Source organism: Haliotis cracherodii, unplaced genomic scaffold (genome assembly GCF_022045235.1).
Source record: "Haliotis cracherodii isolate W230 unplaced genomic scaffold, xgHalCrac1.p SCAF_18, whole genome shotgun sequence".
NCBI lineage: Eukaryota > Metazoa > Mollusca > Gastropoda > Lepetellida > Haliotidae > Haliotis > Haliotis cracherodii.
The window spans coordinates 11,028,808-11,169,217 of NW_027266273.1; the positions used below are offsets into that span (position 1 = coordinate 11,028,808).

Here is a 140,410-nt window from a genome sequence, read left to right on the forward strand (position 1 = left end):
CCATCCATTCATTCATTCATTCATTCATTCATTCATTCATTCATTCATTCATTCATTCATTCATTCATTCATTCATTCTATTCCATTTAATTATTTATCTATTTGTAAATTGATATAACTGAAATATAGTTGAATTCATTTATTTAATTATCATGTTCATTCATTTATTTATTTATATATTGTTTGTAAAATTTATATAACTGAAATTTAATGGTTGTGAGTGTAATATATTTTTTAGTTTCATTATCTTGGACCATGTGATTATTTTACAGCCGACAGTTAATGGCACGGACATGAAACCAAAAGAAAATGGAATGGACACAACCCTTGTATGTATAACAACAAGCCTTTCACACAAATTACAGGATTAGATTCATACTAGCATGTCCTGCATAGGTTATCCCATAACATGTTGTGGTCATCATAGTTAAATTACCTAATATATTGAGAATTTCACCCAGGTGTCTTTTAATATCAAATATACAACTAAAACAAAGAGGCATGACAAATTAATTATCATAATATGAAAGAATCGGTTGGTTCTTAGCTTTTTTTAGTAATTATGTATCAATACAAGTCAATAAAAGTTAAAAGCTTTTAAAAGTTTAATGACGAGTTTTTGATATACCATATTCGGTGTAATAGGCCCCCATGGCGCTTTCTTTCCACATTAAGATGACACTTAACTGAAAATACTGTAAAAAGCGGTGACTCCAGATGGTGACAGTGACTGTTTCAGATTTAAGATGGTGACAGTGACTCTGTTTCAAACTCCAGATGGTGACAGTGACTTTATGTTTCAGACTCCAGATGGTGACAGTAACTCCATGGATGTAGAGGAAGCTAAACCCGCAGATGCCACCAACACCGAGACGAACAAGGTAGGTTCTTGTGTGTACACTGTGTGTACACTGTCAAAGTTCCATTATCATAATCGTGGTAAAAATTGGTGCTAGGGAAGTGATTCTATATCTTCACATTAACTGTTATTCCAGGTACCAGTTGAGCCAGACAGCACAGTTCCTAGTCAATCAGCTGCTCCAGTATCACCAGCTGCAGCAGCAGCAGCAGAAGCTGTGGAGTCGGAAACACCAGCAACAACAGGGCCCACTGAGGTGCAAGACACAACCCTTGCCACTGACTCTACAGGTAAGATAGCACTCCAGGGGAGGAGGTTTGGGGCAATCTCTAAGGTGAATCTGTAAATATAGAGAGAATCGGTGAAACCCTGTAAGTTTAAACTTTGTTAGTAGGTTAAAATCTAACGGTGTCTTCACAGTGTAATAAATATGTAATATATTGTGAGTATAATGACACATACCATGTTACGGCAATGATGATGTGTATTCTATCCATAATGTTGAGTCTGCCTGGAGAGTGGAAGGTCGGTGCTTCGATCCTGGGCCACGTCATACTTAAAGATGGTATTTGCTGTACCTCCATTGCACTGGGCATTACACTAGGCATTAAAAAGAGGGGCGGTCGGGTAGCCTAGTGGTTAAAGCGTTCGTTCGTCACGTTGAAGAACCGGGGTCGATTCCCGACGTAGGTACAAAGTGGGAAGCTCATTTCTGGTGTCCCCCGCCATGATATTGCTTGAATGTTGCTAAAAGCAGCGTAAAACCATACTCACTCACTCACTCGCTCATTAAAAGGATGACAAGAACAGGTTATCTCAGTCAGTTTAATGTGTCTGAGTGGGATATCCATGTTAAGATGAGGCATGATATCTCACTAGGCTAGCACTATAAAACCAGCATTAGTCCAGTCTAGTATAAGTAATAACTATTATGACACAGTGCATGTTATGATAATCTGGATGTATATCAATAATTGTGAAAGCTTGTGAAATAAATGTAACTGTTCTACACATATATTTTTATTGATTCGTTCTTGAAGCATTCGGAAAATAAATTGTGTAATGTTCCTCATGCAAGTGATTCTTCATTTTCAGATAAGCCTGAAGAACCATCCGATTCTTCTCAGCCGCCCACAAGCTCAGAACAAGATCAAAAGGAGGCATCTGAGCCACCAGTTAAGGAGACGGAAATGGCGAAAGAAGCTGTGCCGGAAGAAGAAAAAACTTCCATGCAGCTATGACCTGCAACTTAGAATCTAATTTCAATGAAGTAATCTGTTACCATTAATTAATTTTGTTGTTGTGCTGAAACAGTATTCTTTGGTACATATTTCTTGGAAGAAAACGTTTTGGGATTGGGTATAAAACTAAGGTAGAATTATGAATGTTTGAAGTAAAAATCATGTTTATAGGCATACTGTTTTAATTTCGAAATGAGTATTGAGCGGTTGAAAAGACTGTTCCAGTCTTATTTATTAAGAAAGTTTTGGGTCTGAATGTAATTGACTATGTTAAAATTGACCTGTTTGTCCTAGTTTTATCCATGTTATCTGAGGGCGTATTTTCATGCCGTTGTGATGACGGTCGTTTTATTGTCTGCATTTTCATACCATTTATATCACGTCATATATCATGCTAGAATAAAGTGTACGCAAACTAGGTCATGCTTGTTATTTGTATTATATTTACATGTCAGTGAATATGTTTGATGTTAAAACAGTGATTGTGGAGGAGAAAATACAGGGAATGAACGTGTCCACAAAATCATGAAGAGTTAAGGTTTGTAGGAACATGTGTATGTGAAGGAGATGGATTCTGGAAATACTCTGTAAAAGTGGTCAGCAAAGTTTCTCAGCATATTTAAATCATCTAAACTGCTGTACTAAAGGAAGTATGCATATTCCTGTAGAGCAAGTTAAGCATACATACAATTAATTACATACGCTCATGTCACCTCTCTTTATGAGGAAAGGGGCGGTTGGGTAGCCTAGTGGTTAAAACGTTGGCTCGTCACGCCGAAGACCTGGGTTCGATTCCCGACATGGGTACAAAGTGTGAAGCCCATTTCTGGTGTCCCCCACCCCGATATTGCTGGAATATTGCCAAAAGCGGTTAAACCATACTCACTCACTTTATGAGGAACTATTTCATTCTGCGATACAGCTGTTTTTTGTATGCCTGTCAGTGTAAACATGAAGTCCCATCTACTAAATAAAATTGTGTGTAGATCTTCATCCTTCCAGGTAAATAATAGTGATGTAAGAAGATTATAACAATTTACATTCACTTTGTGTGGGTTCATTGGAGTATGAATGTTCATAGAGTGAGGGCCAAACTTTGTATGAATGTCGGAGCATACAGTTTGGCCTTCACTCCATGAAGGTTCATACTCCAATGAACTCACACAAAGTGAAAGTTGTTTTTTAACTGAGTTATATGTTTCACTTCATGTAAAAATGCTAAGCAACAACCAGTAGGATTGAATCCCTTTGGACATTGAGGGTTAGAATTCATCCTCAGCAGCATGGATCAAGTGATCAGGCTTGATGTCTTGGTTGATTGATTGATTAATTGATTGCGTCATCGAACACCGATGGTAGGGATGCTGGATCATCATATCAATCACTGGATTGTCTGGTCCAGGCTCTGTTATTTTTGGGCCACCCTGATACAGCTGGAATATTGCTGAGTGCAGCATTTATGACAAACAAACATAAGATAAATCATACTTATTAAAGTACAGACATTTATTTACACCAAAGTACATATATATTTACATCAAAGTGTTTTGTTTTACAGTATTTTACACAAATTAGCATATGATATAATCTGACAATTTTACAAAATGTATGTGATCTTTAAGAAATCAACACACAGGATTTTGTTACAAACTGCTTTTCCAGCTTCATTCTGTTGTGATGAACGTTATCATATTTCAGACATGAGATACTCCAAATTCCAAGCTGATGTGTGGATGTCAGAATGGTGTCCAAGAGTTAGATCAGCATGAGCAATGATACACATACACTCATACAGTAAACTCAACCTCAGGCCAGATTTGTAAAAAGAAACAATTATTTTAAAGCAAATCAGCAGATTCCAAAGAATTTGAAAGTGAAAAATTAAAAAGCAGTGAGTTTTTTTATTCCTCTGACCAGAAATAAGTAAAATGTTAATAAACACCTCATTTATTGTCGCTAACAATATGAATAAATTATTTAAAATTCTTTAACGCAAAATTTATCTCAGAAATCGTGCCCTTTCTCGTTTTCCTAGTTACTTATCAGTTGGAGTTAAAAAAATACATAAATCGGAATTTGTCTATTTTGAGGTTTGTCAGCCTACTGACCTGAAGTTTTAGTAAAGAAATCTGTAACCACTCCAAAGTTTATGTTTATAGGGGAGACTTTACAGTAATGCAAATTCAATTTATCCATTTTTGGCTAAGAGTTTTGTAACAAGGCCATATGTTTGTTCATATTCATTGTACACCTGAACTGAGAGGTTGATGAGGTCACTAGTGTTATCACATAGGCTAATATTTACATTATATCACAATGTATCACAGAATTTGCTTATAGTTTGTGAGGACAACACCCAGAATTTGCATAGAAATACAGGTTATCACATCCGGTTAATCATGGTGCATGGTACATTTGCCAAGAACATGTAGAATGGGAAACATTAATGTCCCATGTTCTCAGAATGTTCCAGAAAAGTATATGAATAATGCTTTTTTCACCTTCTTGCCATCTACAAGACTAAGAAACAGTTATGACAGCAGACTTAATGTAGAATACCTGACAATGAGATAAATATTGTCATATGTTTATGACCATGTGCATAAACCTTTGATTTTGTGTTTGAGAATACATATATGGTGAACTTTGTTAAAAAAGACAATTACTTAAAGAAGAATTTCCTAAAAATTAAAAAAAAAAAAAGATGTTTATGTCAAAGACATTTTGCAAAATAAAATTTTACCAGAACTGCAGATACTGTTACTGAAATCTTGTGAAACAATTGGCTGGACTTGTTGCCTTGACAACTTTCAAGGGAAGTAACTCTTGATAAAAGTAAGATAGTGACAGTATATGTCACTTTTATGTCATTATGTCATTTCTTTTGGAACGTAAAAAAGTATATCGGAAGCAAGGCTTGAAAAAGTCATCTTGTAGATGAGACTCTGTGTTCCAAAGTTTCTGCAACTTAGTTCATTCTGTCATCCGACTGGCCATCACAAAGTAAGACAAAAGCGAGTGTGATTTCCTGGTTGATAAAATCTGCTTGAGGAAGTGACTTTGTATTAACAAATGTTGCCCAACACAATTCAATTAATAATCTGACTGGCCATGTTATTCACCAAAAACATTTATAATATCCCACCGATATATACATTTGTAGAATGTAGATGAGAGGCAGATTATCAGATCCTATCTTCCCGTCTTTGGAGATCTATTATGACCTGGCCACAAACAATGAATCTGTGACCAATAAGACAACAGATCTACTCAATAGATAACAATGTCAAACAAAGTGTTCTACTTTCCAGGTTTCACCCAACACAATACATACATGATGAAACATAACCCCATTCAGGTCTCACAGGTATATGACAGTAATATATGAACACTTTTATATAATTCCCAGAAAATAATAAAACTTTTATCAGAGACAGGTCAGGTATAATATCATCTGGATTATTAAAAGACATGTCCCTGGTTAGATTGTCTCCACTAAGTATACTGATGCAAAAAAAGTAAGGAATCATTTGGGGATACCTTTTTGTATTGAAGACTGACCACACAATTTCATAAAAATATCCCCCAAAATTCAAACTTCTTTTGTTCAGTATATTATCACTTGTAGTCTGGATGATGCTTGGTAACTATTGTGGGAAAGTATTCCGCATCCACTGTCACTGAAGGGGCATCACTACAGGAAATCTGTGTATCCTGAAAAGCAGTTCATGAGGCCGATCAATCTCATTTAAATTAGATCTTAGTTCTCGCTATCGCTAAACAAAGATCTGAGGATATACCATTACGGGTCATGTCAGAAGGACCTTTCATCCGACCAATCGAGGGGCGGTCGGGTAGCCTAGTGATTAAAGAGTTCGCCTGTCACGCCGAAGACCCGGGTTCGATTCCCGACATTGGTACAATGTGTGAAGCCCATTTCTGGTGTCCCCCGCCGTGATATTGCTGGAATATTGCTAAAAGCGGCGTAAAACCATACACACTCACTCACTCTGACCAATCAAAGCGTCACATACCAGATCATGAAAGTGACATTCGGAATGTGTTTTCTAATCATGCAACCTAGAAAACGTTAACAGGGGGTATTCCGAACGACAGTTACAACAGATTCCATCAAAACCATCGTCTATCTCTCGCTTCCATGGGATAAACATTTGAACGGGGGAGGCGTTGCACAGTTCGTGGGAAGCACTGCCATACAATCTCAGCCATATATTAGACATTCCGGAATGTGTATTTGTTCAGTTTTCAAAATTTTAATCGAAAACTGTGTCAACATATTTTTCAAGTGTAGTCTGAAATGGAAGTCGCCAGTTTGAAACGAGTGCCGAAAAAGTTCGAGAAAGCTGCTTTCTAATTAACTGATGTCGACTTCTTGATTGTCGTTTCAGTGGTCTGTCAAAGTTCGCGAAAGGTTGTTCTGACGTGACCCTTAATTGGATGTCCTCAGATCTTCGTTTAAACGGCAGCGAGAACTTGGATATGATTTTAAAGAGATTGTGGGGTTGATGACAATGTCAGTTTTAAATAAATATGTTCATCCAAACTCGAAATATGAACATAATCAGATTGCTGCCTTCTGGATCTTCTGAAGCTCTCCCAGCAGTTCATCATCCAATGGTTAGTTTATTTTTTGGTTGATAGCTTCTCTCCTCGGGGATCGCTAGCGGCAGCCTCTCTTAGTCTCTTGATGTACTCAGCGCCCCACTCACGCAACAGGTTCTACAAGAAAGAATTAATAATGAATATCCTTGTTGGGAATCCATGTTAGAATAGGTCCCAAGGAACCTATATCGTCATCAAAAGAGGAGACTAAATGGATTAGGTAGTCATACTAAGTTGATGGCGTATCTTCGCACCCTGACAAAACAAAAGGTAGCTCATAGTAACAATCACTTTTTTTGGTGCAGACTTGTTGTTTAGAGGCTGCATTACATAGCTGGAATATTGCTGAGTGGTTTAAATAAAAAGCAAATATCTTAAATGAAATGTCTTATTTGGAGATAAACATACTGTGTTTTGAAATTTGATGTAGTCCCACTGTAGAATAGATACCTCTTTATTTTAATTTTGAACCGAGCGCTTTCCGTAGCAAAAAGGAAACCTGTTTTTAACCAATCAGAATCAAGCATTCATCAATGTCATGGTAGAATCGTGAATATCTTATGAGAATATGGGGGCACGGCTGGCCCAGTCATCTAAGGCGCCGCGATTCGCTGTGCAGGGTTGCGCCTTTGGGCACACCAGAAACCTATGATTGTGGGTTTGAATCCCGGTTCGCCCCGATTATGTTTCTAGGTTTGTCAGCACCATACCCGTGCTCGTGGGTTTCACCGAAGTGGTAAACGTCTGAGACCTGCATCACATCGGGCTTTCCTCCCACATTAAGCTGACACGCCGTGATATAACTGGAATACTGTTAAAGGCGGCGTAAAACCCAACTCACTCACTCACTCATTATGAGAATATAGACATTGTAGGAATGGAAGTCCCCACTGCTGACTTGCTCATGTCACAAACCAGACCTTGATGAAGAATTCAGCTCAAAACTGGATACCTTGAAGATGGACCAAGCTGTGATACAGCTGGAATATGGCTGACTGTACTGTAAAACAACATTCACTCACAGAGAAGACTAATGGGAACATTACCCATTATGTTGATTGTGATTTACAACATCAGTATTATTAGTCAAGCCTATTTCTGGTGTCCCCCATCATGATATTGCTGTATAATTGCTAATAGCAAAGTAATCTAAACTCACTCATTGACTCTATCTCTGTTGATTGTGACTTACCTCACAGTATTCATATGTTTTCCTAAGAGAAAGATGGATACCTCTCATCTCATCATCCTTGAACACATACTTGACCACCTCCCCTGGGATCGGCTGAAAGGAGAAATCTCGTGTCACAAAGTGGTCCTCACAGTAGGCAGTCCTTACTCAAATGGGAAAGATTTCCTGTTCATATTTTCCTGGGTTAGGGCAACCTTATCCTAACCCTACATATATTTTTTTTATCTGCTTCTAAACAGGGATTATGATATTCAATAATTTAGAGGCAGGGGTTATGGGTAGAAGTTTTACCCTCAAATGTTTACAGGAAGTTCTATTTATTTTTGTACCGCCATATTTATTTTCTCCAGTGGAAAGAGTGATTTGTAGATTGCTTGAAGTATAACAATAACATACTGACAGCTGAAATGTACCCCTTTTTCCTCAATATCAACAAACAAGGCCAATCCAAAACCATTGTTTGGGAGTAATGTCTGATTTTATTTGGTCAAAATATTTGGTCTTAATGGAATTTTTAAAGTAGATTTTTTATATTTCTGATGTGAAACAATCAGTCATAGACTAACAAATCCTAAATCATGTGTGATTTTTGCATGAATTTGGAAATTAATCGATTCTTATTGGTCAATCAGGGGTCATCAAATCCCAATAAAATCCCTCTGATCGAAACAGCCGATTTGACATTCGCATCACTGCAGACCCTAATATATCTATTCATGTATACAGAATAGTACTTCTTTTTCAATCATTGTTGGTAGACATTTTAAAATAACTATATGTACAATTATAGATTACAAAATGTGAAGTTGTGTTTTACAACATTCAAAGGATGTGTGGCATTACATTTTGTGCAGGAAGAGAATCCATTTATAGCTTTGGGGACAACAGAGAGTATGAATGTTATTTCGCACTTCTATATATGAATGTGACATCATATCTGTTGCATCATAGTGAAAGATATGGCATCATAATACTGATGTGCAGAGTAGAATGAAACCTTGCAGTCTTGCTTAGTTTTCCCTAAGGGTGCCCACTTCATATTAGCTCAGAAAACTGCTGTAAGTACATGCTTTCAATGGCTGTCATATGTTCCAGTGAAGGATAACAGTGTAAAAAGATGGCTTGAGCACATACAGTACAGAAAGCAATGCGGTTCAAATCCAAGAATCCCTGATTATATTTATAGGTTTTTCATCACCATATCCATGCTTGTGGGAATCACCTAAGTGCTCAACGTCTAAACCCTGTATCACTTTAGGCTTTCCTACAACAAGCTGACATGCATTATTATCACTGAAATACTGATCAAAGTGACGTCAAACTGGACTCATTCAAGTCTCAATAAAGAATGCATTGCTCACCATTGTGGGTTGTCCTTTGGGTCCCGAGGACTTGCGTACTACGAACAGTAACACTGTAGACAGGATCTTGAGGTTCCGCTGATGGGTGTCACTCAGGGGTTCCGTGGACAGTCCATAGTCAAGAGGCTTCAGCAGCAGCTGTAAGGAAAGATGGTTCTAGTGATTCTACAACACTTGTTCTAAGCAAACACCTATACCTACAGCTTGATTCAGCAGCAGCTGCATGGAAAGATGGTTCTGGTGATTCTACAACACTTGCTCTGAGCAAACACCTATACCTACAGTTTGATTCAGCAGCTGCATGGAAAGATGGTTCTGGTAATTCTACAACACTTGTTCTGAGCAAAGACCTATACCTACAGCTTGATTCAGCAGCTGCATGGAAAGATGGTTCTAGTGATTCCACTTGCTCTAACATAAGGAGGAGGACAGATGGTGGTCTAAGATCAAAGAGTTGTGTCCCTTGGCTGGCAACATCATCGGCTTGTTGAATTTAATCAGATTTGCCCAGATTATGATCCAAGTGTGTTAAGAGTGAGTGAGTATGGTTTTATGCTGCTTTTAGCAATATTCCAGCAACACGGCGGGGGACACCAGAAATGGGCTTCACACATTGTAACCATGTCGGGACTTGAACTCGGGTCTTCGGCTTGACGAGCGAACTCTTTAACCACTAGGCTACCCGACCGCCCCAAGTGTGTTTAGAAATACAGTAAACTATGTTTATAATGAACACGCTTATAACAAACTGATGGATATAGCGAAATGTGTTTTGATCCTGTCCATTTGCTGTATATATCCTGTTTAGATGCTTATAACGAACTACGGTTATAACAAACTAAAATCAGAGGTCCCTTTGAGTTTGTTATAACCGTAGTTTACTGTAATAGTTTTCACAAAAGCAAACACCTACAACTTGCATTAATTCAGTCATTCTTGCCACATTAATACTGACCTCCGTCACATGACTGAAACAGTTAACAGGCTGACTGACTCTGACATTGAAAAGGCGACTAACGGGATCGGGTTGTCAGGCTCGCTGACATGGTTGATGCATGTCATCGATCCCAATTGCGTGGATCAATGCCCATGATATTAATCACTGGATTGTCTGGTCCAGACTTGATTATTTACAGACCGCCATCATATAGCTAGAATATTGCTGAGTGAGGTGTTAACACTGAGGAAAACACAAGGACAAATGAGTGAATATGGTTTGACTTGTATAACACAGCACTCAGGAATCTTCCAGCTATATGACAGCGGTGTGTAAATAATTAATTTTGGACCAGATATTGTGAGCTATGATCCACGCTGTCTGGGTGCGATGGCACGCAATCAACCAAGTCACCGAGTCTGAGCATCTGATCCATTGAGTTGCTTCATTTAAAAAGAATAGGTTGCTGGTGACCTATTCTGACTCAGGATCACCACAGGTTGCAGCTTAATAAGATAAGCACTTTCACTTGAAATTTTAGAAATCAACTTTGTGACTGGAAAGTTTTCCTCTTCAGTTTCTCCATATACTTACGGTTGTGATTAGACTCCTGGAGACGAAGATCCCAACCAACAACAGAAATGCCTCCTGTTGTCCAATATTTGTTGTCTTGCCCGCGCCGTTGAACTGGATGCGGTCCTGAAGACAAGAGGAATTACATCATAGCAACAGACAAAACAATATATTATGCACATAAAAAACATGAATGTTTCACAGAACCTTTGATGCAAGTCCTAAAATTTTAACAGCACTGTGATAGAAATGTCTGCATCAAGTAGATTTCTTTGGGTAAAGTGACACCTAAACTCACCAATTCCACTTGCCAGAAGTATCCATCAGGAAAACGTTGGCCATTCTTGATGAGTTCAAATACAGCTGCTTTTCGATGGGTTCCCAATACTCCTGACCTTGGCTGAAACATTTACTTGTCATCAGAACAAGCATATAAACCCCTGTCATGTGATAGCTCCAGTTTCTCTGCAACACAGTAAAACCTACCTCCAATGACCATGACCTCTGCGATGTCTGCCTACCACAGGCTATGTGACCTCTACCTACCTCCACTAAGATGACCTCTGTGACCTCCACTGACTATGACCTCTGTCTACCACAGGCTATGTGACATCTACCTACCTCCACTAAGATGACTATGACCTCTGTGATGTCAATCTACCTCCATGATCTCTACCTACCCCCACTAAGATGACCTCTGTAACCTCTACCTACTCCACTAAGATGACCTCTGCATACCTGTTAACTCTCACGCATCTCGCGTGAGTCTCACGCATTTATCACCTACGTCACGCTAACACGCAAGGTTGGGAAATTCTCACGCATTCATGTAAAATGTAGATAAATATATTTTGATACGCTTTTAAATATATTTATCAGAATACATGCTCTCTATGGCCATTAAAATGGTCTTAAAATCCCCCCCTCCCTAAGGGGACCAGCTTGCAGCCCCTGCACCCTGGCCTCTCAATCATTTAGACATCCAGGGGTTGACAGCTATGCCTCTGTGATCTCTACCTACCATGATCTCTGTGATGTGGTAGATGAGGTTTTCCACAACATAGGCAAGTACTTGGAGCAGCTGGGCCTGGTCTCGTGTGATATTCCGCCCACCCACAAGTGATGACAGGTCTTTCGCATTCGGCCCTATGATATCACCCATCACCGGATAGATATTGCCAGTTGGCTGAAAGACATCAGGAAAATGTATCAAAATGTTTCAGAATCAAACAAATACAAGTGTAGGATTTTGTTTGTTGCTTAACACAGCACAAAGCAAATTACTGTCCCATGAGGGGAGGTGGTGGATTAAGGAACACATAAACTTCAGTATACTTACATTTAGATACAACCGATGCAGGGCGGCCACTATTTCTTTCAATATAATCCCGAACAAGAACACACTACTAGGTCTACTGCCCTGGTTCTGAAAACAGACCATATCTCAGGAATAACAGCAGTTATTCAACATCTTCAAATGATGCATTAATTGCAGATATCATACACTGGATAATCGATGGTAAGATTTCATTGGATATCTTGCACCTTTTATAGAACGTATACCACCAGTTACAGGATTTTGTTGCAAGTCACAGGTAAAGAAACCGACAAATTTATTCACATTTGTAAATTATTTGTTCTGTAATGAGAATGATGATAAGAATGATGGCAGAGGTTGATTCTGAACTGATACATGTACACAATTAAATGGTACCAAATATCTATGAATACATATACACTGGTCCCCCATAGCTTTGTTTCAAACGCTTCACAATCACGCTGCACAGAATTTCTCTCACTCATGACCTTGAAATGAACAACCAATCAAACTGCATCTTCCGAACATGAGTTCCTCAAAGGTCTACTTTCAGAATCCTTGTACGAACTAACCCTCATTATATTTAATCAGAGTCCTTTAAATATACTGAAAGCTACAATTTAAGGTGAATGAGCTATTTGTGTGGAAGCCCTTAAGGGCCATTTTTAAAATATTTTTTTTTTGAAATTTCAATATACATGTACTTACTTGAAATTTCAAGATCATTATCTTGAAATTTCAAATTATTTATCTTCAAATTTCAACTTATCGTGAAATTTGAAGATAATAAGTTAAAATTTGAAGAAAAAAATAAAAAAACAAATGGCCATAAGAGGCTTCCATATATGTGTGATATAACACTTGTTTCATTCATGAAAGAACAGAATAATTTCATTTAACGATCAAACCAGACACAAAACAAAGTTATGGTGGTCCCAGGTTGTATGGTTGTTTAATGCTGCACTCAGCAATATTCCAGCTATACGATGGTTGTCTGTAAATAATCAAGTCTGGACGAGATATTGTGAGCAGCAATCCATGTCAGTTGGGTATGGTGACACATTGTCGCCTCTTACAGCCAGCATAGACTGGGGACCTAATCCAACCCTATGAGGTCTTAAACTATGAGGTACATTAGTCACAGCACTAAGGTCACATTGTAGAATGGGACCCAATACAATACACTTGTCTAGGGACTACAGGGAACAATTGAGTGCATTTTACAATTGTAATTACTAAATACACTACTGTTATATTATTGAAAAGTAAGCATCCCAGATTAGTGTCTGATATCAAAATTTTAAATGCTTTCTAAATAGCATGGTCCCAAGGCATAAAAGTCCAGTTTCCACCCTTGCCAAACTATGAGTTATATTCTGGCTGGACTAACAAGTCTATGCAATCAAAATCGCGTAATTAAATCAACATCCGGTTCATAGACAACATGGATTTCAACGTGCAGATTTCGGTTGACGCCAGGATTTGCAAAGGATGAGTAATGTCAATTGGGCGTTGACAGATATTTTCCAAATCTTTTAACATTTTTAATCAAGGTGCTCACATGATTTAATGCACTTCACTTTATTATCGTCTTGGCTGGGCGCCATCGTTTTGTTTGCAGCAGATATAAGTGATATCAGTGGTGGAATCTGATTGGTCAATAGGAGGGGCATAGAAGGGACATAACTCGTAATATCCACAGGTTACTCTACAATCGAGCCCAGAAATCCAGCCTAGTTCGTCAAGGGTGAAAACTGGATTTTTACAGTCAGTTAACTCCCTTGCCTCAGGAAGATGTCTGAATAGATACCCAAGTGTTTTTTCAGGTGATGGTTAGTATAGATCAAAGCAAATGACTAGATAAAAAATATTATTGTTTTATTTATTACATGTGTCCATACAATGTCGTCAATACTTCATGGACTTATATACCTCATGTTCATCAATGACAGGGTCACCTAGTGCATACAAGCCTGTGAAGTAGTAGTAGTAGTAGTGGTGGTGTTGGTGGTGTTGGTGGTGGTGGTGGTGGTGGTAGTAGTAGTAGTAGTGATAGTGGTGGTGGTGGTAGTAGTAGTAGTAGTTTCTCTATTTATTATCATCAATGCATTACTAACTATAGACTGTTTCAATGGTGGAGAGGGAGGAAAGATGGTGCCCCCATAGATATGTGAGTGTGTCAGTGTTGCCATTGAAAGAAAATCACAGGGGACTTATTCAACACCAATGACAAAGTTTAGAACAGAAGGAAATAAGGAGGCAGAAATCTGAAAAATTTCAGCAAAGATGAACTTTTAATTTGTTCATTAAAGAGATTTATTTTGCTATATGTAAAAGAATATGAGTAAACAAATGTAAGAGAGAACAAAAGATGTTCAGTGTGTGAAAAGTGGTTAAAATCAAACAGTGGAAAATTAATAACCTAAAAAACAACAATATTAAGAAGTGAGGTTGGAATAGTGAAAGAGGAGTTTCTTTGATGCAAAAGGGTTAAAAATAATAAAACTATGATGACGAAATATTGTATGTGTTAATTTATACTAGTTCTAAGGAAAAAACTAGAGTTAAATTTGAAAATCATGCAACAGAAAAAAGCAATGTTATTCTGAAAACATGTGACCATCAGGTGAGAAGGTGCTGACAACTATAAGGAAGAAACCACGTACTTACAACCTCGTTTCATACAAAGCTTACTTCATTGCAAAATAAATAACATCATACATTTAAGGAACAATGCAAAAATTGAAAGTGTCTCACGTAAGCAGTCAAATATTTGATGATTTACATTTTGGAACACATGCTTCCTGGAAATGTGCCATTTAACACTTTTACGACAACATAAAAAGTTTCGGGAATATCATAAATATTATAACCTATGTCATATAGCATTTAAGATATGAAAAGCATAAATATAATTCTTACTTCCATATGGAGCATGCCGACAGGATTATTTACGTTCAGTGGTTTAAACAGTCGAAATGCAAAGTTACTGATTTCATGGTTTGTTGAATTGAGGTGATGATAATTATTTTATATTTAATCTCATTAAAATCATTACAGTATGATACCTCTCTGTTTGAAGATCTGAGGACACAGCTATAGGAGGTGGCATTAGGTGAACCCATTAATCAGCCAATCAGCTTTAGGAATTCTAAATTATTGGATTGAGTGGCTGAATCGATCAGATAAGCATATCTGATTTTTGTATCTCAAAAATGAATGAAATTTGGCAGTTCCAAATGCAAAACATAAAGCCACACTACTGTATAATGTGGATATTTTATACATCTTATCGTTTCTACATCAAACATGGTGTATCAAGGGTATGTTTGTCTTCTGTAGTGGTTTTCCTTTGCTGATCAAAATTTAGAAATAATAATATTCAGATTGAGGTGTCCAACATTTGCTGAGAGTTCACCTGACTTGACCTTCTAGGGACGAGTCATCAGATGCACAGAGATATTATATCACAGTGAAATACCTGATTGTAATGAGATTGTTTTATAATGTACATGTTTCTTCCTGTGTTAGTAGGTTACCTTCTTGACAGAAGCTTTGAGAGAGGCTATAAACCAAGCACAATACGCAATATGACGTAGACGCCTGATCCCCTCTGAAAAACAAATAAACAAAACATTAGCCTATTACCAGGATAAATGATCATTCTTTCAAACCAAATCTATCAACATAATTTAGAAATATTATTGTGCACTTTTTAATTTAGCACTTTTCATTTGCCACAAAACATTGAATCCATGTGAGTGACAGTTCACTGAGTAAAAATGACAGTGAGGCCACAACAAATTGATTACTCGTTCATTGGAATTGGAAGAGACTAAATATATTGGTTCTGATATATTCATTTTGCACATCTTGTCTCAGAAATATTTTTTTGTTACACCACAGTCAGCTATATTCCAGCAATATGAGAGTGGCCTGTAAATAACTTAATCTGGACCAGATGGCCAGTGATTGATATTATGAGCAACACTGGAGTGTCACTACAACAAGCATTACTAAGAACAATTCTAATCTTGAATCCCTCAAGGGTTTGGAGCTTTCACATTTTCAACAAACTGCTTGGCACTCTTTTTTATCTTTGAAGGTTAATTTTGTAGCTAAATAAGCTAAATAAATCAGCCTTTATATTAAAAATTATGAAAAACAAATGTGACTATACTGAGGAAGAAATAATCAATTAATAAAATCTTCTTAATTTCATTGTCATCACTTCACAAGCTTGTATACACCATGTGTGATACATTGTGGATACAAGACTGTGAAGTATTGACGATGGCCGAATTTTCCTCCTACTGTTGCCTAGCTGTACATATTTTAACAATGCACAAAAACAAATACTTACTTGATCCAGGAAAGGGGTAGTTATTTACCTCTAAGTGGCGTATGGCTGAAATGTACATCAATCTTATGTGGAACGATGTCACATACGTTTCAACTTTAACAATAGAAATGTCTCAAGAGTGAGTGAGTGAGTGAGTGAGTATGTTTTTACGCCGCTTTTAGCAATATTCCAGCAATATCACGGCGGGGACACCAGAAATGGGCTTCACACATTGTACCCATGTTGGGAATCGAACCCTGGTCTTCGGGGTGACGAGCGAACGCTTGAACCACCAGGCTACCCGACCGCCCAAATGTCTCAAGAAGAAACCACGTTAAACACATATGATAGTATACATATTTCAAATGAACCTCAACAATGGGAACTGAAATCCGATATCCATATACGCATCCACGATTTCCATTCAACCATGCCTTGTGAAAAGTTAAGCACTGCTAAGAAAAGAGTTGATATTTGAAAATTTATACAAAACTGGCTTTTTGATATTTTCAACATTTATTATAAACATGCATATTTTTTTATTTAATTGCTGATAATGATTCCTGTTTTCTGTGTGTAAACCGATTGTATAATTGTATTATACAGACTGGGCTGACGTACAAACAACTATATCTAATATCATTTCATTACATGATGGTGACACATACAAAACCTATAACTACAATGTTATACATACGGATGGCAGGATCAGGCGTTTTCTTCGAATTGGGCGGAAACTCTCCATCATATTTTCTTCTGAACCTTGACTTTCCTCTGAGCCCTGGTGTAGAAGCAGTTCAAGACATACAAACATACAAATACATACCTGGCAGGTGAGTGACATACAAACATACAACATACCTGGCAGGTGAGTGACATACAAATATACAACATACCTGACAGGTGAGTGACATACAAACTCTACGACATACCTGACAGGTGAGTGACATACAAACATACAGGAACTACATACCTGACAGGTGAGTGACATACAAAAATACAACATACCCGACAGGTGAGTGACATACAAACATACAACATACCTGACAGGTGAGTGACATACAAACATACAGGAGCTACAAACCTGACAGGTGAGTTACATATAAACATACAACATACCTGACAGGTGAGTGACATACAAACATACAGGAACTACATACCTGACAGGTGAGTGTCATACAAAACTTCCTGGCAGGTGAGTGACATACAAACATACAGGAGATACATACCTGACAGGTGAGTGACATACAAACATACAGGAGCTACATACCTGACAGGTGAGTGACATCCAAACATACAACATACCTGACAGGTGAGTGTCATACAAACATACAACATACCTGACAGGTGAGTGTCATACAAACATACAGCAACTACATACCTGGCAGGTGAGTGACATACAAACATACAACATACCTGACAGGTGAGTGTCATACAAACATACAACATACCTGACAGGTGAGTGTCATACAAACATACAGGAACTACATACCTGGCAGGTGAGTAATATACAAACATACAACATACCTGACAGGTGAGTGTCATACAAACATACAGGAACTACATACCTGGCAGGTGAGTGACATACAAACATACAGGAACTACATACCTGGCAGGTGAGTGACATACAAACATACAACAATATACCTGACAGGTGAGTGACATACAAACATACAACTCCATACCTGGCAGGGGAGTGACATACAAACATACAGGAACTACATACCTGGCAGGTGAGTGACATACAAACATACAGGAACTACATACCTGACAGGTGAGTGTCATACAAACATACAACAATATACCTGACAGGTGAGTGACATACAAACATACAACTCCATACCTGGCAGGGGAGTGACATACAAACATACAGGAGCTACATACCTGGCAGGTGAGTGTCATACAAACATACAGGAACTACATACCTGACAGGTGAGTGACATCCAAACATACAACAATATACCTGACAGGTGAGTGACATACAACTACATACCTGGCAGGGGAGTGACATCCAAACATACGACATACCGGACAGGTGAGTGACATACAACTACATACCGGACAGGTGAGTGACATACAACTACATACAACTCCATACCTGGCAGGGGAGTGACATCCAAACATACGACATACCAGACAGGTGAGTGACATACAAATATACAAATACAAACTTGAAAATCTGCAGATTTCCTGCAAAAAGGTTAAATTCTAATCTTTGTTATAACCAAAACGATCATTTCTTTTAAGTGAATTGTTACTGAGTTCATCAGCTCAGTTTGATGCATCAGAGAGTTTGAGCACATCTCAAAAGCAATCCAGCTCCAAAATGAAACCTTCCAATCCTCCCAGTAAGTATATTACAGTCTACATAGGCCTTACATAATCTGGTAAGGGTCCTAGTACTATATATATTCTACCCATATTGTAAAGTATGACATCTTTTACATCCTACTATTGTAAATATTGTGGAACTAGTAAATAATAATACTACAAGTAGTCAATAAAAAACGGTCAACTCATTTATGAAAGGCTGCAACCGGCATTTGAAATGTGAGTGTCTTTAGTGGTTATTTTGAAAGTTTGATTTGTTAGTTTTATTGTTTGATACCACAAACCTCGAAACATGATTGAGGTGAGCCATGATAATAAACCCATGATCATAGAATTCTGGCGTGCCCAAGGGACTCAACTCTGCACAGAGAAGTGCGTTGCCTAAGATTCCTGGATAAGAATAACATGTAACTGGAATACCAATTCTCATGCAATGTGCAAAATAGTCGCCTGCATGCTTGCAAAATTTCAGATGGAAAAAAGATTCTCTCATTTCTGTAGATCAATACGACCATCAAAAATCATAAAATCATTTTGAGGTTGTGTGGTCGCGAGATCAGAGTTAGCACCCTTCATACTATTTGACTAATGATTTGCAATTTGGGTTTTCTTTATTGATACCTTCACAAAATCAATATTCTGGAAATATAAACACTTGAAATTTGAAAATGGGTTGTAACTTTTAACACTAGCTAGCCCACCTGGACAGCAATATTTTGAGACAATTTCACACATTGTTCTCGAGGAGTGTTGCTGCACAGAACCTGGACCAAGAACCATCTTCATTCATAATGCTTTCTAACAGCCCATGATAGTAATGTGCTGTGTGGTTCCCCCTTGATGTGTTTGCTTGTCCTGAACGGCTTCTCAAAGGGAAGGCTGTTTACTGGTTAGAATCTGGGGGAAAAAGTCTGACCAAGATGCCATAGAATTCCTGTATTCCTACCCCTGATCACACTGGGTGGCCTAGTTCAAGGTCTGGTCCTGCTTACATGTTGCATATCTGGCTGATGGATACAGTTCAAGCTCTGGCTGATGGATATAGTTCAAGGTCTGGTCCTGCCTATGCTTGTTGCATATAGATCTGGTTGTTGGATATAGTTCAAGGTCTGGTCCTGAATATGATGTTGCATATAGATCATGCTTATGGTTATAGTTCAATGTCTGGTCTTGAATATGATATTGCATATAGATCTGGTATATGATGTTGCATATAGATCTGGCTGATGGATATAGTTCAAGGTCTGGTCCTGCCTATGCTTGTTGCATATAGATCTGGCTGTTGGATATAGTTCAAGGTCTGATCCTGAATATGATGTTGCATATTGATCTGACCTATCGATACAGTTCAAGGTCTGGTCCTGCCTATGCATGTTGCATATAGATCTGGCTGATGGATATAGTTCTAGGTCTGGCTGATGGATATAGTTCAAGGTCTGGTCCTGCTTGTGATGTTGCATATAGATCTGGCTGATTGATATAGTTCTAGGTCTGGTCCTGCTTGTGATGTTGCATATAGATCATGCTTATGGATATAGTTCAATGTCTGGTCTTGAATATGATATTGCATATAGATCTGGTATATGATGTTGCATATAGATCTGGCTGATGGATATAGTTCTAGGTCTGGTCCTGAATATGATGTTGCATATAGACTTAAACTTGTCATTGAGGTACATCAAGTATTTTTAGCTGACAAACATTATCATGTAACCTTGAATATTTAGTGTTCATATTTGACACTAAGAAAGACAGGACATCTCTCAGAGCTGTTGTTTAGGCAACAAACCCAATATCAAATACATTGTGGTCCTAAAAGTAATAGGACAGGACCTGATACGGCTGTGTTCTATGAGGTGCCATTTTCTTGCATTATAGAGGTACTAAGCTCAATGGACTGTCACCCATTTCTTGTCCAGATTTAGACATTGTAATTAGTGTCATGTGTGAGACTTTGTATTTGTGTTACCGTATCTGACGTAATAAGCACCCAAGGCGCTCTCAAAACTAGAAATAGGGGGCTCTTATTTGAATATTATGCTGGTGACAAAAAAAGAGTTGAAAGATAAATTTTGTGGTTTATAGTGACAGCCTGAAATGTTTATGTACGACAGATATATTTTTCCAGAATTTAATTGCCCATAATTAAGGGTACATATCACACGAGTGTGTATTATACGCGAATAAATAAGTCTTGTGTACATTGATCAATCGGAAGGGGTGCTAATTTGGATTGTTCACTAGCCAATATATCAGCAAATATCGCCGTGGGTGCTTATTAGAGCGGGGCGCTTATTACGTCAAATACGGTATTAGATTAATCTCTACCCAGTAGTTTGATATAAATCACAAAATGTGAACTAAAATTGAGAAGAATATAGCCTTTACAAATGGTAATGTAGCTACATTTTATAAATCATGGATCTTTTATCACATATTGTTTGAAGAAGCAGAGCAGCAATAACATATGTTTCTCTTTCTCACATTTGTTTCTTGCCAGCATCAGTGTTTGAATAATATTTTGAATGCTTGACTGTGTGTATGTTTTGTTATATTTCTTAAAAATCACCTTGGCACCATTTCCAATACTTGTATTTAATTTCCCCAAATGTATACATACATTGTCTTTAGAACGTGAGGTGACCATTGCCCTGGATGGCCATCCTCCTCATGTAACGGGGAAAAGGTGAAATAAAATGTTTAAAATAAAAAAAACAAAATGTGAACTAGCAGAGAGAAAAGTGTTGAAAAAGTCCCCCTTTAATTAATGCTCAACCAGCATAATAACGGTAACCAAACGTGAAGTGCTTCAGCAAGTCTTCAAAATATAACTGCTTTGTACATTCCGGATGAACATACATATCATCATTTGCCGTAAAAGGCGACTTTGCTTGTCGTAAGAGGCGACTTACGAGGTCAGGCTCGCTGACATGGTAGATGCATGTCATCGTATCCCAATTGCGTGGATCAATGATCATGATGTCAATCCCTGGATTGTATAGTCCAGACTCAATTATTTACAGACCGCTGTCATATAGCTGGAATATTGCTGAGTGAGGTGTTAAACAACAAACAAACGAACCAAAAAAACCAAACATCATAAACAAAAGATAGAACTAGCTACATGACAACAACCACAAATGACGATTCTAAGCTGAATGTGCAACAGAAAGAAGCCGAGTGGCTGCATAAACTTGTTCTATAGAACACAGGACAGATAGTGTTAGTTCATCTTCAGTATTGTTGAATCACAACATGCAACACGTCTCAAATGATCATATTTCTTTCCACAAGCATCTTACTGTGATAGTAAGTCTATGCTAAAGTATGGGAGTTATGATCACCCTAGATCTATGATAGCATTGCGGAATGGGGCCTTGACCAATTTGTTTTTAAGTGTCAAAATGCTTAAAATTGAAAGTATGCTAATTTAAACTGATATTTGTCAATTAGTTTGTATTTTTTATATTTCAAGTTCTTCTGTGACAAAAAACAAGCACATTAATAATTAACTGGTATTTTTAAATTAAGATCCCTTAAGTTTCAGGCATCAATTTTACTTCTTTATTTTTAACCTTCTTGCAGTCCAGGGCCAACTTGCACAAAATGATCTTAGCACAAATACCATTGAAGCTAGTTTTTACATAGACTTACAGTAGCCTTAGCACTAAGATTGCTTTGTGCAAGTGGGCCCTGGACTGCAAGAAGGTGACACATAAAGAAGGAAAAATGATCCCGTAAACTTAAAAGGGATTTAATTGTTTTTGGTTCCAAATTTACCGAAAAACAGAAATGACCATAAAGTGCATTACATCACTTTATATTGAGAGATATGCAGTGATGCATCACTTATCCGGATATCAGATATATGGATATTCTGGACGATAATTAATAACAATAAATATTATACTTTACTTAACTGGAAATCATTTTCCTGGTCTTGAGAGATATGCAGTGAGGCATCACTAATCCGGATATCAGATACATGGATATTCTGGACGATAATTAATTACAAAAAATATTATACTTTACTTATCTGGAAATCATTTTCCTGGTCTGGACGGTCATCCTTTGATACCAAAAGGTAAAATATGCAAACAAATTTCATGGCTAAGGTATGAGGATTTCATTCAAATGAGATCTTTTACTCTGATATGATCACAGGGAGAGGCATCATTCTACAGTAAAAAAATATGATTGTCATGATATTGAGGTGTAAGATTAACCACCATGGTTTAGATGATGGACTACATCTAGGAAGGTGGAAATAGTAGACTAACGATTAGTCTCTGAAAATATATAACTTTGATAGAAAAAAAGAACTCCATTTTAATTGAAAAGGAGCCTGTGATGATGGGACTTGAACTTGTGGAAAATGTAGCCTCGCTCATGTAGTAATATAGCATTACAGTAAGGGCTGGGTGGAAGCGAAAATAATATGGTGTTATAAGCACTGTATGATCTTGGTATTAATTTGAAATATGGAAGCTCATTACTTTGTATTCTTTTTTTCAATTATCAATTTATAAATTCAATATTATAACTCATATACAAACAAAATGTAACTAATTTTATTTCATACATTTTCACATAACAAAAATATTTCTATTTTACAAAAAATGCAAATTCCACACATGATATGACAACAGATCCACTGTTTTTTAGCAATTGTTTATTGTAATGGACAATTTTGTTTCCGTGGTAACCAGTGAGAGCCTTCCACCTTTCTCCTAACACAGCTCTACAGAAGTGACAGAGTTCATGCTATACTCACGCAGGGTGCCGTGCTCAGAGAAAGTGTGCAAATAAATATGATAATTGTTAGTTTGTAGGTTAGTAATGCAATTCTAGGTGAAAACATGTTAATATTAACCCCCAAACAACAGAAAAACAATTAGATGAAAAATAGATATAAATAAAAAAATACCAAAAGAAAGAATGTTCTGATAGATGTTAGTTTTTCTTTAAATCATAATAAAACAACAAATTTGTATCTACATTGAATTTTATTTCTCACATATGTACAAAGGACATTTTACTTTCATATTGTCCGAGAGAAATAACCTTATTGAAAAAAGTACTTACACAAATGAAATTGTAGTTTCGATAGATTTGGTAAAATATCTGTATAACTCTCACAAAGATAAAACATATTTCAGTATATTGATAAAGGTACAGTATTGTCTCTAATTTTCCCATCTGTAGAATAATGAATAAATATACCTACATTCTTATTTACAGCTAACATTGGTGTAGCACCATCTATGTACATCTATTTGGTTCTAGTTATGTACAAAGTTACAACTAGCTGATTAGTTAAGTAATAATCACATGTTACATGGTGTGGAAGTAGAATATTTCAATTTCATTATCAAAGAAAATAAAAAACATTCATGCGACTGTTATCTGGACTTTTTTACAAATGATGTTTTGAAAATATTATTTTGAGGCATGACTGAACAGTTATCAGATTTCAATTTCCACACAGTGCAAAGTTTAGCACCGAAATGATTAAAAACATGTCAGTATCAGCTGTTTCCATTTAATCACAATAGTAACTTTTGATAACCGTAAAAAAAGAATCCGAAAGAGGTACTATTGTATAATGGAGATTAAACCCAAGCCTATCATTACTACAAGATAGGCTTATCAATGAAATATATGTCTACACATAATCTATATACTTTTTCAATTCAAGCATTCCAACTCACAAATCGCAGTCTTTAGTCATAAAATTGGCACAGCTGTGTTATATATCACAGTCATTTAAGAAGTGAAAATATCATACTGACCAATCATATTTGAATATCCTTATATTCAAACTGACCAATCAGCTTCAAGATAACTTGAGATTCAAAGTATGAGTGGTGCAACTTGTTTAAGTGAAAGAATATGATTGGTTCAGAACATAAGGTGGGAAGACTCTCCTTGGCTCATCACTATGGCAACATCCCAGGCCAAGGGTTAAAGTTCAAGGTCAACAGGTTCTTGGAAGGTGTCAGTGGTATACATAATAGTTGGATCCGTCGTCATACATCATGTGGGGATTACTGTAAGATTTCACTGCAATGGCAAAGAAAAAAACCACATGAGTTATACTTACATATATATATACATCATACTTTCAAAATTGCATGATAAGGATTCTCAAAAATAGCCAAAAATAATGTAAATTATAATCTATTAAATTTCTTGAAAAATCATCTATTTTGTTTCTAAATTTGTCAAAATTATGTACTTTATTCATAATTTTGATTGTATATGAGTTATTAGTGTTTCATTGTAATTTGTTTTCAATCAGCTTTTAGCTAGTGCAATGGTCATTGTTTGTATACAGGGACAACCATTTAATAGGCTGGTAGGGCCTGGGATGTTTTTGTTAGGGACTGGATATTTCTTCAGTCACTGCATGTGCAAGGGAGTTAACTGACTATCTCGTAATGAAGTTGCCATCCGGTTTGTAAACTGCCGTTCAGATTTCGTTCAATTGCAGGATTTGCAAAGGATGTACTGCCAACTTGGCATCAACAGATATTTCCCAAATCTTTTTATGTTTTTAATGAAGGTGCTCACCTGATTTGATGCACTTAGCAAAGTAAGACCCGTTTTATCACAGTACAGATTTTGATTATTGATCAGTTCGTCTGGACGGGGGGCACCATATTGAGAGGTAGAATCTGATTGGTCAATAGGAGGGATATAGAAGGGTCATAACTCGTAATAGCCACTGGTGGCGCTACAATTGAGCCCAGAAATTTTAGCCTAGTTCGTCAAGTGTGAAAAGTGGACTTTTATAGTCAGTTAACTCCCTTGCCTCAGAAAGATGCAGTCACTGCTTCCAACATTATTTCTTTCTCGAACAAGAACAAGCGGAACAATTTTTACTTTGTAATACGTTTTTGAGGTCAACAAGCATGTCTGACGAAAACTTTTCAATCTACATGTAAAACAAAACAATTAATTTTTCGAATCCCAGGGTGGCCAGAGTATGAAATGGTTGCTCCCTTATCTCTGGAACAGAAGGTTGTAATTAGCACATGTATGACATAGGGGGGGATAACTCACCTCCTCCTCCACCTCGTGACCCTCTACTGAAAAGGATAAAAACCACCCCTGTAAACAATACATAGAAATACAATATATGGTAATACATGGAGACATATAATTCATCACACACATAAAAAAAGCAACAAAACCCTTTCCAGAATAAGAAATCATTGTCCATGAAACCATCAGGATTAACATACAACTTTTGTTGTCATTAGTTATATTTGTTCAGAGCTGCTCCTGTCCTATGGTTATTACAGCCCTGTGATATGACCGTCTCTATGTTGGTGACCACCTCCGTGGTCTAGTGGTAGAGCGTCCGCCCGTAGAGCGGAAGGTCCGGGGTTCGATCCCTGGCCGCATCATACCAAAAGACGTTAAAAGATGGTACTTGTTGTTACCCTGTCTGGCGCTCGGCATTAAGTGGCTAAAATAAGGACTGGTCGGCTAGGAGTCAGTATACTGTGTATTCATGTTAAACTGCGGCATGGTATCTCAGTGAGCTAGCACTATAAATCGGCATCAGTCCGGACTAGTACAAGCAGCCACACACACACACGTGCATGCACGTCGCTATATAAGTGCAATAATCTTGGCCACGACGTTAAACTCCATTTCACCTCACCTCTATGTTGGCACTATCGCACATACAAATGCCTCATATCATAGATAGGTATATGATAAATGGTTCTATTATCTTGAGACTTGAGCAGTGGTTTAGTTGTTTAACTGAACAGCATCATGGCAAGACTCACAACATTACCAAAAGAAATAGCATAAGCTGCGGCAATGCTAAGACTAAGTGACAAAATTGTTAAGGCCCATTTAAGGACAGGTGTTAATAGAAAATGTTATATCCAAATTAACATACTCCTTAATTATTAATTTATCAGTTGTTCAATTATTATCTTAGGTAGAGAGAAGTTTAGAAGAAGAATTTTTTTAATCTGAGTCTAGGAAACATAGTTAATATGTTAAACATCTGTTAATGTATAGAAAATGCTATATCATCAGTGGTTGTGTTAAAGCACAAAGAATAAGCACGAAGAATTTAACAGAAATTATTACATATATATCTATTCTATTTGAGCTCGGGGCAATTGGGTAGCCTAGTGGTTACAGCATTCGTGTGTCACGCCAAAGACCCGAGTTCGATTCCTGACATGGGTACAATGTGTGTAATCCATTTCTGGTGTGCCGCACCGTGATATTGCTGGAATATGGCTAAAAGTGGGCAAAAGCATACTCACTAACTCACTCATTTGAGCTCATGCCTGGTCTAAGATTGTTAAAAGAGAAAAAGCATCACCAAAGTGGTAAACATCTTATACCTGCATCACTTAGGCCTTTCCTCCCACATCAAACCAATATGACTGAAATACTGTTCAAAGCAGCTCTAAATCCAACTCTTTCATTCACTCTCTTATGAATATGTAGGGGGTGGTCGGGTAGCCTAGTGTTTAAAGCGTTCGCTCGTCACGCCGATGACCCGGGTTCGATTCATGGGTACAATGTGTGAAGCCCATTTCTGGTTTCCCCCGCCGTGATATTGCTGGAATATTGCTAAAAGCGGCGTAACACCATACTCACTCACTCACTCACTATGAATATGTACAGGACACAAATTCTTCGTGAATATGAAGAATAGTGCTGTTACAATTCACTTGCATATTCATTGAATCAAACCGTATCCCTTCATGAACTGAATTCGTTATTCGTCACTAGAATTGGATGTTTAAAAGAAATTTAAAAGAGTGTTTTTGACTTGAAGTTGTCTGTTATTTATTAAAGCAGGATATCCAAAATGGAATTATATACAAGCCATGCAGTAGTCTGTTATGTTGGTCATCTACAACTCCACCTCAGTTAAATGACTGATTGTCAATAACGCTCATCAATTATTTGGACCCCAAAGGTAGCGGGTAGCGTTGTAGCGAGCAATCACGGTATTTGTCATTGAATATGATAAAATAATACAACTGCTGACTTGTTGTATTCATGATAACCTATAATCATGATACGTATCGCATTCGCCTCATAGTGTATTCGTTGCAGCCCTAATGAAGATTGGTATCAAACAATGTGTGATCTTTGGTAAATCCTTCTGCCATCAGTCCCATATTTCATGACTGATGATTAATGAAGCAATGTAACCAAGAATACATTACAACATCCTTCTTGCGAACATTATAGCGATGTTCTTGTCAACAAATCAGTTCATATCAGAAAATACGCAACTTTCAGTCAAAGGGTCAGTTGTCAATATCATGTCATCCTGGTTTGTCATGCTTTCTGTTATTGAGTAAGTTTCTGATTGCTGTTAGTGAATTTAATATTAGACATACTATTATCTACGCTAGGAACCATTGTTACAAGGCAACTTACGACATGTCGTAATTTGGCATTGACTGGTGGTGGTACATCATTGGCGCCGCTGGTGCCGCCATGCCGCCATAGTGATGGTGATACACTGGTCTTGGGTACTGCAAATAGGATATTATTGTTGTTATTTGCCTTATTTATTCTCCAATAATCTTTTTATATTCTTGATGTTCAAGAGTGTTAGTGCGGAAAATACTGTGTTAAGTGAGACTGTTAAGCTGCAATTAATAATGAGCTGTTGCAAATTTCAGTTGTAATTTGCACTGAAGTGTTTTGATTGAAGAGTATGGAAGTACTGGTACATGCACATGTAGCTATACAACCTCATTTCCATGTCACATCACCCATACCTGGGTAAGTTACTTTCCAGAAAGCTTCAATCAGGTGTATCTTCCCGAGGCAAGGGAGTTAACTGACCAATCAGGTTCCACCTCTTATATTACTTGCATTTGCTTAAAAAAAACGACGGCGCCCAGTTAAGACAATCTGATCGATAATATAAATCTATGTTGTGATAAAACCAGCATCAAATCACGTGACAACCTTGATTAAAAACATGAAAAGATTTGGAAAATATCTGTCACACCCAGTTGATGGAACACAAGCTGTGCAAATCCGGCAATCGACCGAAATCTGCACGTCTGTTAATGAACCGGATGTAGATTTCATTACTCGATTTTGATTGGACTATGCATAGACTCGTTATTCCAGTCAAAAAATAACTCCATAATCCAAACCTTGTTTGGCAAGGGTGGAAACTGAACTTTTATATTCAGTTACCTCCCTTGCCTTGAGAAGATACATCAGGTGGAGCGACAACATCCTATTTCAGGAGGCTCCTTCGTAAGTGTTATATTATATATACCGGTATTATATATAATATTGTATTGAAGTGCCAAGTGGGGGATCGGGGATCTGCTTGACCTGTTCCTCTGTAAAATAGTGTTTATTGTCTACTACATAGGTCAGAACAATATTATCCAAAATAATTACAGAAGAGGGTACTCTTGATGAGGTCAATATGCGAAAACAAGGGCCCTCAGATCCGACCCCTGATCGAGGGTCCTTCTTTTTGCATATTAAGTAACGATTCGTTTAATTGTACTGAAATATACTTTAAAGTACAAAGAGATGTTACTACTAGAGGCAATCTTGTGTTCTAGCAATATTCATCATGTAACAAGTCAATTCTGTTAATGTGACAAGACGATATTCGAGGTCAGTCATGTGATTTGAGGATCTACATTGAAAGACAGTGTTTCGTCATGTTGTATGGTTTAATCAACGGTACTGCAAGATTCTTGATGTAGGTATAGCAAATGTTTTTGTGTTACGAATAGCTTACTCCAAATATTACAAATGGGGAATTAAAAAAAAAATTTTTGACAGAGAATATATAGCTTACAGTGTATGGCTCTGCAGCCGCCACTGGATACACCGGCTGCGGTGGTTGCTGGGGGGTCATGTTCTTGACCATCATCTGCTGCATCGCCATGTGATGCATCTGGGCATTTTGCATCATCATCATATCCATGAATTCTAAAACATGGAGAAGACGAAGATTAAAATGGGACTTACGGCTGGGGCTGGAGCGGCAGCCATGGGCGCGGCTAACGGTGCAGTTGCTGGCCCCTGGAGATTCCTCACCATCATCTGCTGCATCGCCATGTGATGCATTTGTGCATTTTGCATCATCATCATGTCCATGAATTCTACAAGAACGTAATCACAAATGTCCATTTATGGTAAAAGAAAATGGCTGGTACCATGTGCTTGCAGGCAGCAGCTTGCTAGTGAGAGTTATCTCCCCTATACTGGTTTGCCAAGCTCCTCACAGCGATATCCCGTTCGCGGAGCTCTCTATACTATTAGAATTGTTGTGAGGGTGACAAAATAAAAAAAACATAAAACAGACAAAAATACAGTTTGTAGTGTTTCTTGGGATGTGAAAGAGTTACTTCCCTTCCCAGTTTTATATGTTTATGATTTTTTTATATCAGTTTACAAAGTAAAGATTTGTTTCCAAAACCAAATTTGAGATTTTTTTACACAGAATCCTTAAAAACCCCACTAACATCAATACTTTGACATACCATATCACCTGGCAATAAAAGACAAACCGGGAATAATAAGCGGATTCTTACCTCCCTTGTTAAAGAAAGTAGACTTTTCTTCTTTCCGTGGAGCCACCAGGTCTAACGTCTGGAAATGTGGGACACTGGTGACGAGCGGGGAAGGGGAAGCCATGGCTGCGTAGGCAGGCTGTATAGCGGGCTGTAGAGTGGGCTGTAAAGCGGGCTGGATGATTGCTGGGGGCGTGGCAATGGGAGGTAACTGGTATGTTTGAAAGGCTGGGAGTTCGGGCTGACGGTACTTGTGTTCAATCACATGCTTCACTTGAGACATATCTGCTGGTGCTACTGATACGGCTGCTACGCCTCCTGAACCTGGAAATATAATCATAAAAATAACACGAGACACATAAGCTCATATATACTGAACCAAAATGTTAAGGATCATAAATATTTTTAGGGATATCATTTTGTGAAAACTGAGCACACAATTTCATAAAATTACCCGCCCCCTTGACAGAAGTATATACATCGAAGAGGATATATGAGGAAAATAGGAATATGTTGTTAAGAACACTGTTAAATTACATGTGGGAGCATTGAACTGACGAGATAATACCAGAAAACAACATTAAGCGGTTCAAAGGAAATGACTCGTAGAAAGTTGGTGCACCAGACTGTGTTGAAGATCCAAGATGTTGTAGGCTAGCCTATAGTGTAGTGTAATCTATTTGTGGTGCTGGTGACAGCTAAAATAATGATAATAACACCAATGATAACACTAATAATAATGATGATGATGATGATGTAACACCTCTGGACAATTACTGCTAGGAAGACAGATGTGTTGTGTAAGGCCAAGAGACATTACTGTGTATTCATGACATGTTAATCTGGATTATTTCAGTAGAAACCGTCCAGATTAATAGGTTTCACTCAGAATATATCTCTACTTGTCTTCATGTCTTTGAACTCACGATACAGTCCTTACCGGGCCTAAACAAATTCGAACACAATGAATAATGAGATGATACATTAAACTTTAAAGAAGGTACTTTATACCCCAAAACATTCTTCAGGTAACCAAGAACACAGTGAAATGTATTTCAGTCAAAAGTTTAAAGAATAGCTATGGTTTTCAGAGGATATGATTCACAGACGTATGTCTTCAGCAGTGATGGGCATCTGATAAGAAACTTCTATGATCCGTGATGTATAAGCAACAATGGTTTAGAGACCATGATCTTTGAGTGGCAGCAACCTGTGAAATTACAGCTTGAGAGAGTGGAAGCCACTATGTGAGTTACAGGAACCTAAGAGTGAGAGCCACCGGAGAGTGACAGCAAACATGGGTGAGACACCATGCCCTGTAAAGAAGTGCCCAGTGCAGAAAAGGTGTGCAGGTTTCAGACACCATTCCCTATAAAGTGTTGCTCGGTGCAGACCTGGCATGCAGGGTTGAGACACCGTGCCCTGTGAAGTAGTGCCCAGTGCAGACCTGGCATGCAGGGTTGAGACACCGTGCTCTGTGAAGTAGTGCCCAGTGCAGACCTGGCATGCAGGGTTGAGACACCGTGCCCTGTGAAGTAGTGCCCAGTGCAGACCTGGCATGCAGGGCTGAGACACTGTGCCCTGTGAAGTAGTGCCCAGTGCAGACCTGGCATGCAGGGTTGAGACACCGTGCCCTGTGAAGTAGTGCCCAGTGCAGACCTGGCATGCAGGGTTGAGACACTGTGTTCTGTGAAGTAGTGCCCAGTGCAGACCTGGCATGCAGGGTGGAGACACCGTGCCCTGTGAAGTAGTGACCAGTGCAGACCTGGCATGCAGGGTTGAGACACCGTGCCCTGTGAAGTAGTAGTGCAGTCCTGGCATGCAGGGTTGAGACACCGTGCTCTGTGAAGTAGTGACCAGTGCAGACCTGGCATGCAGGTTTAAGTGTTCTTCCTACCGGCAGCATTATTCCCCTCGGCAGGGGCTGGACGGTGGGGACTGGGAGCACTCCGGGGGGCCTGGAGCATGCACCCTGGTCCTGGGATTATAACACAGTGAGAAACATCAAGCAACCCTGCACCATTTTCTTACCCTAACATCACTACATGCTAAACAGATGACTCATAGTGTTACAAACTAGAACAGACATAATCCTAAGGGACCGGTCAGTAATTACAGGGGTGGGGCGGGAGGTTAGGCTCAGAGGTTTTTGATGCACTAAAGTACTGAAAATATTTACCCTCCCCTAATGCTCGTCATATTTTTAAATGATACTCTCCCTGTCCTTGTTTACGTTTTTAATGACCTCCCGAAAAAACAAAATGCAAAAAGCACTTCATATCTTAGTATAAAATGTCAATTTGTTCATGATACTCACAAATATGTGTATTATGTTTTATGACCCTAGACGCTGTCATATTTTTTGGAACCCTCCCCTTATTCCTTCTGACCCACCCACCCATATAATAAATGACCGATCCCTAACATGAACTAAGTTGGCTGTCATAACGTCACGAAAACTAATCGGAAATAAGACATTAGTGAGTTGGTAGGCCAGAACTATTATTATCCTATTGAACTGATGTTCTTGGTAAAAAAGAGCGAGGCAAAAAACAAAACCAAACAGAAATAACTTTTGTTCATGGTTGATATATGGTCAATTCAATTAAGAAAAGAATGACGCAAAAGTTTGTTTCTAAAAATCTTGTTTTCAAACGTCATTGCTTCCTTTCAATCATTTTTCATTTGCAAAATTTTAAGTAGGTTAGTTCATAAAACAATTGCAAGAAGACAAATTGTCTGGCCTAACTTGAAAAGATAAAGATAATTTTAGTCATTATTAGGGTTATCTGATTCTACGTTAGATAAAAAACAAATTAATAAATGTTGGTGTGCTAATGTTCATCTCCCCGTGAAGATCCGGATTAGAAAAAGTCTTGCCATAAAAGGCGACAATGCTTGTCGTAAGAGGCGACTAACGGGATTTGGCTGTCAGACTCGCTGACTTGGTTGATGTATGTCATCATTTCCAAGCTGCGTAGATTAAAGATGTCATTGACTGAATTGTCTGGCACAGGTTCAAGTATTTACAGACTACTGTCACTTGGCTCGAATATTGCTGAGTGCGACATTAAACAACAAACAAACAAATAAACATATAACTTGCATCTCATCAGAAAGACACAATGTTTTGTTCGTTGATGCTGGTTAATAAGACGTTAGGGCAGTCACCTCGGTTGTGGGTGACGTGACGGTAGTGGCAGTGCCGATGTAGATCTGGTAATGAAAGTCGTGACGGTGGGGGTGGAAGGGGGTCAGGTGTGAAGCGACGTCGCTCGGAGTGCGATCTTGGACGATTGAAATCGGAAATTTGTTCTTGCTGAAAAGACAAATTCACATATTTCCTGTTTGAAAAGATATTTATGGCAATAATCACTACATAAAAGCCCTAATTTCCATTCATATTGGCCCTTACTCATCCCAGGGAAGAATGCTTACCAATACCCTTGGCACTTTGAAGGCACATTAAAAACAGATGGAGATGGGGTAGGTACACGCACGGAGTGACATGAGTGAGTTAAAATTTAAAGTCACAGCAATGTTTCAGCGATCTAGTGGCGAGAACAAGTAATACATCAATAATAAAAACCAGTAGACGATGGACAGTAAAAGAACTAGAGTATCACAGATGTGTAATTAAAACAAGTAGATAAGATATGGCTATACATAACAATATATTATAAAATAGGGGCTATAGATCATCAGCAACCAAAGGCCATCGCTCTAGGGACCATTGGGACTCCTCTGCTACCTGCATGGTTCCCCGCAGTATTAAAACCATCTATCTGAACACTGGCGATTGCTGGACAGTTAGTCTAAATTATGTGGTCTGCTTGAATGTAGCTTGGATTGTCGATTAAAAAACCCTGATACATGTATCTCACATGATTGAAAAAAACAAACCAGGACAACTCTGAGCAGGGTTCGAAATTAAGTCTGCTACTCAATGATTATAAATGAGGAAGGTCTAGTGACATTTCCTTGTGGACTACCTTTTTACCATCAAGTAGATGGCCACTCTGTAGCAGATAATTCGGGTAGATTAGTAAATATGAAACTTGATTTCTAACCCTGATGACACTATGGCTTTCAGAAAAAGATTTTGAAGAACACAAAATAAATAATGAATAGAACATTTGTGTTTTCCTGTCAAATAACATTATCTCTTGACCTGACAATGTTCAAATTGAAAAGGGCGGTCGGGTAGCCTAGTGGTTAAAGCGTTCGCTCGTCACGCCGAAGACCCGGGTTCGATTCCCGACATGGGTACAATGTGTGAAGCCCATTCCTGGTGTCCCCCGCCGTGATATTGCTGGAATATTGCGAAAAGCGGCGTAAAACCATACTCACTCACTCACTCAAATTGAAAATGTCCAATTTGTCAGGTCACAAAAACACACATATCCTCAGTACGAGGGTCTTGTCTACGTACTCGTATTCTGTCTATAAGCTCCTGCCTCCTTAGCATAGCCTGCTGAATCTTCAGCTGGTCTACATTCTCATCACTACCTGCAACACACAACACATTGACATGTAATAGAGCCTCCACAAACCCTGAACAATACTTGCACCGCTGTCTACATTAACAAGAGAAGTAAGATTGTGTCATATAATTAAAATATAATCAATTGAAAAGAAAATACATATTTTAAAATATAATATTCAAAATGTACATGAAACCAAATAAAAATACTACTTAAAAATAACAAACATTTAAATAATTGAAAAACATGTACATATTTAAAAACATTTATAATGAAAATTCCTCTGAAACTATAATAAGACTAAATAGCTAAACCTTGTTAAATCTATTTAACTTGCACTGTAATACGATGATATTTTAAATATATAAAATCTAATTTACTCATCAGTCAAGAACAATCAAATTCAAACCATTAAGAAGTATTTCTTTCAAGAAATTTCCAAGATACACCTAAAATCTTACCCCGACCTCCAGTTGGTTTTGTTTGTTTCATTGTTCCAGGTAATATGTTACCTAGCTACTTCTGTTATCATTCATACACCTCAATCGATCAGGTAAAAAATGTAATCAATTATTGGGATACAAGTTGAAGTAACCAAACTCGATTTGGAAAACACTTAATCACCAAGAATCTATAAAACTAGTTACCTGATGCTATGAGTATATGTTTCGTTGTTCAGATCAAGGGACATCAAAGAAATGTATGTGTGTAGTGAGGCAGTTTACCTCCTAGGGACTGACTTATCAACTCTATTAACTGTCATTTGTGCCTTGATATAGATACAGGATTAAAGGAGGGAAAGGTCAAAGTCCTAGAAAGGTGTTCTTTTACACTATCTGATATAGACTAACTATAAAACAATATAATTGATTCTATTCTGAGACTACATATTGCCGTTGGTTGACAGCCTGTTCATTTTAATGTCAAAGAGAGCCAGGAGGGGTATTAGAATTATAAAACATTCCAAGACAGCTATATTATTTCATGCGGCGTGTTTGCTAATTAGTTTATTTTTAACTTTTCATATTCTTACTGATGGTGAAATTTCACTTCAGCATAGTAGCTGGACAATAAAGATAAAAATAAATGTGATAATCTTAAAGACTAGTGCAATGTTTCATAGGTCTCCGTTTTTATTTGAATTCTCAAACACAAAAATGTTAATGCTCACTTGAAACACTGGAAGGTCTGTGTTGTAATTTGTCTCTTTCATTTGCAAGTTTCTGAAACAAGAGATATTTCTATTACAAAAGTTGCCCATATAATAAAATTACATTTCTGAAACAAAGAGGTATTCTGAAAAAAGAGAACGAAATAACAATAAAACAGAATTGTCTGAGAGTTAAAAAGCAACTGAAAAATAAATCAACTAATAGCATCACATCATCAGCATGTTTATCATGCAAAAACGACCTTCAGAACAGATAGAAGTGTTGAGTAAACAAAACTCATTAGCAGCCAATGGAAGTTAACACCATTTTCCAAAATGGCTGCCACTTTTCTTCCAGAACACGTAAGGCCGAAAAAAACTTTTTAAGTTACAAAAAGACATAAAACTGATCGTAAAAGAACAGCTAATAAAGAAATACAAGTGATGTACCTTGTCATAAGTGTTGAGTTCCGTGTATGGTAAATATAAGGAGAAACAGTTTCACACCAGAAGTATCAGGCCGCGGATAACATTAAAGTGGCAACTGATCGTCACGTCTTAACAGCGTTGTCGAAGATATACACAAATGATCATCTCTTATATCAAGATAAAGCAGCAATGGCGATCGATGTGTAACTATCAGATTAAAAGTTTAAGAGCTTACCTTGACATTTTAGCAATCATAGTTAGGACGCTAGACTATTGGAATTGCAGGTCCGCCATGTTTAATATAACCGTTCGTCTTAGAGACTCACAAGTTCTATAACAAATAAGGAAAACATAGTGTCGTTATGACGACCCATTCACCACGTACGGTGTGTCCCATCAATAGAACCTGTATACAAATAGCTCTATCCAGAACGTTTAGGTCTGACTGTGGCAAGGGGTCAATTCTTCAGTAGTTAATTGTGTGGTATTGAAAGGAATTCGCCTACCACCACTACTAAACAAACATTATGCATTTCTCTGATCTGTCAACGTTGTCAGTTGGTGTTATTGACAATACTGATTCGCTGCCGATCTCCGCGGTGGATTGTTGACGATAATGGAAGACATTCGGGATAAAGGCAACACTTTGAGAAGACTCACCTATGTTTGACTAAGAGGAGAGTTGACTTGCGTTGACTTATTACAATGTCAGAAAGCCTATTAACTCGTTCAGTGCTGCCACCAGAGCTTGTCAACCATAGCTATTTCAGTTTAATTCTGTTTGACAAATCACTGAAGTTTGCTAGACTTGAACTTTCTTTAGTTAACACTGCCTATAGAATATGCGAATTAGATCATGGCTTTTTCACTTGGAGCATGGATTCAGTGTATCCTGTTTTCACTGGTTACTTGTATTCAGGTTTTTTGAGACAGGTGGCGCTGTCGGTAAGAATTTATATCCAGTTTAGGATGGTAATGGATTGACAACACTTCTTGATCAGTTGGTACGAAGAGTGGATGAGTGTGGTTTTACGCCGCTTTTGGCAATATTTCCGAAATGGGCTTCCCACATTGTACCCATGTGGGGAATCGCACCCGGGTCTTTGGCGTGACAAGCGAACGCTTTAACCTCTTGGCACAAAGAATAGATGGCGTGTATTAGATGGAAGTGGTGGTTAATGAAGATTATGTATTATTCAGGGAGTGGGATTCATGTTCAAGACAGAGTATCATGAACTCAGTCCTTCAAGAAATACCATTGTTTTGTTTTATAGGAGCTGAACATTTTTTTGGAACCCACAACATTATTTTTCAAAGAATCCTGCATGTTCAGTGAATGATTTTTGGTTGTGTGTAAATACTTTATGACAAATGATTTTTCCCCAGCATTTTCGGGAACAGATGATTAAAAAAAAAAAATCCAGCTCCCCATGCTTGATAATTAAATTTTTCGCCTTTACCGGTGTGAAAGAACATTATCATAAAGGGGTATCTCAAATGAGTGAGTGAGTGATATTTCAGCAATATCAGAACACCATAAATTGGCTTCGCTCATTGTTCTCATATGGGATATTGAAGCAATGCCTTCGGCGTCACGAGCGAACGCTCTAACCAGTAGACTACCCAATCACCCCTTTATCTCATATGACAGCTTACGTTTAGGCCAAAGTTTTGTGTTAATTTGAGTAATAAATTTATTTCTGGTTAAAAATAGTGACATTTCTGAAATTTCATATGTTGTATCTTAGAAAGATAAAATTAAGATTTTGTAACACATGATCAGACAGATCAAGAATATAAGATTTGTGTAAAAAGACTTTCAACAAAATTACATTTATTTTATGAGTGAGTGAGTTTGGTTTAAAAATGCTTTGAAAAGTATTTCAGTTATATCAGCTTGTCAGCTTGACGTGGGAGAAAAGCTCACCGTGACACAGGCCTTAAACGTTTTCCAACTTTGAAACAGAAGAAGTTTTCAGATGAAATATAGCGGCAATAATATTGAGTTAATTGAACTATGGTTCTAGATACATACTCAAAATATTATAATACTTTGTTCAGAATGATTTATTGAGTGAGTGATTGAGTGAGTTTGTTTTAACACTGCATTGAACAGTATTTCATTTACAGCATGGAATGTCAAATTCACGTTGGAGTGAGTGAGTGGGTTTAATATAAGCCACTTCAAGCAATTTTCAGGTAATATCACAACAGGGGACAACCATAATTGGCTTCATACATTGAACCAGATTAGGGAATCGAACCCAGAAATTCAGTTTTTCAACAGTTAAAACATCTATTTTTAAAAATATCCCCATATATTCTGTTTAACATATAATAATTCTTTAAAGTCTTACAATTCGAAGTACAAAATATAAATCAAACATTTCTCAACAGGATCTGACATGTCACATTGTTGAATACCGAACAAACCATTCCCTTGAAACAAATCAGGATAAGTCCTCAAGACACATACATGAATCCAAAATATAATGGTAAATCCTCAAACCTAATGAATTATGGTGACATCAGATAAGAATCCATTTCTAGAAGCCGACTTGTAGTTTGTCCTCAACTCATAGTGGACAGTCCAGATCTAAACAGGCTCTGTTCCCTAGTCACACAAACCTGAATCTGGTCGCCTTCCAAACAGTCAGGAACTTTTTCTCCCACCCTATAATACGCTTATTCCTATCCATTAAAGCGAAACGTACATTCACAATGCAACACTGGTCTCTATTCATACAATACTGTGGCATGCAAATTTATTAGGCTTACCTTTATTGATATTCATAAAACAGGACTTGCAATCGTAAACAAAATGTGCCTTTATACAGGACAAAAGGCTCCATGCCAACAGGGCTTAGGGCCCCACAATTCTCCCAATCCAGCACCTATACAAATAAGCTGGTCACATTATGTTTCTGGGTTTGAATACATGGAAGTCAGACTAGGCATGCTTCAAGGAGATATACTTGATGCAGGTCTGTGTATGCAATACACTGGGAGGGGCACACACGATTTGTTAATGGAAGACTCTAGTCCACTTGCGAAAACTTTCTAGTTCAAGAACGAAATATTTGTTGACTCCTTTACACTCTGTTATAACTTAGAGTTGTCAACAAAATCTTCTGTCTGTATCCAAATCCTTCTATGAATCATTGACTTTATTCTTTTGGTCTTAATAAACTCTGAACCACCATTCAAAATTAGTTATGGTTAGATAAAACAAATACGTTGAAGATACTTCGCTGAAGGTTTTCAAAGTTTATTCTGTTTCTAATAGTGTTTTAATTAGAGAAATGGTAACTACTCACTAAGCTGGTCATATGCACATCCTTCCTCTTCCAAATACCTCAGTCACATATACACACATCCTTCCTCTGTCAAATACCTCACTCACATATACACACATCCCTCCTCCAAATACCTCACTGACATATACACACATCCTTCCTCTGTCAAATACCTCACTCACATATACACACATCCTTCCCCCACCAAATACCTCACTCACATATACACACATCCTTCCCCCACCAAATACCTCACTCACATATACACACATCCTTCCTCCACCAAATACATCACTAACATATACATACATCCTTCCTCCACGAAATGCCTCACTCACATATACATACATCCTTCCTCCACCAAATACCTCACTCACATATACATACATCCTTCCTCCACCAAATACCTGACTCACATATACACACATCCTTCCTCCACCAAATACCGCACTCACATATACACACATCCTTCCTTTGTCAAATACCTCACTCACATATACATACATACATACATCCTTCCTCCACCAAATACCTCACTAACATATACACACATCCTTCCTCTGTCAAATACCTCACTCACATATACACAAATCCTTCCCCCACCAAATACCTCTCTCACATATTCACACATCCTTCCTCTGTCAAATGCCTCACTCACATATACACACATCTTCCTCCACCAAATACCTCACTCACATATACACACATCCTTCCTCCACCAAATACCGCACTCACATATACACACATCCCTCCACCAAATACCTCACTCACATATACACACAACCTCCCTCCACCAAATACCTCACTCACATATACACACATCCCTCCACCAAATACCTCACTCACATATACACACAACCTCCCTCCACCAAATACCTCACTCACATATACACACATCCTTCCTCCACCAATTATCTCACTCACCTACATACATACATACACACATACATCCTTCCTCTGCCAAATACCTCACTCACATATACACAAATCCCTTCACCAAATACCTCACTCACATATACACACATCCTTCCTCAATCAAATACCTCACTCACATATACAAAATTCCTTTCTCCACCAAATACCTCACTCACATATACACACGTCCTTCCTCCACCAAATACCTCACTCACATATACATACATCCTTCCTCCACCAAATACCTCACTCACATATACACACATCCTTCCCCCACCAAATGCCTCACTCACATATACAAACATCCTCCCTCTGTCAAATGCCTCACTAACATATACATACATCCTTCTTCCACCAAATACCTCACTCACATATACACAAATCCTTCCCCCACCAAATGCCTCACTCACATATACAAACATCCTCCCTCTGTCAAATGCCTCACTAACATATACATACATCCTTCTTCCACCAAATACCTCACTCACATATACACACATCTTTCCTCTGCCAAATACCTCACTCACATATACACACATCCTTCCTCTGTCAAATACCTTACTCACATATACACAAATCCCTCCTCCAAATACCTCACACACATATACATACATACATCCTTCCTCTGCCAAATACCTCAATCACATATACACGCATCCTTCCTCCACCAAATACCTCACTCACATATACACACATCCTTCCTGCACCAAATACCTCACTCACATATACACACATCCTTCCTGCACCAAATACCTCACTCACATATACACACATCCTTCCTGCACCAAATACCTCACTCACATATACACACATCCTTCCTGCACCAAATACCTCACTCACATATACACACATCCTTCCTCCACCAAATACCTCACTCACATATACACACATCCTTCCTGCACCAAATACCGCACTCACATATACACACATACCCCTGCCAGATACCTCACTCGGTTATACATATATCCTACACTGAGTGCATATCACTATACCGTTGGTCATGTTGGGAATTGGACTCACTATCAACCAATAACAACTGCCATGTAAATAAGATATAAATTGTCAATGCCAGAGAATTATCAATCTCAATTATATTCTCAAACAGATTCCACTGAGCGTAAAAGGTACAATAACAGTGATGAAAATGAAAATGGATCACTCAAAAACAGTGATGACACCAGGTGTTCGCAGAAAAGGGGAAGAATGTCTTGCACCCATCGCTCGCATAATTTGCATAGAAAAGTTTTTGGTGTTGGCTGATGCCGCCATATGGCGGCGGCCTGTAAACAATAAAGTCTTGACCAGACAATCCAGTGACAATAGACCAGACAATCCAGTGAAAATTCATACACACACACATTTGAACAAATTTAAATACCAAAGTAATCTTAACTGTACTTTGTTTTGTATTACAATTTGTATGATGAGTAAAAAAAAGATAAAAATGCCATTGCCATTCATGGAATATGTACTGTAGTTTCATCTATGGCTATCAGTGATAAGTCTTACACATAAGTACAAAGTCTTGCTGTTTTATTTTGGCATTTTAATCCTCAGCCAAACAGCTGGATCCAGATTCAATAGCTGCAATCTTTTACTTCAGGGCAGATCCATGAAGATCCGGGGTAGAACAGGTCTTCAGCAACCCAAGCTCGGCATCAAAGGCACCTATGCTTGTCGAAAGAGGTGACTAACGTGAGCGGGTAGTCAGGCTCGCTGACTTGGTTGATGCATGTCATTGTATCCCAATTGCGTGGATCGATGTTCATGATGCCAATCACTTGATTGTCTGGTCCAAACTTGATTATTTATAGATCGATGCCATATAGCTGTGATATTGCTGAGTGCGGCGTTAAACAACAAACAAACAAACGAAACTTCAGGGCATATTTTCAACATAGACGAGTGCACATAATTATTGGCATCCAACAAATATGTCTGAAAAGTATCTGGCATAAGTGAGTGAGTATGGTTTTACGCCGCTTTTAGCAATATTCCAGCAATATCACGGCGGGGGACACCAGAAATGGGCTTCACACATTGTACCCATGTCGGGAATCGAACCCGGGTCTTCGGCGTGACGAGCAAACGCTTTAACCACTAGGCTATCAGACCACCCCATCTGGTATAAGCAATTGTAACCCAGGCATACATAAAAAACCCAAAAGAATCCCCAAATCATCAAAAAACCTTACACTAGCATCTTGACACAAATTCCATTCTAACATGAAACACCTTTCAATTGTGTCCTCACATCAATCCCATCCTAACATCAACACCATACCATCAAACAGAAAAACTATCCCTACTCAAAAATCATTTCCTGAAGCAAACCACATAGAGTAGCGCCCAACCCTTAAAACGAGGCTTATTAAAGGAGTAACCCCTCCCCACAGTAGAACAAAGCACACCACATTTTTGTCATTTATGCATTAAAACATGCTGGTTGCGGGGATTTCGTTTGGTGGCAGACAAGCCCTACCTCTGCTAAGCTGTCTGATTTAGATTCCCAATGAAGTCCACAAACGAACTGACCTCACCTTCCTGTAATACCTTCAGCACAACCACCACTGATCCTCACCGAAGTCCTCCCAACACTGGAATGACTTTCTAATCAAGCACCTTTTCTTATAAAGTCACCTTCATTTCCTACAATCCTAACTGGCCTTTTCTTCTGTCCCGGTGGTTAATTTACAGCCAGAAAGAGTCAACACAATACGGGTGTATAGTGTTAAGAGTCCATAGTCTCGCTGACACTGTGAAATCCAGTTCATCATATATTAGCTGCCAACTTTCCACTAAGTCAGCATTGAAGTGTTTGAGTGGGCTAATCGTTGACAATCTAACCACAGAAGTTCATTTCATGCTAATGCGTAAACAACAATAGACTGTTTGAGTGATATATATGGCATTTAGATTGGTCATATGCTCTCCCCAAAATGTAGGGAATCAATATTATTATTACTACTATTATTATTATTATGGTGATGATGATATTATACATATAAATTATATACCGCATACTAGTATGTGCTCAAAAGCAGTTTTATTTGTTCCCCGACCAGTGGATGTATTTGCATTCCAGTTATCATTCTCAACTCCCTGGGGAGTATACAACCCAACCTGCCTACGGGCGCTAGAAGGTTTTTACATCCACCTCACAAATCTGGTACCCATTCCCTGCTGGGTGAACAGAGTCACCACACGTTTTGACACTTGTATTTCGGGCGTATGTACGCATTCTTGTTTCCACCATCTGGTCATCTACCATCGAACGAGTGGGTTCTTTTTAGTGCACAGAGTGTGTGTACTGTACACAGGGGTAGTGAAAACACTGTAAAGACATTGTTGGTCCCAAGGCTGAATAATAACCCGGTCACTAGTCGGATACGATCTCAGCACCTGGCACTTGCAAACCTGGCGCTTTTGACCGCTTGCCCACTCCGTCCCCAGATCCGCACTCCGGATCATGAAATATGAACGTTGTGATCAGAAAACAGATCAGCTTAAAAAATGACTGCCAGGGATAGAAGGGTTTCGGAACCAAAATCTAACACCTCAACATACTGAAACATGCACGTGAACCATGCAATTCTTCTATGCTCATTGTTATGGTGTCATTATTGATTTTGACACTTTAATGAAAGGTTGTCAAATCTCTCTCAGCAACTACTATTGTTGATTTTCATTTCCTCAGTTACATGTTAGCTCTCTACTCTTGCTTTAACGCAGTATCTGTGATCAGATTGTGAATGCGTCGTCTACAGTGTGATGAACGTCTAAGCGCTATTGACATGCTCCAAACTGGTAGAATTCAGCGAGAGGTCGCCAATATGTTCAATGTGTGTCAGTCTGTGATTTGTAGACTTTGGACACAAATTGTTAATGATTGGCCCCATACAGGATTGATTAATAAGAATAAAAGCGACAAACCCCTTTTCATATTCATAAGAAAACCTCCACCAAAAGCAGGTTCGATTGTATGATCCCTACTATATCACGAGCCTGTGTTTATGAAACAGAATCAAATAAGTGATGATACCAGGCTTGAGGAAAGTCAGCATGTTCAGCGACCACGTGTTATACCACCGTCAACAAGTCACCATAGTCTAGCCAGGCGCCAATGGTGTTGTGTAATGTTTTAAGATGAGTCAAGGTGCACCCTGGACTTTCTGGACTCTACTTTCACAAAAAACAAACATATTAAAACACATTGACAAATGATAAACAGATGAACCTGCTTAGAAACTCTGGGTGTTATCAATCTCATTGCAAAGGTAGTAGCAACAAGTACAATCTTTCAACACATTTTGGTACGACACAGACAGGGATCAAACCACCGACTTTCTTTTCTCTGAACTTGATAATCAAAAGTGGTAAGGGAATTATATTACACTACTGTCTTAACAACTTTTCACATATTAATAATATTAAACGAGTAATATATAAATAATCCCATATTTTGTTATCGACCCCAGAGTAGGGTCAAGTTTTCCTCAACTATTTTCTTTGTAGACAAACGAGAAGCATAGTCGTCTGTTACGGCAAGCATTGGTTGCTGAAGACATATTCTAACCGGGATCTGTTACGGCAAGCATGGGTTGCTGAAGATATATTCTAATCGGGATATTTACGGCTCCAGTAGCCGATGACACTATACACAGATAATGTCAAGCACACATGTACTGACACATACTCCAATAATGACGTCATACACATCAAGAAAGGCGAGTTACGAGGTACCCCATGGGGGGTAAACAGAAGTTCTCGTTAACTGGTTTAATAAAGTCAGTCTTATAGTAGACAATGTCTCTGTTTGAGCACAGATATATGATGTTGGTGACTGTACATGGGTGAACAATAGATGTCTATTATCTCTTCTAATGGTATGGGCGTCCCTGACGACAACGGTGTATGTTTGTACAACATCTATTTCTTAACATGACTGATAAAAAGTAATGATATCCTGGCAACAACCTACCATTATCTATACAATTTTGACAATATATGTAGGTTTTGGTTCTTTATGATCAAATATTAAATTAAATTCATTAATCATTGATAAATAATAATAAATTAGTCGTACGAATGTACTGTTAAAACGTGTTACTGTTACAAGTTACAATGCTTCATACTAATACAAGTCGATCCAGGGCAGGTACATTTGGAAATTGTTGTATGACTAATACTATTTACTATTCTTGTCATGCAGTTACCTTCCTTGAGTCTCTGTTGACAATAAAGGGTAAACTGGCTTTCTCAGGCTACATGGTGTTTGGAGTTACCTCCCTTCAATTGGCTCTGCAGGTGCGGAAGCTTCTTGGGGACGATTTCGGTTATTGACATTTAGACAGGGACCAGAGTGATATACAAGGTCATCAAACAACACTACACGCCTTGTTGGATGAGTGAGGCATTGTAAAATATTTCACGTGGTCCTGTTTACAGCGTGCTGTTAGATATTAGGTGTAGTTAAGCAACGTTGGTCGCGGAGAATATTTGGATGGGTGATCACGCTCGCCAGCTTGACTCGTGAGAGTTTTTAGATCTGCGGTCCTGCCCCTAACTGAAGCTTGAGTATCGCCTGTAGTGTCTCCTAAGGCAAGTGATTTGGTTCGAAATGTGCCCCTGTTCACCCAGCAGTGAATGGGTACCAGGTAGGAAGAGATTGGAATGTGACTGTTAACGTTCTAGCGCCTCTAAGGCAGCTTAGGTTGTATACTCCCCAAGGAGCAGAGAATGAAATTCAAATGCACGCTGATGATAATGTAGCACCATGAGCAATAAGTAAATGGAATGTGGCGCTTTTTAAATGGACTGTTATGAAAAGTTTCCTTTTCACAAATTTTAGTGGTTCAATGTGTCCAGATACATGAAGAAATATGTTGTATGAGAATATGTTTTTTTAGAAGATGAATATTGTATATTTCAAAATTAATTATGTATAAAGATTCGATTAAACAATGATAATAATATATAATATAATAGTAATTGTTACCTTTTATTAATATAAAAGTACTCAAATGAAGTTTTCTCTCCCTAAAACATGCATTATGCGCCCTTCCCTTCATCGCGTTATGAGGTAAAATGGGGATTGTAACGTCGTTAGTGCTAGCCCACTGAGATACCATGCCGCAGTTTAACATGAATACCCCCACTCAGACACAGCATACTGACTCAGAGCTGACCAGTCTTTGTTTTATCCCCTTAATGCGGAGCGCCTGGATAACAATAAGTACCACCTTATGACACGGTATGACACGGTCGAAACATCGACCTCCCGCTCTCCGTGCAGACTAGACCCTGAGATCACGGAGGCGGCCCGTCGCATTACAACTATTGTAAATCAATGTTGTAGTATTTGAATCAACAGCCGTACGTTTAAGATGACCTTGTATATTTGTACTGCCCACTCGACATGATTAAAAAAGACAGAATTGTTATTTGTGTGCTTCCGATGAACACAACAGATGGTTTTATATTCTTTACTGATTGCACTCTTTTAAATGTCAAAACCATGCGTAGCAAAGTGTTCACTTTTGTTCCCTGGGAGGTAACAGCGTGTACAAACATCAGGCAACATCAGCGGGTGATGAACATCTATTGTCTGTACCAAGTAACTCTCATTAAACGAGGGTAAGGGCCCACGGGGACCTAGTCGTTTAAGGCTGTCGTGTGTTACATCTGACGACCCCATTAAGTTAATGACACAAGGGGTCCGGGTCTGAGGCGCTGCGATTCGCTGCAAATACGTATGATCGTGGGTTCGAATCCCGGTTCGCCCCGATTATGTTTCTAGGTCTGTCAGCACCATACCCTCGCTCGTGGCTTTTATCAAAGTGGTAAACGTCTGAGACCTGTACTACTTTGGATTTTTTTTCCACATTAAGCTGACACGCCGTGATATAACTTGAATACTGTTAAAAGCGGCGTTAAACATAACTCACTCACTTACTATACAAGACCGCCATGCACACGGAGAAGATTGGTATTTTTAACAGGTTATGTGGCCCTGATTATTTCTCGAACGAACATACACAAGTCAACGAACGGGTTTAATCGAATTAAAGAACCCCACGGGAAGCCATATTTGTTATCTACCTGGTCGATATTTCAGCATAAATACTGAAACACCAATATTGTTCACGGGATATCCTACATGATTAAGTCAAGAGTTGTAGGTAAACCTTTAAGCTCCGATATGGAAACTTACTGCAGTTTATATAAGAAGCATGGCGGTGTATTGGTTCGCCGTCACTCAACCTGTCCTGTGTGATCTCGAGCTTCAGGAGATTATAGTGGCGGACAGAATGCACGCACCACAATCATGCTTGTACACACTAGGGGGCACGGGGGGCCCAGTCGTTTAAGGCGCCGCGATTCGCTGTGCAGAGTTGCGTCCCTTAGGCACGCCAGAAACCTATGATGGTGGGTTCGAATCCCGGTTCGCCCCAATTATGTTTCTAGGTTTGTCAGCACTATACCCGTGCTCGTGGATTTCACCGAAGTGGTAAACGTCTGAGACTTGCATCACTTCGGGCTTTCCTCCCACATTAAGCTGACACGCCGTGATATAACTGGAATACTGTTAAAAGCGGCGTTAAATCCAACTCACTCACTCAATCATTGTGATTAAAGCGTCTGTTTGTCATGCTTAGCCCTGGGTTCGATTCCAACATGATTAAGTGTGAGCCCATTTCAGGCCTCCCCACCGTCAAATTTGCAGGACTGTTGCTAATAATGGCGTAGAACTCATTCAGTCACCCATATGGGGATTTAAGGAATTCTTGACCTGTGTGCCGTTGTACAAGAGATCTTATCGCTAAGGTGACTCCCACACCTTAACATAGACTTACGACAGTCGTAGTGCTAAGGTTGTTTTGAACAACGGCACCCTGCATCGTATAGGAAAACTGAGTTTACCCGACCAATGCTCCATCATACCGTTGTTTGCTCTTCTGTTGGAGTCCTGTAAGCAATCGATTCTGGATCAGACAATCCCACCGTGATTTACATCATGATCATCGATCCACGCAATTGGAATATGATGACTTGCATCCACCAAGTCAGGAAGCCTGGCCACCCAATCCCATTAGTCGCCTTTTACGTCAAGCACGGGTTGCTGAATACCAATTCTAGACGAGGCTCATGACGCGATTAGTTACAGAACGGCGTCATATAGCTGGCATTAAACAAGTGCGGCAAACAACGTGAAACTTTCAGCCTAAACTACCACTCCAAACTCTAAACTCACAATCCTCTGAACCCTTCATATGTGGCAATAGGTATGTACAATATCATAACACTGTCAGGTTTGGAAACTTAAGCTGTCATATTTCTAACACTTCCAGGTAAATAAACTATCAAATCTTTGTTAAGTATACCATTTAAAGCCAGTGTGTATCGGTTTTGCCTCCATGGAGCTTACGTTCAGATTTATATGTCAAGAACTGAAGTGTGTTTCAAGAACTTGATATCATTTATAGATAGCCTGATATATGGTATATACGAGCTTATGACTATAATAACAGGTACCCAACAACTACTCCATACGTCAAGATCTGGGGCGGCCTCCTTGTAAGGTAAACACCCGAGGCTGTAATCTGGATATAGAGTCAATAACGCGCTTGTTGATCAGTCAGAGGAAGTCACGAGCTGGTGAAGGAGGGACGGGATGTTAGTTTACGATGTAGTTGGCAGTACTACAGACGGACATACTTATTCTAAGCCGATTTACGTATTTAAACTCAATAATGAATACACTTGCCATCAGTATCATCATTTGTGAAAGGAGGCCGTGAAAAACCCGTCACACCATCACTAGATTGTATAAATCTCCAGAGACGTCACGCCTTTGTTTTCTGACCGAGTTATACCACATAAAGGTCGACCTTGTATATAATACCTGAGATATTATGTCAGATCCCTAGGATTAACTGTTCTTAAATTATGTTCCTTTGATGGGATTTGAACTCTAACACATTGCATGACATTTCGGCTTTGTACTCTCAGCTTGCTCCCTCTCTGGTATCTGGGGCTGAAATATGAAGCTATTTTTGGAGTGTTTTAAGTTATTGGCAGTGAGTGATAAAATATGTTATTTTGTAAATTATCATAAATTGAAATATGTATAAGCATCTGAATACTTCGAACACATTGCAATCTACACATTTTGAAGGTATATGTATCCGAGAGCCTGTTGTCGCGAGAAAGTAATTCATGATACAAGATTGACAAGGCGCTGGTCGAGTCCAATTCAGTATAGGGGTCAAAGGACCCAACTGTCGTCAGTGCATGCAGTTTGTACTTTGAACAGCTCGTATATGTTTTGCTTATGAAATGTGTACATAGACATTCATCATTTAAAAGTATTTAACATTGCAAAAGTCGGTTTAAACTTTCATAAAACATTTCCCCGCGTGTTTCATGTGAGATTGAAACCCTCATTATCCAAGATGTGATACAGGGCTTGCTTTTGTGTAGTTCTGACAATTAGACCTTGAAGAACTGTTGTAATATTGTTACCGACAACTAAGAAGTTAAGCTTGATGAACAGTTGTATTGGATATGTTTTCAGCTACAGCTGAATATTCAGCCACATGTTCTCTTAATTAAAACTATGGACCTAACTATTTCATTAAAAACGTCTTGTAACAATGCATTTTTCGAGGCAGACAATTCTTTTCGTTCAAAGAATTTATGGTATATCGTCAAATCAGAATTTGAAATTAAGGAACAGTTGTATTGTATATTGACAATACCCAATTAGAACTTAAAGATCATATTCAAAGAATCAGCATATAGTGTCTGAATTCAATTGATTACATGAGCACGTAAAATCCCACAGCTCATAATATGCGATCAGTACTCACAAGCATGCCACAACAGTGAGTGAGTGAGTATGGTTTTACGCCGTTTTTATCAATATTCCAGCAATTTCACGGCGGGGGACACCAGAAATGGGCTTCACACATTGTACCCATGTGGGGAATCGAACCTGGGTCTTCGGCGTGACGAGCGAACGCTTTAACCACTAGGCTACCCGACCGCCCCGCGTGCCACAAGCTATATCCCTCTTTGGTTATACAGCTATAGAGTCACGTGATTCAACACAATAACGGCAATGACATCTGTCATAATGGTTGTATATGTCTATGTCCAAATGTCAATGTGTCCTACAGCTTGAATCTGTGTCCAGGTGAACTCCCAGTCAACAAGACAACATAATTCATGTAGAAAACTCATTGTACGTCTCGTACAGATTAAACGCAAGTACATAACATCTATGGTCCTGTTGTGTCTTATAGTTTATTCATATCTATGTCAACACAGGATATTCTATAGCATGTGTATGACACACTACATGAGCACTATAACCTTATGCTTCATACAACTTGTGTCTTCCTGTCTTCAAATGACCCATTTATTAAGTGAGTGAGTGAGTATGGTTTTACGCCGCTTTTAGCAATATTCCAGCAATATCAAGGCGGGGGACACCAGAAATGGGCTTCACACATTGTACCCATGTCGGGAATCGAGCCCGGGTCTTCGGCGTGACGAGCGAACGCTTTAACCACTAGGCTACCCTCCCCCCTCCCCCCCTTTATTAAGATTATATGCAATGCATAATATACATAACATTTTTACCTTATATGGTATTAGATGTACTGTTTTGTTTTCAATATCACAACCGCCTCCATGGTCTAGTGGTAGAGTGTCCGTCCGGAGAGCGGAAGGTCCGGGGTTCGTCATACCAAAAGACGTTAAAAGATGGTACTTGTTGTTACCCTGCTTGGCGCTCGGCATTAAGGGGCTAAAACAAGGACTGGTCGGTTCGGAGTCAGTATACTGTGTCTGAGTGGGGTATTCATGTTAAACTGCGGCATGGTATCTCAGTGAGCTAGCACTATACATCGGCATCAGTCCGGACGAGTATAATCAGCCACACACACAGTGCAATAATCTTGGACGCGACGTTTAACCCCATTGCAGCTCACCGTCAATATCACAATATAAAAGTGTGCAATATTTATCGCCTCTGTTAACGTACTAGGTACATTCAATGACGCATGCATGTATTGATGTGTGAACTTAATATCTATGCAAGGGATACAACTTTCAACTGTGTTGGTTGGTTGGTTTGTTGCCGCACTCAGCAATATTCCAGCTATATGACGGCGGTCTGTAAATAATCGAGTCTGGACTAGACAATCCAGTGATTAATATCATGAGCATCGATCCACACAATTGGGATCGATGACATGTATCCTGACCACCCGATCCCGTTAGTCGCCCCTTACGACAAGCATAGTCGCCTTTTACGGCAAGCATGGGTTGCTGAAGACCTATTCAACCCCGGCGACTTCACGGAGAGACAAGCATGGGTTGCTGAAGACCTTTTCTACCCCGGCGTCTTCACGGGCCTTCAACTGTGTAGAATGTACATCAGACGCTATTGAATAGAAGGTGGCACATTAAATACTTTCATAAGCTTGTGTATAAAGTGATTGAATGAAAAAGATGCATGTGCGAATACTATAATGTACCTATGAAGGACCGTGCCTCAGTGACTATACCCCATTTCCAGTCTACATGTATTTATTGTTTGTTTGTTGATTAACGCCGCATTCAGCAATATTCCAGCTGTATGACGGCGGTCTGTCAATAATCGTGTCTGAACCAGAAAATTGAATGGATCGATGCTCATGAGATCAATCAGTGCATCAACCAAGTCAGCGAGCCTGACCATCCGATCCCGTTAGTCGCCTCTTACGACAAGCATCATTGTTAATATGCCCTGTGTTTAACTGAGTCAATGTTTCTGTGTATTTAAGGTAACAGTATCACTGATCCAAAAGGTTGAGTTTGCAGTCAGACACACTGAGTTGCTGGGACTACCAATATGCCAAGGCATATAGTCCTTCTTTGAAAATAACCTATAAGTTGTTGGTATGCTGGTTATAGCCACGTTATGACTTACCACTGGTTATTAATCCACTTGATGCGAAAAGAATTAAAAAAATATCAGCACGGTAGACCTTGTAAAGATGTGTAATTTGACATTTTAAAATGATTAAATTCATGTATATGAACTGAGAAGTTCAAGTCTTTGTTGCAGATATACTGAAAGGCCCCAGGCCTGGAGTACAAAGTATACAGCAATGGTTGATTGCTTATGTCGCAAGACGTAACATTTCTGAACTTGAAATGAAAATATAAAAGCTGCTAAGTATATATATATATAGACGACACTAATTACACTTAACGATATGTAGTACTTAATATGGAGCTTGGTTTGCATATCGAAGTTTGAGAAAATAGGCACATTAGAACAAAATGGTTCTTGCCTTCTGCACATAAAATTGCACATTTTACACATTCTAAATTCCTTCGGGATTTTGAACCAAGAAGGAATGGCGCACTTAGATGGCATAACAACAAAACAAAATTCTGACAAATATTTAAGAACTGAGTCTTTGGTGTCATTCTGAAATGGGGGCACGGGTGGCCCAGTCTTCTAAGGTGCCGCGATTCGTTGTGCTGAGTTGCAGAGGGCACGCCAGAAACCTATGATTGTGGGTTTGAATCCCGGTTCGCCCCAATTATGTTTCTAGGTTTGTCAGCACCATACCCGTGCTCGTGGGTTTCACCGAATTGGTAAATGTCAAAGACCTGCATCACTTCGGGCTTTCCTCCCACATTAAGCTGACACGCCGTGATATAAGTGGAATACTGTTAAAAGCGGCGTTAAACCCAACTCACGCATTCTGAAATGTGACGAAGATTGTATGTGTAAAGTAACATCATTTATGAAATGACCGCAGTGATTCGGCAAAAACATTTCTTGGACTGACCAGTTTTGGTATTTTCCAAAACGACTACAGCGGAGATTGAACCAGCGACATAGTAGCGTAACAATGACAACAGCGAAGGGCGACATGCCCAAGTACTTAGACAACAATAGACACCCTCCTTCTCTTTTATGGGGGATACTACAAGGGAGATAACTGTTGTATGATTTGCATTGTTACCCTCTGTGGAACATGGCTTAGAAATGTAAGCCTCGATTTCCTTCACTTTTCTATGTGTGATCTACTGTCGTGTAGCATTCATTGTGCGATTAGTCATTAATTTCAGGTCACTTCGAACGTTATTGAAAGGAACATGACACGAGACTTAGAGACAGTACACATGGGGCCTTAATAGGGTGAAGGACTGAAGTGTCTCCATAGATGGTTGTTATAATTGATTCAGAAACATTTCACGTCATCTGTTTGTTCATGTTAGTATACTGACCTCAAATCTCATTAAAACCAGATCTTTGTTCTCGCTATCGCTAAACAAAGATTTAAGGACATCCCATTACGGGTCACGTCAGAACGACCTTTCATCCAACCAATCAGAGCGTCGCTTACCAGATCATGAAAGTGACAGTCGGAATGTGTTTTCTAATAATGCAACCACGATATATTTAACATGGGGTATTCCGAACGACAGTTACGGGGTTTATGATTATATCCATACAATCTAGGCCATCTATAAGTCATTCCAGAATGTTCTTCTTATCAGTTTTAAATTTTTTAATCGAGAATACGTCAAAATATGTTTCGAAGCGTAATCGCCAGTTTGAAACTAGCGTCGTAAAGCTCGAGAAAGCTGCCTTCGATTGGCTAGTGTCGTTTTCTTGTCAGTCATTTCATTGATCGGTCAAATTTCGCGAAAGGTCGTTCTGACGTGATCCGCAATGGAATGTCCTCAGATCTTTGTTTAGCGGTAGCGAAGACTAAGATCTGATTTAAATGAGATTGACTGACCTCTGATGACCCGTGGGGTCGGGTTCAAATATATTCGAAGGCGGAAGAACATCCACGTCAACTTTGATTGTTTTTTTTTAAAAAATGGAGCCATGATTATTATCATTGATTTCGAGTAGTCCTTTCGTATAATTTTCACAGCTATTTTGGTTAAAGCGTTCGTTCGTCACTCCAAAGTCCCGGGTTCGATTCCCGACATGGGTACAATGTGTGAAGCTCATTACTGGTGTCCCCCGCCGTGATATTGCTGGAATATTGATAAAAACGGCGTAAAACCATACTCACTCACTTCATGCGGCGTTCAAACGTGCCGATTATGGCTCCCGTTTGAGCTCAGACAGCGCTACGACACGAAAAGTGTTCTCAATTATCTGGAATGTCCTATCATCGTCTGAACGAAGTCGTATACGTTCGTAACAGAGTTCTACGGGTCGGGAAAGGTCCAGAGAGGTCGACCAAGCACTCCCGACAGTATGGCGCGTCGCGTAACATTCGGGAAACTCAGCCGATTTTGTCTAGTCGGATTACAATCGTGACTATGCCGTGACAGATTCTGCTGTGTCGGATCAAAATCGTAACAATATCCTGTCTTGTCTGGACGGTGTCCTGGGGATCGGGACGTTGTCGTGATGAACGGACGTGATTTGTAGAAATTGTTCATTGTCGTTTCTTCTCGACTTAGTCCAGAATGCGTCCAAATCTTTCCGAATGCGAACCGTCTCTGTCTGATCCCTGTCGGATCGCATTCGGGAGAACCGGGACGCTGCCGGGAGAGATTCGGTCGTTTTTTACCACGCGGAAGATACAAATCGGATCAGATTCGGATAGAGAACGGGAGAATCGGGACGAATTCAGCTGGAAACGGAAACGTTTTTACAAATTTGTGAATTTCCCGCCACGAATCACAGGATCTTAATCAGACTTTTGACAAATTTCAATTGGGACAATTTCAATCAAGGACAGCAGTAAAAAACCCGAATGTGAGTCTGAGCACTTACGGAAATGGAATCTGTTTTTGCGGGTAATCGCGACTGTTTTTTCTCTTGCATTGACATTTCATATTGAAATACACCCGTGAACATCCAGTTCTTCAGTAACCCATGCTTGCCATAAAAGGCGACTATGCTTGTCGGTAAGCGGCGACTAACGGGATCGGGTGGTCAGGCTCGCTGCATGTTGATGCATGTCATTATATCCCAATTGCGTGGACCGATGCTCATGATGTCAATCACTAGATTGTCTGGTCCAGACTCAATTATTTACAGACCGCCGTCGTATAGCTGCAATATTGCTGAGTGTGGCGCTCAACAACAAAGAAAAAAACAAACATCATATATAAATAACCAAAAATCCGCTGTAGATAATTATACCAACCTGTTTCTTCACAGGTATGTTATTTCATACCTGTACACCCATCATAGTAACCTGCCATACTTTCATTAACATTTATTCACATGATTCTCGATTCGAAACTGCACACTGCATGGCATTTCGGTTTCCTCGCTCACTATCAATACGTCGACTGAGGCAGTATGTATAAACAGGAAGGTACTTAAAGTCAGGCTTTGCTTACTTGCAATCGCATTTAAATCATATCACTAAGATAATTGAAATAAAATATTAGAAAAATCACCATTAAAGAGGAACTAGACGCGGGCAAACTGGCTGTCCACGGCATCGTGTGATTCAAGTCGTTCAAACATAACACTTTGGTTGTCTCATAGAGCTTCTGCCCGGAGAACGTAATGTCGGTGGTTCGATCCCCGGTTGGCTCATGCCAACAGAGGTCAAAAGATGGTACCGTCTCTGGCGCTTGGCATTTAGGGTATACCATGGGGCTGGGGCAAGTATTATGTTTTTTTATTGGAGCCCTGGCGAAAACTGTTTAGATAAACATATTAAACGATCTGATCATAAATACACTGAAGTTGACTTGTTTTATGTTTTAAAGGAATGTGTGCATAGAAAGAGAGAGTGAGTGAGTATGGTTTTACGCCGCTTTTTAGCAATATTCCAGCAATATTACGGCTTCACACATTGTGCCCATATGGGGAATCGAACTCGGGTCTTCAGCATGACGAACGAACGCTAGGCTACCCCACCACCCCGTGCACAGAAAGAAATGCCAACGTTAGGGACTGGTAGTGTAACCATGGAGTTTTATTGTTACTGGCATGAAACAATGTTTCACGTGACTAACCACGGGTCCGGGTAGTCATGTGGGTAACCGGGTCCTACACAGGACCCACCTGACCCGAGTACCCAGTTGCCCGTCCCCGCCCAGTATAAAACAAAAAACTAGTCGCCTCGGAGTCAGGATACTGTGTCTTAGTGCGGTATTCATGTTAAACTGTGATAAGGTATCTCAGTTTATTTTTATTTACTCATCAATATTCCAGGTATATGACGGCGGTTTGTAAATAATCAAGTCTGGATCTGACAAACGAGTGATCGATATCATGAGCATCGATCCATTCTATCTGGATATGATGACACGTATCCACCAAGTCATCGAGCCTGACCACCTGATCCCGATAGACGCCTTATCTAACGAGAATTATAAAAAATCCATTATAGGATTCCGACTATGACATAAGTGTATGTGTTTATGAATCAAGTATAGTGATAATTCCAGGAGTTCGCGTAACCTGTCCCACCGGTAGCATCCTTTACAAACACAGGCAAAGGCAAATCAATTGTTCACCTAAAAAGACACGGGTATATATGATACAGATCAAATATGGAATTGAATTGCATTGGACACCCTCTTTGTCTACATGTCTAACATGTACCTGTGGTTAGGTTGATAAAGCCACACTGCAACGATGGGTATATGTATTGGCAATTTTACAGGCGCCTTAACGCGCCCTTATACAGCTCGCTGGTAGTGGCCACGATTATGATCCTTGATGAGTCAGCACAATTCTCGTGATCAACAATGACTTAATTTTGTCCACGTTTCATCTGCTTATTCAGGTTTGTCTCGACAAGCCTGTACATACACTAAATCTTCATTCCAATTATGAACTCACAAAAAATAAAAGTGCCCGTTTTTCAAAACATATGTGTTTCTTTATTGATAGGGAGGCGTCGCTACTACTTCATGTACCCGTAGACCATCGTTCCTCAATGAAGTATTGACGGCGGTAGGGTAAGGTAAATGCATGCTTCACTCTCCCACCCTAAGAGGGCCTCACTGAACGACGTTCTACAGCATGTTTTGCTGTGTCCATAGTATCGTCATGTAGTCTTTGAATGACAAGTCTACATGTGCACTTACTCCGACCTTCTATTGAATGAATACCCAAGGAAACCAACGGCTCGGTATGTGTGTGCTTATCAACCTGTGTACTATCAGTAATAGCCAAATAATAGAACTTATATCCCGCTAGTGTTTAGCATATACATAAAGTTTTTGTGAAGTTGACGTTAACGTGTATGACGTGATCCCTCCACACCTCTGTGTTTAATGCCCGTTGTTTGCCGCAGTGTTGAATTGTTAACCTCTGTAGATTGCATTGCGAACACAGACATAATGTATTGATTTTCATGATAATGTACGTAGGTTTTGTGCTGATATATTAATATTATTATAAAACACTACACACCAGGGGGCATACCTAAAGTATATAACACATTATCTTCTCAGTTAATGGATCAGTGTACATTCAAACTGCATTCTCAGCTCCCTGTGGAGTATACCCCTATTGTTATTAAAAGGAACAGGTCAAGTTCAAACTCGAATTTTCGAATCCTTAAGACGCATTTTGTAACAAGTAATGTCTAATCGTCTCTGATATTCTTATTTTCTTAATAAGCCATCGCAGCAAAATACAATAATTTTATAACAATCATGTTCCAAGCGTGCTCTACGGGAGAAAGGTCAGGTCTCATGGCTGTCCATTGCATTCTGGTGATGTGCTGCCGCTGGATGTAGTCAGTTACGATACGTGCACGGTGGGTACGAGCGTTATCGTCATGAGTGAGTGAGTATGGTTTTACGCCGCTTTTAGCAATATTCCAGCAATATCACGGCGGGGGACCAGAAATGGGCTTCACACTTTGTACCCATGTCGGGAATCGAACCCGGGTCTTCGTCGTGACGAGCAAACGCTTTAACCACTAGGCTACCCGACCGCCCCCGTTATCGTCATGAAAGACAAAACGTTGACCAGCATGGCGCACAAACGACACACCTATTGGTGCCAGTATGTTGTCTCTGTAGTACTGTCCGGTGAATCTTCATACATGCATTGACTTTCTTGTGATCCCGCACTATATCTGTACAGACCGATCCCAAATCTGTTATGTTGCCTTACGTTGACGTCCGCATGACGTTCGTTATGACGCCTCCAGACACGTCCACGCCTATCCAAAAAGTCCAGAGTGGACTCATATGAAAATATTACTCAAGGCAATCGGCGATCCCCGTTTCTTGGCGCTGGCTAGAATGTGCCGATTTGTTTACGGGGTACAACACGTGGTCGCATACCGAGCCTACTGATTAGCTGCATGCAGATGATTTCATATCGTCTGGTCAGTAGCTGAAACTCCGGTGGCCGGGCGCAAGTGAAGACCGATTTTATTGGCTGTTGTTTCTGATTAATCGATCCTGCACTTGTGTTGTTAACCTTGGCCACCTGTGCAGAGCCGAAATCATTAACATTTTGTGTCTGCAGAGACCTGTTAGAAAGTCACAGACAGAGAACCACGGAACACACTGGCTACTTCTCATTGTGTTATACCAGTTTGAAGCATGACAATAGCCCTCAGGCGTTCATCCCGTTGAAGTCCCCGCATTCTCAATCTGATCACAAGTACTACATTAAAGCAAGAATAGAGAACTTACGCGTTACAATGGATAATGAAATTCGACAATACCAATGGCTCAGAACGATGTGACGACCTTTCACTGACCTTCCGGAACCCTTCCATCTTTGGCATTTTTTTCCAAAGCTGATCCCAGCAGGCACTGTACATGGTTTCAGTTTTGAAATTTGGTTCCGGAGGTTCTGAGGTGTCGGATACGTTGACAAACATTGTATCAACCCTTCGATATTTGAAAATATATATGTTGAAATCGGCCATTGTTTTCAACATTGACTGTTCGATATTTGAAAATATGCTGAAGTCTGACATCTTTTAACATTGACTGTTCGATATTTGAAAATATGTTGAAGTCTGACATCTTTTAACATTGACTGTTCGATATTTGAAAATATGTTGAAGTCTGACTTTGTTTTCAACATTGACTGTTCGATATTTGAAATATGTTGAAGTCTGACATTGATTACAACATTGACTTTACGGTATTTGAAATATGTTGAAGTCTGACATTGTTTTCAACATTGACTGTTCGATATTTGAAAATATGTTGAAGTCTGCAATTGTTTTCAACATTGACTGTTCGATATTTGAAAATATGTTGAAATCTGCAATTGTTTTCAACATTGACTGTTCGATATTTGAAAATATGTTGAAATCTGCTATTGTTTACAACATTGACTGTTCGACATTTGAAAATATGTTGAAATCTGCCATTGTTTCAACATTGATTAAACACTGGCCTTTCAACATTGACAACATGATGAAATCTGCCATTGTTTTCAACATTGATTTAACATTGGCCTATCGATATTGAGAATATGTTTAAAACTGACATTGTTTCAACATTGAAAAGTAATCTAAAATTCAACGTTTCAATAATACATAAATTCAGCGATTTCAACAAAGGTTATTTTTATTGTTTATAAGACATTTTCTTACTCTCTTCATTAGTCGACAGGACGAGGAGAGTAGATGCCTGAATCAAGGGAGATAATGCAGCCTTTATTGATACCTGGTATTGATTTAACGTCGACATTTCAACTTTCAAAATACAAAGTCATTTCTGATTTGAAGCACGGCCTTGTTTCCACATTGATAACCGATTTTGATTCAACGTTGACATTTCAACATCATCACAACTTTCAAATCGAAACCAATTAAAATCAATCCTATTCCAATGTTGAAGCACGGCCTTGTTTCCACATTGATATCCGATTTTGATTCAACGTTGACATTTCAACATCATCACAACTTTCAAATCGAAACCAATTAAAATCAATCCTATTCCAATGTTGAAGCATGGCCTTGTTTCCACATTGATATCCGATGTTGATTCAACGTTGACATTTCAACATCATCACAACTTTCAAATCCAAAACAAAATCAATGTTGAAGCACGGCATTGATTAAACATTGTCTTGCCCGCTCCACCGGGATCCTTTTTCAGACAATATTTATGTTTCATGATCTACTTTTAGTAACAAGGACATAAGAAATCGCTAATGAGATGACACGAATATGACCTAAACACACTATTACCGACCGGTGTTTACCGAGAAATGCATTATTTATGACGCTCATTGCATATATTGACGTCTGTGACTAGTTATATCACCCTAACAATAAGATACATCATTACAGGAACACACATTAGCCTGGTAAATGCTAATGTTAAACCATATAGGCTGACTATGTACATGCATATTCTGCAGGGGAGGATCCGGCATTTTTAAAAGGAAGAGGTCCAAAATATGTCACAGAGAGAGAGAGAGAATTCTATTTCAATTAAACGGGGCCTGCATGGGTGTGACGCGGTGCACGTGGAGTTCATGCTCTACACACTATGCACTGTAGTTGTTCACACTGATTTAACCATCATGATGACGAAACGTTGTTGCTGCAGTTGATTCTAAGCTAAGAGTTCACCGGCCATTCTAAACAAGTAAATGAGTGAGCGGCTTTTAACAGTATTCCAGTTATATCGCGGCGTATCAGCTTCATGTGGGAGGAAAGCCCGAAGTGATGCAGGTCTCAGACGTTTACCACTTCGGTGAAACCCACGAGCACGGGTATGGTGCTGACAAACCTAGAAACATAATCGGGGCGAACCGGGAACCCACAATCATAGGTTTCTGGCGTGCCCAAGGGACGCAACTCTGCACAGAGAATCGCGGCGCCTTAGATGACTGCCCACGGGTATGGTGCTGACAAAGCTAGAAACATATATGGGTCGAACCGGTATTCGAACATACAATACCAGGTTTCTGGCTTGCCCAAGGGACGTAAAACTAAACAGTGAATTGTGGCGCCCTAGATGACTGGGCAACCGTGCCCTCTCACCATTACTGACTGATTGTAAACTTATAACTGTCTTCCACTGCTAATATATTATTTATAGATTTGTCCAAAAGTCTTTCGGAATTTGTATGCAGACGTAATAGAAATGCCAAACCCCTGTTGATGTTATCGCCTGCACGGAAAATAGATAGTCGCGGGTTCATTTGTCAATCTGAGCAGTTAATGAGATAAGTAGGTGAAGATTGCATTAAGCCGCACCAGCAACCTGGCAGCTATCTACGGCGAGGAAGTATTTATCAGTGATGTAGTAAGATATAGTGTGGCAATACTAAAATAACAATATCGATTGGTAACTACAGAACATTGTTTCAATAAACAATTGTAAGGATAGACAAGTGAATTCTATCATGGTTGCCATGACAGCTTTGTGATTGCTGGATGATAATTGGCTGCAGTGATGTGTGATAGAAACAAGTATGATTTAAACACAATCAATAGCCATTTGAAAACAAGGACGATAAACAAGGTTTCAGGGCAAACTACATGTATGACAGGGCGACTATGCTCAGGGGGGTTGGAGATGGGGCCGCCTCCGTGGTCTAATGGCAGAGCGTCCGCCCCAAGAGCGGAAAATCCGGTGTTTGATCCAAAAGACGTTCGGCATTAAGGGGCTAAAACAAGGACTGGTCGGCTCGGAGTCAGTATGGGGTATTCATGCTTGTACTAATCCGCACTTATGCCGGTCTTATGGTGCTATACAGACTCCGAACCTGTGCCTGCTTTATATCTTTAATGCCCGGCGCCAGACAGGGTAGCAACAAGTACCATCTTTTAGCACCTTTGGTATGACGTGGCCAGAGGATCGAACACCCGAACTAGGCTCTCCGGGCAGACGCTCTACCACGAGACCACGCGGTGGTCGGGTGTGAGTGAGTGAGTTTGGTTTAACGCCGCTTTTAACAGTATCACGGCGTGTCAGCTTAATGTGAGAGGAAAGCCCGAAGTGATGCAGGTCTCAGACGTCTACCACTTCGGTGAAACCGACGAGCACGGATATGGTGCTGACAAACCTAGAAACATAATTGGGGCGAACCGGGATTCGAACCCACAATCATAGGTTTCTGGAGTGCCAAAGGGACGCAACTCTGCACAGCGAATTGCGGCGCCTTAGACTACTGGGCCACCCTTGCCCCCCGCGGTGGTCGCTGTTTGCAGGACTCAAATAATTGTGCTGGGACTGACAATTTTTCTTACCCAGTTCCCCTTTAACGCTTTTTGACCTCGTTTTCATATTTCACTAACGAGAAAATATGGACGTAAATCTGCTTCGCCATTGCGACAGTAATGACGAAATATGGCTGCGGGGCACACTGTTTTAATTATGCAAAGGGATGCTGAGAAACCAGTTTGTGTTGACACATCGATATGGGTTTTTCGCGTGATCCTATAGACACGCTCTATCATTCAACCATTAGTGCATATTAAATGGAAAGACCGATTTAACCTAACGACTTATTGATGATAACTATAATACATTTGACAAACTTCCAGAATGAAGTCACATATAAATAGAATTAGTCGACCTGATTCTTCCCCCCTCCGCCGAATATAGGGGACAATTTGAGCCACAGACTTGTGTTTGTTGATTGCTCTCGTGAGAGAAGTTAAATGAAACAGAATTCCGGATTACGAATCATGGCTCCGACGTTTTTAGTCTGAACATGAAGACGTTCTTAACCAGATCTCCAGAAGGTGAAATTTCAGAAATAACGGAATCGGGAGTGAAGTGGTCTCACTGTATTGTATTGGTATATTAGAAAGCAACCGATCTGTTAATATGAACATTATGAAGGCGTTCTTAACCAGATCCCCAGAAGGTGAGATTTCAGGAATAACGGGATCGGGAGTGAGATGGTCTCACTGTATTGTGTTTGTATATAAGAAAACAACCGACACCCAACAATGGTAGCTCCAGATGGGATTTCTTTTGTTTTATACATGCCATACATAATTTAAAACCCAATTCAATCCGTGACGAGTGACACGTACTAATTGATTATCTCGACCTATTTGTCACGACTACTGAGACCACAAAAATCTGGGACCAATGATCCACAGTCTGGAACTGAGTTTTATTCAAAGTGTAGTCATAGTAATTTGTCCTTTGAGAGAGACATTGCTTCTGTGCGTTCAGGGTAATCACAGCTGCTTCTGATGTAAATAACATTTCGTCTTAAATGCAAATAGAGTGGTCAGTTGGTCAGAGCCTACCTAGTTACCCATTTAAGAAACCCGTTTGGGAGTTTAAGATATGAATTTTTCGAGATACGGGAAGCTTTGAAAGGATGTCTGCCCGGACAAATTCAAAGGGGTTCCATTTTAATTTATCCTCAACATTGAACACGAATGCCATTTAACATATCCACTCCTGTTGAATACAAGCATCTGAATCATATCTTTGCCCTTCGAACTGAAATGACATTAACATATTCACTCATGTTGAATACAAGCACCTGAATCATATGTTTGACCATCGAACAGAAATGACATTAACATATTCACTACTATTGAATATAAACACGTGTATCATATGTTTGACCATCGAACAGAAATGACATTAACATATTCACTCCTGTTGAATACAAGCACCTGAATCATATGTTTGCCCTTCGAACAGAAATGACATTTAACATATCCACTCCTGATGAATATGAACACCTGAATCATATCTTTGCCCTTCGAACTGAAATGACATTAACATATTCACTCCTGTTGAATACAAGCACCTGAATCATATCTTTGCCCTTCGAACAGAAATGACATTTAACATATCCACTCTTGTTGAATATAAACACCTGAATCATATCTTTGCCCTTCGAACTGAAATGACATTAACATATTCACTCCTGTTGAATATGAACACGTGAATCATATGTTTGACCATCGAACAGAAATGACATTTAACATATCCACTTCTGTTGAATATGAACACCTGAATCATATCTTTGCCCTTCGAACAGAAATGACATTAACATATCCACTCCTATTGAATATTTGCACCTGCATCATATCCTCGCCCGGGGACCAGAAAGGACATTCAACATGTTCACTCCTGTTGAATGTCTGCACTGGAATCAGACCCTGGTAGTGTCACATATGAGGATGATACGATGACCCTCTTTGCAACCCAGCCAATATCACTAACAATCGTAACCCACAGGTGTGACACCGTTCAATAAGATATAAAGTGCATTAACCAAGTGCTTCAACGTTTGAGGGGACCCGCAGGCAGGGGGATCCGCAGCGTGCAGTGCAGAGGTACGTCATGTATGATCCCTTTACGTCATTTTATCCATTCCACCTACCTTATGCTGGCACGCGGGATACAACTGAACTTCAAAAGATCTCAAAGCGAAAAAATCCTTTCCAAAGTCAGAAGAAATTAGAGTATTCCGTCCCATCAGTGGCATCCGTCACAAACACATGTAAAGGCAAGTCAAGTGTTCACCTCAACAAACACGGGAAGTGAAATTTGGGAATGGCATAGGACATCTTTCTTGTAACAGATGCGTCAAATTTGGAAAAGTCCTTCACAAGTCTACTATAAAACTTTTGAAAACATTTCTAAGGCATTGTAAGTTGTAACCCTGATAAAACAACTTTGAACAAGACTCGTTTGACGCTCTTTGAAATCTTTGTAGAAAGATCATACTCGAGAGTACCTCAAACATTCGCAATTTAGGACACCAAAGCCCTGAGCTGTTGGAATACTGCTAAACATAAAGGGAAAGTTGACTATTGGCAAGCTGAAGTCATACTGTCTTGTGGATAGTTTGTTTGAAGGGAATTGTCTATTTGACCATTATTCAAAGCTATCAGGTCATCGATAGACCTGAAGCTTATGTTAAACCTCTTCGACACATTCCCGTGTTTTGAAACGCTGAAACTTCGCTTGTCAACTTCGCTAGCTATCCCATACCATGACCTATGCCATGGAGTTTTCATAACTCCTTTCTCACGACCACTTACCTTTTCAATGATAATAACGCGACCGGCGTTTGTTACCAGTAGAACAGGTGACATCACTTAGTCCAGTGATCTATTCATATAAATTGTATCACGCATGGAATCCATTTGACCAGATATTAGAGACTTTGTATTCTCTGTCGTTGACATTTTGAATTTACAGTCTCATATCCCAGCACTGTACTGAAGAAGATAATGACTTTTCTTGAGAAGATTATTAGAAGCCAATCTTCTCGTAAACAAAACATCACAAGCACAATAAGCACATGTAAATAGTCACCAAATAATAAACAAACCGTGGGCTTACAATAAGTACCCAGTAAAAGCCTAACAAACAATAGAGGTCGAACGTCTTGTATCAGAAGATTTGTTTCATTTATTCCAATGCCAGAATGTAAGCTACTGTCTAACTGCCCCAAGTATCTACAACATATTTTAAAGTGTTAACCTATTAGAGAATTCAAAGTGGTATCTCCCTCGAACGTAAATTTTTTCAGTCCAGAACAGTGCAATGTCTGTTACGGTACATATAGACCAAATGCCTTTTGTACATATACATAATTCAAGTTGTTTGTTTGTTGTTCAACGCCGCACTCAGCAATGTTCCAGCTATATGACGGCGGTCTGTAAATAATCGAGTCTGGACTAGACAATCCAGCGATTGACATCATGAGTATCGATCCACGCAATCGGGATACAATGACATGTATCAACCAAGTCAGCGAGCCTGACCACCCGATCCTCCTACGACAAGCATAGTCGCCTTTTATGGCAAGCATGGGTTGCTGAAGGCCTATTCTAACCCGGATTTCCACGGGTCTCACATAATTCAAGATATAGACCGTATGCATGGTGGGGTTGTGAAACATGATTTACCAACAGCCGTTAGAGTGTAAAATAGTGCATAGTTCACCATTGTATTCATTTTGCGGCCTTCATATCTGGATCTTATCGGACTGAAATGACATTAATTCTAGGCTAGGAAAGACCAGTACAGTTTAGCGTTCTTGGCTGCACTTGATAAATCTACAGCTCCCATTTGGCTTGATGTAATTGAAAGCTGGTGTCATCCAATTCTTATGATTGATTTTAACGATTCCCGAGACAGTGCTATTAACTACATTTCTATGCTTGTTCACCTCTCCTGCCTTTTGTTGAGTAATGTGCTCATCGCATTGTAATGTCATGTGTGCTAAACCTTTGAGGTGAGTGAGTGAGTGAGTCAAGGTTTAAAGTCACGTAGGCAACATTTCAACACGTTTTACAGTTACGTCACAGGAAAGCCTGTCATTGAAGAACAGTACAACAATCGACATGTCACAGATGTACTTGAATTGGTTGAAGAACATGGAAAATATCTGACTATTAGACAGTCATACACTATGGGGCTATCGATCGCCAGGTGAATGAGTGGGTATGGTATTACCTCGAAATGACCTTTGAAGTGCCTGATATTCACTACCAAATGGAACACAATTATAACATATTTTGACATCGAAATAATCTGATGTATTTTTCGCATGGAGACAATGCACTTTAGGAGGCTTTCCCACCGCTCCAATCCATACAATGCACGGTGGGGACTTAGGGAACCTTCGCTTTCCTTATGGTTTTCACAGTATGATTTGTGCCATCCCTTCTGTTGATTGTTGACATATCGAGCCGGAGATTAGAACACACACAACTTCTGCGACTAAAATGGTGGTAGACTACTTTGAAGATCGTGAGTGAGCTGGTGGAACCCGGGCATTCAGCGTTACGAGCGAACGCTTTAACCACTAAGAAACTCCACCGCCCTTCGAAGGACGTTATCTTACATCTCAACCTTTGAAATGACCAGTACCATTATACATAAATTCCATACCATTTTTTTCTAATTGCTGAGGCACGGAATGCAGGATGGACTAAATCACCAAACGTTTATGTACATAAATTTGGGCTTAGCTTCAGAATCTGTTTGTTACAGATATTCCTTAGCCATCACCATAGCCATTTCAAGTTCAGTTTTCATGACAAGCCATGGCTGACTAAAAACTAAAAAAGCGAGGTTAAATGCCATATCTCTCACTCTCTCAAATATCTTCACTTCACCGTGTACCTTTAATACCACGAAACTGTCTACGCGGAAGCAATCAATCATTGCAAGATCATCAGGGATATTGCATTCTTCCACGGGGGTATTTTATCACACCCCGGCGAGGAGAGGAGTGGTCGACGCGCCTTTCTCCTCCAGTGTCTACTAATCGATGAAACACTTCTGATAGTGTGGGTAGTGCATACCATCAACGCAACTTAAATACTGTCTAACGGGATAATTCCATTTGGTTCTGGCAAGTTGCAAACCCCTGAAACGCTATCGACGGGCACTCTGTGAATACAAAACACTTTAAGAATAATGTATTACTTAGTAGTTTGTCAAAGACTGGCCACAGTGGAACGGGGATGGATTCTTTGACCGATAAACCATAAGGGCCTACACAACGAAGGCATAGATGTAGTCGGCTTCATGGAGGTTCCATCAAGTATAGGCATTGTAACCATTGAAAAATAAAGTGTTGTGCCGAACAACCAATGGTTTTACTTCTGCTTTCAGAGATAAAATGTGCATGGGCGCTGACTCAAGAAAATACCCCCCTTCCCCTCCACTACCTCCGAATATCAACTGGTCGGTCCTTCAGAACTCGACGTCTTTGGCACCAATACCAATTGTGTGGCATAAGGTCGTGAAAGTATACGGTCAGCACCATGGGTAAGATGGTGGTTTCCCCATGAAGTCCCGATGGCCAGGCCTGGGATCGTTCCACTTTTGTGATGTAGCATGCCAGTTTAAGCCTTCTTGGGAAGAACTGAGGGGATTCCCCGACAATTATAACGTAGGATGCCAGTTTAATTCTTTTTGAGAAGAACTGTGGGGTTTTCCTACAGTTATGATGTAGCATGCCAGTTTAAGCCTTCTTGAGAAGAACTGAGGGGATCCCCCAACAGTTATGATGTATCATGCAAGTTTAAGCCTTCTTGAGAAGAACTGTTGGGATTCCCCGACAATTATAACGTAGGATGCCAGTTTAATTCTTTTTTAGAAGAACGGTGGGGTTCTCCTACAGTTTTGATGTAGCATACAACTTTAAGCCTTCTTGAGAAGAACTGTGGGGATCCCCCTACAGTTATGATGTAGCATGCAAGTTTAAGCCTTCTTGAGAAGAACTATGGGGATCCTCACACCGTTATGTTGTAGCATGCCAGTTTAATTTTTCTTGAGAAGAACTATGGGGATCCTCACACCGTTATGTTGTAGCATGCCAGTTTAATTTTTCTTGAGAAGAACTATGGGGATCCCTACACTGTTATGTTGTAGCGCGCCAGTTTAATCCTCCTTGGGGTGAACTGTAGGGATCCTTATACTGTTGTCATACAGCAAGTCCTTCCAGAGATGAGCAGTGGATGCGAGTTATTAAGACAAATATACTGTTCTTTCAAATCAATACTTGTAAAACAGCACAATGTCTTACTTGCCAAAATCAATTCGCAGCCTGGGGCAGGACAATCAAGTATTGGCATTCCGTTTGTCCTGCCCAATAACAAATATGCAAGTTACAAATGGTAGTATTAACTATGACGTCTATTGCTTTCATCCATGTGGAGATAGACCATTCTGCATGAATGCATAATCTGAATGAATTGTATTCAATTACCGATATCTCCGATGTACTTAGGGATATGGTCTCCCACTGGATGCCCGGATGTTCATTCAAAGAAGACGTCCCAACATTTCTGCATTGTTTGTCCCGTTATAACAGGGTCTATTCCTGATCTATGTCGTCGCCCTAGTGTGATAATACCGAACAAGCTTTTCACCATAAGTGGTACAGTGAAGTGCATGTATTCAAAGGTGCATTCGTACAGCCAACATGCCTATACGAATGCACCTTTGAATACATGGACTTCACTGTACAATAAACCTCATTAGGTTGTCATTAAACTCGACAAAACATTAACGTATTGGGTTGGCTGAAAGGAAGTTAAAGAATTGAATTAAGAGACGTTAAATGGGTAGAACGAAACGTTATAGGGTTGAATTAAGAAACGTTTAAGGGGTTGAATGATACATTATAAGGGCTGAATTAGGAGATGTTAAATGGGTCGAATGAGACGAGAGATGAATTAAGATAAGTTAAAGAGGTAGAATAAAGAGAAGTTACAGGGGTTAAATTAAGAGTAGTTAAGAGGCTGAATAAAGAGGTTAAAAGTGTCAATAAAAGAGATAAATTAAGATAGATAAAAGGGGTTTAACTCCGAGAAGTTAAAAATTGAATTAAAATAATTAAAGGGGCTGACTGAAGAGAGGTTATAGGGACGGAAATAAGTTAATTAAGGCCTAGGATAATGACAGGTCAAAGAGTTGAATTATGAGAAGTAAAAGTGTTGAATGAAGAGAAGTTGAAAGAGAAGAGAAATTGAATTAGCATAAGTTACAGGGGGTGAATTAAGAGAAGGGTGTCACATCTCCTGTTAGGGTGACAATAACGTATTGCTTATAACTTGAACTAAATCCCTCTACTAAACTTATAGTTATAAATCAGCATCATACATTCTAGTGATATTAATGATCTTGCACCCAGTGAAGCCTCCAGTGCAGGCTTTCCGACACCATTTAACCAATAACGGTAAAAACTATATGGAACTATCACCTTGGACACATCAATTACGCCCTATAATGTTACCACCATGATCTTCTAACGGAAGCAAAAGCCTCGATCACTATAAGCATTAACCCAATATCAATATTAGGTACGAGTCGCCACTGAATCTCCGCCATCCATAACATGTAAATGTTATGACCATCAGCACATCTATCTCAATTAAAATAACCTTAACTAACCACACAATCTGAGTGAATTAGGTCAATGGAGCACATTTCGGTGTCCGACTGTGAATATCGTTGGTTACGGACAAAAAAACAATCGCTGTATTTTATACATGTTTAATAAATATGATCGTTTAGAGCTTACTCTTAAGGCTGAGACTGGGCTGTGTAAATGGTTAACGAATCACAACAGACAGAGTGTGTTAACATTATACAACAAAACATATAGCATGTGCGTTATTGTATAGCTTACAATGCCCACCCATTGACAAGCCTAACCTGTTTGTACAGAAGAATGGGTATTATGTATTCTGTAAATACGTCTTTTGAACTATACCTTCTCATTTGAACGCGAGTAATGAAATAGTCTCGTCGATAACATTAATCAAATGTACATAAGACCTTGGTCGGTGTACATACGATACCGCTCTCTAATGCAAAGAACATATTGACTGTTTTACCAAATAAACACATATTACAACGGGGCTTACCATGCTTACGTGTATAGAATCATAGATATTTAATTTTATTTATAATCATAATAATCATATATGCCATCTACAGTACAGCATTGTAACGTTTTGTTCCTATATGATTTTTACTTATTTCTCATCATGGTGTTCTATTTTTAGATACTATTAAACATGTCGCTTCTGAATGCGAAAAGTGAGGAAGTATGGTTTTACGCCGCTTTATATTATAGTCCAGCAACATCACGGCGGGCAATCCAGAAATGGGCCTCACACATTGTACCCGTGTTGGAACCGAACCCAGGCCCTCAGAGTTCCGCGCGAACGCTTTATCCACAAGGCTACGACCAAGAAAAGGCCTTTGATGTTCAATATTTTCGCTACCAAATGAAACGTAAACGGTGATAACATATTTTAACATAACCTTATGTATTCTAGCATGGGGACAATACATTAAATGAGGGCAGTGTTGCATGGAATAGTGCTCGTTGTGTAGAGTTGCGTCCTGTAGCAGTGCCAGGATCCGCTAATCAAGTCCGCCCTAATTATAATTGGTTTTCGGTACCATGATCGTACGCGTTGGTTTCTCGGGGACTTCAACTTTCCAATCAAATTTGAATTTGTGTCAACAAATTATATTCCAGCAACTCAAGCCATTGGTGTCTATATTTCACAACTTGAGAGGTAGAACAGAGCATTCTCTTTCTATAAGGATTTCAAGGAGCGTCAAACGACCCTTACTCAAAAGTTGTTTGATCAGGGTTACAATATTCAAGTCCTTAGTAAAGCTTTCAAAATGTTTTATGGAGGACATGTGGAGGACATTTCCAAATTTGACCCATCGTGATGTCGATGCAATTCCCCATTTTGATTCGTACCATTGTCAAGGTGAAAACTTGCCTTGCCTTTGCAAGTGTTTGTGACGGACGCCACCGATGGGACAGGATGGTATCGTCACTATTTGATAGTCTTCATAAACACATGCTTAGTCGGAATAGTACATTGGCTCTTATGATTATGAAAAGGGTTTTGTCGCTCTTATTTAACCAGTTTACTCCCACGCTAAAACAGACACGCGGTGATATAAATGAAATGATGCTTAACTCGGAGTTGAATCCGACTCACTCACTGATCATCCTGTTATCGCCTAACGTTCCAGCACATTCTTATCCTTACCATCATTAACCTGGTATTGAAAATGCACGTCAATAGCGTGTGTTATCAATAACACAATATTTGAATTGATAAAAAAAAACCACCCAATAAATTCATCTAAGATGTGATAAAAATAATCCATTAAAAAATCACATGCTTAAGGTATTCCGCCAACAAAAGAAAAGTGAATCGGAAAACAACATGCCAAACATGAGTAATCGCTACCTGGCTTACCAACCAACAGATTTGCCCTTGCTGAATGCCATTGTAGTGTGAGACACGGCTTCCTAATAATGGGCCGTCTTGGCACAGGCATGTTTCTGTGTAGATGCACACATATCAAGGGGGCGTATTCATGGTGAGAGCCTCTCGTTACCTTTGTCAAAACGGTTGATATAGGTAAGTGGTGTAGAATTGTCAGGGATGATTGTGAGATTTAGTGGCGACTGGGGGTAATAACCGCTCCTTCTATCACACACATATATATATATATATATATATATATATATATATATATATATATATATATATATATATATATATATATATATATTCATGAAATAAAGGATGAAAAAGGTACATACAAATGATAGAAGGAGCGGTTATTACCCCCATCTATGTTTGTATGTACCTTTTTTTATCCTCTTTACATTACAAAATGTTACGAGAAAAACAATAATATTATATATAAGATTTTTACTTTTTACTCATTATGTTATTCTATTTCTGGATAATATATTTCTAATTTCTGAATGCGAAAATGCAATGTAAAGAGGGTGACAATGAGGGTGTAAAAAGTACACACAAATATTTCCTATTTCCAATTTCCACTTCGTTAATTGCGTTTGTCTTTCGGATAAGTTCAAACAATCGATATGTTATCCGAATCGCTGCTGGTTGCGAATGAACTGTTCAGGATTGAATACGGCATATACACTGAAGGTGTGTCTTCATGCTGCCTATGCTGTAGAATTTTAACTTCATATCCCGTTAAACGCAAACACGTGAGTACTTGAAAATACTTGAATACTTGCGTCAAGGTGAGTGAGTACATGTGCTAACTGATTGTTATTGCAAACTACAAATGTTGGATATGTATGGATTTTTAAACTAAAACACGATGTATGATAACAATACAGTAAAGTACGGTTATAACGAACTCAAAAGGACTACTAATTTTAGTTCGTTATAATCGTAGTTCGTTATAAGCATATATACAGCATAACTACAGCAAATAGTCGGGACCAAAAAAGTAAGTTCGTTATATCCGTCAGTTCGTTATAAGCGTGTTCGTTATAACCGTAGTTTACTGTAATGCAATTGTCTTCACAATTTTCATTTACACACAAATTACTGTAATTGTATATAAAGAAAAGCGACAAAACACGTTTCGTTATCATGAGGAATCTTTGCTAAAAGCAACGTCCATTGTACGCTACCGACGATACCATACCATTTAGGTATAACTATCGAATAGTGATGATACCAGGTGTTTGTGAAAAATAACATGACATACTTTAAAAAAGCCTTAACTAGTAGCGATCAAAGAATGTGAAAGTTCGTAACAGTCCATGATGTAATCACCTGTATTCACATAGGCATTTTACTCAGGTACTGACAAAGTCAAGATCAAATGAATTCATCGCTTGAATTTAGATTAATTCCTCTGCCATGTGATCTCAATACTTTGCCATATGATTTCATTTCTTTGTATTACGATTTCAATACTTTGCCATATGATTTCATTTCTTTGTATTGATTTCATTCCTTTGCCATATGATTTCATTACTTTGCCATATGATTTCATTACTTTGCCATATGATTTCATTTCTTTGTATTACGATTTCAATAATTTGCCATATGATTTCAATACTTTGTGTTATGATTTTATTCCTTTGTGTTTGATTTAATTCCTTAAGTTTGTGTTTGATTTCATTCCTTTGTGTTATGACTTCATTCCATTGTTTTTTATTTAATTCCGTTGTGTTTGATTTCATGCCTTTGTGTTAGGATGTGATTCCTTTGTGTTTGATTATTCCTTTGTGTTCGATGATTTCTTTGTGTTATGATTTCCGTATTTTCTCTATGCTTTGCATATTATCGTCTACATAAACTAAAATACTTATGAATAACTAATACGAATAAACATCATACATCTTACCATATAATATTTGGATATATTTGTATTAATGATTTCATGTTCAGATATAATCTCAAATTCTGTGTGACGATGCACACGGGTTGTAACCGATGACCCAATCTCGTGGACTACGTGTGATGTATGTGACTTTAAACCAATCCATGACTTCCCATTTGCTGAAATACATCCCCCCCCCCCCCCCCAATCCCGATCCCACCCCAGCCCCATAGACCAGCGCAGGGCAGCAGAAAACATGGTTACACATGTTACACTGGTTCCAGTTTAAATGGCGTACACTGACGTAATCAGCTGGCGTGAACTTCCCTTTGGCACCGCCGTTTATATGACGTCATAAACTCCCATTGATCACGTGCCGGTTACCAGGAGACATGGATCTATACGTACGTCACTGGCTGTTGTATAAATGATGTACATTGACACTCGTTTATCCGGACGGTAACATTGCAAGTGTAATCGCCCGTGTTAACAGTCATTCGGATAAACGAAACAAGGGCACGTAGAAATGCTCTTCTTATGATAGATATACGTTGCCAACAGTAATCGGCCGGATGTGCGGGTTTCCGGACTAACGGTGTCCGTACTACCGAGGTTTTGCTATATTATGTAATCCCTAATCTCTATGGGATTTGAACTGAAGTTATTGCCTATCATAAAGATTCGATTTTCTTTCACTTGTTTTGAAACTGGGTCTGGCTTATATAGAAACCCGGGTGGTTTTGTCTCCAGTGAAATGGTCCGTATAACCAAATCTGGTTAAACAAAGTAATTTCCTCTATATATAACTACGTTCCAAGCGGTTATCGTCCATAAATGAGGGTTTCCGGTAAACAGGGGTTCATTGTGCATGATTGATTGAACTAAAGATACCTATGTTGTCGTCATATGTGATGGTCCCCCTGAAAACACGGTTCCCCGCCAAAACAAACACACTACGATTGGTATGAGAGTCAAACAGTGTATATTTACAATACACGACCAAATGGCCGAGCAAACAGAGCTAACATTCATACCAGGCAGAAATAATAGTGACAATTTATAGTACGTTGTTCGTCGTGCGTGTGAAGAAGTGTTGTGATATGAATCATGAGGGCTGATTTTATATTGGTTTGAAAGGTGGCTCTCTTTGTGTATGAAGCAAGATTTGGTATGTTGATGTGCATGGTAACATGTTAAACATTTACACCAATAAGTGACCAATAAGAGATTAAGGAAGAGATCATTTAATATTGGGTGGGGTTGGAAGTGTAAAAAATTATCTGTAAAGACGAGCCAAACCATTTTGTTCCGAACAGCAATCATGTCATTTCTTTTGAAAAAGATTTTTGGTAAAAATATTAGATTTGGTAAAAATACAAAAAAACAATTTTCAACATTTTGGGGGGACTGATTGTTTTTAAAAACATTTTCTATGATGGCTAGGCAGCTGAACTTCATGTTGATCCTGGAATACATATTTCATAGCAATAACTAATTACGGTGGACCATAACTTGAGTGAGTGAGGGAGTATGGTTTTACGCCGCTTTTAGCAATATTCCAGTGATATCACGGCGGGGGACACCAGAAATGGGCTTCACACATTGTACGCATGCCGACCTATAACTTGAACTGTTAACAGAGTTGAAATGGGGTCTTATCCAAGATGATTGTACTTATATAACGACGTGCACGCACGTATGGCTGCTTGTACTAGTCCGGACTGATGCCGATTTATAGAACTAGCCCACGGAGATACCTATCCACGAGTTAACATGACTCCCCACTCAGACACAGTATACTGACTCCGAGTTTTAGATGCCGAGCGCCAGAGAGGGTAACAACAAGTACCATCTTTTAACGTCTTTTGGTATGACGCGGCCAGGGATCGAACCCTGGACCTTCCGCTCTCCGGGAGGATGCTCTACAACTAGACCTTGGAGACGGTCCGTTAACAACTAGAGTATCACATAACACAATACTAATTCACAATTATTTTTTGAACGGCTGGTTATTTGATAAGCCAGCTGTTACCAATGTGAATGTTGATGTAACTATATGGTTTAATGAAACTGGGATGGCTACCAGTTGCGAGTGTCTATAATATGTACAGATATAAAGATGATGTTTCCAGCCACCTGCCTGGATCTCATGCTTGATTGTCATGCTAGGCTGTCACGGTTTTGCGAGGCTGGCGAGTTAGACATTAGATGTCATGCCAATTGTCACACTCGAATGTTATTTGAGGCTGAGACACGTTCCACAGTCATGTTGGAATGTCATGTTAGACAGTTTGCTAAACTGGCAGTCATGCTAATTTGTTCGAAGTACGTTAGAGTATCCTGTAAGACGTGCATGTCAGACTTCATGTCAAAATATAATGTTTAGATTATCATGTAAGACGGTCATGTCAGACTGCCATGTTAGATTGTTATGGCCTATTGTCATGATAAATTGTCATGTCAGTCTGCCATGTTAGAGTGTTGTGGCGTATTGTCATGATAGCACCATGTCAGACTGTCATGTCAGATTGTTATGCCATATTGTAATGTCAGTCTGCCATGTCATACTGTCCTGTTGGTACAGATCAACCTGCTATTGCAAATTCAGTCAAAATTATGGAACTTGCAACCATGGACAAATATTGATAATATGAATACGTCAATTTGCTATTCACGAACAAATCACGTTGAAAATTATCACATCTGGGAAATTAGAACTATATTCGTTCTGTCCGAATGTGAATGTAGTACATCTACCTTTGTGTGACACTTTGACGTATTAGATAAATAATATAGGTAGACAATGAATATACTCTGTTGAATCACAATTCGACCAGTTCGGTCATACATTCATGAAGTATCATCACCAAGTATGTTTCTCAAGTATGTGAACTCGGTACAGTAGAGGACCGTCGTTGGTCACCTTCAAACAATAGATCAGCAGTTTATATATTAGAGCTCGTCGTCATTATTATTCACTCTATCAAATATTCCAATATCACATGTTTAAGTTTAAGTTAAGTTTATCATCAACTTTGTCCGACTGAATTCACCAGTACAGCTGTCAAAGGGTAAGAATCACAATAATATCGCACTCCCCAAGTTGGATTCACCTGTATGCAATGTACATGGAAAGTGAACATGTATATTACATTCTAACAGTACATCTCCTTTTAAGCTCATATACCATTTGATTCTATCATACTGTTTACTAAGCGAAACAAAATGGCAGAAAACAGAAATCGGATTCATCGCTTAAATGACAATCCAAAGGATAGGTTTCGATGATTAAGTGGTTAATTTCAAAGTATAGTATCCTGTGAGCGTCCGTTGTATAATAAAACAAACGTTATTCTTATAGCTGACCTATCACATCTGTAAATACATTTCTTTTCAATTCCTGTCCCTACTGACAACCAGTTAATCATTGTTGTTTACTCTTCATAACATAGCCAAACAAGCACAGCGCGCTCCTGTAGCCATCTCGTCGGACACAGATAATATTTCAAATTCATAAGTCAAATCTTTTTTTAATTGAACTAAATCTACTCTCACCTGTTGTATCATTCGCATACGAAGTCTTGTCATATTATCGTGTATACTTTCTGAGTCGGTGGCCGCCATGTTTGCTGTTTCGGGCAACGGGCCCTGTCCTCTATGGAAGTCTTCTCTTCACTCTCAAATCATAAATGCTTTTGTTACCCCCAAACCTTTCATCGGCCAGGAACGGAAGCCGGGTCTATTTATGCGATTAGGGGTGGCGGGTAGACCTGTCATTCGATACCCGATATTAAATTCGCCCGAGCTTCAGAAATGCTATCCGTGAATGGGTGGGTCTTGGCGATTTAATAAAGGGTATTTTACCACGTGTTGAATAAAGAGATTGTCAACTGCGGTTGTTATTTGGTGTTGAGTATTGACTTAGATTTCTTATATTGGCCAGTCCTGGCGTACACAATTGAACACACTGGCGAAAACTGGCGTCGTTTCAATACATTTATATATTTGTGCAGTTAATACTGTCTTAATTCTTTAACTCAATTACAAAGGGAAAGGTAATGTAAGAGAATGGCCATTAGCAACTTATCATCAAAATGTAATCTTCTGAAATGGATGTTCTCTTACATCTTCACAGGATGTGACACTTTGACTATTTTATCAATACTTCATTACTTGATGTTTTACGGCAAATACTTGCAAATAAAAAATGTCAATTACTTCAATATGTGTGTTACTTTCATGACAGCATTTTACTCCGTGGTTACAGCGTGGAAGGATGCTCATCATCACTGGTTTGTCTGGTCCAGACTGGATTATTTACAGACCTGTTGTTTTTGACTTGACTACTGCTGATTACGACGTTAAACGCCTAAAAAACAAACAACTTTTCAATTTTTTTGCAACTTTGATTTTTCCAATTCAGTTCTGGTTTGCCTTCTGTTTTCAACATACGCACTATTTAACAGCGACAATAAATGTTTTGGACCACTGTACGTACTGCCGCCGAAAAAATGCATGAGCGACAAAACAGATGACTTTTTTTCGTGCCATAATTTGTACGTTAATTTGCTGATAAAGAAATGTTTTCGATCTTAAAGAAATCCAAATGGCATAACATTTTGCACGACATGCACGTACTTGACATATTTTTATGAAATTACTATCTGGAGTACAATATAGATATATACTCATACTCACTCACTCACTCACTCACACAAAAGGCATTTGGGGGCACGGGTGGCCCAGTCGTCTAAGGCGCCGCGATTCGCTGTGCCGATTTGTCTCCCTTGGGCACGCCAGAAACCTATGATTGTGGGTTCGAATCCCGGTTCACCCCAATTATGTTTCTAGGTTTGTCAGCTCCATACCCGTGCTCGTGGGTTTCACCGAAGTGGTAAACGCCTGAGACTTGCATCACTTCGGGCTTTGCTCCCACATTAAGCTGACACGCTTAAAAGCGGCGTTAAACCAAACTCACTCACTCACTTAGATTCTTTGAACTAATTGTGATCCAGGTATCTTTTCCACGCATCAACGCTTTCCCCGTTTATTGATTATGTTTATTTTGATAACGTTTTGAATTATAATGGTTTGAATCCGATCTAGAGATCTATGCTTGTCTTGCGGGGTGAATTGGATAGTGTACTCCGACGGCGTTCGAAGTTGTTCATAACATTATTTATTGTTTTTTCTGGTTAGACTCGATTATTTAAACGCTGTCGTATAGACGGAATACTGCGTAGCAAAACATACCCCCCCCAAAAAAAAAAAACACAAAAAAACCCACAAAAAGAACAAGGACCTACAGAAGGACCTGTACCTACGTCAGGACAAGGCCGCTGATATGTAGCATGGTCAACGACCCAAGCCGTAGGGATACGATGATACGAAATCCACCATGCCACAGAGCCTAGCCACCCGATCCACATTTCTGACCAAGAATCCCAAAAGAGTAGGGTTCTTCCTGTACATCCAGGTGTATCAGGCTTACAATCGATGAAGTCTTCATCAACTCATGCTTGTCGAAAGACGCGACCAACGAGATCGGGTGGTCAGGCTCGCTGACCTGGTTGACGCATGTCATCGTATCCCAATTTCGTAGATCGATGCTCATGATGTTAATCACTGGATTGTCTGGTCCACACTCGATTATTTACAGACCGACGTCATATAGCTGGAATATTGCGGCGTTAAACAACAGATAAACAAACAAACAACATTCAGCCTAATAGTTAAAGAGCTCACTCGTCACGCTGGCACGTTCGTTCTCCCCATGGGAACAATGAGTACAGCCCATTTCAGGTGTCCCCAGCTGGAATATTGCAAAAATACATTCACTCACTTTAATCAGCAAAGTATCTTTACCGCCAGAATCTGAGACCCGTGAAGATCCTCGAACCTATGCTTGCCGTAAAAGACGGCCCTGCTTGGCGGAAGAGGCGACTAACGGGATAAGGTGGTCAGACTCACTGAATTGGTTGATGCATGTCATTGTATCCCAGTTAAGTAGATCGGTGCTCATGATATCTGGTCCAGACTCGATCATTTACAGACACCGTCATGTAGCTGGAATATTGATGAGCGCGTTGTTAAACAACAAACAAACAAACAAACCAGAATCTGACACCTATTGCATTCCAAAGACTGTCAACAGGTTGTTGTTTCTCGCACGGGTCAGTAGGGTAGCTTAGTGTTTAAAGAGTTCACTCGTCACGCCGAATGAGAGAGTTTTTCCCTATATAGGTACGATGAGTGAAGCCCATTTCTGGTGTCGTCCGTCGTGATATTAATGGAATATAGCTCAAAGCGGCGCAAAACCATACTCACTCACTCGTTCCTCGCACCGCCACAGGCACATTCTGCCCTTCCTTCCCACGTTTATCGGGAACCATGCAGCCCGTTACACCAAGTGAGTGAGTGAGTTTGGTTTAACGCCGCTTTTAACAGTATTCCAGTTATATCACGGCGTGTCAGCTTAATGTGGGAGGAAAGCCCGAAGTAATGCAAGTCTCAGACGTTTACCACTTCGGTGAAACCCACGAGCACGGGTATGGTGCTGACAAACCTTGAAACATTATCGGGGCGAACCGGGAATCGAACCCACAATCATAGGATACTGGCGAGTCCAAGCGACGCAACTCAACACAGCGAATCGCGGCGCCTTAGACGACTGGGCCACCCGTGCCCCCTCCACCCCCCCCCCCCCTCTCTCTCTCTCTCTCCACACACACACACACACACACACACACACACACACACACACACACACACACACTCCCCCTACCTCCACCCCACCCCCGTTACACCAAGACCAATAAGAAGCCAGCCTATCTATTGGGAAGAAATATTTGGTTTTCAAACTAGAGGCCTGCTAGAATGGAATGTTTCCCCTGGGTCTTGTGACAACGTGGCTATCAAAATAGAAAGATCTGTCAATTAAATCTAAGTCATCCAATATAATTAGTTCGAACGTATTGGCTTGGATGTGTCTCCAAGTGGAGACGAGTCATTTCCTGTGTAATCACTATTTGCCTTGATGCCTTAGGGTCAGTAAAAGGATGACCGTCATTGTCAAATCAATAGAAGTGAAGAAGGCCAGTGTGAATTGACATCGTGTTTGAGAGGAGTTTAAGTATATATTCATCACATAAACTACCTTGCCTTCATTGTGGTTAAAAATTATATACTCACTGTCAAAAGAAACGCGAACCCCGGAAACATGTAAAGTTAAGAAGAGAGATGTTTCCAATGTGTACCGATTAATGACAATATCAACAATCAGTCAAGTATTACCACAGTTTTTTACTCTTATCACGATATGCTACACATGATTTCCAAACTTTACACGCTAATCATGCACGAGACAAATGGTGCATCTCGAGTCATGGATCTATGACGTCACATGTGATGCGTTCATGTGCATCGATTCACACAACATTCCAGTATTTTCGTTTGTGTGTCAAACCAATCTAATATCTCTTAAATATGAGTAATTCTTTTTTAACCAACATCTATGGTATTCGCGTGTCATTTGTCTGTGACTATATTTGTGGGTAAGGAATGACTGAAAGATTTGTCTTTGATTCCGTTCAACAGAGCGATCTACGACTGTTTCAGTGCGTGTTAAAGTTGAACGTCGCAGACAATCCACTGATTGACATCATGAGCATCGATCTACGCAATTGGGATACAATGACATGCCTCAACCAGGTCAGCGAGCCTGACCCCCCGATCCCGTTAGTCGCCTCTTACAACAAGCATAGTCGCCTGTAATCTTAAGCATAGGTTGCTGAAGAACTTTTCTCTAAACGGATCTTCACGGGTCACTTTGTGAAACGGGGTTTCAGGAAGGAAAGCCAGGGCGAAAAATCAGACCAACAAACGTATTTAAGTAACAATGAGGTCAGGTCTACCTGGTACAAATAAGAAATTACTGATCAATCGCCACATAAAATTCGTCACCGGAGCAACAGCCGTTTGTGGTCATCTTGTTGGCGGGTCGAATCACTGTGTTCATCACGCAATCAAAGTTGGAACCTTGAATTGAGTGAGTGAGTTGGGTTTAACGCCGCTTTTAACAGTATTCCAGTTACATCACGGCGTGTCAGCTCAATGTGGGAGGAAAGCCCGAAGTGATGCAGGTCTCAGACGTTTACCTGTTTGGTGAAACCCACGAGGACGGGTATGGAGCTGACAAACCTAGAAACATAATCGGGGCGAACCAGGATTCGAACCCACAATCATAGGTTTCTGGCGTGCCCAAGGGACGCAACTCAACACAGCGAATCGCGGCGCCTTAGACGACTGGGCCACCCGTTCTCCCCTCCAACCTTGAAACTAGTCAGGGGAAGAAGAAGTTACTATAATGTGGTTCGGATTTTCAGGACCGGTGATGACTTTGTTAAATAACTGTCATCGTCCTCCGATGGCTCGGCGTGTAGCGTTGTTCATGCTTTCAATCACTGGTTTGTTTCGTCTGGACTCGATTATATACAGGCCGGCTTGAATATTGCTGACTGTGGCGTTAAACAACACTCAGTCACTCATGTGATATCCACCATGTACACACTCTTCAGAATAAGAACATTTGCTGAAGAACTGCTGTAACAATTTAGCATTAAATGTGTTGACCATGACATGCCCATGTCTCGACAAGACTTATCGGAACTGATTTCCTTATATAAGCTTTGTTTGTTTCAGTAATATTCCAGCTATATGATGACAGTCTGTAAATAATCGTGTCTGGATCAGACAATCCAGTGATTGATATCATGAGCATTATCCAAGCAAATGGGATACGATAACCAAGTCAGCGAGCCTGACCACCCGATACCGTTAGTTGCCTCTCACGACAAGCATAGTCGCCTTTTGCAGCCAGCAATTCTAACTCGGATCTTCACCAATTCTAGACCAATTCTAGACCAATTCTAACTCGGATCTTCACGGTTGCCTTATATGGTAGTTAGCCATTTTACATCTTTATTATACTTAAGTCTTACAAATAATTCACATTCTCAAAACAAGAATATTCTGATTAGGCGTTGGATTTGAAACGGAAATTTAAGCTTTCATAACAAATGGGTTGATAGTGGTAATAAACCATTCAGTATTTAAACCGAATTTGTTATACATGGGATGCGATTCGACGAGCATCTTTCAGCACCAAAATAGAACACACCACGTGACTGATTTGTTTACAGCAACGCCGACGCCCATGCTGCGCGTTTGACGAGGGTTGTCTGATGGTCGATAAAGCTGACATATTCAAACTTGGGATTAAATAAGAGAAGGCTAACAACGTTGGATGAGAAGATTGACGGCGTCAGATGAGAAGGTTGTCAGTGTCAGATACAAAATGAATCGAACCTAGGAAACGTCGTTATCCACATATGCCGACAGAAATGTACATTGTGTGAAATGGACCAAACTGGATTTTGCACTCTTGGGCGGCTTTGGGTTTCAGCGTCGAAATTGGACCGGAAAATCGCGAGGGACCTCGTTTATCATTGTTTGTGTTAAGTCGTCATATATCGCCGAGTTTTTGGTTCGGTGGATCGCTTCGGTTACGATTTCTAGTGTGTTTTATTTCAAGAGGTGTATATGGTTAAGAGGGGTGTGACAATATATTTTTGCTATATGACTCATGTACTACATCATAGGCGACCCATGAAGATCCGGGGTAGAATAGGCCTTCAGCAACCCATGATTGTCGTGAAAAGCTATTATGCTTGTCGTAAGAGGCGACTATGCTTGTCGTAAGAGGCGACTAACGGGGTCGGGTGGTCAGGCTCGCTGACTTGGTTGATGGATGTCATCGTATCCCAATTGCGTGGATCGATGCTCATGATGTCAATGCCTGCGTGGATTGTCTGGCCCAGACTCGATTAATATACAGACGGACATCACATAGCTGTAATATTGCTGAGTGCGGCGTAAACAACAAATAAACAAACAATCAAAAATATTACATATAATATCCTTAAGTCGACACAAAAGTCAGATGAGGTATCTGATGCTCCCTGGAGGATTGTCATATCTAGGGGTCCAGCTCTTGTTTGATGCCTACATGCGCGTATACTTGGAAAAATTGTGATGTATGTATATAAGTGAATAACAAAACGTTATTGACGGTTTGCAAATATCAGATTCACAATAAAATTGTATTCAACATATTCAATATACAAATTACAGTATGTTAAATTAATCACGTATATTTTGGAAAACGAAGAAGCAGCATACAATATTTTATACTATGGTCATATTTACACACGCCTTCCTCGTGGCAGGAAATACACCACACATCACGTGCCAGGTCTGAGACGTCTCATTTGCAAGAAATATTTTTGATACTATCCAAAGACTGGGTTCCTTACATTTCACTCATAGACGGATACAGCAGGATACAGAGGGGGCGCCGAGGTGCGCATTTCCCCTATTTTAAGCATACTAATCATTTAGCGTATAAAAACATATTACTGACTAATTTGGTGACGTTTTCAACTAAAGCAACAATTAATTTACTATTGTTTGGCTTACAAATTCTAATTATTTCCCAAATAAATTATTTGCATTCCTCGAGTATTTATAATGTTTTTTTGTACCTGTGTGTAGAAGTTGTACACCCTTCATCCCTTTTAAAAAAGTACGTCCGGGCCTCTCATTTAAGGAATTCTTACTTTAATAGTTTCTATAAACTCTCGACTAAACTTATTTTTTAAGTGTAGAAGGTGTTTATAATGAGTTTGCTTGTTGACACCAATATATCAGACACTACTTGACTATGGCCTGTGTCACACTTCAACATCAATATTTACTCACTCACTCACTCAAAATCTTACCTCTGTTTTCACAAGGGAGTCTAAACATGTGAGTCATATATAGACATTCTTGTTCCATTATTTGTGTTACAAAACGAGAACCGCAAAGCCAAAATGCAGGTTTTCTGTTATGCACGGCCACGAAGTGGCTATTTAATCGTGGTTCTGTAATCTGTTATGTGCGCTGCATATTGCCAACGGGATTGTGAAATAGTCATGTGACCTAATGATCACATGACCTTGACAAACAAGATGGCCGACGCAATCTAACAAACGCGGAAAGGTAATATAAAAATGTTTATTTTTATGGCCACAAATATTAGTCAGGACATGACAATCATATGACTACACTCGGAAAGAGTATAAGTAGACTAGGTCATCTTTTATACTGACATAAAACTTCTGCGAAAGCGACATGTTAATATGTTTGTTGAATGTGATTTTGTGTGTTGACATCGTACAGCTCGCTGGGCACTCGCCCCAGCAGCCGCTCACGTTCTTGTTCGTGATATCGGCTTATAACACAGTATAGTCGGTGCGGAATTCGACCAGTGACGACTGTAACGGGGTACTGAGGTTCCAATAAAGCCTAAGCTTGATCGAATCTTACACTTAGCAGAAAATCAATAGTCAAGTAACGCTGATCATAGCAGACCTAGGCTAGATCCTTACCGATATTATCACAGTGGTGAGAGTCTGACGGATGCCATAGACAGTTTAAAATGGAATTGGGAATAATATCCTTGTTTTGAATGGACTCTCTGTGCGAAGTTTCTTTACTGATGGATTGAAGTTTTAACGAAAGGATCTTGGTCTACACAAGAAAGATATAGGGCCTACACAGAGTCGTTATATTGTGGGACTGGGATTATTAGCCTAGCACCAGGTTTGAACTTTGTTCCTTACGTAATTTACAAGTCATCATGGTTATGGAATATTCAAATACTGTATTCTTTATAACTGTACGTTAAGACAACATGGTATTCTTTCCCTGGCTGCCCTCAGACATTGTATAGGGTTGAATCAGGGACTTCCTGTATGGAAAAGGTGGAACTATTGAATATGTAGAAGAATGAAAGTCTTTCTTTGACTAGATATATACAGATAGGTGAAATTTGTGAACTTGTAGCTTTGTCTACTTTGATCTCAGTTGATCGTTTATGTTTTCTGAATGATGTTTGATTGTTGCCATTAGCTGATTAGGGCTGGCTAAAATGATTGATAATCAGAATTATTGTCGATGGGAAGAAATTATTTGATACGAAATTATCAATACTACCATACATAAACTAGTGTGATGAAATATAGTTTAGATTTACCGAATCCGACTTGTAATTCAGGCCTCAAACTTTAAATTTTTACCAAGTAGCCATTTGGCTACAATTATTTTTTTCCAGGTACGTAGCCAGTAGTAAAATCAAGAAGTCAAGCCAATATTGTAGGTAGCCAAAGGGATTTGAAATTATCTTTTATCAAATAACTATTACATGTACAAGTCACAGCATTGGTCTTGGAATCGTATCTTAGTGGAAACTGTACTTGAGTTTTGTTATTTGTGACTCGAACAATGATGCAATTTATGTTACTAGATTATATATTCATGCTGATCCAATAAACTATCAACTAAGAAAAAGTACTAATTACATTAATATTTATGCATTTCGGTTCATTGTCCACTTTAGGAGGAATTATTTGCGAGTACAATTAGTAGCAGACATGTATATTTTTGTGTCTACATATGTGTAGCAATAGAATTTAGTCGCAACAAGATATTTTTCAAGGTAGTCATTTGGCTACCTCTGAATTTTAGACAGTAGACACATTGAAATTTAGGTCGCATTGGCAACCATTTTAGTCGCAACTTTAATGCCTGTTATTGTCAATAATGTCAATTGTCAAAGACAGAAAGCAACTGTTTTGTTATATATCAAGTGTCCACAAAGTAATCTATGTATAAATGTGTCACCGCTCACCAGTGGCATGAAATATGTTGATTTCTTTGGCGACTTTCTTGCATATTTGCTTAGAGCTACTTCTCCAATATTTATTGACAATTAATCGATATTTCGTTAGCGATAAACGGCTGAGACCTTCGGGCTTTCCTCCCACATTAAGCTGACACGCCGCGATACAACTGGAATACTGTTAAAGCGACGTTAATCCCAACTCACTCACTACAAGGGCTACATGACATTCATTTTGTTATACATGTTAAAGCAGGGACAAAATGAGGCAACTTACATTCTATTTTTGCAATGAGTCATATTTTTGAACAGGGAGAGAGATCATGGTTACTGATACTGACTGTGGTCTACTAGCAGTGACCTTGTCTAGCATGTCTAGTGGAGCAATGTATCTGTTGTACCATGTTTAGTGTGGATAGATACACACCTGATTAGAGGCGACTTTTGGGGATATTTTCACTATCGCAAAGGTATTGTGATAGTTGTGTTCATTATAAACGTAGTTTACTGTAAATACCTATTTATGAATATGTACATAATGTAAGATTTTAACTGTTATGTTGTTTCTTTTGTGAATAGGTAATAACGTTATGGCGAATATGGTTGCAAGTTTACTACATACGATAACCTCCCACAGTTCAGATGTAAACTGCGTTGCCTTCACCCATGATAAACTTGCCACATGTTCCGGAGACAAGACTGTCCGGATATGGAGCACGGAAGACTTCACGGAGCACCCATCATCACCTCTTCTAGGTCATGCCTATTATGTCAACTGTTGTGTGTTTTCACCGTTTGGAAACACCCTGGCTTCGTGTTCGACTGATGGGAAGTTGATACTGTGGGATGTTAAGACAGGGGATCAGGTTGGAGTCATCCAACATCCAAGTAAAAATGGAATCCGTGTGTGTCACTTCTCCCCCGATTCTTCTCAGATAGTTTCTGGTGGAGATGACAATACCTTGTGCCTTTGGGAAGTTTGTTCTCGGAAACTCCTCAGGTAAATAATTCATTGCTTTCAAATAAATTCTGATAAGGCGCTGTGATGAATTAATTATTATTATTTTTATCCCTCCCACCCTTTCTTATATCGTTTTGTTGTTCCCAAGTTCCTACCTTTCCCATGTAGCAGCCATAAAATTTCTGAGTCCCGTAATGGAATATGAACAACGGACCTTTTGATCCGAGGTCGGACGCCTTGTCCACATGACCAATGAGGTTAACCCTGTCTGCAAGCTGACTAGATAAGAATATCATCTGTGCTAAGACTCAACGTCCTGCTACATACTTCCTCATCAACGGGCATGTTCTGGGCCACAGATTAGGGTACTGAGATTTTTTTGGTTCAATTATGTTATGAACATGCTCAGCCCACATTGGACACTGATGTGACGAACTAATTCAAAGCATGTACATGTCATGGCTACAGGGCAATCCGTCCACATTTGACTAGTTTTCATCCGTACAATATGCCAATGCAGCATCTATCTGGACCACTGATGGACAGAGTCCTTTAGGAATCTACAGTTGACAACTTGATACGGCACCAGGACATTGTGACATGACACATATGAAACCGTAATTACACAGAAGATAGTGAATTAGGCATAACTGATGATAACTACAGGCCTGGGTTTATGGTAGGTTTATGCTTCAGGAGAAGAGACATCTGTGGCAGTCTGTTGTTTCCAAATGCATGCTGCAACATGATATGACATGAAATAAACGAGGTATTTTTTCTGTGTGATGTCCAGTGTTAGCGTGCTCACTCTGTGCAAATTGTGATATTGTTGTTTCGACTATGTTGCCATTTGAACAATGTTGATCTCATTGACATGGTTGAGGTGTAAGAGTTTTTGAAGAAAAAAGTTCTGTTCACAATGTTTTAGGTGAAATTTATTTTGTCAACAAAAAACTTAACTTTTCACCATTCTCCATCCTACTTTTTACAACTTAAAACCATGGAACAGTCACTGATTGTATTGATTGTAGCTGATTGTATTTGTACCAATTTCTTAGGATCTATTTGTATATAACAGTTGGTCTCAAGTGCATGTATTTCATATATGAAAGCAGTTGTGCATATCTGGGAGCATCAGAAAATGTTGATCATTCTGTATAACATGCCTATATACCTGTAACCTTTTCAACCACAAGGATTCAGTGTCAGTATTCTGTCAACTATATGCATGACATGTGAATACCAATCTCATTAAAATCAGATCTTAGTTCTTACTCCCGCAGAACAAAGACCTGAGGACATCCTATTGAGGGTCATGTCAGATCGACCTTGCATGAACCTTGACCGACTAATGAAATGATTAACAATAAGTTGACATTAGCCAATAAGAAAGCAGCTTTCTCAACCAATACGGCAAATTTCAAACTAGTGACTTGTATGCCAGACTATGTTTTTGTAGCAGGGGGTGAAGTCATCCCACACATGATATCCTTACCTTGTCAGCTTGCTGACAGGGTTAACCTCTTTGGTCATGTGGACAAGGCGTCCGACCTCTGATCAGAAGTTCCTTGGTTCAAATCCCATCACAGGACTCGGATATTTTATGCCCGCTACATTTTGAACACTTAATTAATTCAAAATTTGAAAACTGAACAAAAGAACATTCTGGAATAGATGGCCAAATTGTATGGCAGTATTTGCCATGGGCTATGCAAATTCTCTTGCATTCGAATGTTTATCCTATTAAGGTGAGAGATAGGCAATGGTTTTGATGGAATCAGTCATACAGTCAATAACTGTTAACCTTTTCACAATTGCTAGATTAGAAAACACATTCCGACTGTTGCTTTCTTGATCTGGCAGGCGACACACTGATTGACTTGGGACTTAATGGGATGTCCTCAGATCTTTGTTTAGCAATAGCGAGAACCAAGATCTGATTTAATGAGGTTGTTTGAATAAAGTTATTACAATTGTACACAGTATTAGATTAGCTACACAAATATTAACATTTGTGAAAGTTAATTCACAAGTAATTGGTTGATGGTTCAACAAACTATACAATGTGGCTTCTTTTGATGTCATTTTGACATCTGAGATGTAGATGTGAATGACAAGGTTGTTTGTTTTCTGTAGGTGTTTCTCTGGTCATGACGAGATGGTTGCAGCTTGTGCCTTCACACCAGACAGCTACTATGTTGTGTCGGGGAGCACTGATGGACACTTGCGCGTGTGGGATGCAAAGTTTGGTCATGGGCGGGAGCTGGCTTACGATCTAGATGGCCATGACCTTGGTGTGACCTGCTGTGAATTCTCTCCGAAATATGGATCAGCTGGTAAGTGTGATTATATAATCTGTAAAAACTGGATTGTTTGTTTGGATGGACGCTCTGAGACAAAGACAAACAGAAAATCAACCAGTGCTGATTTGAAGTGTGTATTAAGTCTTACATATCGAATTATGGAAGCGTCAGCCTGAGAAATATGTAAATAACACTGAGACGCTTTTTCAAATATTGATTCATGTTTGATGGGTTTTCTGTTTCCATTGCCTTGGAATTGTTGTTTTTGCATTTTGAACATTGTTTGCCCTTCTTATCAATATCCTTTCAGTAATAAATGATGTGACAACATTTCTACTCTTTGTGTATGCCATGGTTTGATGTCACTTGCCTATCATTTCTTATATAGATTACCACTCCAGGGTTACATTATGCTAAAATACTATAAGGGTAACGCTATTTTTCAGGGCATTATCATTTGCAGAAGCCCGAGGTCTTCCATTAACAGCCCGATGAAGGAGGGCAGTTGAAAAGACCTCAGGCTTCTGCAAATGATAATGCCCTGAAAAATAGCGTTACCGTTATTATAGCTAAAATGGATGGAATTTGTTATCAAATAAAAAGAAACAACAATATCCATTTTGAAACATTTACTGCATTCAACACGAATGTCACTGACCCACTTTTACAAATATGGAAACGTCATAGAACAAACCAGATGACGTCACTATTGAACGTTACGTCACCTACCCCTATCCTATGACGTCACCTAACAACAGGCATGATAATGGCCCGTCGTCAAGTAATATGAGGGCATTATCAAGTTACAGTGGCCCGCTCATTTCTGATAAATTGCGGGCGTTTTTATGATAATTCTATCCATTTTAGCTATAATTAGATGATAGCGGGCATATAACATGGGCAACAATGGTGAAACATATACTTTATAGTATGGATTTAGCTGTGTGTAGTTAAGTTAAGATGTTTATAATGTAAATGTCTCTTTGAATTTGTTTTTAAACAAAGATTGTCTGATACGTTGCAATCGTCATAGCAGTCCTCTATTAATGATTCTTCAAACTGCTCCTATTATAAACTTTAGAGTTAGAAATTAATTTTCATTTTCACTTGACCACAATAGCAACCAGCGCCGACGTTTCGGTGTAGGTTCTAACATCATTATCAAGCAAGTAATAATGTTAGAACCTACAACGAAACGTCGCTCCTAATTGTAATCATGGTAATAAAGAAGTTGTTCATCCATATATCTTATCCTTACTTACTTAAACTCCAACTTCTAAATGCCTCTCAAAGAAGTCGAGTTGAGTTTTGTTAAACATTCTGAATATACTTTATTTATTTACCATAGCAGTTATCACTTGGCTGAAACCGAAATTGTGTTACATTTGTAACCATGGTAACAAAAAGAATTGACCATTCATCAATTACATATCCAACTAAGTGCCACTGTTTACATGGAAATCATGATTGCTTATGTGAAATCATGTTAGATTCAGGAGTGTATGCGTGGTACAGGCTCTAATTGGCACGATTGTTGCCCAGTGATCAATGCCTGTCCACTTTATCATACGTGATCACACTGGATGACAGTGTGAGGCAGCATTTGTTACTTTAGATATTGAAAAGTTTTCCTTCCCCGTGTTCTTCAGCTGATACATCCTTTGAATAATTGTGACAAATCTTCCAAAACTTTTGTCACCTTAATGTTCATAAAGTTTCCTGAGCATGTTGAATGTGTGCTGAAATACCATGTCACACTCACAACCATCTTCCTGAGGCAAAGGAGTTAACTGACTATAAAAGTCCAGTTTCAACCCTTGCCGAACTAGGCTGATATTATGGAGTTACGTTTTGTCTGGACTAACAAGTCTGTGCATAGTCCAATTAAAATCGTGTGCCGAAATCAAAATCCGGTTCATTAACAGTCGTGCTGATTTCGATCGATTGCAGGATTTGCAAAGCATGTGCATCGCCAATTTGTTGTCAACAGATATTTTCCAAATCCTTTCATGTTTTAATCAAGGTGCTCACATGATTTTGATGCATTTCGCGATGTAAGACCCGTTTTATCACAATATAGATCTTGATTATCGATCAGATTGTCCTGACTGGGCGCCACCGTTTTGTGTGAAACAAACGCAAGTGATGTGAGTCAGAGAGGTGGAATCTGATTGGTCCATAGGAGAGGCTTAGAAGGGACATAATTGGTAATAGCCACTGGTGGCAACAACGATCAAGTCCAGTAATTCCAGCCTAGTTGGCAAGGGTGGAAACTGGACTTTTAAAGTCAGTTAACTCCCTTACCTCGGGAAGATGACTCACAACCAGCAGTTGTGAGAAATGTAGAATTTTATTCTGTTAATTGCCCTTGAACAAATGACATTATTCATTAGAAGTACTTTGAAACAACCATTTTATGTAGGATATCTTGCTCTCTATTAATCTTGGATGCCGTTGTTCAAAACAACCTTAGCGCTATGACTGTTGTAAGTCTATGTTAAGGTATGGGAGTTACTGTAACCTTGGCACTAAGATCACTTTGTACAACGGCACCCTGGTCTTGTTGGGATTCCAGGTTGAATAGGTCCCCAGCAACCAATGCTTGTTGTTAGGGACAACAAATGGATCGGATGGTCAGACTCAGTGACTTAGTTAATTATGTGTCATGGTATCCAATGCTGTGAATCATTGCTTGTAATATGTATCACTGGATTGTCGGGTTCAGATTTAAATATTTACAAGCTGTTGTCTTCTTGCTGAGTGTACATGATGCATTGGCAAGGCAGCTAATGAAGATATAGCATAATTAAAGACTATCCTTAGAAATTCCTATTTTTCAAGCCTAGACCAGAGAGATCTAGCAGAAATTTTATTTCACTTAGTTCTTTCTCAGTCATTTTTGTAAATAATAATACATGCAGTTATAAGTTACAAAATGAAGATTTGCAGTTACTACAATATTTAAAGTATGTGTGGTTATACATTTTAGGCAGAGAACACCATAGAAATCGATTATTTAAAGAGAGTGTATTTCAAGTTTAGTGACCAAAGTGACATTTGGCACTTTTCTATAGCAGACTGTGATGTCATATTTCTTCAACACAATGAGCAGTGTAACTTCATGATTTTTATGTGCTGTGCAGGACAAAACCTTGCGAGCCTAGCATTATTTTCTTTAGCAGTGCCCACTTCACATTGGCTTAAGAAATTGCTGTGCAACACACTTTCAATCCTTGTTTTATATGCAAGGAAAGTATAATGATGTTAAAAAAGGTTTATGCATATACAGACCAACCTCTGTTTTATGTGTAGCGGCCATAAAATTTTCAAGTCCCTTGATCGGATTCGAACCACAGACCTTCTAATCAGAGGTCTGACACCTTGTCCATATGACCAAAGAGGTTAACCCCGTCAGCAAGCTGACAAGGTTAGGATGTCATCTGAGGGATGACTCCACGCCCTGCTACATACTCCCCAGTCAACAGAAGGCATGTCCCGGGGCGCATAGTAGGGTACTGAGGCTTATTTTACTCAAATTTAATATGAATGTGCTCAGCCCCATGGGTTCCAATGTAGCGGCCATAAAATTTCTGAGTCCTGTGATGGGATTTGAACCACGGAACGTCTGATCGGAGGTCTGACGCCTTGTCCACATGACCAAAGAGGTTAACCCTGTCAGCATAAATATATGATATCCCAGGGATTTTATATAATGTCCGGGGTATTTTATAGAAATAACTTCCGTTCAGCATGTTCAGATTGTAACATGTAATGAAATGTAAAATCAAATGACAAATGTTGATAAATTTTTTAAGTTTCTTTTTTCGGTTTATAAGCATGGAAAAACACTTTCTCTCGGTTTTGGTAGACAGAGCATGCCCTGGGGGTCGGGAAAAACCGCGCGGGCTTCGCCCCCTTGGTTTTTCCCTATCTAGGCCATCCACTTTGGCTTCTGTGTGCATGTGCATCACGACTGCTCGTGCATAATGTGAAATTTCATTGTGATTAGATAATGCATTGAGATGCAACGCTTATGTTTTGTAAATGTACCCCTCAACAATACTACATTCAAATCATCGGTTCCCTTATTTTTGTGGGTCGTATAACATGCCAATAATGATTTTCTACCTACTTGCCTGTCCACTGATGATATTCAAACAATTAATAGGAATAAAAAAGGAATAGACGTTCCAGCGGCCAATAAAAGCGTTATATAATGAAGATTATTACCTACCACTCTCAGTAATATGAGAGCTAGGTAAATATTGAGTGTGTGGGTACCATCTATTTCTGATGGCACATTGTGTATCTACATGTGGTTATTGAGTATTATGTTTGCATGTCTATGGGATGTGTCCTTGTTCAGAGAAGGGAATGTTTTGTCAGCTGGTGCAAGCAGTATGTATTTCTCTGTGGGGAGATGGAATGATTGATTTCGCATTCTGTCAAACATTGCATCAATGTCGTTATTTGTTATTCATTTGTAATTATTTATCATGTCGAGATATCATCTGTTTCATACTGTTTTGTTTATTGTCAGTTGTTCATGTTGTCATGGTTGGTGCCTTCTAATACCAGTAATTTTATCTTGCCACATTTCATTCAATGTTGTTTTATTTCTGTAATGGAGAAACCACTCCAAAATGTAGATTTGTGAAAAGAATGTTCGTATCACAAAGGTAGTTGTTGTAGCTTCGGGGCTTGAACATCAGTTTTCCCAAAACTACAATTTGTAGTGCTTTTTTTACTCAAACTGTTTCCAAGTAAGGACTTGTTTTAATAACTATGTCATGTTTTATAAGGTATTTGTTGAAAATAATTGAAAAATATACCAGAACTCTTTTGTTGTTTGTATTTATACTGTATGAGATGTCCTTGTGTGCTGGACGAGACATTTGGTCCTTCTTTAGCAACATGATATGATATGAAATGACATTTGATCCTTCTTTTGCAACATGGTATGGTATGAAATGACATTTGGTCCTTTAGCAACATGATATGATATGAAATGACATTTGGTCCTTCTGTCGTGACATATGATGTGAAATGACATTTGGTACTTTAGCAACACGATATGATATGAAATGACATTTCATCCTTCTGTCGTGACATATGATGTGAAATGACATTTGGTACTTGAGGAACACGATATGAAATGAAATGACATTTGGTCCTTCTGTCGTGACATATGATGTGAAATGACATTTGGTACTTTAGCAACACGATATGATATGAAATGACATTTCATCCTTCTGTCGTGACATATGATGTGAAATGACATTTGGTACTTTAGCAACACGATATGATATGAAATGACATTTCATCCTTCTGTCGTGACATATGATGTGAAATGACATTTGGTACTTTAGCAACACGATATGATATGAAATGACATTTGGTCCTTCTGTCGTGACATATGATGTGAAATGACATTTGGTCCTTCTTTCGTGACATGGTATGGTATGAAATTACAATTGGTCCTTCTTTTGTGACATGGTATTGTATGAAATGACATTTGGTCCTTCTATCGTGATATGATATGATATGGAATGGCATTTCGTCTTTCTTCAGCAACATGATATGATACGAAATGCCATTTGATTCTTCTGTCGTGACATGATATGATATGAAATGCCATTTGGTCCTCCTGTCGTGACATGATATGATATGAAATGCCATTTGGTCCTTCTTTAGCAACATGATATGATATCAAATGCCATTTGGTCCTTCTTCAGCAACACGATATGATATGAAATGACTTTTGGTCCTGTCGTGACATGATATGATATGAAATGGCTTTTGGTCCTTCTTCAGCCACATGATATGATTCAAAATGCCATTTGACCCTTCTTTCATGACATGATATGAAATGAAATGGCTTTTGGTCCTTCTGTCGTGACATGATATGAAGTAATTTTTGGTCCTTCTTCAGCAACATGATATGATATGAAATGGCTTTTGGTCCTTCTGTCGTGACATGATATGAAGTGATTTTTGGTCCTTCTTCAGCAACATGATATGATATGAAATGGCATTTCGTCCTTTTATGTTGGTTGCTGGTTGATGGATGTCTTAATTTGTCAATTCTTTATGCATGACATCTCTGATAAATAATTCAAATCAAATTACACTTTGTTATCTGCTTTTTCACTCTGTGTATTCACAGGTTGTAGCTTGTTTTTTTGTATGTTTCAGCGAAGACATCTTCTCAAGTTGCGAACTTCCTGCTGGCCACGGGTGGCAAGGACGATCAGGTCAAGCTGTGGGAGTTCACAGGCCAGATCGGTTCCTCAGGTACGTCCCTTGTCCACAGTAGGAGACGTTTTTCAGATAGGGACACACGTGTCACGTGCTTAATATCTAACCCTTACTGTATACACAGTGGCTGTTATTTCATGGCCATTGCAGTATTTGTGTTTGTCATGACTGACATGATATTTAGACTGTTTTAAGATTTTCTTTGAAATTGACCATTGTTGGTGACATAAGCTATTGTTTTTCAATGGACCTCTTCCAAATGGCCATGGGGAAATTCTTTTGGCATGTCATAAAAGGTGAAAGTTCATGACGTAAGGTTTGTCGCTACAACTTCATTAAGATGTGAATACACAATGCCATTTAAGAAGATTTGAGGCATTTATCATTAAACTTGCTATGTACCTTCACTCATAAGGAAGGTCCTGTATGGGTCAATGAAGTCTAATTTAGTGTCAAAGTCAAGCTTCAGGGTTTTGTAAAACATGTTCATATTATTGTCAGTTTCTGTCATGTTTACCTTTGCTAGCATGCTTTCTTCTATATCAAAAGTCAAGGTCACATTTGAAGTAAGTGTGAAAAGTATGTGTATCTTTCTCTTGAATAGAAGATATCCTACTGTGGAATTATTCCTCATGGACCTTGGGAATTATTAGGCCACATGCTATGAGAAGGTCAAAGGTCAAGGTTTTGAGCTAATAAGTATTTGATTACACTTTCTCAAAATAAATGAATGCATTTATTATTGAACTTAATTAATAATATACCTTTTTGAGACTGAGTTTCTTATGGTCAAATTAAGTCGGAGGTCCATGTCAGTATTCAGGTGTTTGTAAAACATGTTGTATCTTTGTCAGATCTGAGGCATGAAATATGTTTGCATATTTTCATAAATCCAACCACAAAAGTGTTGGTGGCAAGTCTATCAAAGGCCAAGGTCTTCTTTGTGGTTATTGTAAAAAATGGTTGCTTCATTCATTGCCAATTTCTGTTACACTTTTACTTGTAGAATCCTGAGACTTGGATTTTTGATGGATCTAATGAAGTCGTCTTGAGGATATGGTGGAGGGGGGAATGCTTGTTTTTTTCAATTACTTTGCCTAAAATGCGACTATGCTTGTCGTAAGAGGCAACTAATGGGATTGGTGATGGGATGATGTCAATACCTGGATTGTCTGGTCCAGACTCGATTAATATACAGACTGACGTCATATAGCTGGAATATTGCTGAGTGTGGCGTTAAACAACAAACAAACATGCAAAGGTTGCTGGGGACAGTTCTAACTCATGGATGTATTTCCAGTGGTACTGCTGAAGCTGAGAGACACACTACCCGGCCACACAGACACTGTCCTTGCCGTTGCCTTCTCCCCCAGGGGGGACATCCTGGCTTCTGGGTAGGTATCTGAACTGCATCCCAGTCATCCAGTCGAACTGATTTGTGATCATGTAGTGATAAAGATAACAAGTGTCCTTGGTCATGATAACAGATTTCATGATAAATGGGGGCGGTCAGGTAGCCTAGTGGTTAAAGCGTTCTCTCGTCAAGCCGAAGACCCGGGTTCGATTCCCGACATGGGTACAATGTGTGAAGCCCATTTCTGGTGTCCCCTGCCGTGATATTGCTGGAATATTGCTAAAAGCGGCATTAAACCATACTCACTCACTCACTCACTCACTCACTCACTCACTCACTCATGAAAAATGGGAACTGATCAACTTGTCAAAGTGTCTTTGGTACATGTTATCTTATGTTAGAATGTTCAGATAAAAGGGACTTTGATATGCTGTATTTTAGTAATGTACAGAATACAAATGATCAGAGGTGAAGTCCAAAGATACACAATACAACCTGTGTGTTTATAGAAATGCGTTAAAAGCGTTGTTAAACCCAACTCACTCAATCACTATGGAAATGGGGCGGTGGGGTAGTGACGAGGGTTTTAGCTTGTCATGCCAAGTACCTGGTTTAATTTCTGACATGGGTGAAATGTGTGAAGACATTTCTTGTGACTCATACTCAGTGAAAAAGTTGAATAAAACCCAAAGTTGACCAAAGTTGTAAACATTCACAAAGTTCACCAAGGCGTTTCTCTCACATTAATATCTCAACAGTTCCATCCATCACTAGTGACAACACATGACAACATATCTTCCTACTATTACCTGTAGGTGTAGGACAGAGTGTCTGCCTGGAAATCGGTAGGTGGTTCGATCTCCTGGCCATGTCATACCAAAAGACATTAAAATTTGGTACTTGTTGTTGCTGCCAGGCAGGGTAACAACAAGTACCATCTTTTAACATATTTCAGTATGATGTGAACAAGAATCGAAACCACTGACCTTCGCCTCTCCGGGCAGACACTACATGACGGAGGCTGTCCCATCATTATTGCTGAAAGCAGGATAACATCATACTCATGTATTCTGATTCTGTCAAATTGCAGCAGCTAGACGACTGGGCCACCTGTGGCTCATGCTCATTGCATTAAGGATAAGGTTTCAATGTATAATGATACAAGCATACTATCATGACTATTGTAACAGTGTCATTGACTACATTTTCAGGTCCTTTGACAAGACCATACGCCTGTGGAATCCAGTAAGTAAATGTAATTCACTTGTTGCCATGGTTATTTGATGTCATGAAATATGTGCATAGTTCGGATGCAGATTCTATTGATCACCAACTTCATAACTTAGGGCCTGAGTAACTATCTGATAAGGACCGCCTCCGTGGTCTAGTGGTAGAGCGGCCACCTGTAGAGTGGAAGGTCTGGGGTTCGATCCCTGCCCGTGTCATGCCTAAAGACTTTAAAAGATGGTACTTGTTGTCTGGCACTGCTCATTTAGGGGCTACAATAAGGACTGATCAGCTCGGAGTCAGTATACTGTGTCTGAGTAGGGTATTCATGTTAAACTGAAGCATGGTATCTTAGTGGCCCAGCACTATAAATTCAGCATCAGTCTGGACTAGTACAAGCGTTACACGCACACGCACACGCACACGCACATGCACACACACACACACACACACGTGCATGCATGTCGCTATATAAGTGCAATAATCTTGGAAGCGACGCAAAACCCCATTTATATATCATAAAAGTTAGGTCATTATCGTCACTTTGGTGTGTAACAAAGCTCTGACATATTTAGCAGATGTCAGTATATATTTTGTGATATTTTGTGTAATGTTGTGTAACTCTGGATTTGACTTTGAGATTGAGATCTAAGATTGAATTTGGGTCACCTGAAAATAGCCATTTATGAAAGTTTAGTCCATTTCCAGCTATGTCATGGTGGTCTAGAAATATTCACCTCTGGACCAGATCAATCTTCCCGAGGCTAGGGAGTTAACTGATTGTAAAAGTCCAGTTTCCACCCTTGCCGAACTAGACTGGAATTATGGAGTTATATTTTGGCTGGAGTAACAAGTCTATGCATTGTCCAATCAAAATCGCGTAACGAAATCAACATCTGTTTCATCAACTGCTGTGCATATTTTGGTCGATTGCTGGATTTGTAAAGCCAACTTGGCATCAACAGATATTTTCCAAATCTTTTGATGTTTTAATCTAGGTGCTCATGTGATTTGATACACTTTTTATGACACTATAGACTGCGTGCCGCCATTTTGTTTGAAGCAAATGCATGTGTATGAGAGGTGGAATCTGATTGGTCAATGGGAGGGACATGGAAATGACATAACTTGTAATAGCCACTGGTGGCACTACGATCGATCCAAGAAATTCCAGCCTAGTTTGGCAAGGGTGGAAACTGGACTTTTACACTCATTTAACTTGTCTCGGGAAGATGGACCGGATCTTCATTGGTATGAGCAAGGATGTGATTATGAACTCATGTTTTTGTGTTTCCAGCTCAAAGGAACTTCCATGTTTACAATAGAAGGACATGCAAGGTAATTATTTACACCCTAAGGAAATCATCATAAATATGTCCACGATGCAGTTTGTTTGTGGTTTAAAGCCACACTCCAGCTTAATGACAACCTATGTAAATAATCGAATCACTGATCTATGCAAGTGGGGATGAGTCTGATCCGATCCATTAAGAGATTTAATCACCACTTACGACAAGCATGGGTTTCTGTGGACATATATTCTTAGGCTGATCTTCACATGGACAAATGTTAGTGGGATACGATGACATACGTCATCCAAGTCAGAGAGTCTGACCAACTGATCCCGTTAGTTGCATCTTACCATTGCTTACGGCAAGCATGGGTTCCTGAAGACCACTTCTTACCTGGATCTTCACGGGGTCGATGAAGTTTGAATTGCAGCTTATGATATGGTGACAACTTGTAAGATAACTTACAGTTATGTTATCACTGGATTTGTGGTAGAGAGTGTCCCCTGTATTGTAATCTAGTGTAATCTGTATTATGTATGCATGTGTCTGTCTGTCTGTGTCTGTCTGTCTGTCTGTCTGTCTGTGTCTGTCTGTCTGTCTGTCTGTCTGTTAATTTCATTAAGCCTATTCCTGAATACAACATCCGATGGATAGCTGTTTGTATTTGCTAATGTAACTGTGACAGACTAGGAGCCATGTCACAGCTGGTGAGGTCATTAGCTCAGATCACAGAAAGTGTTACTCATGTAGTGTACCGGTAGTGCATTGCCGAAGTAGATGTGTATTGAACAATGTATCAACAAAGACAATTTTCAAATGAATCAATGACAGAGGCTCTTAATTAAGGATTAGTCCACTAGTATGGTAAAGTCTCCGATTTCTTCAAATAATGTGAGGTGAAATGGGGTATCGTTGCATTCAAGATTATTTCACTTATTTTGCAACATGACTTCTACAAATACAAAATCAAGCAGAATGCACCTTTTGGCAGTTCAAAATTTTGAAAACAGTTTTCACTTTTTTTTCATGAAAGTGTCATTGATTTGAAAACTGAACATTGATATGCACATAATGCATAAAACTGGGCTTGTTGCAAAACCAGTTTTTGCCCATTAGTTCAATGAAAACTTACTTTTATGATCTTTTTGGAAATCTTTTTAATAATGTGTATCAATCGTGTACAGAATAAATATATCAGTGTTGGTTCAGTGGGAGTGTTTTTGTTTCAGATATGTGACAAGCTGTGCCTTTTCGTTTGATGGCCAGATGCTGGCGTCGGGGTCGAATGACAAGACAGTGATGGTGTGGAAGCTGACCGACACGTCCAGCATCATGGGTCAGTCAGTGGTCATTTGTGATGGTGTTGTAGCGACAGGAAACAGACTCTGACGCTGACCCATCTCAATAGGCGATTTCTTTCAAAATTACTCAAAGTACTAAGTTCTGATACAAAATTATTGTTTAAATTGTCAAATGAGTTACTACTACTATATTTAACATAACATTCTCGTAGCCATGGCAACATGGTGGATCCAGATGGGGTGTGCAAACCATACGTGTGACCTAGGTACTAGTATCATATATAAACACCCTCCCTTTTTTAACATCCTGGACTCGCCTTTGTGTTGTTTATAGGGTTTTATGTCGATATTTGTCAAACTTACTATCAATATACGAGGAACCACAATACACTGTTTTGTAACATTTATTGATTTATTGTCATTTATAATTCATATTTGCAGTTATTGATATCTTTCTGGTTTGGTTAAGAAGTACTTTCAATATTTGTTGTAACGATCAATCAAACAAAAAAGTCATTACGAATGTGCATGGTCCAGTGGCAATACATTGATCACAAATAACAATGTCAGTAGTTAACACTGGCTCCTTGCTACTCTGTTGATAGACATAATGAAAAGAAAAAATACAGATAACCATCACTATCCAAAATGCATCTTGTTTGAACATGTTGATGAGTCATATTGGTGTTTATAACTTAACGTCAAACTATTACATTTGTTTTACTCTTCAACACCTTTCTTACCTTATATGTACATTTTTTTTTATTGATTTGTGACAATTTGATAAATTTTCGTCTATTACTTTACAGTCGTGCTCAACTATGAAAAAATAACTCGCTGTCATGGCATAAGTCAGATCACTGTAATCTTTGCACTTGAAGCATTTATTGTGAAAGAGTAATGGCATCGGGTAATTTATATTATAATTGAATTTAGATGTACATGATGCACAAAACCTAAATGCCAACATGTCTTGCAGCTGGTCTGTCTGGATTTGAAGAACCAGTGAAGCAGACACAGCAGCCTTCAGCACCAAGCTTTGTGTCTGTTGAGAAGTGGGGTGTGGAGGATGTGTGTGCTTGGGTTACCTCCCTTGGATTGCAGCAATACCAGGAAGTGTTCAGGCAGCAGGCAATAGATGGGACAGAGTTACTTGCCCTTACTGCCAAGGATCTTGAAGAGTCAATGGGAATAGGTGAGTTGGTATTCTGCCGGTACACTGTGCAACTGGTAGGCTATCTCATGTCATTTGCAGGAAATTATCTTATTAAAATATAATTCCTTGTTTGTTGTTTAATGCTGCATTAAACAATATTCCTATTATATGACATCTGTCTCTTTATGATAAAGTCTAGAATAGACAACCAAGTGATTGACATCATGAGCATCGAGCTACACATTTGGGATACAATGTCATGCATCAACCAAATCAGTGAGTCTGACCACCTAATCTATTAAGAGATTTACTCACCTCTTACGACAAGCATGGGTTTCTGGGGACATATATTCTTAGGCTGATCTTTACATGGACATCTTTTTTTGTTAGTTGTTTAACGCCGCATTCAGCAATATTCAAGCTATATGAAGGCGGTCTGTACATAATCGTGTCTGGACCAGACAATCCAGTGATTGACATCATGAACATTGATCCACGCAACTTGGATATCATGACATGCATCTACCAAGTCAGCGAGCCTGACAACCCGATCCCTTAAGTCGCCTCTTAGGACAAGCATAGTCGTTTTTTACAGCATGGGTTGCTGAAGACCTGTTCTAACCTGGATCGTCATGGGTCACATATAATAAAGGATGAAGCCTCTGACAAGATGGAAATCCAGTTTTATGACTGCAGGCGTTGGCTTGTCATGCTGGATGTAATGTGTGAAGCCCAATTCTTGTGTTCCTGCCTTGATTATGCTGAAATATTGCTAAGCCATGAACCATAAACCATGCTCACTCACTATGAAAGCAGTATCAAAGGATGGCCTGTAGATAGTTCTGATTGGGAACATTTTGTTCCATGTTTTAGGTGCCCTTGGTCACAGGAACAAGATTTTGAGGAGTCGCGCTCATGTACAAGAGCGTCCTATAGGCCAGACAGTAGAAAATGGTAGGTGTACAAGTGATGAAGATGACAAAAATCTTAAGATAAACTAATAACTCATTGTGGCCTTGTGGGCATTCAGTATGAGAGTGGAGAATAGAAAATCACTACAGTCGTGCCCCGCTTATACGGACTTCAGATATCCGGAAACCTCGGTTCCCGGACGATTTTCATTCAAAACGAAATAATTACTATATAAATTTACCCGTATATCCGGAAATTCAGTTTCCGGAACCGGACGGTCATTTTCATACACAAAACACTGAAATGCACTCAAAATTGTCTCACTTATCCGGACAGTAAATTTCCGCTGGTGGTAATATCTTTGATTCGTGAGAAGTCAATTAACCAAGTGACACTGAGTTACGTTTGAGACGAGCTTGTTTATTGTACATGTAATCCCCTTCGATAAATATGGCGTCTGTGGTCAGAGGTCAAAGTTGAACTTCATTACGTATTACGAGAACATTACGAGGCATTGTTTTATATCTAGGGATTAAGATTACCTTGTGTATTTTCTCGTGAACTAAGCCGGAAACAGCAATCAGCTGTACACACGTTTTCTTGGAATCGACCGGTGATTCGGTAAAGACACACCCAATGATATAACTTTATAGGATTTTTAATGCAAGGATCGACAACAATTGTATCTGAAACTATTTTTTTTATCAGGAATAATATATTCCATTATTTTCTTAATTATATGCAGCCTTTACTAAACATATTTAAAATAATAATAACCCTAAGCGAAGCAGCTGATCGCTATTCTCGGGTATTATTTTTGACATGGAACCAGTCTGACCAGTCACCGTAAAGGCTCATGCGCAGGTGATCGCGTGATGTCGAGAATTTCATGTTGACATAGAATCGTCAAACAAAAACAAATATGACTTTTAACGAGTCAAAGTATGTCATTTATGATATATGTATCCATTCTCTGTCAACTAAAGTTCGTTTCAAGGCGTCAATAGCGGTATTCTGACCGTGGTTGCTGTTAATAACGGTGAGTTGTGCGATCTTCCGATCGCTTCACACACGATTTCGCCGAAATTAATAAAAACAATATGTATAAGGAATTTTGTCATGAGTTGCATAATTGAAGGGAAGTAACTCTTCCAGTAAGAAGCTGGTTTCAGTTATACGGAAATTCGTTTATACGGACGAATTGTGAAATGACGCAAGTGTCCGTATAAACGAGGCACGACTGTATTTGCATATTATATCGAGCATGTCAAATGCAGTTTGCAAGATCAATGAAACAAGATTAAGGAACACTTCAAAAGGACAGCTTTAAGAAAAATATATATCAAAAGTCTTTTTTAATTTTTTTTCTAAAACATCAGGATATGAATGTAAAGTTTCATGTTTTGCTTATCTATTGATTATAAAATACATGCATTTAATTAACAAGAGAGAAACTAATTGTCCTGATTCATGCAGATGCTGGAGTCCCGGACGAGTACCTGTGTCCCATCACAAGGGAGATAATGCACGACCCAGTCATTGCCACAGGTGAGACACTGGCAAACCTTTCTGAACACTAAGACTGAAACAAATAACTTATGATGATGATGATGATGATGATGATGATGATGAATTACTATTATCAGCACATCAGCTGATCTACACATTGATATTGCTCACAAATTTATCTTATGGAGAGCCGCTATGCAGGGATTTTACCTTGTAAAATTATTTTGTCATATGTTCCTTTATTACCCTCAGGGTTTGAAATAACCAAGTTAATAAACATCATATGTGAACTAGTCCAAATATTAATTCTTGTGCACCAGTGTCTGGTTTTCGTCATATGGATGGCATTGTTGACGTCATTCAACAAATTATGCTTTTTTAGGACAGCTGTGGTGATCAGTGCATTTTTCTAAAAGGGAGCTCAAAAGGATTAGGAAATTATGACACTCACATATGTGTCATCTGCTTTTATTAATTATGAAACGTGTGTAAGAATTCATGTATTACCCTCGCTCTCGCTTGGGAAATACAAGAATTCTGACACTCGTTTCTTAAAATTAGTATGACACACATGCTCTTATAATCATCTTTATATATGAGTGTAGGAATTAAAGATACCAAAAAAGACCAAGAATAGTGTAAAACATTTGTAGGGTAATAACAGTGACAAACAGACCACTGGGTCTTTGATAAGCGTGGATATTATGTGACAAATATTAAACAAGTTATCCAAAAACGATTGTGTCTTCAAGTATAGTTACCATTAAGAGAAAATATTAGTCTTCATCATTCTTCAATTACAAATACATAGCTGCCAACCCCAAAAGTGTTCAATGAGTGAGATGTATATTGGCCAGGGTCCAGGGCAAAGCCTTGGTAGGGGTTGTAAGGGACCGAAAATGATTGTAGCCATTTTGCCCAGTATTTGGGCGCTCTCTGTTTAACTTTTTTTGTAAATTGTCTTAACATAAAGATGTAGAAAGAGAGGGTGAGTTTTGCTGAAAAAGTGTGAGTTGACAGGTATGCAAATAATTTCAATAAGTATTAGAAAGTAACTAACTTATTTTAGCTGCTATTTCTCTTCTAAAATTATTTCAATGTATCATCTTCAGATGGCTACACATACGATAAAGCAGCAATCAAATCGTGGATTGAGAGCGGAAAGGATCGGAGCCCAATGACCAACTCTGTACTACCAAGTAATAATCTGACACCAAACAGAACACTGAAAATGTTGATCCAGCGCTTTGTGAACGGTCACAGCCAAGGTTGACTGCTGGGGTAACTGGGCATTTCAATATGCTATATTCTGTCCAATAGTTTTGTCAATAATCAGAGTTTCATTTCCTGATCTTATAGTTGATGAGGATGACTATATTCCTATTCATTCATGATATATTTTACATGCATGTTTCCATAGCGATGTAGGTGCTGTCCATGTGTTATTGGACTTGTTATATTGTGATGTTTGAAATTATGCCAGTGTTCAGTTTGTTTGGGTTTAAGGTAGTTTTATGTCCACACACTTTCATGAGGTCACAGCAACACACACATTCAGAAAATTATTTCTGTTTTCATTTTAGATGTATAAAAAATATGGAACTTTTCTTATGTAAATAGTTTTGAATAGTTTTAAGATGGTGTTTGGAAGACAACGTATATGTGTCACTGTACATATGTTTGTTAAATGTACATTTTGTGGGTATCCATGTCTTTTTTTCTGATTTTCCGATCTCCCCCCGGTCTAATTTTTCATTCCAGCATGAAATAATTAAAAGTTTTCGTTTTCAGTTTTCCCTGCCGCTGTGCAAAATTATGCCCCAATGTGATAAACAAAATACAACTTCCATTGCACAATCATAAAAAGCCAGCTCAGCTTGATCTTTCTTCTGCTAGGTTTGTAAAACAATTATTTCTAAAGCAAAGCGACTCGATCTAAATCATATATTATTTTTAAGACTGATACCAAGTGTTTTAAACTGTCATAAAATAAGTTACACAATGTGTGAAATGCAGCTGTTATTTATTTTTATTTTTTTGTATATTATTTGGCCTGTTCTGTAGCCAGTTGAAGACAGCCTCCGTGGTTTAGTGGTAGAGCGTCCACCCGGAGAGCGGAAGGTCTGGGGTTCAACCCTCGGCCACGTCATACCAAAAGACATTAAAAGATGGTATTTGTTGTTACCCTGTCTGGAGCTCGGCATTAAGGGGCTAAAACAAGGACTGGTCGGCTTGGAGTCAGTATACTGTGTCTGAGCGGGGTATTCATGTTAAACTGCGGCATGGTATCAAAGTGGGCTAGCACTATAAATCGGCATCAGTCTGGACTAGTACAAGCAGCCACACACACACACACACGTGCATGCACGTCGCTATATAAGTGCAATAATCTTGGACGCGACGTTAAACGCAATTTCACCTCACCTAGCTGTTTGAATTTGGAGATTATCAGTATGTATGAATGGCCTTGTGAGTACTCCCTGCATGTTAAAAGTGGATAATGTAAATGGTACTAAGAATGACAGATGTTTATCTCCACTCACACTAGTGAGGGAGTTAGTCAAGGGCGCGTCCATCGACTACCACCAGTTTCAGCACCTATGAAAACCTCTTTGAGTAGTATTTATAAAAAAATATATTTAAAAAATATAATTAACTTAAACATGATAAATAGGCATTTCAACAGTGTTTAATATAACTTATGTTTCCAAATGCTATAAAAAGGTTATGTTCTTTTGTTTCTTTTCAATTTGCAATAGAAACAAAAAAAATTCAAGATATAGTTTTCTATTTTGACAATATTCATATGTCTACACAACATACAGCTGGAACGGTTGTGGACCATCAAGTTTCGTACAGGTGTACCCTCATTCCACTGAAGTCTGAAAAATATACACTGTTGGTTCTCTGTCAATGACTTTAAAGGAGTTGCTGTGGTAAGAGCAGCCACCCTGTAGCTTGAGTGTATGAGTTAGTTGCCATAGCAAGTTTCTATGCTCTCTATAAGAAAATCATGAAATGATGTCATGCAGGCCTGTCAAGTCCGACAAGCGTTGCCAGGGAACCAGTGGCATTTATTTTATTGTGTACTGTTGCTCAAGTCATCATCATGTCGAAAACTACATTTTAGTACATTTATATAAATAAGTGATTGGTTATAATGGCTGTTTTGAGAGATATTGTGCTTATTGTTCATGCTGTGATCGATTATTTATTGAGATCAAGTGAATTATAGTATTTTATTGTGTTGGAACTGTTTATCTTGGCAATGGCCTTTTTTGTATGTTTGCTTCTCATTCTGAATGATAAAATGGGTTTTGACATGCTGTTTGTATTAACATGATTAAGGATATGTGTTTGGATGAATTAGAAGGATTTGACTCTTCTGAGATTATTTCAAAATCTCTATCTCTTATTGTTGGTTGGCCAAATGTATCGGGAATTGCAACTTGCCATATATGTCACAAACTTTGAAGAAATTCACTGTGTATGATATGAAACTGCTTCTCCTTGATGATTGACGATTTCCGGCCATAAAGAATCTTATGAGAATGCACCAATACACAAAACAGAACACTGCCTCCGTGGTGTAGTGGATAGAGTGTCAGCCTGGAGAAGAAGGTTGGGTTTTTGATCCAACGCCACCTCATACCAAAAGATGTTAAAAGATGGTACTTGTTGTTTCCCTGTCTGGCGTTTGGCATTAAGGGGCTAAAACAACGACTGGTCGGCTCGGAGTCAGCATAGTGTGTCTGAGTTGGGTATGCATGTTAAACTGTGGCATGGTATCTCAGTGGGCTGGAACTATGAGCTGGATGAGTTGAAGCAGAAACCCACACACGTCAACCTTCACTCACTCACTCACTCACTCACTCACTCACTCACTCACTCACTCACTCACTCACTCACTCACTCAACCACCCACTCACTCACTCACTCACTCACTCACTCACTCACTCACTCACTCACTCACTCACTCACTCACTCACTCACTCACTCACTCACTCACTCACTCACTCAACCACCCACTCACTCACTCACTCACTCACTCACCCACCCACCCACCCTTCAAATGGCATGATAAGGAGTTTGTTGTCAACTTGCAATAATTTTTGCTTTTGCTCAGTTTGTATTTAATAAGGAATAATCAAAATATTGCTGTTTATATTATTATTGATTATGTTGACAGTGAAGTAGTTGAGTGTATAACTACCGTGTGATAAAGTCCAGTGAAGCAGGATCACCTCCATATATTACCAATAGTGACAAAGATGTCTGTGAAATTATAATAATTAATTGTCACTCAACATTACAATGACGTTGCCCCAACACTCGACTGACTGAGCTGATTCTCCACTTGTGATCAGGAAATATGTTCTCAGAAAAACATTTATAGGTAATATATCGAATAACCTACCGGTACTTGCATCTTGGAGTTTTATCCAATTATCTGTCCCTCATGAAATAGTGTTGAAAGTTACCAGCGAACGAGTATTGTTTTATGCTGCTTTTAGCAATATTCCAGCAATATCACGGCGGGGGTCACCAGAAATGGGCTTTACAAATTGTACCCACATGGGGGATAAAACCTGGGCCTTCGGAGTGATGAGCATGATGAGCGAATGCTTTAACCACTAGGCTACCCCACTGCCCCTGAAAGTTACTTTGGGTTAATTTGCTCAGGAAAGATTATTGCAAATATGTTTTGTAATATGGTTACAATACACTTCTTGATCACTTTGGTACACTTGTTTCTTCACGGGTGGCTCAGTTGTCTAAGGCGCCATGATTCACTGTGCAGAGCTGCGTCCCTTGGGTATGTTGGGCATGCCAGAAACATATGATTGTGGGTTGTAATCCCGGTCGCCCCGATTATGTTTCTAGATTTGTCAGCACCATACCCATGCCCGTGGGTTTTACCTTGCTGGAAAACATCTGAGACCTGAATCACTTTGGGCTTTTTCCTCCCACATTAAGTTGACACACCGCAAAATAAATGGAATACTGTTAAAAGAGGCATTAAACCAAACTCACTCATTCTTCACAGGTTTCATGAACTTATTTGATGCAGTTGTTTTACTTGCGACATAATGTTTCTCATCCCGGAAAGTACCAGTCATAATGAATGTGTTCACAGATGTGATCAGTGTTGCCAAAATTGCCTTATTTTTTAAATACACAATTAATTCCTATTTTGTCATCCCATGATCATGATGATCTGTTCTGTCTGGCATTGACATCTGTAAATATATTTGTTGTTTCCAAACTTAAGAATAATTCTTTCTAACTTTTACATAACTATGTGTTTGTATGTGTGTATTGAAGTAAATACTTTAAGTAATTTGAATTTCTTTTGTTAAATGTCTCTATGTGTCCAGGTTTCTCATCATTTGTAGCTGTGATATATGATTAAGTGTATATAAAGTACAACAATGTTTATACCTTGCTTACAAGTGAAACATTTTATTAATACCTTGTTAATTCAATCAACCATGATCTGGTCAAGATGTTCCTACTCCTGATCGATCTACCTGTGCTGATTCCAGGATAGAATTGGTACCTAGTAACTTACGCTGGTCGTGAGAGGTCATTTATCAGGCGGTCTGAATCTGTTACTTGGTTGATGGCAAAGTAGACACGATTTATGGCTAACAACTTCCATATTTACTGTAAAGGCAACGTTTCGGTAGAGATCCTTATACCGTTGTTAGCCTTGCTTTGTCATCCTTCAACTTCTAAGTAATGTCTATTGGTTGATGGATGTTAACATACCACAACGGAGTGGATTGATGCTTTTGTAAGTGACAATGTCAGTCATAGTAACAGACTCAGGGGTAAATTATGTCATTATGGGAGAATAGTGATGCTGAACAGTGTAAAGCTTATGTTGAATTTAAGTGAAATAATCAAACCTTGAATGTTGGCTTTGTCCTTATTTTGAAGTTTTATATTACCTGGTATTGTCCTTGTGTTCCCTGTCATTTTATAGATGGATACATTTTTAATAAACATCTTTGATAATTGATTCATTGTTTATTTATTAAGTACAATAAAGCTCACCTGCATCAAAGGTTCATGTTAATGTATGGTGAAAAAAGGCAACAGTTTGGAAAAGCTACTTTGACCCATAAAGCACCTTCTTATCAATATGATATTGAGGATGTGATACAGCATCTCATATATGCAAAATACTGTCATCTGTCTTTAACATATTAAATAAAACAGTCATAAGAAATATCTGCTGAGAGCAGAGTCCATTGTACGATTCTGACTGTTTCATAAGCATGTTTTTATGAATCACTTTCAAATAGTGATACCATGTGTTGGCTTAAGATGCATAGTCTATCCCACCAGAGGCACCAATCATGAACACATGCAAAGGCAAGTCAATTGTTCCCCTGAAAAACATGGGAACATATGGTAGTCAGTATTGTGAACTCAATCAGACATCATTTTTGTGAATGATACATCATATTTGCAAATGACCTCCACTGAATGCTGGGACCACAATGGTGCTCTTTGAAATATTCTTAGAAAGAGCATGCATCATTCTTCCTCAAAAGTTGTAAAATGTAGACACCAAAGGCTGGAGCGGGTGAAATATTGCAACATCATCTCTACGACCATGTGGGTGATTTTACCAAAAGGTTAGGCATCTTGAGACCTGTATTGACACTCCTCCCACAGGGAGACACTGCTGAAAGTTGTGATGCCCAGTATGTAGAATCTACAGGGGGTGGCACATGGTCTTGTGTATAGCACACAGGTCACAAATCAGGTGAAGCATTGAGTGTACTTGGACAAGTCACCATGTTTATTTGGGGATGGTGGCAGGAGTCGTTCAGAATGACCCCACAGAGCTGCTTAAACATCTCAACGCCCAGCACCAGAGAATCCAGCTCACCATGAAGACAGAACCACAGATGATGGACTGAGAACATCAGTGTACCGCATGCCCCCCCCACCCCCCGCCACCTCCCCCCCCCCACCCACCCACACACACACAGACCAGTACATCCACTACAATTCCTGCCACCATCCTCAGATTAAACAAGCCATCATCGCCACACTCACCCAAATTGCCAAATCCATTTGCCACCTTGATGCTCTCAGCAGTGAATTGGACCATCTCCAGGAAACCATCACCTCCCTCAACAGCTATCCTGCCCACCTAGTCTCCAAAACCACCCGTAAGGCTCTCAAGAACTCTGATCCCAGGCCCAAACCAGATCAGAATCACCCTACCCTACCAAGGCCCCCTGACTCATCCGATTTTCCCGCCTCATCAAGACCAACAAAACCAACATAGATGTTACCTTCTCTAGCGGTAGGTCCATCAAGACCCATCTACAAGCCAATGGCAGACGCACAAGCAGTGTAAGTCCCAACCCCCGAGGATGTATATACCAGATCCCCTGCAACTGTGGCCACCAGTACACTGGAGAAACCCTTAGGCACCTCAACACCAGAACATCGGACCTTTGGTCACAAACTCGATCTGAAATCCGCTATTTCCGAACACATCCTGAAGAAGCAAAACCATAACATCATGTGGGAAGCAACCAAAGTCCTGTCTACCAACAACATCAACAAATGGCGACAAAGAAAACTACAAGAAGCCATTGACATCAGGAGACACCAGCTAGCCATGAACAGTGACCAGGGAACCTATCTGCCTAGTACTTTGGACATTTCTTCGATCTTTGTCGGTGCTAATTACCTAGCTGGCTTCAATTTGCCCATTGCTATGTCCACTCTTTCAGCTATCAGTGCTAATGACCCCCGGCCTCCCGTTTGCCCAGTGTCCATTGCCTGTTACTTATCTATGATACTTAAGTACTGGCTTCTATACTATACTATCACTGTAAAGTGTTGGCTTCCATTGTCTATTGCTAATCATCTTTCAGCGTCAATCATATGTTGGCTTCCCTTGTTAATGTCCACCCTTTGTTATTTTCCACCTTGTGTTATCTTATTATTTTTGTTCTTACATGTACATATATATGCGCTCTGCCCCCTCATGACATAAACAAACCGACCCAAACATAGCTAAAACTACCACACTAGCATACATACACAAAAATTGGCCAAATGTGTGTCACATTTACACGGAATGATCCTCAGATCCGACCTCCAAACACACGGGTTTCGGAGTCCATACCACACAACCAACTAAAACCACACAATCCTTCCGACTCCCAAATAACCAATCAATATTCACGGCAGAACTAATGGGCATGGCCTCAGCCCTCCACAATCAAGAATCCAAAAACCACAAAAAAATCCTAATAGTCCCTAAGTGGACTGCAAGCCCTCCAAAACAAAAATACCAAAAACCGACCTAAATTAATAAATCAAACACTTAAAAGCTCCAACGACCTAACTAAGGCAGGCAAACAAATAACCTTCTTGTGGATACCCGCCCACGTAGGAATATAGGGTAATGAAAACGCCGATAAAGCAGCTAAACTATCCCTCAAAATCCCAGAAATAAGCTTAAACTTACCAATCTCAAAGTCAGAAATTAAAAGTGTAAACAAGCAAAAAATCACAAAAAAATGGCATAACCTATATCTAAACTCAAATAGCCAAATCAAAAAAGTGCTCAGCAAACCACTAACCAAACCAAAAATTCTCCATCCATCAAAAAAAAATCGACAGAGTAATCACTAAACTCCAAACAGGACACACCAACCTAAATAACCACCTAAAAAAACACTCTACAGGTAACTGCCCACATTGCACACAACCAGAAACCCCAGAACACGCACTCATCCTCTGCACACACTACCTCACACATCGAACCGCATTACAAACCACCCTCAATCTAAACAAGGCTCTCACTCTAGAAGCAATACTAAACCCACAAAATAAACTAGAAAACTTCAAGGCCTTAGGCGTATTCTTAATCAAAACGGAACTAATAAAACGCATCTAAAAACATAATAACCTACCAAATCAAACAAACAAACCTCAAACAAACAAACATCCACCATACCCAGCTCCCTTAGTTCTCGTCCCCAACCCCATCGGCATCTATTCCAAATCTCAAAATTCCCAAATTCTATATAAGCAACCCCTAAAGCCCCCTCTTGGGTTGCACAGACCACCTTCGCCCCTTTCGGAAACACATTAAATGGCCTGGCCGGGCCCGTGTGCGAAATACGCATCAGTCGGAAAGCGCACGTTAAATCTCCAAAGTAAGTAAGTAAGTAAGTAAGTAAGTAAGTAAGTAAGTAAGTAAGTAAGTAAGTAAGTAAGTAAGTAAGTAAGTAAGTAAGTAAGTAAGTAAGTAAGTAAGTAAGTAAGTAAGTAAGTAAGTAAGTAAGTCATGGCATTCATTCACCTGATGAAGCTGTAAGCATATACTCCAAAACTTTGTGTTCCTCATAATAAAAAAGTTGACATCCATATATTCTCTTCCTTATGTGTATCACTTCTAAATGCCTTTCAAAGACCTGTGATAGGTGATGAATTCCATTATTTGTTAAGTTGAATCACTGACAATTTATAAATTTTGTTTTCTTTTGTACCAGTTGTCAGACAGTTGTTCACGACAGGACTAGTCTATTCGTATTTAAGGGAATATATCACACACCTGATGTGCCCTCAACCATAACAGTTGTTGTTTTAAGCTGTCTGACAAAAGGGAGATGACCGGTCAGTTATGTGGCAGCAAAGGCCTATTACGCATGTCAGACTCGTGAAAATTCGGGGGTAGAATATGTCTTTAGCAACCCATACTTGTCGTAAGAGGCGACTAACGGGATCGGGTGGTCAGGCTCGCTGACTTTGTTGATGCATGTCTTCGTATCTCAGTTACGTGGATCTATGCTCACGATGCGAATCACTGGACATGCATCAACCAAGTCACCGAGCCCGACCACTCGTTCCATCTAGTCAACCAATTGTCACGGAGCTGTGCTCCAATGATCAAGGTTGTCATAAAATAAGAAGAAAGTGATAAAGAAAAACGTGGTAATAGGTTCCCAGGTTTATTAAATAACTACTAATTGTACTAATAGTTAACAATTAAATTAAAATAACGGGAAATAAACACAGAGCTTATCCCTAAAATAAGTCACTTAGATTACAAAATAGACGATTAGGTCTCAATATCAACTGGTCATTATCGACTTGTCACGACTGTCACTTTGACTGAACAAGGAAATACTAAAGTCCCAAAATTCCTAGTCAATCACGGGATGGTTGGTTATCCACGGATTGCTAGAAAATCTGAGTATTACAAACGGTAGTTACGAAGGGCTTAGGAATCAGGGGAAAGTTGCTTATCCACGGACTGCTGGAAAAACTGAGTATTTGAAACACTAGTTACTTAGAGCTGAGACATCACGGAAAGGTTGGTTATCCAAAACTAAGTATTACAATCCCTAGTACCTAAATTTAGTTCAGACCTTAAAAAGTTATACACTGCGCGCGGACGTCGGAGAGGCCATCCTCTACTGGACCGCCGAATACAACTGACAGGGAGTCTAGCTAACGTTTGTTTCTAAACGCGGGGAAAACACGAGTAGCAAACTAACTACTTTATCTACACTGAAGGTGTAAATACCACAATACAGTGCTGAACATGAGCTATCTGACGGTATAATTGAAGAATCACAACAAGCTATGTACAATTATTGATGAGGCAAAAATGACCATAAATACATGAGAAATATCTGAATGTAGATATAAATTTCCCTAATGTTTGCATATCATAAATACAAAAACATTCCCAATATAAGAATTTTGTAGCGAACATATACGAGATAACATACATCCAATCAACACATGGTTTGAGAGTGTCATTAGATTACAAGAGAGAGAAATAGTTGGGCCACGAATTCTCTTGCACAAATCTGACTCCGTAAGATAGCGGCCACCGGAGTTTGTCGGGAAACAGAGCGGCAGTAGACTGTGACATGAGCAAAAATTTATCCACGGTGACACCTATAGATTACACAGAGTGAGTGAGTATGGTTTTATGCCGCTTTTCGCAATATCCCAGCAATATCACGGCGGGGGACACCAGAAATGGGCTTCACACATTGTACCCATGTCGGGAATAGAACCCGGGTCTTCTGGCGTGACGAGTGAACGCTTTAACCACTAGGCTACTCGACCGCCCATATAGATTACCCAGAGGCCACATGTATTGTTGTTATGAAAATGTTATAAAATCATGGGACCAAGAAAAGAGTAAATTTGGCATGAAAGGTGTCTCCGTTTCAATGTTCACCCATTTACATTTACTTCATAAACAAGCCTCAAGTAAGAAAAACACCCTACCGACAAGCCCTGCTATACCATATGCAGGACCATGTCCAGAGATGCCTTCATTCGGCAGCAGGATGCTGTCCAGATAGTCCGCTATATTGCTCATCTTGTCTGGATTCAGTTGTGCGACTTTGATCAAAGTTGCCATGTTTTGTTTCATCTTGAAGCAAACAATGTGACGATCAACTGGACAGTTCGTGTAATATGCTCGATTAGGATGTGGCTTATCAATCAGAAGTTCATGACACTTGTCAGGGTTAAAGCACTCACGCAGAAATTTGGAAATATCTTTCAATTCTTCATTGTTGCACATTGTTGATAGTTTGTGAAGTGTCAGAAGATTTTGTTCAATCAAGAAACTCAATGGCTCTGGAAATGATTTAGCCTGTTTCAGGAAATCGTTGATTTCAACACTGTGTTTTTCCTGAACATCAGCATCGGGGGGAATTTGTCGACGATGTATCATGTCAGTGAAACAAGATTCGTCACATTCTTGTTGGTGAAACGAAGCTCCGTGTCTACTTGTTGTATCTACACATTTCTGATGTCCAAACTTGGGTACAGCACCAGCCGAAGGAACACTACTGATGGTTGATCTGGGATTGCAGGATTTGGACAGTACTTCATCATCAGGACCATTTGTGGCCAACAAGCTTCTTCTCTCGGGCGTGCCGCTGTCTGTAACATCGTAAGCACAGGAGGCTTTCAACTTGCTAGCGAGAGGTATATCAGCGCAGGAGTCCTCAGTCTCCTTCATTTTGAGTTGGCTTTCCGTCGCCCTTCGTTCAGATGAAGCATCCCTGTCATATTCTCTTGAAGTATCGTTGTTTGTGCAAATAACATCCAAGTTGGCATTATAATCCTGCAAAAAATATGCCGTTTATTCCTTGGAGCATAGAATACTGTTGCATCAGTGAAATAGTTTAGAAGACGATGATTGAACAAAGGGCTTGCAATACAGGCTAAGTTAAGACTAGTACTACCGATTTAATTGTTTTAAATTAAATGTGCGCTCAGTAGACCTTGATGTTAAATCTGATATGCTTTGCAGTTGTTAGAATTCAAATTGCGTTTCTATATTAGAATGGGCAAATTAACATTGATTATCGGAAAAAAAATATCGCCAATGAATAATGTAATATAACACCATTAATGCTATTTTCTTAGAACGATTTTTAAATGTAGTATTTAGCAGTTGTATGAATCATGGATTTAGAATTCACTCCACCTGTTACGCATGGTAAGAATTACCTACCAAATCTATTGTAGGTACGTATCTTGACAGCCCTCCCTCTTCTTGCGTGCCTGCAAAACAGATAAAAGAACGCCAACTAAATGTAAAACTATCAATTTTATGCATAATTTATATTTTTGCGACCACAAATAACTATGTACACGGAAAAATACATGTGTTATATGTGACTACTTTAAGAAGCTGTATATGCCATGTGATCAGAGAGCATCAGTGGACGATATTGAAGATCTGAATCAAATCACTCCGACAATGGTGACCCAATGAGGTAGGACAGGATCGATGGCGTGATTAATAGCGTCACATCGTACCCCGACTGCGTACATCGTTGCTTATGATATCGGTCACTGGACTGTCTGATCCAGACTCGCCGTCATATTTCTGGAATATTGCTGATGGTGCGTTATATCATACAAACAAACAAAACAAAAGATGTATTTCAATACCTGCTTGTGTCTTGTCATTCTCAGGGATGAACAGCAGCATGGATTCCTTCGATGAATCAGCATGGATCGCAAACTCAGACCTCTCCTCTGTCAGTGGCCTCACACGGTCGCCAACTTCACGAGGGACTGTCACGTTAACATTCACTGAAAGTAGTGTGCACTCATTAAACTATCCGAATAAATAAACTTGGTTCCAAATAGTTATTATCACTCAAAAAACTGGCTTCTACATCGCCTGTGTGAGATCGGAAGATATCTCCTGGGAGATACCGCTTCAATAAAATTGCATCACAATGCTTTGCAGATTAAGAAGATTTCTTCGTACCTATGATTCATTTATTCGGAAATTTCTTAATCCTGACTTTTTTACTTGAAACAGTCATCATCCGAATTCCCTGGTTTTCGAATTTTAGGAATGATCTTTTACTATCAGATTAATAGGAAACTTGGTTATAAGTTCTGTGATATATTTTTCATTGTCGAGTTCTTAATCACCGTTTCTTATCATGTGAAGATCCAGAGTAGAATAGGTCTTCAGCAACCCATGCATGACGTAAAAGGCGACTAAGCTTGTCATAAGAGGCGACTAACGGGATTGGGTGGTCGGGCTCGCTGACTTGGTTGATGTATGTCATCAATCCGAATGGCGTTGATCGGTGCTCATTGTGTCAATCACTGGATTGACTGGTTCAGACTCGATTATTTACGGAACACAAAGGTGGAATATAGCTGGAATATTGCTGAGTGCGGCGTAAAACAACAAACTGACTCACTCATCACGTGAGGATTTAGAGTGACATGAGGAAATTCATTCATACTGAACGTGTTAAAACAACAAGGTCAGAAATACCACACCCATAACACGACAGTTTGCAAGCAACCGACTATTAGATGTAGGAAAAAACAAGAATTTAACGTCGTGAATGATTGAAAATCATTTTCTGAAAAGGGTAGACACTAGAGAAATGTCAATTTTGTCTGTAGGTAAAATATATGTGTTATTTTGTGATTAAGTAGATAACCGGTATTTGTTGTATTTTATACGCCACACTCCAGCTATATAACGGAGAATAGCAGAACATTAGTCTTTTAAGTTATCATACAAAATTTGTAAATAACAATTAATCTATTTACTTACAGCTTATTTCCAACATTGATGCCCGTCGTGGCAAATACTTTTGTTTTTGTTCGCATGAGTCTGAAATAGAAAATAACTGGGATACAGTCAAGTCTCGTTAATCCGACACTCGTTAATCCGACACTCGGCTTTATCCGACACAAATGGTGGGAACCGATTGATTCAGTGCTATTTAGTCCCGTTAATCCGACATTCTCGTAGTTTGCAAGTACTTGCCAAAGCATAAGCAGACCCTTTTCTGCAATTTCTCCAAAGCTCCAAAAATCGTACCATACTATATACTTCCAACATGATTTCTTTACCTTGGCCTTAATCAAGACAAGTACCGAAGACACGACAAAATCCCAAGTCTCAGGATTGTACAGGGATAAATGCAACAGTTACTGCCTATGAAAGATATAACCATGTTCCTCAATGACTTCAAACTGATAGACACGTCACCAACATTTCATGGGGTAGAATTTATAAAAGTACCTGCCTGTAGAAGTAACCATATCCCCAAATTGCCAATGACATAAACAGGTTTCATCAAAACCTGCATGGTGACCCATGGTTACGCAAAAGGAAGTCCTCAGGGCCATGTGGACGAAGTCTATTCAAGAATACTTTTTAATATTGATACTCTTTGTGTTGTAGGCATAAGAAAAGTCAGCGACGACTGAAGTCAAAATTCCAAGAAAACCTTTACAATTACTCAACTGACAGTCTTAGAAAATTTGATTCAAAATTCCATTTTGTTGTAATTCATAGTGATGTACATAAATACCGTATTTGTCCTAATTACACACAGACAATGTCTCGGATTGACTCAAGTCACTTATTACAACGTCTTGACCAAAGAAGAGACCGCCTCCGTGGTCTAGTAGTAGAGCGTCAGCCCGGAGAGCGGAAGGTCCGGGGTTCGATCCCCGACCGCGTCATACCAAAAGACGTGAAAAGATGGTACTTGTTGTTACCCTGTCTGGCGCTCGGCATTAAGGGGCTAAAACAAGGACTGGTCGGCTCGGAGTCAGCCTACTGTGTCTGAGTGGGGTATTCATGTTAAACTGCGGCATGGTATCTCAGTGAGCTAGCACTACAAATCGGCACCAATCCGGACTAGTACAAGCAGCCACACACACATACATGCACGTCGCTATATAAGTGCAATAATCCTGGACGCGACGTTAAAACCCCATTTCACCTCACCACCTCACCATCTTGACTAAAGTTGGTACAAAATCGATGAAAATAGTTTTCTTAAAGCAGCACCCTTATATTTCGGATCTGATATAGGTCTGTTTACTTACTTACCGTCAGTGACGCCATGTTTGATCTCAGTGCCCTCTTTAAGCCCGTGTATGCTGAGGTCTGTGAGAGGAAAAATGCAATTGTAGTTGCTTACATCCCTCCTGCAGATCTGGGTTAGAATTGGTCTTAGGAACCCATGCTTGTGAGAGGCGACTAACGGGAAGCGGGTGTAACAAATGTTCTATATGGGATAACATTTTCTGAGTACAGTAAGATTCTCATACATTTTTGGGGTAAGTCCCGTCTGGGATCTAGACTACCAGTTGTCGGACTTTCATTTTTGTGGAAGCCTCGGTGGCTGAGTGGGTTAGATCCCGAACTTCGTGTGCTGGCGATTAGGTGCCTCACTCTGGCAGTGTGGATTCAAATCCCGGACGGGAGTCAACCCCAAAAAGTACGAGAATCTGTACTTTACTCAGAAAGGGTTATCCCAAACATAACATTTGTTACGTTTGGCCACTTTCTAAATGGCATTGTGGGAATCGGGTGGTCAGACTCGCTGACTGGATTGATGCACGTAATCGTATTTCAATTGCGTAGAACGTCATCATGAAGATGTAATAATGCTGAATACGGCTTTGAACAACTACCAAAATTTGCTTCATTAAACTTAGTTGACAGTAATTAGTTAATTGATAGTTATACAATAAATATATACACTGTATTATGTAACAGTGTAATCATTTTACCTTTTAGTTGCATTTAAGACAAAGTGCAGTTCAGTCAAGGTGATATACTTGTATACAAACGGTGAAGGTGTACTGACTGAGATTAGCTGTGTTGTGTTGGTTGTTTATGACGTCTCCAAGAACGTTGCCGATCACAGTTGAATCATATATACGGCTGCCAGATGCACCTGTAATTGATAGTGTTGTTTTGGACGCTTCAACCTTGTTCTTGGCACCTGAAATATAACGTGACACACGTCAACACACATCTTCTCACTACTGCCATTGGTACGTGAGTATTAACATATATAGTGGCCCAATCGTCTAAGCGCCGGGATCGCCTGTGTGGTCTAGTAGTAGAGCGTCCGCCCGGAGAGTGGAAGGTCCGGGGTTCGATCCCCGGCTGCGTCATACCAAAAGACATTAAAAGTACTTGTTGTTACCCTGCCTTGCGCTAGGCATTAAGGGGCTAACACAAGTGACTGGTCGCCTCGGAGTCAGTATACTGTGTCTGAGTGGGGTATTCATGTTAAACTGCGGCATGGTATCTCAGTGGGCTAGAACTATAAATCGGCATCAGTCCGGACTAGTACAAGCAGCCCCCCCCCCCCCCCCCCCCCCACACACACACACACGTACATGCACGTCGCTATATAAGTGCAATAATCTTGGACGCGACGTGAAACCCAATTTCACCTCTCCTAGCTGGTTGAAATTGGAGATTATCAGTATGTATGGATGGCCTTGTGAGTACTCCCTGCATAACATATATATAAAGTGCAATAATCAAATCCCATTTCACCTCACCCCACCTCACCTCACCCCACCTCACCTCACCTCACCTCACCTCTAAGCGCCGGAATTCGTTATGCAGAGGTACATCCCTTAAGGCGTGCCATTACCGTGCTCATTGGTGTCTACAAATGGATTCGTCTACGGCCTGCATCACTTCGGACTTGCCTCCCACATCAAGCTTACACGCCGTGATATAACCGAAATACTGTTCAAAGCGGCGTTAAACCCACATCACTCACTCGCGTATATTTATAAACAAATAAATGGTTTAGGAGTGACAAGGGCCTTTGTAACTAACATATTTTAAAAGAAAACACGTGGAAACGTTTAGAAACCAATATGAAAAATATCAAGTCAACTTAGGTCACGTACTTATTGTTTTATTGTTAGATTTTATACAAAATTTAAAAAATACATCTTTGTCACTCATTTCAGCTATAATTCATACCTTCAATAAAGGGTAGAAAGAAAAGAAGCTAGTTATCAGAAATAGAAACAACTAACATTGTATAGTGACACCTTACAGTTTTCTATTACCGTATTCGACGTATCCTAATAAGCGCCCACGGCGATAATTGCTAATACATTGGCAAGTGAACAATCCCAGTTAGCACCCCTCCCGAATGATCAATGTACACAAGACTTATTTATTCGTGTATCACAGTCACTCGTGTGTTATATGCACTCTTATTTAAGGGCAATTAAATTCTGGAAAATATATCTGTCGTGTATGATACGCACATACTTTTCTTTTGTATCATTTCAGGCTGTCAGCATTAACTACGAAATTTACGATCTTGCAACTCTGTTGTTTTTGTCACCAAAATTATATTCTAATAAGAGCCCCCTATTTCTAATTGTGAGAGCACCCCGGGCGCTTATTACGTCGAATACGGTATCATTTCTAGTGAGCCACAAAGGCTGTAATTTCTTCCTACTTAACACTGTCCGTTTTTTTCTGAGCATACTTGTCCTACATTATGCGTCGTGACTCAACTGCTCTTTCATAACCTATGTACGGCGTTACTAAGGCTGTTATCTTATACGCTCATGTCAACATGGAGTATTCTTAAGGGTGAATACATACCACCGAATACATGACATGCAACTGATAGTGTTATTTGTGACCAAAATGCTATTTTTTACGAATATTCAGAAGCTGGCTGACCTGAGATACTGTCAACACAGTGTATATTATGATATCAACAGTAACACAATGGTAGCATAGGTTGTGTTAATAGCCGTCATCAATACCACTATAGATATGTAGAACATATCTGAACAGGCAGTACACGTTAACAGCGAAGTCGTGAGCTTGAGTGTAATACTTAATGGAGTTACCGTTTGCCAGTGGAGAAAGATGGTGAGATAAGTCTAATGTTGTGTGTGTTATGATGTTTTCTATGTGTTCCTATATCTCATAAGTGATATGATTGAAATATGTTTTAATATTCATTTCGTATGTGTAGATAGTCAATATTCATTACTATCGAACTAATCGACAGCTACAATAGTCCCATGATTTTTAATTTGAAAGCTACAACATATTCATGTAGAATTGGGATTCATCTTTATACGTATTTCTTAGAATTAGAGTGAGTATGGTTTAACGCCGCTTTTAGCAATATTCCAGCAATATCACGACGGGGGACACCAGAATGGGCTTCACATTGTACCCATATCGGGAATCGAACCCTGATCTTCTGGCGTGACGAGCGAACACTGTAACCACTGGGCTACCCGACCGCACCTTAGAGTTAGAGGCTTTGCAGACGTAGTATCCCATAGGGAGGAAACATACATATCGGTTACATATTATTTAGGTCAGTGGGACAAGGCACCATTGTGACCTTCTTTATATATTCTGTCAGTTATTGTACATTTTTGTTTCATTGAGTATTTCGTTATTCTTGATTTTAAATCTCATTCAGTCTTCATCGTTTATAAGTAATTAATTAAATCGGATACAATTTATTGATCAAATACATCTGAAATAAAGTATTTGAATATATAGACGAGTAACACGACATTCCTTACCTCCTTCCAGCATTGATCCATTGACCATTGGTCCCTCAGAAATTTGTTCGTTGCTTCCCATTCTGAAATAGTACCATTTTTGGTCATGTATACTCCGGTGAACTGAAATAGCCACCCTTACAAAAACACACAGACACAGACACACACAGACACACACACAGACACACACACAGACACACACACACACACAGACACACACACAGACACACACACACAGACAGAAACAGACACAGACACACACAGACACAGGCACAGAAACAGACACACACACAGAAACACACACAGGCACAGAAACAGACAGAGACACACACACACAGAAACACACACACACACACACAGACACAGAAACAGATACACCCCCCCCCCCCCACACACACACAGACAGACAGACAAACAGACGCGCCGCTTAAAGGCTTGTATATTTCAAATGTTTGAGGCAATGCTTATTTTTACATTTACAGCGAACAATATATTCATGCCACGCCTAAGTCAAAATACACATTAGGTCACTAGCGCGCCCAAAATTCAAAGGGTTTTCTTTACCTTTAAATGTGTCTTTGTAGCCGTCATTGTAAGGTACTACGCCATCACAGACTTCCATCAATAGTGGTGAGGTTTGGATGAGGAAGTGTACCCGCTTTCCTTCTACTATCAGGACACTCCTGGTCTCCACTTCCAGACTTTATGATGATACTTCAGAAAATGATCAGCTTAAATACAATTCCAATGACAGAGGCTAAAATTATAATGTGTTGTGGGGAATTATATTACTTCTTAATCATCCTACTAAATGTGTACAACGTAATATAGACACGTCATGTTGACAAAGGTTTAAATAAAACGTTTGCCAGCTACTGCAAAATGGAATTGAAAAGTTTTGTAAGACATATTTCCTAAGGAACAATATGTATCGGTAAGTGAAAATACGTTATATTTATTGTCTCTTATCCTGATAGTGTTAGCGTGCTTGTTTTGGTTATGACGGTAGCATGTGGCTATATAAGGCCATGACGTTACTGTCTTGTGAGTTAATCATCATTATTCTCCCCCCGAAATTCCCAACGTCGTATTTCTCGAGAAAATGATTACGTCAAACACGCTTCATTATCTCATCCGGAGTCGATTATTGACAAGCCGCTGTCATATATATTTGTAAATGTGGCGTTTATAACAACAAAGAAACTATTCCGTTTCAGTTGATAATGTTACACACACACATATATATATATATATATATATATATGTGTGTGTGTGTGTGTATGTAGCGTATGTAATTTATATGTGTATAAATATCGCTGTTATGTTCATTTTAAAATTATGTTGTTGGTATTCACTGAGTGGAATCGTGCGGTTGTGTGGCTGCTTTATTTGTGAACGGTGAAGATTCATTCTTCTTTTAAATTTAAGTGTGAACGTTGAAGATTATATATCGGAAAGACTGAACTTAAATTAAAAAGAAGAATGAATCTTCACCGACTTCATTTGCGGTTAGGCAGATGAATACATCTTCAATTCAGTTTGACAATAATAAACATTCTCCCGCCCGTCCGCCCGGTAACACTGAACGTAAACATGTTCTCGGGTCCCCTGGCTACAGCGTAAACTTATCATTTGAAAACAATCTTAAATGAACATGCCACTAAAGTAATTGTCAATTATAAAATTGCTAAATTCTTCATAAAAGAAGACATCGTGATACAACTAAAATAAGGTAAACTGTAGTTAAAAATCAACTGCAACTAAAAGTAATTACAGTATGATCGACTCGTACGACCCACTGAACATTTTCAGATTATGAGAAAATACTTTTGTGCAAAATCTGAACAAACCTATCGCCCGACAGGTGTTGACCACACACCGAACAATCAGGGAGTAGTCGTCCACGAATATGTTTTATAATCTGTTTACTAATAGCACGACATGTTAAATGTTCATTGAATTGTGGATGTTTAAATGTGATCATGTCGAATGCAGTTGACCTGTTATTGTGTTTGTGACACGGGTGGCCCAGTCGTCCAAGGCGCCGCGATTCGCTGTGCAGAGTTGCGTCCCTTGGGCACGCCAGACACCTATGATTGTGGGTTCGAATCCCGGTTCGCCCCTTTATGTTTCTAGGTTTGTCAGCACCATACCCGTGCTCGTGGGTTTCACCGAAGTGGTAAACGTCTGTGGCCTGCATCACTTCGGGCTTTCCTCCCACATTAAGCTGACACGCCGTGATATAACTGGAATACTGTTAAAAGCGGCGTTAAACCCAACTCACACACTCACACTGTCATTGTGTGTATCAACCGTTGCAGATACATAGTTAAGATTTGTCTTTCACCCTTCATGTTCTATGTACTCGCATGTGTTTGTCACATGTGCCCCCGGTTGGGCAGGGTACGCACACCTTTTCGCGAACACCTGGCGTCATCACTACTTGAGAAGGGTTCATAAACACCTTCTTTTGATAGTCGGAATCTTTCATTGGATTCCTGATAATTATTGAAAAGGTGTTATCACTTTATTTTGAGTTACATATGATTGGTACTTGCGCTGTACACAACAGTTATGAGAGTCCACCTGAAATATACCTGTCCCTTCAACGTTGTGGGGCAAAGTAGCGGATTGCGTATCACTTTCGTTAATTCATTTTGGCACGTGATGATAGGTTACTTGATCTTTAATGTGTGCATACATTTATAATTTCGGTTGTTGCTATAGTGGTACCTCATTACTGAGGCACCTTAATCAAACAACTTACAAGTCTTGGTAGAAAGAGTACGTTCGATTGCTTCTCAAAAGTTGAGAAATGTAGACATCAAAGTAGGAGCTGCTGGGATATTGCTCGCCATAAAAGTTGACGATTGCAAAGTTGAAGTTATTCTTCTTGTCATACATTTACTTGTGGAGAGTATTTTGTTTTGGGAATCTTTATGTAGAGATCTAAATATCAAACAGATGAGGCAGTCTCACTGGTCTCCTTTATTTCTAGTTCAAGTGGGTAAATCAGTGGAAGGAATTTGGCTTTTTGATGGTTATTGACCGGTGTCCGAGAACCCATATACCTGAAGCTTAAGTTGAAGTTCGTGGCAAATATCAAGTCAATTGTTCACCTGAAAACAGCTTGGGAACATTTGGTACAAGTCAGATGAGGGAATTGAATCGGACATCATTTTTGTCACTGATAAAAATCTGGAAATGTCCTCCACGTGTCTACCATAAAACGCTTTGAAAACTTTACTGAGGCCTTGAATGTTGTAACCTTGATCAAACAACTTCTGAGCAAGAGTCGTATGTGATCATATTCAGTTTATTTCAAATCAATTTCAGTATCTACATGACATGACTGTAATCCTTACAACAGCAACTGTACCCAATCAAATACAAATTGAATTTAGAATTACATGTAGGTGTAAACTTGGTTTAGAATATTTTGGTTGAGTGCATGGTTCACTGTTTCATCTCAGCAGTAATACAACATCTGTTAGACAGCACAGTGTCTGAAACTAACACATTAATTCTAATTCTTCTTTTTACTACTACTACTACTACTACTACTACTACTACTACTACTACTACAGATCACACGCAATAATACTGCCTTAGTTTGGTTCATTAAGCTAAATGTTATCCAGAAATGTAACAATGTCACTCATCTTGCTAGGATCTTGATGTGCTATGTTCACGATGGAAGATACATTTAATTCTGTTCTCCAGCGAACGTGATCTGAAAGGTTCCTGATTCTTTGAAGCAGTTTGACATAGTTGAAAAAGCTTTGATGATTTGCCGAAGGATAGAAAACGTTTTGTGTTTCAATTAAAACGCTACGCAGGAACACAGAAAGACGTTTCAGTTGGGCGATGTCTCCATTGTCCGACAGTGCCAACAGTGACAGGAATGCTTCTTCAGTGTAGGAGCGCCAGGGATCATGCATTGTTTTCACTTTTGCAAGCATATATTCAAGGTGAAAGTAATCACCAGTCTCGGTGGAAGCATGTAGGCTGTTAATGTCATTGCCTGGAAGGTCACATCCAGATCTTACATCATGGGAATGTCCTTTGACTACAGAGTCACCGGTCGTTTGGGTGCCTTCTTGAAGAGACGTGATTGGTATTTGGGTTTCAAAGGTTTGCGGCGGATCTTGAAACAAATTTGTCATCAATGTCCCGACAGTGTGACCGTCTTCTTGGTGTTTGGAAGCTCTTTTTGTCTTGGTGGGATGCAAATATTTCCCGTCGGTACAGTCATGAGAAGAGACCTTAACCTTCCCCTGCAGATTGATGTCAGAGGGGGACACAAGGATAAAGTCATCTACTTCTTCAAAACTGTAACTGTCTTCATCAGTAGAGGGTTCAGATGTGCCATGTTTTGAAGAAAAACTACCTCTGAACCAATTCCAGACGCCAGTGTAAGATGGTCCCTGAAAAATGAGATGCTATTATTAGGGAGTATTTGTTGACGGAAATCGAAGCCCCTATAAAAATATCAATATATAGATACGACTAATGATCATAATACGTGACATTATAACGTTAGGTGAAAGAAAACACGTTTTGTTATAACGGGGCAAGTATAGTTTTTGCACTGGCTCTCATTTCAATATAGAAAGAAGGAAATTCAGAGAATGGAATTTGAATTTATGAAAGAATACTCACTACGCCAATGGTAGGTCGGTATGAAGATAATGAACCGTCTTCCTGAATACCTGTCGATAGAAAATTACACATTGCAACATATTTCATTAATGCACATTTTATGCATTCTTTATTGTAACAAAACCGAGAAATTATGAAATGAGGTGACTCACTCTGAAACAGCTGTATAATAATATGAACAGCAGGCTGTGTATATGATTATTTTATGCTGTTGTATGGGTGTTTTCAGATTGGCTTTGTTATAGGTCAGACCTCAGTCATATTGGCCCGAGGCATACTTTATTGGCCCGAGGCAACGCAATACAACCTGTCGGGTGCCTGTGTGACCGACCGAGAACCTATAACAATAACCTAGCGAATATGAAAGCACAGATTGAATGACATTTATTGACCACCTAAACTTTATGTTTCCAAGTAGCACCAGACAAGGAGATCAAGAGAAAGCATACAAATTGAAATTTATGAATACAGTTCTAAGGAACGATGGAAGTATCAACATTCAAAAATTACACATACTGCTGTAAGCTATCGTATTGTATATTCTGAATAAACAGCCGAGGGGCATAAAACTATCACATATGGATGCATGATTCCTGTGTATGATATAATAAACACTATTGTAGCTGTTTGTAAAGGGAGGAGAACTGAATGTGTTACCATTTTAGACTTTTTAGACAGTACAGATCACTTGTGGTATAGGTGATGGAAATGTGGACAGTGAAGAACACATGTGGTATAGGCGTTGGATATGTCGAGTGTAGAACACATGTGATACCTGATTTCGCCTCTTTAGGAATTGTCATGGGCGTTTTGGATTCATCAATCGCGCCAGTGACACCGATCTTGGTGTCAGAATTCAATTTGTCTTCTGTCAGCTGTGAGTGTACAACATGTGGGGTGGCTTCACCTTGGCAACCAAGTCTGATGTCTACACGGTGACTAGTCACTGGAATATAAAATGTCAATACCTGAGAATAACCAGTCTTGATTATCCGCCGAAACAGATTCCATTTGGCGTAAAAGGTAAAAACAATTGTTAAAAATTACACGATTGGCCCAATGAAAATCAGTGACGCCATCAGATGCGAAAATGGTAACTATGTCCTGAACAAATTTTAGCCTTGACCGTTATCAAATTAAGAGAAACGACACACAAATTAAATGTTTTAAAATATGTTATCTCGAATGTGTTTAATTATCAAATCATTAATTATCGAAGACGGAATTACAGTACTTGTGTCGTTTTTTTAATGTTTAGAATCGGATCACAGTATGATTTGATTTGAAACTGGGATTGACAATATATTTAAAACAAAAGAACTATTAACTCTTACACAAAATCTAATAACTTACAATTAATTTCTATGGAGCCAACTGAAGCCTTTCGAACAGAAGCTATTTCACCATCTTCATCTGAAACCCAAACATATTCACGTCATTTGTGATGTTGTTGAAACGTGAGCGTATGAGTAATTTGGAAATGAAACCGCTTTGAACAAAACTTAAGTTATAGCTTAATGGAGAACGAAAGCAAGCAATGCAGGTTTTAGTCCTTTTCTCACTTTGATGTAGCCGACGACCCTGACACGCCTGGTTGGTGCTAGGCTGCTCAGCGAATTGCCCCACATGACCACCCATAGCCAGCTTTTACATTTAAATGTACACCATGATCACACCAGAAAGTGTCCTTACCGTTGTCAATTTTGCTATCTTCTTTGGCGCCAAAGGAGTTGATGTTAATGTCTGTGGAAGAGAATACATGAAAGTATAAATATTGTTATAACATGCTTCAGTAGGAAGGGATAAGTGTTTAAAAGTGGAAAATGTAATACCATATTCTCCTACCCAATGTGGCGCTTTGGGATTTCGGGGTGAAAAAATATGTCCATATATCCCATGTCCATATGATTCCAGGGAAACTGTTGACCTCCAAAAACTGCAACTATAGTACAAATATACACGACTTGATGCTATAGCAATCACTGATACAATGCTTAATATCTTGAACCGTGACCTGCATGTGAAGAGCTCACTTCTCCGTACACCTTCTGCTCCCAGATATAACTAAGGAGACAAATACACGTATTGTTGCAATTGTCAAAAACTTCTGAAACACACACACTGTCAGCTACATGTAGCAATGAGAGTAGTTCTCACTCTACATTTCTGAATAAAAGCTGCAAAACAAATTCCATAATCATGAGAAATAACTGCTAAAAGCAGAGCCCATTGTACGATTCCGGCTATATCATGAGCATGTGTTTATGAATCACTATCAAATAGTGATGACACCCGGTACATGCGAAAAGGTGTATCCTACACACGTGAACAACGTTTATTGTCACCAACTGTAAACTTCAACATATATAGTTGGAGCTTAATTAGTTTTCTGAGACACCTGTTCTGTAATATATTTTTAGGGGGCTTGTTTTCCGGAGGGCAGTTGCATGCTTGGAGTGCTCCCATATGTGACATCCTTACCATGTCAGTTGCTGACTGGGTTACTCTCTTTGGTCATGTGGACAAGGCGTCCGACCTCGGATCAGAAGGTCCGTGTCGAGTCCCAATGGGACTCAGATATGTTATGGCGCCACATTTTGACACAGTTACAAATTAGCGTCAAAGAGAGAAAGGTTCTCACTGTATTGTGTGGCATGGTTCGTGACGTTGTCCCCATGCACGACGCCGGCGACGTTGGCGTTAGACAAGTTGCTGTTGTAGGCCCCTGTTGCTGACCTGAGTCCAAGATCATCCCTGCCTGGCGTCCCATTGTAACTATCATCTAAAATACAGTGAGTGTGAAAAGATATATGAATCGTGACGTCAATACGTGGACATTGGTATAAATTATATTTTTTATTATGTAGTAGAATCATGATCGTTTGTAATAAAGAGGTTCGAAAAACATTGATGTGTTGAATGATAAATAGTCATGTCATTCTTAGACACGTTATATATAACACTTGATATCGTGTCACAGTGTCACACAAAGGAGGACAATTGTATGCTGTATTATTTTCTCTACAACGAGAGAAGAAATCCGTTGACTGGCGTCAAGGCTATGACTGATTAACCCGGGAGTAGGTCATTGACAAAGGATATATCTGTGCATTGGATGTCGCTATTACAATAGCTTATATACTAGTCAAATTATTTTGCCGGGCATGACTTTACATCAACATATTTACCTGGTCTTGATGTACAATGAATTGGAATTGGAACCATCATGTTTTTGTTTCACACGCCCCAAAGTAAACGCAACTATACTATAGCTGGTACACCTTGACTTAAAATTAATCATTTTATATTCTCCCTGGCCAGGATTCTGGGTTATCAGTCATTCATTATCGAGCTCCAGTACGTATGAACTTGTGTCTCGCATGTGTGTTAAAGGGGCTACGAGGGTCCCTTTATCACATGCTAGCTTGTTAAATGTTTATGAAAATGGGCACCAGAACGTGTGTCATAGTCCCCCTTTAAATTGCTACATGCATGCAAAGTAATGTTGACATTTGACGTATTGCGTATACTTATAACATAATGATAGCAGTGTTTACTGCGTGTATTCAGGGACAGAGACTTTGGGTACAAACATAAGAAGGAAGTTGTCATCCAGATACCTAACGCTGTCATGATCACTTATTGTGAACCAAACAAGTATTTATTTCTTGCTTTATGTATTACGATTATTGTATTCTTACAATATCATAACCTATGTGTCACTTGGAATACAATTTGGTATATATGTCAATGAAGAATATGCAGTTTTATGAAAACTGATCTGGTTTGACACATGGGATGTTGATGAAGGGTGGTGTATTGTATTAAACAAAGAAGTTATTAAAGTATTACCTTCGCATGTGGTGCTCTCCTGACAAACCGTGTTATCTTTAGCCATGAAGCCACCAGTATTGACCCCTACGGGGGCACATACGACAGAGGACTGACATTTACTCTCCATTCTAAAATGAAAAACAGTTAATTAATGTATGACGACTCACAGAAGAATGGATAAAATAATCGGTAAACAATAAGTAACAATTTACGAAAGTCGTCATGTCTCATGTATTCATCTACAACAATTATATATTCATGTATACATGTTTGGCGAACCTTGTGAAGGGCTTGTTTAAAAGAAGTAAATTCTATTTAAGAATGAACTGTGAATAGGAGGTAACCACTTTTAATTACAAAAGTTCCACCCACCTTCGCGTGTTATCCTGTAGCCGTCATGATGGGCAATAAGAACCTTGTAGTTGATCATCTATGCTTCTCACATCCACAGAAAGACTGATACAGTCTACACAGTGTAGACATGTGTTTATAGTCATGTTGTCATTCACGTAAATGGGGAAGGGGTTATGTTGTCTCTATAAATAGGGGAAGCATCTGATGTGATCTAATAGATAATTATGTCTATACTCAGTTGATATCATAAGATCGGTACGTTTTAGTGTTTTATTATATACTTCAGTGTGAAAGACTGAGTTTTCTGAAGTTGAGAAAAGTGATATTTTCATTGCAGTGAACATAACACTTGATATTTCACTGCAGTGAACATAACACGTTGACGGAACTATGTTGGTCTACACGAGACAGCTCGTACACAAACTGTTGATTTACGTCAGTTCAACGTTGACAAGTCATATAATGACAGATGGTCATTTATGTAGTTAATACCGATTCTTACCGTTTGTTATTTTGTTGAAAATGATTTGTATTAAACTGTGAATTTCTCTTCTGATTTGTCAGTCGATACTTTACGTTTCGCAAAGAGCCATTTTGTTACTTGAATTGCGTGTATTCTTTCGCTCAATTCGTCTAATTGATTTGAAATGTATTTTTTGATGAAGTTGATTTTGTATATAATCATATCCAAATATATACTAAAGAATTTTAGTGACATCAAATATTTTTGGTTACTTTTGTTTATATTTTTGAAGATTTAGCAAAGACGGAACTACATTTTTAGTCGTACTTACAGGGGGTGGAAAACCGTCCATGTGTATTATGTAGGGAGAATTTACGCTTGAAGGTTTTACATTTGTAATGAAATAATTTAATCTTCCTGCAGACAACTACACCAAAAGTATATAATAAATAGGATATTTCATGAGTCGAGTGAAATATCATGTTTCTCTCATCTCGTGACGGGAGGAAAGGAGATATTTTCACGAGTGGCGTCCATTCGGGGGCATACTGACCTAACCCCCCCCCCCCCCCCCCCCCCCCCGGTCACTCGGTGAGAGAAACATGATATTTCACTCGACACATGAAATATCCTCTATATTTGCTTTTTTCTTTACTTCTTTGTCGTATGGATAAAACACATTATCTCATTTACTGGTGTAAATATGAAAGAAGTTCTTGGTAATATTCATATTAATATTTCAGTTCAAACAAAATGAAGCGACAAATCCAAGACGTTATTCATGCAAGTAACAGTTATAGTGATGACCTCAGGTATTTGCGAAACCAGAATCCGACGTGAATGAGGGTCAAATTCAAACACGGAAGTCTCCCAGAAACATATTTAAACCTCCATTATAATACCTTTACCGCTATTGACATGACCCATAATAACACTTCAGTGTGACTAAATCCGTTAGCAATCCATGATTGTTCGGAACGTCTCCCTTGCTTTCATTACGCAACGGGTAACAGTTACAAGGGGGTGATCCTAGGGAAAGGAAAGCCATTCTGTGGCATACGGGCACTAATCAGTGCCTTAAGACAACAGGGGCTCAGTGGAATGGTTCCTAGGGGAAGTGTGCCAAAGCATTGCAGTATTGTTCACATGCCTCCATATTGCCTTCACTGTGGAAGGTTTATATAACATACTGTATGAACTGACTTGCAAGGTCTTAAGGTTACTTTCATGTTTACTTTATGGTAGGTCAGTATGAGCCCGAATCGTACAAATGACGCTGTTTTTAGAATTTATTTCTTAAGATTATGAAAACGTTTTCTGTCGCTTCCTATATGAAGACATGATATTAACTGAACGAATATATATATATATATATATATATATATATATATATATATATATATATATATATATATATATATATATATATATATATATATAAAAGTTAAAAATATCATGCATTATGTCACTGGAGCAGGGCTTACCTCATAACCGTGTTATCTATGTGATCATGATCATTAGGGGTTGCTAACACAGGCTGACGGTAACATTCATAGTCTGAATCACTACCGTGATGTACACAAACGAATGATTAGATCTATGGAGGATGCCTCCTTACCTCGGATGTTATGTCTATTTGTATATGTATGTGTGTGTGTGTGTGTGTGTGTGAGAGAGAGAGAGAGAGAGTGTGTGTGTGTGTGGTTGTGTGTGAGTGTGAGTGTGTGAATGTGTGTGTGTGAATGTGTGTGTGTGTGTGTGTGTGTCGAACAACGTGTACAACGAACTGTTTTATCCGATCCATTGTAGTTCGTTATATCCATGTTCTCTGTGTGTGAGTGTGCGTGTGTGCGTTTGTGCCTACGCGTGTGCTTGTGCGTGTGCGTGTGTGAGCATATCACGTTGTCTTTCTTGGCGGCGAAATCAATTCGGAAAAAGTCAATGTTTACAAAGAACAAACCTATAGCTTAGTTTGACATTTTAACTATTGCAATGTGACATGCCAGTGGATAAGGCCCTGTCTAGCACGACGCATTTGTTGAACGACCTACAGGTGCTGATTTACGAGTTAAACCAACTTTGTTTTCAATGCAAAATTGGGTTACCTACAGATGTAACCATAGTGAATTGAATTTGAGACCGAACATGCCGCGCGAGGCATGAAATGTTAAATTTAGCAAGGTTAAATCTACAGGTATCCTAAGGTGACATGTCAATTGAACGCGAATATATTGAGTGAAATGGCAGCGGTTTTGTTCTCTGTTAGAGTGTGCAAGTGTTTGTCTGCCTGTCTGCGACTTATTTGAAGAAGATAAGCGCGACAAAATCCAAGGGATTTGCATCGGACATCAGTATATGAAAAACAGGTATAAATTTCCATTACATGTGCTCATTGTAAAGGACTCACACGTGTGGCATATATAAATTTACATACAAACGTATATTTATAGTAGAAGGAGTTGAAGGAGGCGTTAAATATGAATATAAAACGTCAACGCATTAAGCTATAGCTGTTAAAATTTGTATCAACAGTTATTTATTGCAGCGAATGTTATCGTGAAAGTATATAACTCAAACATCCAGTTTTTAAACTTTAAGCTGGCATATATCATTTGTCATCCCAAACTGGCTTCCAAAGGATACATATCGCTTAGCAGGCCACCGATCGTAACCGATGACGTCATAATCAAATGACATCACTAATCCCTCTGCCACAGAGGCTTGGTAGCCTTGGTAGTGTTCACACTGAGGACACTGGTTTTCACAGTTTATAACCTGAAGAACGATTTTGTATGATAAATGGAATCTCACACTTGTGTCTTCCGGTATAAAATATATCAACACTCATCTATAAAAATTTAAACCTCGACCCTCGAAGTTTAAACTTTTATCGACTCTGGTGATATAATTGATATCAAAAGACACTTCAGCGAGATTTTCTACTCATCTGACTATAAAAAGGTTGGTTTAACCCTGCTTTGAACAACATTTCAGTGTCACAGAGTTTCTGTTTAATATGGGAGAAAAGTCCGAGGTTAAACAGGTCTCAAACGGAACATGTGCGTGATGCTGCTTTTATATAAAATACATATTGAATACGCCGTTTTATCATCCCAAAGTGGCCCCCACAGTAGATATCGCTTAGGGGCGATCAAGCGATATCTACGTTGTAGATATCGCTGCAATGAAATTGCATCACAATGCTTTGCAGAACCATGACGTCACAATCAAATGACACCACTAATTGCTCTGCTACTGGATCTCCTGGCAGTACTTTTTACACTTAAGACACTGCTTATTACTGTCTACAGACTGAATAAGTTGGAAAAAGGATGTTGGGTGACACATAAAATCGCACCCTCTCACGAGGAGTTTTTCCTCGTCTTTTTATCAACTCGTGTTGATATATTTGATATCAAAAGACACTCGGGTGAGATTCTCTCTGAATACATAATTATGAGTGATGCGGACATAAAAAGCAATGTTTGAAGAAGAAAAGCATCCCATCACACTGTCCTGCAGTAAAAATAAAAGTGACATTTGTGATTTCAGAAATGATATAATTTGACTTGGTGCTTAATATATCTTTAACAACATGACTCAGTGTATGAAATAGTGTCTTTGTTTAAATGATATACAATATATCTTATCTTACTTGATAGGGTTTTCCTCATGATGTAACGTATGTATATATTTACAGGCATGTAAGTGATAATACGTATAATTGATACCCATCTAGCTCACACTTGAAGTTAACACAATGCATACTGACACCATGGGATACAATTCGTATTATTCAATGTGTGTTTCAAAATAATGCTATTGATACTACACAAACCACAATACGGGAAATAATCAAAACTAAAATCTGTTCATTACTGATGACACAAAAGGTTGTATTCTTTTCCTTAACATCCACAAATAAAATCTAATATTAACACATTAATATATGTAAGGTTGATAAGTATAGTTGCTTTTCATAATTACTTTTTCTATCTTTTTATAACACCCATGGGATTCCGGGTTGGATCGGGTTGGATCGGGTGGTAAGACTCGATGACTTGGTTGACTGCGTGTCATCGTACCCGACGGCGTGAATCGTTGCTCACAATATCGATCTTATCTCAATTAATTACCTGCCGCTGTCATATGGTTGGGACATTGCAGAGTGCGGCCTAAAATATCAAACAAAATTGTTTGCATGTAATGTCCCTAATAATGCAAAGACGTTCTTGACACTGTTTAATAGGATAGTATTAGCACATACCCCAGTTGTATATGCTTTTGACATGCAACTACCCCATGGCACATCTCATACTGAACCCGTGAAGACCTTTGGGTAGATAGGTCTTCAGCAACCCATGGATACCGTAAATGGCGACTATGCTTGTCGTAAGAGGTGACTAACGGGATCAGGGGGTCAGGCTCGCTGATCTGGTTGATGCATGTCATCGTATCCCAATTGCGTGGATCGATGCTCATGATGTCAATCACTGGACCTTCTCTGGTCCAGACAGGATTATTTACAGACAGCCGCCATGTAAGTGGGATATTGCTCAGTACGGCGTTAAATAACGAACAAACAAACAAACGTAACTCATACTGAAATCCCAATTGGATCGGTGTTAATGATTTCAATCGCTGGATTGTACGGTCCGGATTCGATGATTTAAAGACTACCCGTCATATGGCTGGTATATTGCTGAGTGCGGCCTTAAGAACAAACAGACAACAACTCGTACTGAACACGCTGTCAAGATTTCATACTCTTACATAGTAATTTACAGAAACACATAATAGACTCGCAGTCTTTGGGAAATAGAAATGAATCGAGCTTCCAGTAGTTTCAGAGAAGCCACATAGCCGACAAGGATTGTGTCATACAGTAACGTCGCCTCAGATGTATCGTTAAAACCTAGTCCGTGTGAACGAAGATCATAAACAGCCTGTGACACTGTTCCTTTGTACTTTATGGGACGTTCTGTTAACAGTAGTTAAAATCGATCGTTGAAAACCGGGAGCGACTTACTTACCTGCTTTGAGGTTCACTTCTTTCAAGTAAGACCAAGCTTTCACTTTGAATTATAAATAAGACCTGCTCTGAGGTTTCACTTTTGAATACAAAATCGATTACTTCGTCTCTTGTGTTGATTCTTGCCTGGTGAAGATCTTTTTCACATGAAAATTCCATGACGTGAAGCGAACATGCAACCACATATATCATGTTTATTATTATGATATAACCATTTTTATTTCCATAGAGTGGAGGGATTGGCAAACAAGCAAATTTTGTTTATCTAAATGCCTCTCCCAAACATAATACATATACAAATTATAATATATTGAAAACGACATGACAAATGGCATGCATTATATAATTGACATATGCATTAAAGATAATTATCATTCTTTAAGTGTTTTATTACTCGAGTATATTTCGTAACTACAGCTACGTTATTATTAACACCCAGCACAACAATATCACAGTATCATATATCAAAACCAACATTAAAAAAAGAAAGAAAAGAAAACAAAAACAAAAACTCAGACAAAATCTCTAAATCGACAAGGAGATGGAATAAAACTGTGCACTGATTTCAAAATTTCAAGATTATTTACAGTTTGTCATTATAATCCAGTGTTGTCCCATTGAGCCATCGGGCATGTGCTTGCATATTAATGAGCATTGGACGATCCATCTCAAACAGGGGTAGACTAAAGGTATCAAATAAATACAACATATTTGATTAATGATAAATCTAAGAAGATGTCGGTTAAAAAATCGGTTAACGACCTATAATTCGGTCTAGCTGAGAGTACAATGAGCCGAGCTCATAACACGTCGACTCTTCCAGTGACAACCCTGTATGTAGTAAAAACTTACAGTTGAACATATCTTCCAGTAAACCTATTTTATCAAATCAACACACGTCATAAACGTGTTACGACAATACGCAAGATGGTTAAAAAGTAATGGCGTCATAGTTTTAGGGAAACAATATGAACTGCAGTGGGTCAATGATGTCTACACCGCACAGGGAACGTACATTGAATGCAGATGTGGCATTTCCTGGACATTATGCGCTATTATTATTCACAAACTGGTAGAACTCCGGTGGCGCGTTGCCATATTTATGCTGTTATATCGTGTTGTTGTCACGAGCACCGTTATGGTGCTAACAAACCAATGCTCATTGCCAGTACAAACGCAGAGTGCAATGGCTAACGCTCAGCATCAGTACAACTAAGGGACGCAACTCCGAACAGGCTGAGATGTTTGGGCTACCTCAGCCACGACCGGATGCAGAGCAACCGACTTCATCTTAATTTTGTTTGATGAAAAACGAAATGAATGCCAGATAGTTGATTGGTTTTATTACCAGAAAACCGAGGATTAAGGATGCCTTTATGACAGTCGGGAGTTTTTGAATTCGGAATGAAATTACTAGTTTATAGTACACAGTCACAATGGTTATACCTAAGGATCTCTGCGCACACTCCTTGTACCATTTTTCCCAGGGAATTTCTTTGTCTGCATTGAGATTACTACCCAGGGTCTGCTCTTTCCGCAGGTACCATATTGTTGGGATTTTTCGGCATTGGTCTTGAAGAATAAGGGGGTTACTGATAGACAGTTACAAATTGCCGAAAATATTGACTTTTTTGTGATGATTTTTGTGATGACCATAAAGTAATTATTGTCGGAAATTCAAATGAACCCCTTTCGGACGTACAGGGGATATAGTATGTTTATTTTCTGAAATAATGGTAGCTATCTAAATCATCATAATTATCATTTATATCAATACATGTAGGCCACAGGCCTTTGTGTACAAACATATGGCAATGTGCTAACAAGAGTGTACTACATACATGCAAGACAATGGATGGGAATTACATCTTGATAATTGTATTTCCGATTTCTGAATAAACTAAGGATATAAGATCGTTCCACACTGGCATA

At 39.2% G+C, this 140,410-nt stretch overlaps 5 protein-coding genes across 9 annotated transcripts in view; 2 read left to right on the forward strand and 3 right to left on the reverse strand.

Moving 5' to 3' along the window:
- Positions 1–2,518, forward strand: part of LOC139465765 (SWI/SNF-related matrix-associated actin-dependent regulator of chromatin subfamily E member 1-like) — an 18,417-nt gene extending 15,899 nt beyond the window's left edge. For all 3 annotated transcript variants that reach the window (XM_071247653.1, XM_071247654.1, XM_071247655.1), the window contains exons 13-16: positions 273–329; positions 804–881; positions 996–1,149; positions 1,955–2,518. In XM_071247653.1, coding sequence (XP_071103754.1) covers positions 273–329; positions 804–881; positions 996–1,149; positions 1,955–2,100 — 435 coding nt within the window. In that variant the 3' untranslated portion in view covers positions 2,101–2,518. The remainder of the gene's footprint in view (positions 1–272; positions 330–803; positions 882–995; positions 1,150–1,954) is intronic.
- Positions 2,519–6,576: 4,058 nt separating this feature from the next.
- LOC139465767 (uncharacterized) lies at positions 6,577–77,872 on the reverse strand. The gene is made up of 18 exons (XM_071247656.1): positions 77,750–77,872; positions 35,985–36,036; positions 34,762–34,838; positions 33,501–33,648; positions 30,351–30,653; positions 29,612–29,745; positions 28,210–28,307; positions 25,843–25,868; positions 17,144–17,227; positions 16,468–16,512; positions 15,644–15,717; positions 12,126–12,212; positions 11,808–11,972; positions 11,085–11,186; positions 10,808–10,912; positions 9,277–9,414; positions 7,916–8,008; positions 6,577–6,840 (listed from the first exon to the last, which is right to left on the reverse strand). Exons 1-18 carry the CDS (start codon positions 77,816–77,818, stop codon positions 6,745–6,747), a joined length of 1,896 nt encoding a protein of 631 aa, XP_071103757.1. The 5' UTR covers positions 77,819–77,872; the 3' UTR covers positions 6,577–6,744.
- Positions 77,873–85,247: 7,375 nt separating this feature from the next.
- Positions 85,248–109,289, forward strand: LOC139465768 (WD repeat, SAM and U-box domain-containing protein 1-like). The gene is made up of 12 exons (XM_071247657.1): positions 85,248–85,294; positions 87,555–87,975; positions 90,073–90,272; positions 96,435–96,533; positions 97,798–97,891; positions 99,063–99,096; positions 100,376–100,416; positions 101,600–101,706; positions 102,651–102,866; positions 103,701–103,781; positions 105,216–105,287; positions 106,361–109,289. The coding sequence occupies exons 2-12, from the start codon at positions 87,566–87,568 to the stop codon at positions 106,519–106,521; spliced, it is 1,515 nt and encodes a 504-aa protein (XP_071103758.1). The 5' UTR covers positions 85,248–85,294; positions 87,555–87,565; the 3' UTR covers positions 106,522–109,289.
- Positions 109,290–116,223: 6,934 nt separating this feature from the next.
- LOC139465255 (uncharacterized) lies at positions 116,224–124,769 on the reverse strand. 3 transcript variants are annotated; one of them, XM_071246934.1, is made up of 8 exons: positions 124,698–124,769; positions 124,155–124,216; positions 121,421–121,558; positions 120,658–120,714; positions 119,365–119,424; positions 118,227–118,370; positions 117,784–117,833; positions 116,224–117,390 (listed from the first exon to the last, which is right to left on the reverse strand). In XM_071246934.1, the coding sequence occupies exons 2-8, from the start codon at positions 124,213–124,215 to the stop codon at positions 116,506–116,508; spliced, it is 1,395 nt and encodes a 464-aa protein (XP_071103035.1). In that variant the 5' UTR covers position 124,216; positions 124,698–124,769; the 3' UTR covers positions 116,224–116,505. The 3 variants fall into 3 exon arrangements, with proteins under 3 accessions (XP_071103035.1, XP_071103034.1, XP_071103036.1); XM_071246933.1 differs by lacking the exon at positions 124,698–124,769 and having other exon boundaries at positions 124,155–124,500; XM_071246935.1 differs by lacking the exons at positions 121,421–121,558; positions 124,155–124,216; positions 124,698–124,769 and having other exon boundaries at positions 120,654–120,708.
- A 2,722-nt stretch (positions 124,770–127,491) lies between these two features.
- Positions 127,492–133,551, reverse strand: LOC139465256 (uncharacterized). The gene is made up of 8 exons (XM_071246936.1): positions 133,486–133,551; positions 132,648–132,757; positions 131,437–131,577; positions 130,488–130,538; positions 130,149–130,208; positions 129,571–129,741; positions 128,796–128,845; positions 127,492–128,560 (listed from the first exon to the last, which is right to left on the reverse strand). Exons 2-8 carry the CDS (start codon positions 132,754–132,756, stop codon positions 127,760–127,762), a joined length of 1,383 nt encoding a protein of 460 aa, XP_071103037.1. The 5' UTR covers position 132,757; positions 133,486–133,551; the 3' UTR covers positions 127,492–127,759.
- Positions 133,552–140,410: the final 6,859 nt, after the last annotated feature.

Bases quoted from the DNA above. Each gene is read 5' to 3' on its own strand.
- LOC139465767 (XM_071247656.1), bottom strand. From the start codon at position 77,818: ATGGCGGCCACCGACTCAGAAAGTATACACGATAATATGACAAGACTT. The intron at 25,869-28,209 runs GTAAGTTGCCTT...TATCCTTTTCAG, and splicing joins ATGCCAAATTACGACATGTC to TAGAGGGTCACGAGGTGGAG. The intron at 17,228-25,842 runs GTGAGTTATCCC...CTTCTACACCAG, and splicing joins GTCACGAGGTGGAGGAGGAG to GGCTCAGAGGAAAGTCAAGG.
- LOC139465768 (XM_071247657.1), top strand. From the start codon at position 87,566: ATGGCGAATATGGTTGCAAGTTTACTACATACGATAACCTCCCACAGT. The intron at 100,417-101,599 runs GTAATTATTTAC...TTTTTGTTTCAG, and splicing joins ACAATAGAAGGACATGCAAG to ATATGTGACAAGCTGTGCCT. The intron at 102,867-103,700 runs GTGAGTTGGTAT...TCCATGTTTTAG, and splicing joins TGAAGAGTCAATGGGAATAG to GTGCCCTTGGTCACAGGAAC.
- LOC139465255 (XM_071246934.1), bottom strand. From the start codon at position 124,215: ATGGGAAGCAACGAACAAATTTCTGAGGGACCAATGGTCAATGGATCA. The intron at 121,559-124,154 runs GTAAGGAATGTC...GTTATATTTCAG, and splicing joins TGGATCAATGCTGGAAGGAG to GTGCCAAGAACAAGGTTGAA. The intron at 117,391-117,783 runs GTAGGTAATTCT...TATTTTTTGCAG, and splicing joins ACGTACCTACAATAGATTTG to GATTATAATGCCAACTTGGA.
- LOC139465256 (XM_071246936.1), bottom strand. From the start codon at position 132,756: ATGGAGAGTAAATGTCAGTCCTCTGTCGTATGTGCCCCCGTAGGGGTC. The intron at 130,539-131,436 runs GTGAGAACCTTT...TCTCTTCCACAG, and splicing joins GAACCATGCCACACAATACA to ACATTAACATCAACTCCTTT. The intron at 129,742-130,148 runs GTAAGTTATTAG...TTTATATTCCAG, and splicing joins TGGCTCCATAGAAATTAATT to TGACTAGTCACCGTGTAGAC.